Source organism: Akebia trifoliata, chromosome 13, assembly GCF_017979445.1.
Source record: "Akebia trifoliata isolate Shusen 1 chromosome 13, ASM1797944v1, whole genome shotgun sequence".
Taxonomy (NCBI): Eukaryota; Viridiplantae; Streptophyta; class Magnoliopsida; order Ranunculales; family Lardizabalaceae; genus Akebia; species Akebia trifoliata.
In genome coordinates, this window is record NC_141387.1 from 27,046,081 (window position 1) to 27,190,259 (window position 144,179).

At 33.4% G+C, this 144,179-nt stretch overlaps 4 protein-coding genes, 2 long non-coding RNA genes and 2 pseudogenes across 41 annotated transcripts; 6 read left to right on the forward strand and 2 right to left on the reverse strand.

The window, feature by feature from the left end:
- Nucleotides 1-20,785: 20,785 nt before the first annotated feature.
- LOC147388159 (lectin-like) lies at nt 20,786-23,265 on the forward strand (annotated as a pseudogene). The gene is made up of 3 exons (XR_015171159.1): nt 20,786-21,348; nt 22,058-22,175; nt 22,607-23,265. The product of XR_015171159.1 is annotated as a lectin-like (transcript).
- An 8,434-nt stretch (nt 23,266-31,699) lies between these two features.
- Nucleotides 31,700-51,884, forward strand: LOC147388160 (putative methyltransferase PMT9). 32 transcript variants are annotated; one of them, XM_086420153.1, is made up of 17 exons: nt 31,700-31,964; nt 32,098-32,180; nt 34,994-35,326; nt 35,415-35,511; nt 35,640-35,795; nt 35,903-36,013; nt 37,284-37,642; nt 38,092-38,312; nt 38,519-38,617; nt 39,282-39,433; nt 39,997-40,098; nt 40,270-40,362; nt 40,501-40,624; nt 44,684-44,803; nt 46,690-46,834; nt 47,023-47,945; nt 48,566-49,107. In XM_086420153.1, the coding sequence occupies exons 11-15, from the start codon at nt 40,069-40,071 to the stop codon at nt 46,722-46,724; spliced, it is 402 nt and encodes a 133-aa protein (XP_086276279.1). In that variant the 5' UTR covers nt 31,700-31,964; nt 32,098-32,180; nt 34,994-35,326; nt 35,415-35,511; nt 35,640-35,795; nt 35,903-36,013; nt 37,284-37,642; nt 38,092-38,312; nt 38,519-38,617; nt 39,282-39,433; nt 39,997-40,068; the 3' UTR covers nt 46,725-46,834; nt 47,023-47,945; nt 48,566-49,107. The 32 variants fall into 32 exon arrangements, 27 of the variants coding, with proteins under 27 accessions (XP_086276279.1, XP_086276280.1, XP_086276281.1 ...); XM_086420154.1 differs by lacking the exon at nt 39,282-39,433; XM_086420155.1 differs by lacking the exon at nt 38,519-38,617.
- Nucleotides 51,885-53,520: 1,636 nt separating this feature from the next.
- Nucleotides 53,521-55,874, forward strand: LOC147388161 (lectin-like). The gene is made up of 3 exons (XM_086421871.1): nt 53,521-53,816; nt 54,473-54,591; nt 55,381-55,874. Exons 1-3 carry the CDS (start codon nt 53,664-53,666, stop codon nt 55,745-55,747), a joined length of 639 nt encoding a protein of 212 aa, XP_086277997.1. The 5' UTR covers nt 53,521-53,663; the 3' UTR covers nt 55,748-55,874.
- Nucleotides 55,875-71,467: 15,593 nt separating this feature from the next.
- On the forward strand, nt 71,468-77,006 carry LOC147388162 (lectin pseudogene; annotated as a pseudogene). Its single transcript, XR_015171160.1, has 3 exons — nt 71,468-72,240; nt 72,965-73,083; nt 76,919-77,006. The product of XR_015171160.1 is annotated as a lectin pseudogene (transcript).
- LOC147388163 (glyceraldehyde-3-phosphate dehydrogenase GAPCP2, chloroplastic-like) lies at nt 74,286-76,646 on the reverse strand. Of its 2 annotated transcripts, XM_086421742.1 has the most exons (5): nt 75,923-76,642; nt 75,694-75,836; nt 75,462-75,545; nt 74,673-74,762; nt 74,286-74,574 (listed from the first exon to the last, which is right to left on the reverse strand). In XM_086421742.1, exons 1-5 carry the CDS (start codon nt 75,989-75,991, stop codon nt 74,520-74,522), a joined length of 441 nt encoding a protein of 146 aa, XP_086277868.1. In that variant the 5' UTR covers nt 75,992-76,642; the 3' UTR covers nt 74,286-74,519. The 2 variants fall into 2 exon arrangements, with proteins under 2 accessions (XP_086277868.1, XP_086277867.1); XM_086421741.1 differs by having other exon boundaries at nt 74,286-74,762; nt 75,923-76,646.
- Nucleotides 77,007-114,902: 37,896 nt separating the features above from the next.
- LOC147388164 (uncharacterized) lies at nt 114,903-116,299 on the forward strand. Its single transcript, XM_086421740.1, has 3 exons — nt 114,903-115,078; nt 115,758-115,980; nt 116,112-116,299. The coding sequence occupies exons 1-3, from the start codon at nt 115,048-115,050 to the stop codon at nt 116,155-116,157; spliced, it is 300 nt and encodes a 99-aa protein (XP_086277866.1). The 5' UTR covers nt 114,903-115,047; the 3' UTR covers nt 116,158-116,299.
- Nucleotides 116,300-126,830: 10,531 nt separating this feature from the next.
- On the forward strand, nt 126,831-129,367 carry LOC147388165 (uncharacterized). The gene is made up of 3 exons (XR_015171095.1): nt 126,831-128,595; nt 128,681-128,778; nt 128,889-129,367. It is a non-coding gene; the product is annotated as an uncharacterized LOC147388165 (long non-coding RNA).
- A 582-nt stretch (nt 129,368-129,949) lies between these two features.
- On the reverse strand, nt 129,950-131,408 carry LOC147388166 (uncharacterized). 2 transcript variants are annotated; one of them, XR_015171417.1, is made up of 4 exons: nt 131,258-131,408; nt 130,428-130,523; nt 130,245-130,285; nt 129,950-130,137 (listed from the first exon to the last, which is right to left on the reverse strand). It is a non-coding gene; the product is annotated as an uncharacterized LOC147388166 (long non-coding RNA). The 2 variants fall into 2 exon arrangements; XR_015171418.1 differs by lacking the exon at nt 131,258-131,408 and adding an exon at nt 130,861-131,016.
- Nucleotides 131,409-144,179: the final 12,771 nt, after the last annotated feature.

A 144,179-nucleotide genomic window follows, 5' to 3' on the forward strand; every position in this document is an offset into this window, starting at 1 on the left:
CCTCCACAACCCCTCCAAAACCCTAATTTTGGAGCCTTAACTCCTTCCCTAACACCCCTACTCCGATTTTAGCCTAAAAATTACCCAAAAACCTCCCAAAAATCCACCACAAATCCGAAGCATCCAGATCCAAGAAGGAGACACATTGCCTCGGAAATCAGAAATCAGATCCGGAGACAAAACGAAGCAAGGAGTACGGTACAAGGAACTGTTTTTCAGATCTGAGGGAATAATACTTTTGCAGATCGAAGGTAAGGTTTTTTATTATTTTTTTATCTAGGTTTTATCATTAGCGATGTAGTTATATTTGGAATAAGTAGAGACCGGTATTGGCCGGGCGGGTTTGGTGCCTAACACCTTCCAACCCCGTAACATGATCTCCGGATTCAGATTTCTATAGTAGATTAGTTCCTTTTTTTATCCATTTTAGAGTCAGTTTGGTTCCTAGACCATAATAACTAGGTGGCGACTCCCAAACCTCAAGGGTCAAAAGCGGATCCGCGCACCCCGCGGATCGAGGGCGCTTTCACTAATATACCATTGTTTTTTGTACTAAAAAATAAAATAAGAAGGGATATCATTGAAAAATGAATATAGTGGACAATGCTAACGTCTTCATGAAGTATTGGACGTTAGCATTCCCATAGGTTGTATAAAATAATTATGAACCCTAGTTTATGAGTTGAAGAATTATGAATCGTCAATTTTTAATCGTTTGTTTCTAACCATATTTAATGGGGTAAGAAGTTTAAAATGAGCTTATTGTTTGTGAGGATGATCTCCTCACCATAGAGATCATCCTCACAAAAAATCAACTCATTCCAAAACTAATAACCCATATAAGACAAAACTTTGTCTAGGACTGAGGCTAGGAATTCGGTTGTTGAACTCGACCCTATATATGGGGCAGTGTTTAGTAGCCAACGTTGGAAGCCAAAATTTGTCCTATATGACTTAAAATTTTCAATTGGGCTGAGTTTTTTAGGATGATATCTACAACGACAAGATCATTTTCATAAAAAATTAGTGCAATTTGAAACTTCTAGCCCCATCAAAAGTGGTTTACAATTAACGGTAAAACATCGACAATCCCTAATTCTAAACCACTTTTGATGGGGTTAGTAATTTTAGATTTGACTGATTTTTTTAAAATAATCTCTTGACCATAGAGACCATTGTCACAAAAAATCAACCAAATCTGAAACTTCTAACCCATATAGGACAAAGATGTTGGCTCCCTAATGTTGGTTGTTGAACGTGAGAGCCAACGCCTATGTCCTATATGAGTTAGAAGTTTTGGATTGAGCTAATAATTTGTGAGGGTGATCTCTATGATGAGAACTTCATCCTTACAAAAAATCAGCCTAATCTGAAAATTTGTAGCCCTATCAACAGTGGTTTTAGAATTGTGGTCATCAATTTTTTATCATTAATTTGTAAACCACTTTTGATGGGATTAAAAGTTTCAGATTTGGCTGTTTTTGTGTGAAGACGATTCCTCACCATAGAGATCATCATCACAAAACATCAGCCTAATATAAAACTTTGAAGCCGTATAAGATCAATTTTGGTTCCCTAATGTTGGTTCCCAAATGCTACCCTATATATATATTTTCCGTCTCTATTCTTGTTGGTTCTGATTCTAGTTCTAAAATAAGTATAATTGAACCTAGAAATACTAGAAAGCCTGTGTACCTATTGATTGTGACTCTCAAGAATTAAATGAGAGAAACAATATTTTGAATCATTCTAAATACAATTTGTTCTATCTAAAGATATGAATTAATGGATTTTAAAAAAATATATAAAATACATTTTCTTTATAACAAAATTTTAAAAGAGATGACCCATTTCAAACTCCCATGCACAGTTTTTATGCATGGAAAATAGAAGAACTTATATAATATAAATTAATTTCAAAATGTAGGAAAACCATATATCATCTATAATAATATAAAACTGATAAAATAAATTGATTATGGGTATCACGTAACGATTTTGGTTTCTATAGTTTCACTTCTATTTTAAGCCTAAATCTAATAAATTCAAATTAAAAGGGAATTATAATTGTGGTTTTTGGAAAAAAAAAAATTTTGATGATAGGCGTTCGAGACCCATAGGCTCGACTAGTAAAGGCGTGACAACTAGGCTCTTAGAGCACCAAATCTCGCCCAATCCCATGAGTACATGCAACACCCCACAAATCACACATACCAGATAAAGAGGGTTAAGTCCCTGTAGGTGGCCAGCAAGGGCGGCTTGAACTCAAGACCTCTACTTTTTTGGTGGGATGCCGACCATTGTGCCTAATGCTCATTACTTTGGTTTTCGATTTTGGTTATGTTAAATGCATACCCATTGACACCCCTAGCACAACATGAAAAAAAGTCTAAATTTAATTGCCCAAGACTGTCGAATTTCATAAAATTTGACGAACCAAAGCGTCAAAGTTTTCATTGTCAATTTTTTTTTCTTCAAAGGACCAAAACTGTTAAATTAATGGAGGATGGGAGAAATTTGATGGCTCCAAGTCGTCGAATTGAGGATCATAAAAAATTTCAATGGCCATAGGCTATCAAAATTCACTTTCTAAAATTTGTGGGCTTTGGCCCATCAAATTTTCTTGTTAAAATTTTCAATTTTCACATAGTGTAGGTTCCTTTTTCCTTTACAATAGTATGACATGTGGCAATTTTTTATTGATTATTTATTGATTTTTAGAGAATGTAATACTTTTTTTTTATAACCAAGTATCCCTGTAGACAACAGACCAGACCTATAGACCATGGTTTTGTCCAAGGACTAGTCTTGGGGCAAGTGTAACGCCTGTAGATTATGCGCACCATGTAAGTGAGGGTGCTCTTTCGTGGGTGGCTCATGAAGAATTAATGCTCATACTGGGTATTAGACTCACGGCCTATAAGCATTAATCGCTTATAGATCCAAAATTGCCATTAAGTCAACCCTTCTAGGTTAGAGAATGTAATCCTAAGTCCAAGATTAATTTTTATAGTTAGTGTCCAGTTCGAATCCAATGAACAGCTCTGATGGACTCTGCCTCATTGATCCGAAGTCACTCTGATCACCACCCTCCTCATGTCGACGTGCTACCTACCAAAATCACTTCGACGCTCAACGTAAAGAAACAGATGAATAGTCTAAGAGTACTGGTTAGACCTTTGATCTCTCCAAAAGATCTTCATAATAGTGCTTACTATGGTACTTATAGTTCCTGATTGTGAATCATGGTTTCCCCATTTTCGAGCGGTAATCCTTGGATATCCCCTGATTTTATAAGTTCGTTTACTGAACAAGGATCTTCTAGATTGATCGTACTATACTACAGAGATCTCATTTGAGATCTCTAGGATTGATGTGCGCATATCAGGCTTACAGTGGTTCATCAACCAAGTCTACCCTGTTTGGTAGACCAGAGTTCACTAAATGCTATGATGCCCTTCTAGGCAAGCTAGGGAGATCTCTACTTTGATCTACCTTTCTTGAAGGATAGTGCCCGTTTGCTGACCTTTTCATGGTACCACTTAATCGACTTAGACACGTGTACGACTTAGATAGCTGTGTGATTATTTTCCTCTACAATTACCCCCTCTAGAGGAGGCGTAAAGTCTCTTCGTCTCTCAAGACATGTGTTAATTTCCTCATTGGGTGCCTTGATTCTCTATTAATGTCCATCCACATATCCCACTATCTTCTGCACTAGTCTCAAACTACGACGTTTAAGCTGGACTCAAGTTGTCTTTTCAAATGCACGTGCTCCACTATCTATTCTTATAAATAATGGACTTAGCATTCATTTCCCTTATTACTATGCTCAAACTTTGAGATTTCGTCTTCTTACTTTCTACTAAAAGTTTTTCATCTTTCTCATTTTCTCTTTTCTGCTTTGCTACTATTTTTGCCTCTCTCCGACTGAGGTAATTTTCTTTACTTTTCTACACATTTGCTTTCTCCATGGCCACTAATTCAATCCAAATTCGACGGAGTCTCTATATTCCTACCTATGTGTCCATTCAGGTCAGTAAGGACCTTGATACCCTTAGCGAATGTCGTCAGGGACAAATCTTAGTCTACACTGGCCAAATTAAGGTTGGTCTCAATTTTGATATATGCTCAGACCTGTACTAGACTAGATATTAATTTTGCAGTTGGAATGTTGGGAAAATATCAAAATAATATGGGAATAGATTATTGGAAAGCTGTAAAGAAGGTTATGAGGTATTTATAAGTGATGAATGACTATATGCTAAGCTACAGGAGATCAGATCATCTTGAGGTGATCGAATACTCGAATTCAAATTTTACCAGATGCTCTGATAGTAGAAAGTCTACATCAAATTTTGTATTTCTGTTAGTAGGATGAGCTATCTCGTGGATGAGTAAAGCATTACTGTTTCATCCACTATAGAACCTAAATTCATGGCATACTTTGAGACCACGAGTCACGCTCTTTGGTTGCAAAATTTTATCTCAAGATTTTGGGTTGTCAACTTTATAGCCAAGCCATTAAAGATATATTGTGATAATAGCACAACTAGATTTTTATCTAAGAATGGAAAGTACTCAAACAATATGAAACACATGGAAGTCCAATACTTGGTAGTTATAGAAAGAGTTCAGAAATAATTAGTGTCAATAAAAAATATTAGTGCTACTCAAATAATAGCTGATCTATTAACAAAAGGGTTATGAACATGTTATTAAGGTGGGTCTTTTGAAAAAATCTTTTATGTATGTGGAATAGATTACCTTAAAGTAATTATGTAATTGACATTAATATTAATATTAAATAAAAGTTTGTTTCTATTTATTTCTTGCTTTCAATTATATTATGCATATTTTGTTTAGATTTAAGTGATAAAATAAATGTCTTAACAAGAAAAATGAAAAAGACACAATTAAAAGTTATATTAGAGAAGATATTGATAATGTAATACATGGAAGGAAGTATGTCATAGATAACATATATTTAATTGAAATATGTCATTAAGAAATCTAATTACACATTGGGAATACTGATGATTTTAAAAGTTGTGATCCCGTATAAAATGTTTTCAATTTTAGAATTCTAAAGTTGAGTCATTTTTCAAAATCACTATTAGCACAATCAGTCTAATAGGCCAGATGGGAGAATGTTAGACCCATGTAACGTGTGGCCTAATTGACCTTGGTCAAGTTGACCTCCATGATTTTGTTTCCAAATCGCACAATTAGAATTCTATATTCTTTAAAAATTAGTAAGAGGCATTGATGGATAGGAAACCTACTAAAAGAATGATTTTATGCCATCAATTTTCATCTATAAGAGAGGATCGGCTACCCCATATTGAGGACGTTAAATACATAACGATTTGTGAAGAATGAGAAAATAAAAAAAAGTGATATCCATCAATCATTAATCCAACAGATCCACATAGAGAGAAGGGGGAAATGTGAGTCTAGCAAATAAATGATCAAATTCGATTAGGCTTTCAAAGACTACAATGAACGTGGATTGAAGTATGCACCTCCAACACATTGAATCAAATATTAAATGCGATGGCACAAAATAAATAACCATACATTGTTTTAATTTAACATGAATATGTATGTTTGAGATAGGCTAGATAGTATGTAAGTATGGATTGGGATTTTGGATATTAAGGGCCTAACTAATTCTTTAACAACCTAGGGTTAAGAATGTCTTTGCTCACAAGTTTTATAGAATTATATGGATTGGGTAAAGTTATCAAAACTTCTTGAATTTGGTCTAATTACATGGACCATTTTGGAATTAAAAATAGACTTTGAAGGCATAAAGGTAATCTACCTTGGTTTAGTTCTAACAAGATGAGGTTAGGATAGTAATTACACTCATGTGGGGACCAATTTGACCAAGGGTCATTGTTGAAAAAAATAAATAAATTACAAAAAGACCATGATGATGGGTTTATTGAAGAATTAAAGGATGAACAAAGAATAAATTTGAGGGACTCTCTTGGGACAAAATTCATTAAAAAGTGAGTTAAAGGGTAATTATCTCTAACCAAAATCGCATACACATGGATTTGTAATAGAATTTGCTTTGGGTGAATTAAGGCCTAAACAAAATTTATATATGGCCGTGGGTCACCCTTGGACTAGGCAAAATACTTTTGGACTTGGGTTAACCTTGGCTAGGCAAGCAATTAAATTTGGGCAAGGTTGAGGTACGTCCAGGCTTAAATTTGAACTTGGCCAAGAATTAAGTACGGCTAGGCTTACATCAAAATTTTTGAAAAATGACCTTCGGGACTTGTGATTGCTTGAAAATGGGGTTTTGAAACCTCTTGAAAATTTTCTTGGGTCAACCCCCTTTTCGGGAGGTTTTTGGTGCTTTCAAGCTTAGCTTAGGCAAAAATGGGGTGTCTACAATCTTTTTGTTCAATATTATCACAACAAAGTTTGCCTTTATTCCATTTTTGTCCCTTTTGGGACCATAAAGTTACATTGCAAATTGTGTTCTTAATTTGGTTTGGAGGGCTTTGGTTAAATTCTTTTTGTTGATAATCTTAGGGTCAAAGGATATGTTTATCCAAATATTTGTTCCTATATAGAGAAAATGTAGAGTCAGTTGATCATTTATTGATTCATTGCACATATGTAAAAAAAAATTGCTTTCCTTTATTATGCCTCTTTATTTTTTCATGAGTGTGATGAGTGTTTCCAAACACTCAATTATACGCATATTTTCTGGATATTTATCTTGATTTTTGTACCTATTTCTCTATATTAAGATAATAATCATGATAAGCCTCAAACCACCATATTGCATGTTAATTAGGTTTAATTATATATAAATAAATTTATTTACTAGATAAATCTAATTACGTGTGTTTCTTGTGCAGAAAATCAACAATTTGGAATCAAAATCTCAAGGCAAAAGCATTTGAGCCCACTTTGGAATGTCCTAACACTTTGGAATGCCCTAATCCTTAACTCATATTATCTTCTTTTATCTTTTTGTGCAAAGAAAAGTGGAGGCTACTTTTAGACTCTTCTACACACATTTTTCTCTATAAATAGAGTCTTAATTTCTAGAGAAAGGGTCTCATCTTGGTTCTCTTATCCAAGATTCCTTTAATCTAAGGCTCTTTGCCTATTCTCTTATTTTTTGTATTTTCATTTTCTAGTTATTTTCTTTTGACTAATTAGTCTTGTAAGAAGTAGAAGAAGAAGAAGTTGTAATTTTCTCCATGAAATGAAGAAAAGTTATTTCATCTCTTATCTTCCCTCTCTTGCAATGACATTAGGCTAAGTTCCCCTCCATTGGAGAGTGGAAAAGCATATAGCAAGTTTTTGTGTTATTTTTAATTTCATGTCTTTCTTTTATTTAAAAGGCTTATGAATTCTCTGTAAGTTTCTTGCACCTTTTATTCTTAATATAGATACTTTATGCTTAGATTAGATCAAGATAAAGTATGCTTAAACTAGATAATTGGTAGTAGGAAGTTTTTAAAGAATTCTACTTTGTTTATGTTCCCTTATTTCATTTCATTTGCAAAACTTTCCGATCTAAGGAGCTAACACCAAGCCCTTACGATTGAGTTATAAAAAGGCTTGAAACTAAGAATTGCTCATCAACATATTCTAGGTAGATCCACTTCCAATGGTGTTTTAATTTCATAAGTTACTTGCTTTTAATTTCATTTACTTTAGTTTCTTTTCTAGTAATTTTATATTTTCTTATAAGTTCAAAAATACAAAGAAAAACAGTTTTAATTCCTTTTAGTTAATTTGAATTTTATCTTCTTAGCTTAACTCTATTCCTCCTTTCTCTTGGGTTCGATCCTCTACTTGCCCCACAAGTAAGGTAAACGTAAGATTATTATTAATTCCGGTGAGAAGAACAACGATAGTCTCATCAGAATTTTGACGCCGTTGCCGGGGAAAGGTAAAGGTAGTAGTGGTAAGTTTTGATTTAAAATTTATTTTTTTTTCATTTTTATTTTTTTTTTCTTTTTTCTTTTGGTTTCTTTCTATAAGTTCAAGTGTTCTTGAGATTTTAAGAGAGTAGAAAGAAGGAAAAAACATTGAAAAAAAAAAAAGTCATTCTCGTTTTCTTTTTCACCCTTGACAGCAGAACTTAAATTAACTGTAACTTTCTACTCTGATCTCCGATTATCTATTAGTGTATATCGATTTGGGGTAGAACGAAATTTTGTATAAAATGTGACAAATTCAGCAAGATTACGGTAAGTCAGATTCTGTTTTTGAGTCAATTTACTATCATTTCTGCTAACATTTCTATTTTGCTTCTTGTAGGTGAACATTTTTTTTTCTTCTTTTCTTTCAATTTTCTTTAATCTTTAGTTAGGTTTATTTTTCTGTTTTAGAAACTCTTGTATAGGATTTCTTGTAATTTTTATTAATTATCCAAGAAAGCTTGGATTGTACTAGACTAAGGAAGGACGACGGGTGGACAATACCGTCACGGCTCCTTAGGTTCGCACACCAAATTGGAGTTGGTGGCCTAAGTCGACTCAAACCGTCTTCACCCCGTCTAGCACGAGAGGTAATCCGAAACACCCACACCTCTCTTTGCTAGTGAGTTACTCCTTGCCTTTGTATGTTATTTTTCCAATTTGCACACACTTGGAATAGTTAATTAAGTAGTAAAGAGCACCCCTCCTAGGGATGACATGATAAGATAAGGATTGGAAGTCATTACCAATTCCTTGCTCTATTAGGATAATCAATTCACTAGTCATCCAATCAAATTAATTAAAATAAATTAGACTTGACTATAGGGCCCACGAGTTCAATAGGAGAAATTCCGCTTCAAGTTGTGCCAATTGTGCTTCTTGGTCATTTTTGTATCTAGTAAGATCTTGCCCTTTGAGGGGATAGACTCAGTCTATTCAAGAAAGGAAAGTATTTAAACGTGATATTACTTATGCATTATGCGCCTCCTCCGATCTGGAGATCCGAATGATTCAAACTTGACTTCATAGAACCGAGTTGGAAGGCTAGTTGCGCTATTTCTACCCAGTTAGGAGCTGTCTAGCTTTATGCAACCTATCTAGGTCCAATCTTTTCTTTTCGTAATTGTTTGATCGACTGTGTGATTTGTATGCTTGGTAGACGTTCACAAAATAACGTGTTAGAACCATTTGATCCTGAGATCGAACGTACCATCAGTAGGATATGCAAGACACCATCATTAGTTATGATGGGTGATCGAGAGCGAACTCTCAATGAGCTCTTTGCTCCAGCTTCCGCATCTCCTCCTACATGCATTGTTTTACCGTTGAACAATGCACCTCAGTTTGAAATTAGGGTTGCCACCATCAATATGCTCCCTAAGTTCCACGATTTAGAGCGTGAACAACCTTACACCCATCTTAATCGATTATTGACTATATGTCAAACTTTTAGAAATCAGAATCTAGATGAGGAGAGTATCAAGCTTATTCTGTTCCCGTTATCCTTGGAAGACCATGCAGCTGCGTGGTTGAACTCCCTAACACCCAATTCCATATCTACCTGGGATGTTCTATCAAAAACATTTATGGCCAAATTCTACCCGGTGGCCAAAACTGAGAAAATGAAGGACTCTATTAGAAATTTTAGAGCCCTTCCTAATGATGAATTTTCTCAAACTTGGGAAAGATTCAATGATTTATTGGTCAAGTGCCCACACCATGGCATTGACAAAGCACAGTTGGTGCAAAGTTTTTATAGAGGATTAACAATGAATCAACGTACCTTAGTCGAGTCAATGCATAAGGGTCAGTTCATGAACCAGACTCCCAACCAAGCGTACGATTTCCTCGTAGAGTTAGCTAAGAATGCTCAAAATTGGAGCACTAACCAAGAAGAATTTGATAGAGACCATCAGGTTAGGAAGACAGACATGTATGAGATGAAGGCAGACCCTGATCTCAAAAATGTCATGTGTAGTCTAGTGAGTGGGATGAATAATCTCACGAAGAAGTTAGATGCCTTTACCATCTCAGCATCCAAACCTCACCTAGACCCTCGTACAATTTCGCAAGTGACTGTCGAACCGAGTTCTTTGTGTGTCATATGCGACGACAATGACCATTTGGTCGAGTGTTGTCCCACATTGCCTCAAATCAAAGCTGAACAAGCAAATGCGATTAATGGCTATAGTGCTTTTAAGAAGTCAACTCCAAACTCCTTTAGCCAAACGTATCACCCAGATAATAGGTTTCATCCTAATTTCTCATACAGACAGAACGAACCTATTCAATCTAGTGGTCCGTCAGGTTACAATAGGAGTTTTCCTAGGCAATCTGGTTCTTCCACAAACCAAGCCATTATTCCTCAAGTCCCTTATCAACCCCAACAATCTACAGATTGCAGAGCCATCATACCAGATCCCATGACTAATTACCAGCAGCCTGCCCAACAACAGTCGTCCTTAGAATCTATGATTGCCGAGTTGATGAGACAGCAACAGCAGTTCATCCAAACTCAACAGCAAACCCATCAAAATCAAACTCAGATTAACCAGGTCACAGCGCAATCCATAGCTGAGATAGAAGTTCAGTTGGGGCAGTTAGCTCTTTCCTTGAGTGGGAGAGAGAAAGATCAATTTCCTAGTCAGACTATCCTTAACCCTAGAGGTCAACTTATGATTCCAAACGGATCAAAAGGTCAATACGAAGTAGGAAGCCATTCTGGAACTCCATAAGACTCAGTCCAGGCTATCCACATCTTGCGTTCGGGAAAGAAGGTGGACAACAAGGTCCAACCTATTGACACGGGAGAAAAAGTCTTAGAAAAAGACAAAGTTCAAAAAGAAGTCATAGAGTCTCCAATAGAGAAGGAGAAAGATTTGGAAAATCCTCCTATCATTTTGCCAATTCCAAAAGCTCTATTTCCCCATCGTCTTAGAGATTCTAAAAAAAGTAAGCAGTTTGAGGGTGTCTTAGAAGTCTTCCAAAATGTGCATATCAATATCACATTCCTAGATGCCATTAAGCAGATACCTTCTTATGCGAATTCTTAAAGGATTTGACCACAACTAAAAGGAAAATACCATTTCCTCGGAAGCTATTATGGCAGCCCAAGCTTCGTCACTCATCCAACAAACGATTGCATTGCACCAAAATTTAAGGATCCTGGATGTCCGACAATTTCTATTCATATTGGAAATCAAGTGGTCGAAAAATGTCTCTTAGACTTAGGGGCCAGTGTGAACCTTTTACCATATTCGATTTATAAACAATTAGGTTTGGGGGTTTTGAAACCCACAGATATCACGTTGAGTATAGCCGATAGGTCCATAAAAATTCCAAAGGGTATAGTTGAGGACGTGATAGTTAAAGTCAAAGATTTTATTTTCCTGTTGACTTTGTTGTCTTAGACACAGAGCCAGTCATCAATTCGAACAGTCATATTCCTATCATCTTAGGACGTCCATTCTTACCACGTCTGACGCAGTCATTCGTTGTAGAAACGGAATTATGACTTTAGCATTTGGGGATATGAAAGTGAAACTGAACATCTTCCACAATTTCCAAGGAATTGATGTAGATGATGGTATGGAGGAAGTGAACATGATAGATACGCTAGTCAATGAAACGTATCAAGAGTTAGGGTACTCTGATCCCCTAACAAAATGTTTGGCTCACTTTGGCCTTGACTTGGACGTAGAAGAGTCTATAAGCGAAGTCAATGCTTTGCTTGAATCCGTTCCACTTTTAGATTCTGTGCGGTGGCACGCAAAAGCTGAAAGTCTTCCTGTGCGCACATCCAATCTTGTTCCTTCTCATGTCGAGCCTCCAAAATTAGAACTCAAATCTCTTCTAGAGACTTTGAGATATGCATTTCTTGGCAAGAATCAAACCTTGCCTGTGATCATTTCCTCTCACCTCAATGAAGTGCAAGAGGAAAAGTTGTTAGGAGTATTAAGGGAACATCAAGAAGCTATTGGTTGGAGCATAGCTGACATCAAGGGAATTAGTCCATCTGTGGTGATGCACCACATTCGTTTAGAGGATTTTACTAAACCTTCCTTAGAACCTCAGAGACGACTAAATCCTGTCATGAAAGACGTGGTTTGGATGGAAGTGATGAAATTGCTAGATGCGGTTATTATCTATCCTATCTCTAACAGTCGTTGGGTGAGTCCTATACAAGTAGTTCCTAAGAAATCTGGTATCACTGTGGTAGTGAACCAAGACAACGAATTAATCCCCACTCGAGTCCAAAATGGATGGAGAGTGTGTATCGATTATAGGAAACTCAACTTGATGACTCCTAAGGATCATTTCCCCTTACCTTTCATTGATCAAATGTTAGAGCGTCTAGCAGGACATTCTTATTATTGCTTCTTAGATGGTTATTTCGGGTACAACCAGATACCTGTTGCTCCAATCGATCAAGAGAAAACAACGTTCACCTGTCCCTTTGGAACTTTTGCGTATCGTCGCATGTCTTTTAGATTGTGCAATGCACCCGCTACTTTTCAACGGTGCATGATGAGTATATTTTCCGACATGCTAGAAAGATATCTCAAAGTGTTAATGGACGATTTTTCAATTTTCGGACCAAGTTTTGAGGAATGTCTCCGTCACTTGACTTTGGTCCTTCAACGTTGCAAAGAGGTCAATCTAGTCCTCAATTGGAAAAACTGTCATTTCATGGTAACATCGGGGATTGTGCTAGGGCACATTGTTTCTGCTAAAGGAATTGAGGTAGAGAAGGCAAATGTAGGTCTGATTGAAAAATTACCACCTCCTAGAACGGTCAAAGAAATTAGGTCATTCCTAGGCCATGCGAGTTTTTATCGTAGATTCATTAAAGATTTCGGGAAAATCTCGAAGCCTTTATGTGAGCTATTGGGAAAGAATGTTCCTTTCGACTTTTCAGAGTCATGTCTATCTGCGTTCAACAAGCTCAAGTCCGAGTTAACCTTGGCACCCATTATTCAACTTCCAAACTGGAGCATTCCATTCGAAGTTATGTGCGACGCTTCAGATTATGCAATAGACGCTGTTTTGGGTCAGCGAATTGAAAAACAACCTCATGTTATCTATGCTAGTAAAACCCTAACGATGCTCAGCTTAACTACTCTACAACGGAGAAGGAAATGCTAGCAGTGGTCTATGCCGTTGAAAAATTCCGCCCCTACCTTATAGGATCTAAAGTGTGATCTACACAGACCACGCAGCATTGAAGTACCTTCTATCAAATAAAGATGCTAAAGCAAGATTAATCCGTTGGATTCTACTTCTACAAGAGTTTGATCTCGAGATCCGAGACAAAAAAGGGACAGAAAATGTCGTAGCTGATCACTTGTTTAGGATAGTTAACAAGCCATCCGAGGAATCCTTACCCATCTCTGAATCCTTTCCCGATGAGCAACTTATGCAAATCTCTCAAGCCAATGCTCCATGGTATGCGGACATTGTCAACTACCTAGTTACAGGTCAATTTCCAGTCGAAATGACTAGTCAAGAGAAACTTCGTCTTCTGTCAAAAATAAAATGATATTTCTGGGATGAACCATACTTATTTAAGTATTGTCCCGATCAAATCATTAAACGTTGTATTTCAACCTCTGAGCAAGTCAGTATCCTAGAGTTTTACCATAATCATGCCTGCGGAGGGCACTTCAGTGGTAAGAAGACCGCCATGAAAATCTTACAATGCGATTTTTTCTGGCCTAGTATTTTTCGTGATGCCCACGAGTTTAGCAAATCTTGTGATAGATGTCAGAGATTAGGAAAAATCTCTAAGAGAAATGAAATGCCTCAAAATCCTATCCTGATTATTGAAATTTTTGACGTGTGGGGTATAGACTTCATGGGACCCTTTCCTATCTCCCAGGGTTACCAATACATCCTACTTGCCGTTGACTATGTGTCAAAATGGGTTGAAGCTGTGGTATGTAGAACTAACGATCACAAAGTTGTGATAAAATTCATCAAAGAGACGATTTTTTCAAGATTTGGTACTCCACGAGCTATCATAAGTGATGGTGGCTCGCATTTTTACAACAAGATATTTGCTGCGTTGATGAAGAAATACCTCATAACGCATAAGGTTGCCACACCTTACCACCCACAAACAAGTGGGCAAGTAGAGATTTCTAATAGGGTAATAAAAACTATCTTAGAAAAAATAGTCAATCCTTCAAGGAAAGATTGGTCTTTGAGATTGAATGATTCACTCTGGGCCTATAGGACTGCAATCAAGACACCCATAGGGATGTCTCCTTACAGGTTACTTTTTGGCAAGGCATGTCATCTCCCTATAGAACTAGAACATCGTGCATATTGGGCGATCAAGCGCCTCAACTTTTATTTTGATAAAGCCGGTGAGAAGCGAAAGTTACAACTAGACGAGTTAGAAGATATTAGAAATGACTCGTATGATTGTGCCAAAAGGTACAAAGAGCGTACCAAATTCTTTCACGATAGGCACATTCTTAGGAGGAATTTTATTCCTAATCAAAGAGTTTTGTTGTATGATAATAGACTCCACCTTTTTCCAGGAAAACTTAAGTCTCGATGGACTGGCCCATATATTATCCAAACAGTCTACCCCCATGGTGCTGTTGAAGTCCTTAATCCTAAGGACGGATCCACTTTCAAAGTGAATGGCCAACGTCTCAAACCGTTTCTCGAGTATGTTCCGCAGGAGGAAGTTTTTTTTCTCAATGATCCCGTCTATCAAAATTAACTATGTTTTCGTCTAGCTAAAGATGTTAAACTTAGCGCTTCTGGGAGGCAATCCATGCACTTCAAGGGACATTGTGTTAAATATCAACATGACTATAAGGTCTTTCTCAGGTGCTATCTAACCCACTTCATTTCATTTGTCAATTTCAATTTTACCTTTGCATGTATATGTTGAAATATTGAGGACAATATAATGTTTAAGTTTGGGGGTGTATGGGTCGGATTTCCACTTATTATTTTCTTCTTTCAAAAAAAAAAAATTGAAAAATATTTAGTTGGCGACTTTGTTGTATTTTGCTCAAAATCTTAACTTGTATCTTTAAGCACTTAGTTAAAAATATTTAATCAGTCTTTCATTGGAAGCTATGATCTGGAGTCCCCATTTGTGTTTCTCTTAGGCAAAAATTAGAGCAAAGTTATCTTTTGGTTTATAGTCACTTCTAATAAGATTACCAAGAGTCTAGATTATATTAAGAGAGCTTGTTACCTTCTTTCTACCTAGAGTTTAAGGAAAAACTAGGTTTGATGAACTTTGACTTCCTTGTTCAATTGGTTGGCTGATTAGAAGAAAAACAGAACTGGGTTGTATACACATTGTACAACAACCATTGAATTAGACTGGGTACCTTGAAAAGGGCTACCTACTTTTCTAAGAAAAATAGTGAAGAAGTAATAGAAAAAAAAAGGAGAGACTTTTCAAAAAAAAAAATAAGTCAAAGATCTAAAAGTTTATGTAAAGTTTTAGTAGGGTGAAAGCCATCAAGTGTAAAAATGTGAGTATACTGGAATATCACAGATAACGCCCCTTAGAAGTATTAAAGTGAATATCCTCACTTCTCACTACCCCAGACAGGATGCTAAGTTTAGAATTAAACCCTAAGTTACTCCAGTTATTCTTGAATAGTTAGAAGGTTGAAACTCATTTTAGAAAATCGAATCTCTTAAATTTCTGAGTTAGAATCACTATCGCTCAAAGGTCAATTTAAGTCTAAGTTTTGTCGTAGAGAAATAAAGGTTGGGACTCTATACCAAGCAGTACTTCTAATTGATTAAAAAAAAAGACTTGTACTTTTCAATATAAGTTTTGATTTTGACTATTTTTACTTCAAAGTTGTTTTCAAATTTTGTGGGTATATTTTCTGCAAACCCTCACGAGTCAAACTCGTCGACTAGGGGTAACCTAGCGGTTCAAGGGCTTGTTACATTCGCTAAATACAGTCGAGGTGCCTGCGAAAGTGGCAGTTTTATTTTCTAGGGACTAGAAAAAGGTAAGTTTGGGGGTGTGATTAGTGTCTCCAAACACTCAATTATACGCACATTTTCTGGATATTTATCTTGATCTTTGTACCTATTTCTCTATATTAAGATAATAATCATGATAAGCCTCAAACCACCATATTGCATGTTAATTAGGTTTAATTATATATAAATAAATTCATTTACTAGATAAATCTAATTACGTGTGTTTCTTGTGCAGAAAATTAACAATTTGGAATCAAAATCTCAAGGCAAAAGCATTTGGGCCCACTTTGGAATGTCCTAACACTTTGGAATGCCCTAATCCTTAACTCATATTCTCTTCTTTTGTCTTTTTGTGCAAAGAAAAGTGGAGGCTACTTTTAGACTCTTCTACACACATTTTTCTCTATAAATAGAGTCTCCATTTCTAGAGAAAGGGTCCTATCTTGGTTCTCTTATCCAAGATTCCTTTAATCTAAGGCTATTTGCCTATTCTCTTATTTTTTGTATTTTCATTTTCTAGTTATTTTCTTTTGGCTAATTAGTCTTGTAAGAAGTAGAAGAAGAAGAAGTTGTAATTTTCTCCATGAAATGAAGAAAAGTTATTTCATCTCTTATTCCCTCTCTTGCAATGACATTAGGCTAAGTTCCCCTCCATTGGAGAGTGGAAAAGCATATAGCAATTTTTGTGTTATTTTTAATTTCATGTCTTTCTTTTATTTAAAAGGCTTATGAATTCTCTGTAAGTTTCTTGCACCTTTTATTCTTAATATAGATACTTTATGCTTAGATTAGATCAAGATAAAGTATGCTTAAACTAGATAATTGGTAGTAGGAAGTTTTAAAGAATTCTACTTTGTTTATGTTCCCTTATTTCATTTCATTTGCAAAACTTTCCGATCTAAGGAGCTAACACCAAGCCCTTACGATTGAGTTATAAAAAGGCTTGAAACTAAGAATTGCTCATCAACATGTTCTAGGTAGATCCACTTCCAATGGTGTTTTAATTTCATAAGTTACTTGCTTTTAATTTCATTTACTTTAGTTTCTTTTCTAGTAATTTTATATTTTCTTATAAGTTCAAAAATACAAAGAAAAACAGTTTTAATTCCTTTTAGTTAATTTGAATTTTATCTTCTTAGCTTAACTCTATTCCTCCTTTCTCTTGGGTTCGATCCTCTACTTGCCCCACAAGTAAGGTAAACGTAAGATTATTATTAATTCCGGTGAGAAGAACAACGATAGTCTCATAGGTGGTTACCACATTCACGAGTCCTTTCACTTTTCCAAACTTGGAATCTTAAGTGTTTTTTGAGAAGAAAAAAGATACATTTGGTATCTTATCCCTTTTGCCATATGCTGGGTATCGTGGCTAGAAAGAAATAAATGGGTATTCAATGGGGAGGATATGGATTTCCAAGACTTGATCTTTGAGGTGTTTGTGATTCTTGTTTATTTGGAGTAAATTGGACGCAAAATTTAGAGAGGTGTTTATTGAGGAATTTATGTTTAGATGGGATTCTTTGTGCTAGGAGTAGTTTTGTAATCTTATTTTCTTTTACTGCGGCTGGTTATCTCAACCGATCGATTTCTTTGATTAATAAAATATTTCTACTCATAAAAAAATGATTCTTAGAATATCATCTAATTGTAATAAAAAATTTCTTCCAATAGCTTAATTGGAGTGCTATGAAGGAAGATTGAGAATTGGGAAGGAGGAATCTTTAAGGTTATTTAAATAAATTTGGGTGATTTAGAGATACCCGTCCATATTTTGTTGAATATTCAACCTTAGTCTACAGTGGAAGACTAACAAAAATGAGTTCAATGCACTTGTTTCCATCCTCTTACCAATAACCATTGATTTTTCTCAGAAACACCTATCATCTTTAAGCTCTATAGCCTTTGAGATAATTTATTTTTTATCTATTCAACCTTGATTTCAACCATTTATAAAAAAATATTTACTTTCCAGAAGAAAGAAAAATCATCTATACTTCTCAAAAATCTTTATATACACATATATATATATATATATATATATATATATATATATATATCGTGCCTAAGGCAAGGACATCCTCTTTGGGGTTAAAGGGATAAAAGTAAAAAAGAAAAAAAAAATTATAGGGGCATTAGTAAAAAAATTGAAGTTGAAGGGGGCAAAAGATGAACAATAAAAAAGTGAGTTAAATGAGAAATATAGTAAAATTAGAAGAAGTGAAGAGTAAAAACAATAAAATGACCCCACCATCCTCTTTTGGTTTAAGGGGATTAAAAGTGGAAAAAACATTTGGAGGGGTATTATTAAAATTTTGAGGTTAAGAGGTAGGAGATGAAAAGTAATAAAGTGGGTTAAAGATGAATTATAGAAAACTTATAGGGGGAGAAGAGGAAAAGAAGTAGCAAATGGGACGTTTATCACCCCATAAAGGTATAGTAAGTGGGCCATACAGTTGTGTTTTATTGTATAAAATTACGTGGTCCCATTGGACAAACAACGTTGGGGGACAAAAATTTGTCTTATATGACTTAAAAGTTTTGGATTGAGCTTACTTTTGTGAGGAACATATCTATGGCGAGGAGATTATCCTCATAAAAAATCAGCCTAATATGAAACTTCTAACCCAATAAAAAGTAGTTCAGAATTAGGAACCGTCAATTTTTATAGTTATTTTGTAAACCACTTTTGATGGAGTTAGATATTTCAGATTGGCTTGAGTTTTTGTGAGGATTATCTATTCACCATAGAGATCATCCTCAGAAAAAATAAGCCCAATCCTGAACTTCTAAGCCTTATAGGACAAATTTTATCTCCCAACGTTGTCCCCCTAAGATTGTCTGCCAAACGCTCCATGTGTTTCTATATATATACTCCCATGCTTTGGATGCTTGAAAGTTGAAGGAAATTATGGAATCGTAAGGTCGAATGTTGTCAAGGGGCTATATAATCAATTTGAAAATAGAAGCGATATCTTAAGTATTCAACAAACTTTGGAGTGGTATATCTAAATCATTCAATAAATTAATTTCTAAGAATAATTGGGACAAGGAGTCATGGAAACCTGATTTAGAACTTGGCACTATCATCATGTTAAGTGGTTGTGTGTTCAAAACTTGGTGGCCTCTAGACTTACCTTGTTAGGAATCTGAACCAATACTTGAAAATGCCTAGACCTGTTTGAATGATTCAAATTTAAGCCCATAATTATTTGGACAAGTAACAAACCACCAAGCTCGTAGCCGATGTCCACGATATCTTTCACTCTAGGTGGGGGCACTTCTTGGGACTTTTCTCAGGCCAATAGCCCAAGTCATTTCTCAAGGCTTTTCAAGGTTCTTTACATAGCTTGTAGCCGTAGGCACTAAGAAAAGTGGAAAATGAACAATTAATTACAATGGAAAATGCATTTTCCATATTATTTTTCATACCAAATTAAACACACCCTTAAGGTCCCGATGGAATATTTGATGTGAGAATAAATATGACATTTTGGATTTTGGCATAGTCACTTTGAGATTGGAAAATTTACAATTAATATAAGTTAGGGATATAATCATTATCAAGAATAGTGAAACTCACTCCAAGGCTTATCAGGACCACATAAATCTTCTGTTTTTTTGATTTTTTTTTTTTTGACCCCATATATTACTACATCTAGCGATCTAAGCTAATGTCTTATTAGTATTTCTTGTATCTTGATTGAAATGAATGAGAAATATCAATGTTATCCTTTTTGTTTAAGGGATTTACCATCTCCAATTGGTCTTACCGGTTCAAAGAGAAACTAAATTATTTTCACTCATCAACCCAGCTATTTTTTCTTTATTTTGTGCGATTTAAAAGAATCGAGAATAAAGTAAGGTGATGCTAATTAATGTTCACAACAAAATAAGAGATGCTGATGAACTTTCTCAATGCCACTTACAAAATAAAGAAAATAAAGTAAGGTGATTCTAATTAATGTTCTTTTTTCACTACTAAATATCGACGAGCAAAGAATAAAGCGTTGGTGCCTTCCCACTAGCTAAACCTAGCCTTTTGAAAAAGCGGTATAACTTTTGACACCTATTCATAGGAATATATTAAAGGTACTATCCCAGGATATTGGATATTAAAAATAATAAAAAAGATTAAAAAAAAAGTTCTATTACATTAAATACGATTTAAGGGATTGAATTGGATAACATTTACTAGAGTTTATCAGTGCTTACGATACGAGCACAGAGGAAAATGATAAATTTGGAAAAGGGAAAAAGAGCAAAAACAATATAAAAAATTGTTAGGGTGTTTTAGGAAAAGAGTAGAAAAGAAAAGACAATAATTTTTAGAGTATTTTTAAAAAGAAAAAAAAGAGAGAGAAGACAAGGGAAGAGGGACAACCTTCCTCCACATATGTTTTTTAAGAGTATATATCTTGAGACAAATGAATGAGATCTACTGTTGTGTCTATTATATATTAGAGATTACCTTTTTCTGGACTTAAAAGGGTTAAAGAGGAAGACAATAAAATTGAAGAGATATTATTGGAGAAGGAAAAAAGAGGAAATGCAATATATATAAATATAAAGGGGTGCTTTTGGAAACCAGTAGAAGTGGTGAGATCAAAAATGAATTATCTTGGAAGGGGAAGAAGAGAAAGGCAATAAAGGTAAGTCTTCCTCAAGATTGAGATGACTGGCCCAAATTAGTTCGTGTGGTCTTGTTCGTCAACCAGACAAGCGTCAAAATCAAGATTTGGTTTCCTATTATTTTTTTTATCTTAATCTATTTTTTTTTTTTTAATCTTTCTGATTAACATACCTAAAATCGTCTTAAACATCATTTGAGACTGAGATGACTCCTCTGAATCATTTTGGTATCGTTTGTGAACAACACAAGATGTGAAACCAGGATTTAAAATCACGTCGAAGATGGCCCATTGGGCACAAATCGTGAGTGGATCGAACCAAAGCAAACAATGTTAGTGATTCCGATCCGAACTGGATCCATTGGCATCGATCACAACTGTAAATTGCACAGTTGATATGACATTATATTAATGTTCAATTAATAAAGAAGTTAATTAGGTCTTTTTATTACTATAAAACCAACCATAAGCAAGATACGGGTAAGGAATTAGAATAGCAAGGAAAGATGGGGCAAATTTTATGCTGTAAGGGGGCAGAACAGAAGGATCACAATTCTGAGAACATCAAGAAGGAAGCAGAACAGAAGGACCATAGCTCTGAGAACATCAAGAAGGAAGCAGAACAGAAGGACCATAACTCTGAGAACATCATGAAGGAAGCAGAAATGAAGTACCACAACTTTGAGAACATCATGAAGGAAGCAGAAGAAATGTACAAGAACGCTTCAAGAGAAAAAGTGGGTGATTGTCTCTTTTCAGGAGTGTTCTTAGATGATAAGAAAAAGGCAAGTCCCTACAAATCTAATCCAAATTTTTTTATAATTATATGAATAATACCACATGCATACATACATTATGTGTTCTTTTATGTAGGATGTAGATCACGGAATTTAAGAATTAAAAAAAAAAAAAACTATTATAAGAAAATATTTTTTTCCTTGTTGATCAAAACATTTTAAATTCAGGAGTTGAATTGTCAATCATTTGGGAAGCCTTTAACAAGAAAATGTTTATTTAAAAAAAAAAAAAAACTTAACTTAGATATGTATTAGAGATATTTACAAAAAAGTGATCAACTTTTGATGAATTTACGATTCCGACTCACTGTTCACTTGAATTATCAAAATGTGAACAATAACGAAATCGGAAGCTTTTAAACTTACTAATTTGCAGGTTTAAAGTGATAATTTCATTTTAAACCTGCGAAATTATCACTTTAAACCTGCAAAATAGTCATTTTGTTCTGAATTTTTTTTAACGAAAACGATTATTCACGTTTTGGTAATTGAAATGAACACTGACCGGAATCGTAAATAACTCGTTTTCAGCTCACGAAATTGTAATTCACCCTATGTATTATCAGGATATGCATAAAATACTGACCGCTGGATTTCGGTTTACACGGTCATGATAATGTTTTTCTTCATATATGAGCCATTTTGCATGGGTCACTCTATGTACTTTTTATTGTTTATAAAATTTGTGTTCATGCAGAAATACTGGGTTGACAAGAAAACTGGGCACAATTGCTTCATGTTGTCGGCGAGGGCTATGGAGATTACTTGGGGACAAGACAAGCGTTATTGGCATTGGCCACAATAAGAGAAACAAGGTAATTAAGTATCTCAAGCAAAAAATATCGACCAAATTAATTTTTTCATAAATAAGCCATCTCATTTTCCATCCTGTAATAGCCATTATCTTCCATTTTCTTAGATAATTTTGTTTGATCAATTGGTTGCAATCCCTGAAAAAATTTGGTCCAAGATAAATCCTTTGAGATTATCCTCCAATTGGGTAAAACTTTTCACATGGACCCAATTCACATAAGAATTTCTAACCCCGATCAATGTTTTAGTTAGGACATCTATGGTGCAGGTGAGATGGGAAGATATTCCTAGGGATTTTCTACATAAAAATATCTTTCCATCTCAACTGTACATTTGATGCCCTTCATGAAACATCAATGACCTGACCATAGTTAAACATCCACAAATGGTGAAATATTTTTGGTTCATGTATTATACACTATACTTTCTAATTTCTTTTTAAAATTTGTATTCGTATTTGTGTTCGTAGTGGTGAAGTTATTGTTGTAGCTGAACTTCTACAAGTGTGTTGGCTCGAGGCAAAAGTAAAGTTCGATATATCAAACCTCTCTCCAAAAACTACTTATGAGATTTCATTTGATGTGTTACTTAAAGAATCGGCAGATGGGAATTTTGATATTATCTTTGCCATCCAACAGCCTTCTGGAGAAAAAAAAGAACATAAGCAGAATTTAAGTAACCTTCCTAAATTACAATGGCAAGAGATTAAAATAGGGGAATTCGAAACATCCAATGATCCACGAGGAGTTATGGAAATCTCTTTGTCAGGAACCGATGGCCTTTATTGGAAACGAGGGCTTGTCATCAAAGGCGTTATTATCCGGAACAAAAACTAAGTCAAAAGTATTTAAGCGTGTGTGATCAATGTAATTATGTTCTACTTTTATCTATTTATGTATGTGTGTCATTTTAGGTCTACTAAAAATCAACAATGTGACTACTTAATTGGTATGACATGACATGGTATTGGATGGGATGTGGCACTCAGGGAGCTGGTCCTTCCATCCATTCACTAAATATTTATTCACAAGATCTGATCAGATCTTCGATTGATGATTTTATGAAAGTAGGTTCGAATGAATTTCGTTCTTTCTCTATTTGATTTGAGTCTTTCTTGGTCAGAGTTTAAAACGTGAAGAATTGCCATTTTATGAGTTTGTAAGGCCAGAAGTCTCTGAATAAAAGGGAAAAATGGGGGGATTAATTTGGATGGATAAAGTTGTCCCATGGGTTGGGCAAAGACCAATGGATTATGGTCAGCCCACTAGAGTCAGAGATACCCTATTCCATAAAATAAAAAATAAAAAAGTTGGCCAATATTCAGACTCCATATTAAAAGGGGTTTTTTTTTTTTTTCAATATGGGACGGAGTAGCTACAGGTCACTTAAGGCCAGCTGCATTCCATCACTTAAAAATTCTCTTACACTTTATAGGTATGATTGCACACCAAAAAGTTGTACTCCACCTTCAAGGACGACATCACTACTACCCTACAGATGAGGTTTGTCATTTTGATGCATATCACATTATAACACTGTGGAACTTGATATTCTTTCGATGAAATAGCAACCCATTGGACAAAATTGAAAGTAAAGAGAAGCAATGAGTAAATTCAAAAGAACTGCTTTGATCGGCAACGAGCTATCGAAAAAGTGGATTCCAAGATACAATATATAAAATTTGAATTCTTGGGATTGACTTTTCGAATCTAATTACACTCCTTCAAGTACCAAAATAACGATAACACTTTGATCAAGTAAAAAAAACTTGTAGAGAAGAATAAAAAGTCAAAAACACGGTTTTTTTAACAAATTTGTTAATTGAAAATTGTGTGCTAAAGAGAAAAAAACAATCTAACTTAAATGGATAATGAATGGATGCCTCAAATACCCTTTGATTAAAAAAAGTGCAAAACAAAAGACAATAAATAATATTTTTATTTAAACTTTGGCAGCCATTAGGGATGGAAACCAACGTTAGAAATCACTAAAAATAGAAAGACAAGTTAGTTTTTAAAGACTTTCTACAGTTTCCAAAAGAAAAAACATTTACAAAAACAAATAAAATTCAAAATATTTAAATATTTCCAACAATCCCCCACAATTTATCAAATTTTAAATCAAAATATATAATGTAAATTGAGCATAGATGAAGTTGTTGAAAAGACTTAAACCTTCATTTAGTGGAAATAATTGAAAGTTTGTCAAAATTCTAGTGAACTAAGTATAATTTTACACAACAAATGAAAACCATCCCACACACAATCTTCAAAATTATAATAATGTCCGATAAATTGTATAAGTACCCTAGTTCTCAAAAGTGTTTGTATGATAAAATTATTTCTTATTGAAAGTGGTCGTCGCACTTTCACACTTACATAGGTAGATCTATTAAAGATATCTCTCTAACTGGATCATCACAACATAAAATGTTATAGATCGATTAAGAGCAATGATCACCTACCATTGTTTATTACAACTAAAGCACTACCATTACACCTTGGATGGAAATGAAAAGTTTTCTTTTGCAATTTATAGTGTCCAATTATACATGACATAATTCCAACTTGTCCTTTCCATTGAACCTAAAAATTGGACAAACAAATATTAGGTTGGGTTCCTACTGTAAGTTATTGTTAGGCAATTGGTTTTAAACCCATCCATTCTGATATCTTATACACTCCATATTTTTTAAGACTTTTAAAATGAATTAACCAAGTTCTAGGGCAGACCTGACTCCAGTTGTTGAGATTATTCCATCTCTTAGTAATTATAATTATATCTTAGACATTTGTGTCTATTGTTGCCATCATATGTTTGGCTATAAGCCTAAGATAATGTTGTTTCACCATCACATTGCCACTAATTTCTTTCACATGCCGTTGAGTCAATGAATTTTGATTTCAAAATCAAATGTGTGATACATATTTACTTCTTCAATCTCCATGAAACTCCATTACCACCAAAAGTGAATTTCCATCCACTAGTGGACATTGATTCTTGTGAATAGTTATCTAATTTGCATTACTACATTCGTCTAAAATATTGGGATATTGATGTAGGGCAAAGAGGGAAGAAGAGAGATTGGGGAATTAGGGAATTTGATTTAGGATTTTAGATAAGGATTAAGAATTTGAGATTGGATTTACAATGGTTTATGATGTGGATTATGATAAGAAAAACCCAAAAGGTAAAAATTTTATTGCAATTATTGTAGGATAAAGAAAAAATTTAAATAATGGAGAAAGGATTAATGGTTGAGGTCTATAGGTGTCAAGAATTAAAAATCAAGAATCAAGAATCTAGAATTAATAATTAAGAAAATCAAGAACAACAAAGATTAAAAGAAAATCAAGAAAAGAGGATTTTTGATGGATTCAAGAATTTAACAAAAATAAAAAATAAAAAATAAAAAATAAAAATGGAAAGATGAGAAGATTATTGAAAAAATAGTACCTTGGAATCATACCGAGAATGACAGAGAACTCACTTCACTTTATGAATAAAAACACATTCTTTATTCATCAATTTTTTTTAAATGCTACTTCAATTTATATAAAGAAAATAAATCTAAGAATTTTGATAAAACTAAAATATCAAATAAATAACCTAATTTCATAACTTTCTTTCTCCTAATATTTTAACCATAATAAGTTTAAATAAAAGATAAATTTAAACTACTAAATTGCTCTTAAATATTATACTAAGATCATGGACTAATAAAACATGAAATAAATCAAAAAAAGAAAAAAATAAATAAAGTCCTAAAACAGATATTTAATTAAAATTTAAAATCTACTTTTTCAAGCTTTGATGTCCCTATCAATTCTCCCCGACTGGGAAGATTTCGTCACTGAAGAAATAAAATTATGGTAATTCATTAACATATTAAATCCTTATATATCCACATGCAATCTGATCCTGACTTTCTTCTCAACAAATGCATCATTCACGCTCCAATAAATATCATCAGACTAAGTAAAATAATCACTGGACTTTTATTTTTTTGATAAGAACAGAAGTCGACACTCACTATGTCATATTGCGTTTTCGACGATGTCACAATTGTGCTGAAAACGACTATTAAAGGTTGTCGTTAATTTCGACAATTTTTAGCTATCATTTAATCATCGTTTCAACGGACTCATTGACGGTAATAAGTAAAAGTTGGGGTGCCAATAGTCACTCTAAAAAAAATCCTCTCAGACATTCGTTTAGCTCGATCTCTGCCATTGTCGAATTTCTTCTTTCTTTTCTCATTCATACTCTCTCTACTCTGTTTGTTTTCTCGATCTCTCACAAATTTGTTGTTTTTCTCACGCTCTCTTTCTCATCTATCTCTCTCTCTTACTCGACTCTGTCTCGATTTCAAGAAGAAGATCAACTCTCTAAGTTTCAACCTAGAAGATCAACTCTCTAAGTTTCGATCTAGTGTACCTCTCTCTCTCAAAATCAATCAGAGTCTTTTTTCATTTTGAAAAGTAAATCAATCGAAATTTTTTTGGAAAAGAAATCAATCGGACGTTGATCGAAAGATCTTTGCTCGATCTCTCACTCATAGAATCTGTGATTTTGAAGATGCAATCAGATTTCGATTTGCAAGTTTTATGGCAGAATTGATTGGAGTTTGATCGAAAGTTTTAGGGCTTTGTTCGATCTCCCTCCCTTTGCTTGGTTTGTGATCAAATCTTCAAGTATGTTAAAGTTTTTTATTAAATATTAGATTTCCTTAATTAATTTAGGGTTGCAAATATTTTCTTCATTGTTAAAGAAGTTTTAGGATTTTTTTTATCCCCTCCTTCCCTAATCATTTTAAATTACCTTCTATCTCAGAGGAAATCCATATACGATCGCATTTCAACAACTAAGTTTAGATCTCTCTCGGATTTGACGTGAGTTTTTGCTAGGTTAGTTATTTAATCTTACGGTATGTTAAGGCTTTTGATCGAAACTCAGATTGTTCTCCATTATTTTAGGGTTTCAGATTCTAATTTTAATGTTATTTGTTAAAATGCTATATATTCTCGGATGTTAGTTGTTTAATTAATAGAATTATAAAATCTTCCTTAAAACCTGATTCATTGATCATGTTGATTGTGATGAGATGAGTTGAAGTAGTTTGGTTCAAACAAAAAAGTTAGATTAGTTTGCTTTATATTGTCTCAGTTGTTTTTGTGATTGTAGTTGATCCATATTTGGGTTAAACATAAATGATTAATTTATCACTTCTAGGGTAAGCTTGTTCAGAAGTATATTAATGTGCAATGGAATGGAGTTCTCTTATATGGTCCAAAAATATATCTATATATTTATAAGAAGTAGTCATATATAATTTTGTAATTCTCATTAAGCATCTAAATGTAAATATTGTATCATTTAAAAGTGGATAAGAACTATAGAAAAGAGTGAGTTGTTATGATTATATCAAATTTTCCATTGTGTGCCATCTTGGGATATGCCTGCATAAGCTTCCACCATTATGTTGAGAACACAAACAAGATTAGCTTGAATAATCTTGTGGTTGAATAATCTTCCTCCATCTTACTTCCACCCTTAGGTTGGGTATTTGCTTCCATTAGTAACTTTATAAAGCCCTCCTATATACAAGTAAAGAAATAAGAATCCGTTTGGTGTTGTCTCACATCTGTCCTTATTGAGAGTACTTACTTGAGAATCTAATGGTACAATAACGATGTGTGTATTATCTTTGATACTTTGTAAGTTTGGAGATATATATATATATATATATATATATATATATATATATATATATATATATATATATATATAGGGAGGCATTCAACGCCTCACTGTTTAACAGATGGTTTAACAAATGGTTTCAAACCGTTGGATATGACGCGAAAAGACAGATGAGATGGAAAGTTGCATTTAAGTTATAATTTATCGATTTATTACAGCGCCATCCTTTAGCTTTGCACTATTTAGTGCTACCTCCCTATGTTCAATTAAAAAAAAAAAAAAATCAGATAGTAGAACTCTCTCGCTCTCTTGTCTCTCACTAAAACCCTTTGTTTCTCATTATTTCTCGCTCTCGCTCTAGCTGTAACTACCTCGCTGAAACCCTCTCTCCCACTCTTTCATTCTATCTCATTCGACATCTCTTCGCTTTTTTATCTCTCTATATGATAGTGCATTAGTTATTTGAATTCTTTGTTTCTCATTGTTGATTTAATGGATTGAGATCTGAATTCAAGTTTAAGACCAAAGAATGAGATTCTATGTTTTTTTGCTAGATTTTGATTTGAAATAAGGTTTTTGAATTGTATATGAGTTCGATTTGAATAGTTCAGCTATTTATTTAGTTAATCATTGTGATTTGGCTTATAAATTTGTGTTATTTGTGTGGAAAGTGTTCCTACATCTTAGGTTCGACTCTCTAAGAAATTGTCACAATTTGTTTGGAATTCCATTCAAATGAATGGAGATTTTAGGTTAAGTTTTTCACTAAGTTTTTTTTCTCACCAAGTTAGCCCATCTCAACTATTCACTCTTCTTGCCTATTTTGATTAAGAATAAATAGATAAAATAGTTTTATAGGCATGTTGATGAAACAATTATCTTTGGAGGTGTCATGTAACTTATCCACTAATAATGAGTTATTTTAACCTTATTATTAGTGTAACTTATTTCATTAGTCATCTATTTGAAATGTTATATTTTTACAGGTATTTGTATATTTTTTACAGGTATTTAGGGTGACAAAATTTTATGTCGTTTTTGTTGGGAGTAGACCTGGGATATACACAACGTGGGAAGAATGTCACAAGTATACAAATGGATACAGAGGTAGTTGTTTTAAAGCGTTTCAGAAATTTGAAGAAGCTGAGAAGCATCTATTGGCTTATAATCAATTTCACTATGAAAATCCAACACAATTCTCTGAAGAAAGGCAATGGCAAGAGAAGAAGTCACAAATCCTTGAAGAAAGTCAAGGGCCTACAAAGAGTTCGCATAACTGCGAATGTCCGTCATTTTATATAATTTTTGTTTTTGATGTGTTTATGTTTGTGTTAATGATGTATAAATTTATTCAACAAAAGTTTGTTTGTTGGTAGTGCTATTTAAAAGACTACATGTGGTTACTATTTTGTCATCCTTAACACAAATTGGACTATGGTTGAATGGATGATCTCTTCATGCTCGCAAAATGGAAATATTTATCTTTGTTATTTTTCTACCTTGCCATTTTAAGTCTTGTATTCTAACTTGATGATTATGTTTAGCAATACTTTAGTTTGATAAATTCTAACTAGTGGCTTGAGAGGTTACTTTTTTTTTCTCTGGTCTCGCTTGCAGCTTTGATACACAGGTTGTTCTTGCAAGCCAATGGCTCATACCCACATATTTCAGATCAGCTATCAAACAAATCGGGACAACAAATACCATGCTTCCAATATTATTTACATACATCAACAGACTTGAAATCATTCACTACACATTTCACCTCTTTTCTTATTCACATTGAAAGACTACTTAGATCATATGTCAAAAGACTACTTAGATCACATTTCACCTGTTAGCTTATCCTTTTATAGAACTTGTTGGTTTCTTTTTCTTTTGGGAATTTTAATCAAATTATCTGTCACTTTTAGATATAGGTTGAAATAGAGAGGGCACGACTAATCAAGAAACTTGCAAAGATTAAGGAAGAACATGGTCATATTGCTAAAGCTACTGATTTGATGAAAGAAATTGCTTCAAGGTCATATTGTTGAAGTTGCTGATTTGATGCAAGAAATTGCTTCAAGGTCATATTGCTGAAGTTGCTGATTTGATAAAGATTAAGGAAGAACAGGGTTATAATGTTTTTGTAATATTGAGATTATAATTTGAACCAAATCTTGTAATGTTTGAAGAATGTATTTTAATCTTTAATAGGGGTGTGATAAATAATTTAAGAAGTTGAGATGTAATAAATAAAAGTTTGGGTGCTAATAGCAACCATCTTTATATAATATACCAATTTAATGAATTTATATAATACGTCTTAGACACAACAATTAAGTCTTTTCCTTAACTCCCCCCCTCTCCCTCCCTCTCTCTCTGTCTCTGTAGTAGAAATAAGGGCTGAGAGTGAATAAGAATGCTAAGAGATTTTTTTTTATAAAAAAAATAAGAAAAAAAGATTATCCTTTCCTTTTGAGATCCATCAAATTTAATGTGGGTGTGATATAATAAAAAAAAGTTGGTGTGGCAATATAAGTTGTTTTTTTATGAATGTGATGGGCAATGCGACAATCATTCTAATAATCATTCCAATAGAAGCAACAGCCATTACAGCAGGCCCAGCCACAAATCTCACAAGCATCCCATATGCTGCTAGCCTATTTCCACAACCACTGATCCTTGGCAATTATATATCATTAGCTTTTACTCCAACACCCCAAGTCAAAATTCAGTTAACCAATGGCAATCATATATCATTAGCTTTTATGAGGTTCGTTGTTTTTTAGTGTCTTTAGATTGGTGATGGTATCAAGGACTCTATACTTCTATATAAACTATATAGTATTGTATGTGGTTGTTCTGCTTTTGATGAGTTCCTACTCAAATTTTTTTTTATTTTAATAGAGCGGTGTTGTAGGTTTGGCCATATTACTTGGTGACCTCACCTGTTGAAATAACCTTGAGTAGACCACTAATGAGAAGCTTAGGTCCACAATCATCGAGTCTTAAGTTAAGGCAATGGTCATTCAGTGCAGAGAAAATGGAAAACTATGTCTATTAATTCACATTCCCATGAAATTAAAGCCCCTAATTATCTACCAAAGTTAAAGGAAGAGTTAATCAACAACCATAAGATGTGGGAACTCCTGTGACAAGTTGATGGTTCCCAAAAACAAAATGACCCAAATTTACATTAACTGTTCAATCAGTCCAAAAAATTTCCATGGAAAAAACTCATATTCATATAATAGTAATAATAATAACCAAATGACCGAACATCGTTTATCCATGTTTACAATTTTAGACTTAGTCAATCGAACATCATTTACATTGGCAGATGCAGATCCCAAGAGAGTGTATGGTATGAACATGGTGGCATGTCAAAACATCCATGAATTCTATTGGCTTATCTCACTACGTCAAATTGCGTTTATTGCGACGTTAGAATTGCGCTAAAAACGACTGTTCAACACATGTAATAGGTTGGAGTGTCGTTTCAAGTAATAAGTAAAAGTTGGGGTGCCGATAGCCATTCTAAAAAATTTTCTCAGACAGAACAGCTTCTGCCATTGTCGAACTCTCTTCTCTCACTCTCACTCTCACTCTCTACTCGTCTCTATCTCTCCTCTCACTCTCTCTCACTCTCACTCTCACTCGACTGCTCTCTCAAATCCGTCGCTCTTCTCGATTCTCTCTCGGATCTCTCTTCTCGAATCTCTGTCTCTCTCTCGGATCTCTATTCTCAAATCAACCCTCTAAGTCTTGATTTAGCGTTTCTCTCTCTCTCTCTCTCTCTCTCTCTCTCTCTCTATATATATATATATATATATATATATATATATATATATATATATATATATATATATATCTCAGAATCGATCAGTTATTTTCATTTTGGAAAGTAAATCGATCGAATTTTTTTTGTGTGGAAAGACATTGATTGGAGTTTGATCGAAAGATCTTCGCTCGATCTCTCACTCACAGAATCTGTGATTATGAAGACGCAATCAAATTTTGATTTGCAAGGGATCGGCGTTTGATCGAAAGTTTTAGGGCTTTGTTTGATCTCCCTCCCTTTGCTTGGTTTGTGATCGAATCTTCAGGTATGTTCAAGTTTTTGATTGAATCTAAGATTTTCCTTAATTAATTTAGGGGTTTTCTTCATTGTTAAAGCAAGTTTTAGGGTTTTGTTTGATCCCTCATTCCTTAATCATTTTGAATTACCTTCTATCGCAGAGGAAATTGTATTTCAGCAACTAAGTTTCGATCTCTCTCAGATTTGACGTGAGTTTTTGCTAGGCTTTTTATCTAATCTTAAGGTATGTTAAGGCTTTTGATTGAAACTCAGATTGTTCACAATTATTTTAGGGTTTCAGATTCCAATTTTAATGTTATTTGTCAAAATGCTATATATTCTTGGATGGTAGTTGTTTAATTGATATAATTATAAAATCTTCATCTAATTTAGTTTTGTATGTTAGTTGTTTATGTCCATAGATTTATCTCCTAATAAAAAATGAAACTATTGGAGAAAAAAAATCTGAGTTGGTAGTCAGGATGACTACACCAACTTCTAATCGTATGTCGAATTTTGGGTGCAACTTCTAGTCATGATTGAGGACTATGTTAACTAGGTAAAATCCAGATTTTTGGACATTTTGATGTTCAAAGTCTTTATTTTGTTGGCAGGTTTGCGTGCTATAAAATCAGTTTTTTTGTACAAAAATGTCAGGATGTTAGGGGCTGTTTTAGTAATATCAAACATAATTTTGGGACTAATTAGTCAGTTTTTTCTGTTGAACCCAATAAAGAGTCTAAGGTGGTCCCAACCTACTTGCATCAAATCAACTCTATCATTGAATCTTTTAGTTCTGACTTGGATGAGTGCTAAAGACCTGATTGGGTCATTGTGGGACCAACTGATAAGGATTGGATAAGACTGATCTAATAAGGATCAGATGAGCTCAAATGTTTTCACTTGTTGACATCCTTATGTTTGCTAATTCATGGCTCACTTCCTAAAGGTTATTAATTGCCTTTTTCTCTACTTTGTACAAACAAAATTACTTCATTTAAAACCCTTCTCTTAAAATGTTGTCATTTAAACATGAGTCATAATAATCTGACAATCTTTTTCCAAACGCCCCCATCATAGAACCGTAGATCCTTTGCTTCAGGATACACAAGAAAAATATCTATGATTCTATAACTATCAAGTCAGGGAACTTATGGGGGGCGTCTGAAAAAAGAGCGTTAGATTACCATTAATCTTTAAACATTTCATTTCGTTATTTTCTACCTTCATAGTTTGTCAAAGTCATAGGGAAAGGGGTAGGCCCTAAAATATACCATACGTCTATGGAGGTAAATACAAAGACTCCTTAAAATCTAGAATTAATAACAGGGATCCCAGAGACATTTCCGTTGTAAGTAGGCCCATAAGAATCTTCCATATCAATTCAAAGGGTGTAAATCTTATGAGCAATTCAATTCAAGTGGAGACATGATAGTCATGTACAATCAGATCTTATACACTGTAGATAGGAACCAGTCTTAAATTATAGTGGAAGAAGAAATGTTTCAGCCTTTTATTGTCTTATAAGTTATAAGCCTAGGACAAGGCGAGCCAATTAGAACCAATTCTCACCTATGTCCTTAGCCAACTCAAAATGATAAACCAACTCAAGTTTGTCACATATGCGTAAGTCGTTTTTTTTGGCGTGGGTGCTAATTTTTTTGTTAAGGATAAACACGGTAGGAATGTGTGATGATGGGTCATCTTGAGTAATCAGGATAAGAATGAATAAGGTAAAGGCTTATAGGATTACATATTGGATCATTCCCATGAGAGTAACATTTCTTTAATTATCTTCTTTCATTTTCATTAAAAAGGATAGCTTCAACTCTTGGTATAATTTTGTGTGACAGAAGATTAATGATAATTGGAGTCATTCACGTGCAAAAGAAAGATCATTTGCATTCAACATTTTCGATTATTCTTGTCAAATATTTAGAATGATTTGAATTGCTAGCGTATGAGGATTTACCTAGTTTTATGTTATATCGAGTTAGTTATTGTGATTGGTTCAGGTTCATTTCCGTTGGGTTTGATTTTATGCAACATTTCTCGCTCAATATGATTATGACTATTTTCATAAAGTTGGGCTTAATTTAGTATGCTTTCTCTATCTTGATGTTGCCATTAAAGTTGGGCTTAACTTTCTGCACCATTTATATTTTATACGTTAGGTATAAGTTGGGTTCATATCATTTGTTTCCTTTACTTTTTGGAATATGCCCTTGTTAATTTCAATTTTTCATGACATGCTACCATGGAGAAGCGGGCTTGTTGGAGCTTTTGAACATTTAAAGAGATAGTTGTCGTGTGAAGGACTCCATAGGCTGCCTTTTAAATCAAATCAGTCCAAGAAAGGATTGGAATTTATCGTCATGAGATCTAGAATTGAAATTCCTTGGTGGTTTTACATACTAGTATGTACACACTATACCACCTGTCCCTTACTACAATAAGTAGAATATAACTGAGTAGGATGGGTACAGAATAGTCTGATTCCACACATCTTTTGCGATGGTTTTGTCTCTCGGTTCAAGGTTTCTATCAGTTTGATTTCAGGCTACCTACTTTAATCAATTCAAATAGAAGGGATCCAAAGCTGTCCTATCTATTCCCCTTCAGTTTCGGTTAAATGGTGGGTTACCTATTGACACCCCTAGTCCCTAGGAATCCAACAAGCTTTCTCGATAAACTATGGATTTTACATACATCGATACCAGATGCTAGAGATTATGAAGATTTATGTTTTGTTAAATGTTTTGATCGATTTATTTTATCCTCTTTACTATGTAAAATTATCGTGCCATATGCATTTTTAAAACATTTAACATATCAAATATGCCCTCAATAGGCATTATTGTGCTTGCATTTATTTAAATTGTTAGTTCTGTCTCTCAATTCCACACGTCTTTTGTGATGGTTCTGTCTCTCGGTTCAAGGTTCCTATCAGTTTGATTTCAGGCTACCTACTTTAATCAAATCAAATAGCAGGGAAAGCTGTGTTGCCAACCTTGTGTTTGTCAGACTTAGAGTTTTAAATTCATTTTGTTATTGCAGCTGTGTTGCCGACCTTGTGTTTGTCATTATCGATGTCCAACCATGGTTTTTAAATTCGGTATCGCGTGTCGTCTCGTTTAGCTCTGATACTGAGTTGTCTCGGACAAGTATTCAGATACGTTTGAGACGTCTCGTGAGATGACTCAAAAAATTGTACGTGAGACGTAAGACTCGGTCAAAAAATGACTTTGTGAGTTGGTCTCGTTCAGCTCTGATACCGAGTTAACTCAAGCGATACGTCTTGGTCTCGAACGAGTTTAAAAACCATGTGTCCAACCGAAAGAGCTGGGAATACCAATAAAAGCTTCCTATGCTGTTGAGGAGGTTAAAGAGGTGAGAAAATCAGTCCATTAAAATATGGGTAATTGTAAGATTGATCTTTTTAGTTGCCTCTGTCATTGAACTTGATGGTTATGAGCAGGTTCATCTAGGAGATACCCCTCACAACTTGACTGAAAGTGACTTTGAGACCTTAGCACACAAGACAGAAGGGCTTTGGTTCGGATATTTCTGTTTGTGTACGTGAATAGACTTTAATAGATTATTTTCATTCATTCACTTCAATGTTTTGGTGTTGTTGTACATCTTTTCTCGAGTGATGTTATTTGAGATTAGATTGGTATCACACTCCTTGGATCTTTGACAGGTAAAAGACGTTCTCTTCGAACTCGTTCACAAAACTCAAGATGCAATGTTTTTCATTAAGACATCTAATGACACGTGGGTGTCGTGTGGACCAAAGCAACTTGGGGCTGTTCAAATTACTATGCAAGATCTTGCAGCCAAAGGCCTTGCCTCAAAGGTATGAACAAATGGGATCAGATACTTTCTTGGGGAACATAGCCTCTGTTGGGTATTTGTTCTCTTTTATTTGTTTTTCCTGATATTTTGTGTTCTATTCACTTGCAGAAGCAATAAAGGTTGACATTGAATTTAGAAACCCACTACAGATCTCAATTTTGGTTTCTGATGTTTCTCTCATATGTCAGTTATTCACAAAAACTGAGGCAATGGAATCTGGTAAACAAGTAATTTCATTTGCATGGTTTGCATCTTTTTGTCCAATATTTAGAAATGAATTATACTTAACACTCCATTGTTACAACTCACAATGCGATAAGGGAAAATAAGCAGAGACAGCAAGCTGGATGACCAGTGGGAGTTGTAACATTTCTATTTGCTCTTAAACAATTGTTACCTAATGATAATTTGTATTTCATTATAAAATTGCACATTTCTGCCTTTGGCTTGGTCTTTGCTTGTCATGTTGGTGTCCCCACTTTCAATTTGCTCTTAAATTGATGGACACTGGTGTTTTGAAGCTCCAGAGAGAAAGTGAGAAGACTAGGAAGGAAAGGAGGAAGGAAAAGAAGAGGGAGAAAAAAGAGAAAAGACAAATTATCATTACTTTGTGAGAACGTAATAGAACAAATATTTATGGATAATAGAACCAATTTGAGCATAGAAAGGGGAGTCTGTGAACACTAGTTACACTATACCTTTCTTCACCAAACAATCTTCTGTGCTAATTTGAACACTCCTTACACTATTCAAGGAATTTAGAATAAATAGGACCAAGGCAGAGCATATGGAGTGTAGCTTTAGCATTGACATGCATTGAGAGGAAGGTCCAATGAAAATTGACGGGTATGCAATATTTTAAAGAGACCATTTCATTTTCTTGGTTCCATTATCCATAAGATGATGCGGTTTACATTGTTGGCACATGTTTCTTGCTAGCTCAACATTCAACTCAATAAAGCATGGGATTTTGGTTTCATAGAGCAAACAATTAGAAATTAGAATGGCTATACTTTCAAAGTTATTTATACTATAACTTGTTTGAAAAGGGGGACACAATTAATGCCATTTTACAAGCTAAAGCTGCAGCTAGTGAAATTGTTAATGCTCAAAAAGCGGCATATAGTCAGCCCTGTAACCTGGCACAAATACAAGCAAGGGAAGCTGGTATACAAGCTCTTTCAGGGCTGACTCGTGATCTGGCTAAAAAGGTGTAACCACTTAATTCTTATTCATGCATTAACTTCATTGTTTCTTTTTCTTCCCTTAATGGAGTCATACAATTGGGTAAGGGCTCCATGTCGGGTATGACTCAGCACTACCTGAATAGTGTATATTGAAACAATATTTAAAATCATGAAATTATTTTAACAAATTTTAAGAAAATGTTAAAAATAATATTATATTAACATTATAGGCTTCTCCCAATAATCTAAGATCTTGGTTTTTGCAAGTTGACACTGAAAGAATTGTTGTATTTCTTGTTCAGTTTTAAGCTAATGCCACTGGTACGAGAGCCGGAGTTTTACACAACACCTACCAAGTCTAGACAACACCGTTGTTTGATATGTCTTATGGTACACTTCTTAGATATAGAAAAATCTCATGAGAGTTGAACGACGAAACAGGACAACAACCATTTGATATGTTTATGTTTTCTTTCATATTACATGTGTTGGAGAATTGCTTCAACGAGAGACCAAACTGTTATATGGGCTAAGCCATTGAGTAACAGCTGTTACTTAAAGAGAGATACAGGGACTCAACCCCCTTTGTGCAGTTCTGATGATGATCCTGATGTATCTTGGAATTTACCCATGAAAGCATGCATCACATCATACTCAACAAGTAAGTGGTGTTATATATAAATATCTCAGATATTGGCCTTTAAGAATTTGTATTTATGATATGACATCAAAGGGTCTTAGAAATTAGAACTAAGGGGCGAATGACATGCCCAGAAGCCTTATCTCAACTATTTGGGGCAGGGCACATGAATTGGTTTCAACATTCACATTTTGTAGGGCTATACTTTCAACTTTCAAGGCATATGTTGATTTGTTATTTGTTTACTGCCAACCCAAATCTTTTGGATATGGCTTTGACAATATGATTTGTTATGTGTTTACTCAATCTCGGCGATGAAACTGAAACACATGAAGAATTTGAGTTTGAGCTAACTGAATTTCAATCCCATCAAAACCGTACCTAGATTTTTGCTTCAATCATGGCTCTTTTCAACTATATTATCGTCATAAAAAATTCAGTATAGTATCTTATCTTGAAATGTAATGCAGGACATCTGGCATTTTAGAGTGATTGGATACTGGAAACAAATGAAATCTGTCATACAGAAGAATTCTTTCAGAAATATCATGGATATGAACTCGAACCTTGGTGGATTTCCTGCTGCCCTTAAAGATAGAGATGTGTGGGTGATGAATGTTGCTCCAATCAACGAGTCTAGTAAACTAAAGATTATTAATGACAGAGGCTTAATTGGAACTGTTCATGACTGGTATGTCATTTTGATCTGACCAGTACATCCCTCTTTTCCAATTTGTGCCAATTCTTGATTTGACCTTTTATATGCATTGACCATTTGTGTTTTGAATCCTAGTATACAAAAATTACTTCTGTGGTACTAGTGGATGGTTAATTATTTGGTAGGCTGGTCTGAAATCCAGAATATTGAACCTTTGTCATACATTGAATACCATCCAGACTACTGGTGTCTCCATTAGAAAGCTCAATGCAGAAGCTTAGGATCTAAAATCAAAGTATTATCAATGCAGAAGCTTAGGATCTAAAAAGAAATGGAAGGTATGCATCTTCTCTTATTTGCTTCCATTATTGTGTAGTAGACATGTTTCACAGTGTCCTTTTGAGGTTGCTTTCTAATCTAATTGCCCTTTAAAATCAATTTTACAAATTAGATCAACCAACAACTTTGTTCACTTTTGCCTTGGCAAGTTTCAATTAATGTGTTACAAGTATTTGTGGGATAGTGTAGTTATTGATAACTTTCCTGCAAATAAGTTTTTTAATTACTTTGGGTTGAATCCTCAATTTATTTTATCTGAAGAAATACAAGAGCGTGCTGCTAGTTTCGGTTTTCCGACAATTGTGAATTTTCCTCTTAATGTTTAGTGGTTCATGTGTCTGAATTAGTGCATGATGACTTTGTTTCTTTCACATATTTGGAACTAAATCGAATTCGAGAACCAACTACAACTTGAACTGCTAGCCGGTCCTACTAATGAACCCTTATACACAATCATGTGCAAAGACACCAATAATAAAGTTAGAAATGAATTCTAGAAATCTAGGAGCAGACTTTCATCTAAATGAAATGAGCTTCTGAACCCCATCGAACAATAGTTCAATTTCTGTTAAGTTGTTGGTTGGTTGGTTTCGTGAAATCTTTTCAATGTGAGTCGATAGTCTTTCTACAATTCCCTTTATATTTTCCAATGTATTGTGCAAGATGGCTTCCATGATTGCTTTGGTTAGGCTACAAAATATTTAGAGTTCGATAACACTTTCAATGAAGAGCAGAAGAAGTTGGGGAAGTTTTTCAATGCTGTCTGCAAACTTAAGTTGAAGGAGTTTAGTGAAGCCGCTAAGCTGTGCTCAATGGTAATCTTGATTGCATTTCCATCTGATTGGTCCACGTCAAAGTTATTTTGTTTTAATAAATTTGTTTTCTTTACTACACTTGTTTCAAAAAAGGTATTGAAGCTTGAACGTAGCAATGTAAAAGCGTTTTTCCGGAGAGCCGAAGCATACATGGAGACACTTAATTTGGACTTGAAGAACACATTTGAGATTGATCCTAATAATGGATTCTCGATAATTTTAAATTGTAGACTAGAATTTGGATTGGTAGTTAGATTTGCATAATTGGTAGTTAGAAAATAGTTAGTGTTATGAAAGTTGAAGACGAGGGGCATTTGGGTCTTTTCATGTTGTTAGTTGGGGTCTAGGTCATCAATTTCAAAATATAGGGGTATCTCCAATATTCAGCAACATGTGAGGGAGGTCGGTGTAAAATAATTAAAAAAAAAAAATACCCTATAGCGACGGTCGGTGACTGTTGCTATATCCTCATTTTACTGTAGTAACAATCGTTTTTTCGGACTGTTTTAGGCTGTCGCAATTAAAAAACCACTCCTTTTAAAACGACTCTTTTGCCACTGTAGGGGCAGTTGTTTTTGGCGAATTATGATGTAGTGGAAGTGGAATGAAGAAAAAAGTAGACAAAGATTAAGGTTATGAGGAAGATGTTTCCCATAGAAGCAAAGGTGGATGGTAGGAGATGCCATTTTTTTGAGGATTTTCTATTTAGATGCGATCTTATGTATTCAGCACAATGTTAGATTAACATTTTAGCTTGTAATTAGGTAGGAGATGCCATTTTTCTCTCTTCTTCACTGTTACCTTTCTCTTATTTGAACTTGCCCATTTGGTTATAGGAGAAGCTTTTCTCTAGTAAAAATAGAACAGAGGCTGCACTGGGAAAAAGGGTAAAAATCAACTTGCTCCCAGAAATTGAGAAGATTCACAAGGTACTCAATGTTCTTGCCTCAAAAAATCTTTTCTTTTTACTGGGTTCTATTAATCTCTCATATGGGATGCTCCCTAGCATTCCTATTTATAGAAATTGAAGTGTTTATGACTGAATGTTGTTCTTGTTGCTTTCTTAGAGGAAGGAGAGGTTGTTGAAAAAGCAACATAGACAAGCCATCCTTCTTGATAGCTTTTTGGGTGCAGATGGGCTTGTCTCAGGATGCTCCCTGCGTGATAGGAAATTTGTCACCTCTACTTTTGGTAAAAACAATGAATTTGGAATTATTCAAATATTCTTAGCTGTCTGTTCTGCATGGGATCCCATCAAGTGCACTTTTTTTTTAATTAATTGCAGAATTTCCTACTTTTCCTATCATATATTTCATATGTGAGCCTGCATACCCATATAACTGATGGTTACTTTAAACAATATTGTAGATGATTACGACCGGTCAATAAACGAGGTTATAAAGATAGCAAAGTATGGATTATCTCAGCTTAAACACAACAAAAATAGTTGCTTTTAGTGACACATTTTTAACGGCAGCCAAAATAGGCGTCACTATAGAACACGGCTGCGCGTGAAACATAACGAAATTTTGCTACAAACCTCTCTCTCTCCTTGTATTAGCAGATTTTGTGAAAAAACACTCTTCCTATATCTCTCTCTCTTCTCTCTCTCTCTCTCTCTCTCTCTATATATATATATATATATATATAGGGGGCGGTTCAAGGGCCATATGTAAAAACATATGAAAAAACAATGCTTTTTCAAAATATGGGTTAGAGGTTTTGGATTGAGCTGATTTTTTGCAAGGATGGTCACTATGATGAGAAGATCATCCTCACAAAAAATCAGCTCAATCAGAAACTTCTAAATCCATCAAAAGTGATTTACAAATTATTGATAAAAATTGGCAAAAAATCGACGATCCACATTCTAAATCACTTTTAATGGGGTTAGAAGTTTCAGATTGGACTGATTTTTTTTCCGGATGATCTTCCCATTATAGAGATCATCCTCACAAAAAATCAGCTCAATCCGAAATTTCTAACCCATATTTTGAAAATTTATAAATGTTACATTGTTTTTACATATGTTTTCTCATATGTCCCTTGAACCTGATCCATATATATATATATAAAGTTCATCTCATCTCCTTTACATCTAGGGTTTTGATGTTAATGGAGAAAATATTTCCTTCTAATAGCTCTCTCTCTCTCTCTCTCTCTGTATCAAATTCGTCTCATCTCCTCTTCGCATTTTCTGAAGTTTTTAGAATCGAAATTGGAGATTTCGTAGCTCTTTGAGGGTTTGAGAATACAAATCGTAGAATGTGGTATGATTCTTATAATAAGACTTCTATCATTTCTTTCTCCCATCGAATTCAATGGATTTATGGTTTATGATTAATTTTTTGCACATTTCATAGCATTTTGGGGAGATTTTCATCAAAATCCCAACGTATGTATGGAATTTTCCTTATCTTTCCTTTGAAGTAGTGAGCGATTGTGATATAGTTTAAAGATGATTTTGTCTTTTGTACGTTAAATGAGGACTGTTTAACAAGATCATTGACTTTGAATCTGAATCATTGTAAAAAGAAAATTTATTTTGGTTAGTGAATTTGAAAGAAATCAGGATATTTTGTTCTTTGGCAATAACCATAACTCCAATCAAGATAATTGGCAAAGGCCTTCTCCTTACTAGTTTACTTTCTTCATATTTGTTATTTCTGATTTCTCACATCCTAAATTTGTTTGATAGGATCGAGTATGAATTTAATTTCTGGAACCCATCTTTGACTTAGTCTAGTATTCCTTACTAGTATATTACAAAGTGGCATGTTTGAATGATTTTCTTCACTAGTTTTCGAGATTGAATCTCAATTTGCATGTTTGGAACCAATTTTTCAATTTTGGAGCAAACAAGAAAATGTTATCCCTACTACTACTATACTTAAAGTCACTCTCATTCGAAGGATTTCTGTTTCTTTTTGAAATATCTTAGTTGGAATTGAGTACGAATTTGCAGGTTTGCAACCCATCTTTCAATTTTCCTATCCCTTTGTAGTGAAATAAGAGAACCATTGGCCTTACTAGTTTGCTTAAATTCTCTGCTGGTAAGGACTGCTGCATCTATTATTTCTGGTTTTCTTTTGTAATATTTTTGTTAGAATTAAGTTTGTAAATGTTTGGAAACCATGCTTACACTGAGTTCAACAATTTCTTGAATACTTCTTAGTTTCCTTTATGGGAATACATTAGTGTGTATTCACATTAGTTAATAAAACATTAAACATCTTTCTAATCTTTAATCCCAATTAAGGTGTGAGAGCCAATGACATAGAAGAACAGAGTGATGTGGCAGACATAGGTGGTTGTGTCGCATGAAACTCGACTCGGACACGACAATTTATTTATAGAAGATGCTGGAATGACACAAACGGAGACACGAGGGTGACACAAATGATGTGGTGGCACGCACATTACCGTCATGTCCGAGAAGAGTTTCATTTGAAACAACCACCTATGTCAGCCACATTACTCCGTTCTTCTATGTCAATGGCTCTCACACCGAACAACTCAAAAGAAATTAAGAAAAAAATATTTTGGATTTGAAAACTTAAAATTTGAATTTGTTTCATTTGGAAAACACATCATATAAATCCCATTATATAGACCAAAGATTTTTGTCCTTCAATAAAGTCCTAACAAGCATAGTGGCAAAAGAGAAAGAGATGGATTGGTCTGAGTTTAGTAAATAAACAGGACAAATCCATATCTTGTTTTGAGGAGTTCAAACTCTACAAGTCACTGTTTCAAGTTTTTAGTCTAAAATTTGAAGAAATGCTTCATGGGTTTTATTGAGTTTTAGTGGGTCTTTACGTTTCTTTATTAATTTAATTTTCCAATTCCTCTTGGTAGTTTAATTCTCAGGTGTTTTTGGTTTGAAACTTGATTGAGAAATCTTCTAAGGGTTTTCGAAGAGACCCATTATGAACTTAACCCTCAATATCCTCCTCACAGCATCATCAATGCTGCTCATGGGGATGACATTGTTCTTCACTAGGGAGGTCAGATCGTCAATCTACTCTTGAAATTTGAAGGGAACCATGATCTGTAACACAACACAAAAATTAGTTTTAAAAGAAATTCATCATCTTTGGTAAGAGATCAAAATGGAATTTTGGTATAATAAAAAGATCAATGATATCTTAAGCAGGGATGAATCAGATGTTCACAGTTACAAAAAGTAAACCTCCAAATCAATGGAGTGCATAGCAATAAAGGGTATGTCATAACTTTTCTGCCCAAACACATCTTTGGGTAATATTTTGTGTGTGTGTGCGTGTGTAAGCTAGACTTGAACCCATGACACAAAAATGCATTGTAGTATGTCAACCAAACAAAGCCATGGGTCCAAAGCCTTACCTGTGGGAGCAAATCAGACCATTAACGAAGTAAGATGATAGTAAGCCTCCCCATATTGAGATGCATTGGATTAAGTTGGTTTTGGGATGATGTAATGCTTCTGTAAGCATTTTGGATATGATTGTGCTAGGCTAGGGTGTGATCTTAGTGAGAACTTGCCCTATCAGTTTGAACATGATGTATACACATGTAGTAAGTAGTAAGTTGTTCCCAGATAGAGATGTGCATTGGATTAAATTGGTTTTGGGATGATATGTAACGGGTTTGTCAGCATTTTGGGGATAATGTTGTTAGGTTGGGTGACTCAGTGACAACTTTCCATGTCAGTTTGAACATGGAGGGCACTCAGGTTTTGTGGGGTCTGACTTTGAAGCGACCAGGCCGCTTCAAAGAGAGGGTTCTACTGAACTTTTGAATCGAGGGATGGGCGCTTCAAAGTTTTTTCCGATTTTGTGTGTCGGCTCTATAATTAGATGTTCACATGTTTGATGTTTCCCACTTGAGGTATACATGTGATCCATATCATAAAGGACTCAACAGACAACAAATACAAATTAACTTTTTATATCAGAGTATACTATAAAATCATTTTCATAAACATATTAGGATACATAAACATTTTCATTAATAGGATACATATTAGATCAGAGTATACTAAAAAATCATATCAGGATTGATATGGACCCATTTCAATATCTAATAGAATCCAGTGGACCAAATACCCCAATCCATATCCAAACCCAATGTTGATTGATCCGATCCATGACAACCCCAAAACACCTTTAACCTTTCATAAAATTGGTTACAAGGATTTAAACATGGCAGATGAACAAACTCTTATACAATAGTTTAGTAACCCATTAGCTGAAACACAACAATGTGCAGGCCAACATGATCTCTACACCTGGTTCTCACCATCAAGTCATTTTGTGGAAACTGCTCTTACGTGTGCCACCTGTGATGTAGTTAATTCTTATGTTTATCATGATCAACATGAGCTGAATGGTAATTCTTCTTTTTTCTTTAATTATTTAATTATATTTATTAATCTGATTTATCCTTTTATGTTATATCTTTCAACCTAGCTTATGAACCGGTCTTTTGTTTTTGATGTAACATAACGAAGGTGCTTTGGCTATGTGGAACATATTGTTGAAGGGAAGGGAGAAGGGGAGGGATGAGTTTTGAGTATTTTGGAAGATTCTAGAGCTGTTAGTTGCTCCAAACAGAAATATTCTTTTTTTATATGAATTTAAGTTGTATCATTTGTAACAAGATGGGAGAATTGTCTCATACATGATAGGAAAAAAGAAAACAGTCAGTAAAATCTTTCTTAATGCCATCAAACCCAAAATAGCATTAAAAATAACAATAGATGCTAAATAGAGAACTTGGTAGGTTGAGTTGATTAACTACTTAGAAAGCAATATATTACCAGGACAACCCAAGACTTTTTTATGGGGGGAAAAGGTAGCAAAAGGGCTTCAACAAACAAATGTCTAATGTGGGTTGAGTTAAAAAATAAAAGAATATGCCTGAATATATAGTATTGGAGCTACTTCTACATAGAGATATTCAATAGAAATTGGATCATTACCTTAACCTTATTATAGGGAATGGATGGGTATCATGTTACTCTGTACTCCACTGACATCAGATATGTCAATGAAATGGAAGTAGCATATGAATCTTCAAGCCATTTAGCAAAACTTACAAGCAAAACGTCACAACTTTAGAGAGAACATCAGAAAAGTAGACCTTGAGCTGCCCAACCAACAGTAATTTTGATCGTGGAAGAATAATCACAAAAGTAGATCCTCAGCATCCCTAAGAACAGAATGTACGATTGTGGAAGACTTGGACTAAGCTTCAAATGAAGACGAAGACGATTTGGAATGCTGCCACCAAAGATTTACTATATGATGGACGGTTGTGATCAACATTTACTACATTCTAACCAAGGAGACAATTACTTCAATACAACTAGCAAAAAAAACATGAAACAACACCACCAACACAGGTAAAGATCAACTAAATAACTTCAATAGAACTTCTACATTTACTTTATTTGATGTAAACTTCTACCATACCACACAGCACATACCACATATGTATATTAGATTAAGAGGCAATGCCCAAATAATGCAAAATGAAAGAACCCAACAATGCATGCCAATTAGATCTGGAAAGGAGTAATTGGTGAATAGTGATCTTAGCAGTGAGTTGGCTGATGAGCAAAAGTTTTAAACCTCATGTGCTTCCATATCCTTGATAAAATGTTGGGTCTAGGAAGCTGTCTTGATCATCATAGATGCTTGTGTCTCTTGATGTTTTTTATGACCAATGTTGTTACTTTGAAAAAGGGTACCGAATCTCTTTTGCTTCACTTGCTTAATCGTCTTAGACTTGTCTACTGCTATTAGCAGCCAGAGTTAGTTAGTCCATACTTGTTATGAGCTCTCAATGTGAACACATGGCATAGCTTTTAATCACCAATGTATTCATTAGTGCTCTAATAAGTCAACTTAAGACCGTTTAGATGGCAGGAAGTTTCCAATCCATGGTACCCTTTTGTCGCAGAATGATGTTTTGTGTTTAGCACAAAACTGATAAGTGTGAAATCTTGTCTTTGAGGTGCCTTTTTATCCTCTAATTATCCATTCACACTCTTATCTGTCATGGACTAATTGTGAAACAAAACCAGCACTGACAAGGTTGTTTATTTGTGCCACACACCCACCATTTTACTATCTTAGTAACGCGTCGTACAGATTATAAATCAAAATTGCTTGAAATGTACTAAACTTACCCTGTATGTGCTGGGTTCAGCCATTTATTCCATACTTTTGTTTTATGGTTTAATTTTTTTTTTTTCCTTGGTATATCTATAGTGATCGTTTATAGCTACATCTGCTCAAAGACGTGATTGGAGGCGTAGAGTCCTTGGAATTTGATTTGGGCACAATCAAAGTTTCTACGAACAACTTTATCGAAGAAAATAAACTTGGTGAAGGTGGATTTGGTGCAGTATATAAGGTAAATAATAATTATATATTTTGACTCAAAACTATTATTTATTTATTTTAAGGATAATTGATTTAATTTCCAATATATTGAGTTTGGTTTTTCTTACTACTGATGACTGTGAAGTGAGGATGGATTTGGTTGAGCAATATATATTTTTTTCTTCGGTCTCTTAGTCAATTGTTATTAACCTTGTGTAGGGTAAGCTTGTAGATGGGCAAGAAATAGCAGTGAAGAGGCTCTTTAAGAATTCAGGACAAGGTTCACAAGAATTTCAAGAATGTAGTGATGTTGCTGCTTAAGCTTCAACATCAAAATCTTGTTAGGCTTTTGGGTTTCTCGCTGGAAGGAGAAGAAAGTTTACTCATCTATGAATATGTTCCTAACAGAAGTCTCAACAAATACATTTTTGGTGTGGCCTATTATACATTCTTTGATCTAATTGAGCAGAAGATTTACTTATCGATACATGTTATTTGTCCAAGTATTTGAACACTATAATAGTAGTTTAATTCTTACTCTCTTATATAATCCTTTGTTTTTGTATAAAATGTTATATAGATCCAAACAAAAGAGAAAATTTGAATTGGGAAATGCGTTACAAAATCATAGGAGGGAGTCATAGGTGCAGTAAAAAACTAATTAGCGGCGGCCACACTACCGTCACTATAGACCTCATTTATATCTATAGCGACGGTAATACAATTAGCAGTGGTTTTTGACCGCCACTATAGGGCTCCATATGGCTGTTACACTTAGCCATCACTATTGATATAGCGGTGGTATTTTTGGTATTTGCAGCGGTTTTTGACCCCCGCTAAAAACCTAAAATTTTGTAGTGGAGTTTGATCATATATCTCAATCATCTCAGATTTCATATTATATCATCTTGGAAGAATTGTCATTTAACTTTGACAACACTAAAATGTTCCAATTGTTGAGGTTTGTGGCATTTTTGTTTGTATATTAGGCAAAGACAATCTTCGCCAGAACCCATTGTCAGAAGAGAAGTAAATGTGAAAACTGAGGTATCTCAACATTTCTCTTATGATGTGCCATCTCCAAAGTCAGCTGATAATGAAGAAACTGACGAAGGGCATAAACTTGAATCTCTAGACCGTAGGTATGTTTTTCCTCCCATTCATTTTTGTCTCTTAAATTTCTTAGCTGTTATATGCCACAGTAATCTTCGTGCTCATTGTTTTAATCTTATTAAGGATTTCTTTTCTTCGTTTAGTATCAATATTGGTATTGGTATTTGTGTTGGTGTTGATGCTTAATATCATTGAGTCATTTGGTACTTTTGCACCTTCACAGCATTGTTGGTGTTGCTATTGATGCTTCATTAGTGAGCCATTTGGTGCACTTGCACCTTTGGTATGTATTGTTGATGCTTGCTTAATGAGATATTTGGAATGTATTGTTGGTGGTTAGAACACATTTGGGTACAACTCAAACATGTATATTTAGGTCAAATAGGTACATTTAGTTATGTACCAAATGGTGTTGCTCAAACAGCTACACAATCACAGTAGCGTTAGTGTTGGTGTTTCATTCAATTTTGGTTTTTTATTTTATTTTATTTATTTCTAAGAGAATATGGATGATTTGCAGCAGGTTTTAATTGGGGTTGTAGATGTTGTAGTTGGTACAAGATTGTTAACTTGCTTATAACTTACAAGTAACCTACAGGTATGCTCAGTGTGTATAGTTAGCTTGTTTCTAACTACATGTAATGTGCAGGTTTCAGAGATCAAACTACAATTCATCAAAATATCTCTGTATGAAGTCAGAAAGAGTGGGTCAGAAGGAACCGTATTGGTTCCACTATTAATTGTATATTAGCTTTTCTATAACGAAGCAAATAGGTGGGAGCTGCATTCATATAAACATTGATTATATAGGTGTTTAGCTTATTTTCCATAAAAAGTGAGTCTAGAGCACGGAGATGGGAGAAAGTCGTTCTTACGTAAGTGAAGTGGTTGACATCTCGATGTTGAGCTTCATCCGCTTGGATCACAATCAGAACATCCTTCAGATTGGCATCCTTGGGCAGCCTCCAATAGTTTATGACAATAGCAGGAGTTGGAACATTTTCTATCGCACCACTTTCAATATCCTCCAAGTACTCTGTATATGAATGTATTGCCTCCTCCTCCAAATACCCAACAACTCTATGAGCCAGCTTAGGGGAAAGCATATAGAGCACAAAAAAGGCATTGAAGAAGGCTCTCTAAATTGTTACATTTTTTTTCAATTTATAAATTCAGAATTTATTTTTTTTATTTATTTTTTTTTAATATTATAAATCAAGAAAAACGATTGTTTAAGACAGTCATTTTGACCGTCATTTTTTCCAACTGTTTTGGTTTGTTGCAATTAAAAAATCACTCCTTTTAAAATGACTCTTTTTGCGACTACAGGAGTAGTCGTTTTTGGCACATTATGACATAGTGACTCTAATATACTTCATGTATAAGTAACCCAATGGTTTATCCCAAATATCATTTACTATTTTTTTTTTTTGTGGGACAAAACCATTTTAAATAATAAAGAATATAGCGACTCAATTATTTCCTTTTCCAATTATTTAGATTTTCCAGGGATAGATTTTTTTGAAGATCCAATAGTGATACATCACCCTCATCGATCTCAATCTTACCTAAATCAGCTTCATAGATTTCTTCATCGATTTCTTCATTTCTCTCTTTGAGTTTAGGATCATGAACTTTGATCACATTTGCTTTATTTTCCTAATCCGAGCATTCCGATTTATTGGCAAGTTTTGTTGTCTGAGCTATTAATACCATAGATCATGTAATTGCCCATGATCTTCACTTTCATTTATAACATGATCACGAACAATGAGAAAATATGCTCGAGAGTGGTGCGTTCGACATAATTCTGATAACATCTTTTTTTAGCTCCTTTGAAAATCTCTCTGTCAAGTCTATCTCCTCTCAATGTGATTTGTTGATTTGTATTGCTTGAACCTAGGATCTAATACCAAAATTGATGCATGACAATGAGGAAATGAGAGAAATTTTAAAATTAGATAATTTGGATTAGAATTTTTGATAAAGATTAAGGATTTAAAATTAAGTTTACGATTTGAGTTAGTATAACGTAAACCTAAAGGCAAAATAAAAATTTTATTGGTATTATTATAGGATAGAGAAAAGGGTTAAAGAATATAAAAAAGAGTAAGGGTTAAGGTTTGTAGGTGGTTTCAAGAATAAACAATAATGAATCAAGAATCCATAATCAAGAATTAAAAAAATCAAGCAAATGGGATTCTTGATAGATTCAAGAATTTAAGAAATATATAGAACTCACTTTACTCCATGAAAGAAATTCATTGTTTATTCATCTTTAAAAAAAAATCCTAATACAATTTATATAAAATAAAATAAATATAAGAATTCTAATTAAACTAAAATATTAAATAAATAATCTAATTTCATAATTTTCTTTCTCCTAATTTCCCAACCTTAGTAAATTTAATAAAAGACAAACTAAAGTTACTAAATTTCCCCTAAATATTAAGATAAGATCATAGACCAATAAAATATGAAAATAAGACAAAAAAATATATAAATAAAATCCTAAAATAGAAGTCTAATTAGAACTTAAAATATACTCTTTAAGTTTTGATGTCCCCATCTGATATCTAGAATAATGCCATCAATAATTTACAATACCTTTAAATATCTAAAAAACATGAGTTAATGAATTTCAACGATCAAACTTAGGATTACTAATATATCTACTAAGTTTTCCAACTGCATATGCAATATCAAGTCTAGTATAATGAATTGCATACATTAAACTACCAATAACTTTTGCATATTCTAATTGTAATACATTTCTTTCATCATTTTTACTTAATTATACATTAACAAGAAAAGATATATCCGTTGGGTTTCTATCAAAATTTCTTTAATATCTTTTCAACATAATGTAATTGAGATAAAATGAATTCATTATATGTTCTTATAACTTTAGTGCCTTAAATTACATATGTTTAACCTATGTCTTTCATGTTAGAAGAAGAACTTGAGATTTTTAGATTTCTAAAAATGTTCCAAAAGAAAAAAAAAATCATCTAAAATAATTGGTTTTGTACTATGTCTAGTCTTCGAGGGGGGTGAATAGGACTAAATAATTTTTTTTTTTTAATATTGTAATTAGTCTAGGTAAGTTAAGGATGAGATTCTAATCATCTTTACGAATCGTAAAGATGAGACACGAGGGTACCTAAATTAGGTTCTTGGTATTCATTAAACAAAAAACTCCTTTAAAAGGTTTTGAAAAAAAAAAAAAAAATGCTTGCAAGGACACAGGCAATACATGGATCTTCCAATTTCTGTTCATGAGCTTCTTGATATCCTTGAGCTTCCCTACTTTCAGCTTATATTGTAATGTCTTGGATATCCCATACGTATCTTGAAAAATAGTTAATCTGGTTTTCTCGAGTTTTCAGCACTAAACACTTTTGTTTCTCTTATTGTAGATGACCAATCATCAGAGGCGACAGTCTCAGACATCAAAAATGAGAGACTCTGAAGAGAGGAAGAAGAAACGATATACATCGGCGATGATGATATTGACAACATACCAACTCAAGAAGTGATCTTGGTAAGTAGTTGTGAATAAGGATGGGAACCATCGATATGCATTTTACTATTCTAATGCCTTAGCTAACATTTTATTTCTAGGACTCTCTCTAAGACCTGGGCATTTTCTCGAAAAAAAGGGAAGAAGAAAACACTCAAATAGGTGATTTAGAACTCGAGTTCCCAAGGCTTTCCGACCGTATACACACTCTCATGATTTGGATCCTTGAAAGTTGAAGGAAATTATGGAATCGTAAGGTCAAACATGGTCAAGGGGCTATATAATCACTATCAAAATAGAAGCGATATCTCAAGTATTCAACAAACTTTGGAGTGGTATATCTAAATCATTCAATAAATTAATTTCTGAGAATGATTGGGACACGGAGTGATGGAGCCCTGATTTAGATCTTGTTTGTGTGTTCAAAACTTGGTGGCCTCTTGACTTATCTTGTTGCACATTTTTTAAGAACCTGAACCAATACTCAAAAAGGCTTAGTCCTGTTTGAATGTATCAAATTTAAGCCCATAATCAATTAGACAAGTAACAAACCACCACGCTTTGCAGCCGACATCCACAATGTCTTTCACTCTAGGTGGGGGCACTTCTCAAGACTTTTCTCAGCCCAAGGCATTTCTCAGGGCTTTTCAGGGTTCTTCACACTCGTAGCCCTAGGCACTGAGAAAAGTGGAAAATGAATAATTAATTACAATGGAAACTGCATTTTCCATATATTTTTCATACCAAATCAAACACACCCTTAAGGTCCCGATGGAATATTTGATGTGAGGATAAATATGGCATTTTGGATTTTAGCAGAGTCAGTTTCAATTTGGAAAATTTACAATTAATATAAGTTAGGGATATAATCATTATCAAGAATAGTGAAACTCTCTCCAAGGCTTATGAAGATCACATTAATCTTCTGTTTTCTTGAATTTTTTTTTACCACATATATTACTATATCTAGTGATCTAAGCTAACGTTTTGTTAGTATTTCTCGTATCTTGATTGAAATGAATGAGAAATATCAATGTTATCCTTTGGGTTTATGGGATTTACCATCTTCAATTGGTCTAGTGTTTCAAAGAGAAACTAAACAATATTCACTCATCAGGCCAGCTATTTTATCTTTATTTTGTGCGATTTAAAAGAATCAAGAATAAAGTAAGGTGATGCTAATTAATGTTTTGAACAAAATAAAAATGCTAATGAACTTTCTAAATGTCACTTATCAAAACAAAGAGAATAAAGTAAGGTGATGCTAATTAATGTTCTTTTTCCACTGCTAAATATCCACAAGCAAAGAATAAAGCATTGGTGCCTTATCACTAGCTAAACCATCACTTTTGAAAAAGTGGTAATAACTTTTGACACCTATTTGAAGGAATGTATTAAAGGTATTATCCCAGGATAAAGAATATTAAAAAAAAAAAAAATGCTATTACATTAGTTAGGATTCAATGGATTGGATTAGATAACATATACTAGAGTTTATCGGTGCTTACGACACAGGCACAGAAGACAAATAATAAATTTGGAAGCGTATTATTGCAAAAGGAAAAAATAGCAAAAACAATATGAAAAATTGTTAGGGTATTTTTGAAAAAGAGTAGAAAAAAAAAAAGACAATAAGGTTGGGGGTATTTTTGAATAGGAAAAGAAGAGAGAAGACAAACGAGAAGGGGCAATCATCCTCGACATATGTTTCTTACGAGTATAAATCTTTAGATAAAAGAGTGGGATCTACTGTTGTATTCTATTATATATTAGAGATTACCTTTTTTGGGGCTTAATAGGGTAAAAGTGGAAAGACAATAAAATTGAAGAGGTATTATTAGAGAAGGAAAGAAGAGGAAATGCAATATATAAAGGTGAGACTACTTTTGAAAAGGAGTATAAGCGGTAAGAGAAAAAATGAATTATTCTTGCAAGGGGAGGAAGAGAAAAGGCAATAAAGGTAAGTCTTCCTCAAGATTGAGATGGCTCATCCAACTCAGTTTGCATGGTCTTGTTTGTCAACGAGACAAGATGTCAAAATCAAGATTTAATTTTCTCTTATTTTTTATCTTTATCGATTTTTTTTAATTTTTCCGATTAACATACCTGAAATCGCCTTAAACATCATCTGAGAGTGAGATGACTCCCCAGAATCATTTTGGTATCGAAGGTCTTTTTATTAGTATAAAACCCTAAGTAAGGAATTAGAATATAGCAAGGAAAGATGGGGCAAATTTTATGCAAGAAAGGGGGAGGACAGAAGTACCATAACTTTGAGAACATCATGAAGGAAGCAGAAGAAATGTACAAGAACGCTTCAAGAAAAAAAGTGGGTGATCGTCTCTTTTCAGGAGTGTTCTTAGATGATAAGAAAAAGGCAAGTCCCTACATATCTAATCCAAGTTTTTTTTCATTATATGAAATTTATGTGGATGTAGATCACGAAATTTAAGAATTTAAAAAATATATTATAAGAAAATATTTTTTTCCTTGTTGATCAAAACATGCATTTTAAATTTAAGAGTTAAATTGTCATCCATTTGGGAAGCCTTTAACAAGAAAATGTTTAAAAAAAAAAAAAACTTAACTTAGATATTTATTAGAGATATTAGAAAAAAGTGACCAACTTTTGACAAATATACAATTCCTACTTACTGTTCATTTGAATTATCAAAACGTGAACAATAACGAAATCTGAGGATTTTAAAGTAATTAATTTGCAGGTTTAAAGTGACAATTTCATTTTAAACCTACGAAATTATTACTTTAAACCTGCAAAATAGTCATTTCATTATGAATTTTTTTTAATGAAAACGTGCTTGTTCACATATTGGTAATTAAAATGAACAGTAATCAGTATCGTAAGTAACTCATTTCAGCTCATGAAATTGTAATTCACCCTATGTATTATCGGGATATACATAAAATACTGACCACTGGATTTCATGTTTACACGGTCATAAAATTTATGAGCCATTTTGCATGAGTCAGCATATGTATTTTTCATTGTCTTTAAAATTTGTGTTCATGCAGAAATACTGGGTTGACAAGAAAACAGGGCACAATTGCTTCATGTTGTTTGCGAGGGCTATGGAGATTACTTGGGGACAAGACAAGCGTTATTGGCATTGGCCACAAATAAGAGGAACAAGGTAATTAAGTATCTCAAGCAAAAAATAATGGACCAAATTAATTTTTCCATAAATAAACCTTCTCATTTTCCATCCTGTAATAGCCATTATTTTCCAATTTTTTAAACAATTCTGTTTGATCAATTGGTTACAATCCCTGAAAATATTTTGTCCAAGATAAATCTTTTGGGACCCAATTCACATAAGACTTTCTAACCCCAGCCAATGTTTTAGGCAGGGCATCTAACGTGCAGTTGAGATGGGAAGATATTCCTAGGGATTCTCTACATAAAAATATCTTTCCATCTCAACTGTACATTTGATGCCCTTCATGAAACATCAATGACCTGACCATATTATTTTCCTTATATAAATAAAAAAAAAATGGTGAAAATGCGAAAATTGATAATAAAAAAAATTTAACCAAATTACATAATTAGACACGATTTTAAAATTTTTATGTGCCAGGATTACACCTCCTTCACAAGGCTTCCTTGTCTGTTGATGCTTTTTCCCTAGAAAGAGATAAGTAACATCGCAAGGGAGGATGCCTCTAGGTCCTTGTACATAAGGTAGTAATCCTTTGATTCGAATAAATCTGGTATAACCCCGGATTACCTTCCAGAAAGAAAAACAAAAAAAACAAAAAAAAAAAAAAACAAAACAAAATATTTGAGCATGTAAATATTTTAAAAACTTATTTGACTAAAAGTTAAACATCCACAAATGGTGAAATATTTTTGTTTCATGTATTATACAATATAATTTCTAATTTCTTTTCAAAATTTGTATTGGTACTCGTATTCGTAGTGGTGAAGTTTTTGTCGTAGCTGAACTTCTCGAAGTGTGTTGGCTCGAGGCAAAAGTGAAGTTCGATACATCAAACCTCTCTCCAGAAACTACTTATGAGATTTCATTTAATGTGATGCTTAATGGATCAGCAGATGGGAATTTTGATATTATCTTTGCAATCCAGCAGCCTTCTGGAGAAAAAAAAGAGCATAAGCAGAATTTAAGTAACCTTACTAGATTACAATGGCAAGAGATTAAAATAGGGGAATTCGAAACATCCAATGATCCACGAGGAGTTATGGAAGTCTCTTTGTTGGGAACCGACAGCCTTACTTGGAAACAAGGGCTTGTCATCAAAGGCGTTATTATCCGCAACAAAAACTAAGTCAAAGTATTTAAGCGTGCGTGATCAATGTAATTATGTTCTACTTTTTATTTTTTATATTTTTATGTAACTGTGTTTCATTTTAGGTCTACTAATAATCGACAATGTGGCTATTTAAGTGGTATCATGTGACAGAGTGTTGGGTGAGGCGTGACACTCAGGGATTAGTTTTGATGAATAAGGTTTGTCCTATGGGTGGGCAAAGACCAATAGACCATAGTCTGCTTGCTAGACTCAGAGATATCATTTTCCATAAATAAAATAAACAAAAAAAACTAAATAAAAAAAAAGTTGGCCAATATCCAGGACTCTATATCAAAAGGTTTTTTTTCTAATATGGGACAGAGTAGTTCCAAATCACTGAATGCCAACTGCACTCTATCACTTAAAAAATTATCTCTTGCACTTTATAGGTATGATTGCACACCAAAAAATTTACTCCATTTTCAAGAACAACATCCCTACTACCCTATAGATGAGGTTGTCATTTGATGCATATGACATTATAACACTGTGGAACTTGATATTCTCTTGATGAAATAACAATCCGTTGGACAAAATTGAAAGGAAAGAGAAGGAATGAGAAAATTCAAAAGAAATGATTTGAGATATGAGAAATATTGTTGTCTTTTAACAAATATTTTCCCACCACGTGAAATGTGGTTGACAATGAGCTATTGAAAATGTCGGTTTCAAGATACAACATATCAAATTTGAATTCTTGTGATTGACTTGTCGAATCTAATTACATTCCTTCAAGCACCAAAATAACAATAACACTTTGATCAAGTAAAAAACACTTGTAGAGAAGAATAAAAAGTCAAAATCATGGATTTTTTTTAACAAATTTGTGAATTGAAAATTGAGTGCTAAATAGAAAAAACAGTCTTATTTAAAAGGAGAATGAATGGATGCCTTAAATGGCCTTTGATTAAAAAAAGTTGCAAAACAAAAGACAATAATTAATATTTATTTAAACTTTTCCAACCATTGGAATGGAAACCAACGTTTGAAATCAATGAAAATAAAAAAGACAAGTTATTTTTTAAGACTTTCTATAGTTTCAAAAAAAAAAAAAAACATTTACAAAAACGAATTAAATTCAAAATATTTAAATATTTCCAACAATCCTCCACAATTTATCAAATTTTAAATCAAAATATATAATGTAAATTGATTATAAATGAAGTTGTTGAAAAGACTTGAACCTTCATTTAGTGGAAATAACCGAAAGTTTGTCAAGATTCTAGTGAACTAAGTCTTGAACTAATAATTTTACACAACAAACGAGAACCATCTCATAAACAATCTTCAAAATTATAATAATGTCGAATAAATTGTAATAGTACCCTAGTTCTCAAAAGCGTTTGTAAGATAAAATCATTTCTCATTGAAAGTGGCCATCTTACTTTCACACTTACGTAGGTAAATTTATTAAAGATGTCTCTGTAACTGTATCATCTTAACATAAAATGTTATAGATCTATTAAGAGCGATGCTCATCGTACCATTACACTTTCGGCCATGTCCCTTCTTTCTTCTCTCTCTTAATGCCCTTGGCATTTTCTCTTGTAATTTTTCATTTTTAGATAATTTATATTTCTACAATTTTCTATAATTTCTCCAAGACGAAAATAGTGTACCTTGGTTACTCAATGAATATAAGTATTTTTTTCATGACTTCTTCTTATCTTCTTACAATGATCATAAGCTAGACTTCCTCCATTAGTAAGAAGAGGAAGCCTAGGAGCAAGTTTGTAATTTTGTATTTTAGTCATTATCAATTAATGTTTCTTTATGATTATTGGATTCGCTTCAAGATTTTATCCAACTCTAATAAATCAAAGCTCTAGATGAATCCCTACACCTTTTATACTTAACTTAGATATTTTATAATTAGATTAGATCAAGATAAAATATATTTAATCTTGATAATTGGTAGTAGGTGTGGCACCCCACCAAACGCTAACACAAATCCCCATGTCAGATCTCGAGGTACTAGGTGACACCTCAAAATTTCGGCATGGTCTCCTCTGTTTATATTAGCATTCAAAGGCGTTCAACCTACACCTGATAAACAACATACAATCTTGCATATATATACAAAATATAATACTAGCGGAAGCCTACATACGTCTAATAACGTACGAAAGATCAAAGTACGGAAAAAGAAATTATAATACAGGATTATACGAAAATTTCTCACTCTAACATAAGTCCTATCGCTCAGAACAAAATTTGTAATACTTTTGGACAAATCGACACCGCTAGGGGGTATAACCCTAATACTCACCAAGTGACGGACTCTGACTGTCTATCTGACCCACCAGATGATTTTCACTTTTTTTCTACACCTGTTTCGCCAAGCTTTGGATCTGAAACTAAAAAAATGGAGAATGAAAGGGTGAGTAACGATGGTTACCCAGTAAGGAAGAAAACAAATTTTGCCAATAATCTCTTCTAGCATGATCGAATAAGCATACTAAATCATTTTAAAATATACAAAATTTTATAGAAGAAACTACGATTAACTAGTACATATAACCAGGGATGAGCAACTAAATATTTTAAGACTGACATTACATCAATCAACAGTACACACTATAGCATTTTCTTTATATACAAATCTAATTGACCAAATAGAAACATTAAACATGCATTTCATTTTATATATCAAACTAAGGCAACAAATACATAATACACTATGGTAGAGTATTGGAATTAGAGAGTTGGGATTCACGACTGGATCGCTCCCAGTCGGGACATGATGTTACAATTTTTCTCTGACTTTTAGTTCCTGATTTTGTGATTGGTCGCTGCATTTATCACGTTTGGTTGACCATTAATCCAGCTCAGACTGGCCGTTTGACGTGACCGTAAGTAATGGGTCTCTTTTCGATCTGTCAGAACGTTCGACTACTATAGATTGTTAGTGATCACTGACTAATCATCTTCGTCTATGCCTATCAGGCGTGCATGTGATTCCTATATATACAAACCATTCGTATACGACCACCTTTACATTACAAGTTCACTTGTAAAGATAGAGAGGAATAACCCGGATTCCAGTTGTGACTCCACTTTCATATGCTTCTCATACCACGTATGAGCTTAATGGTCCCTACCGTACATCCCAGGATAGTAGACCACTCCGGATGATATGACGCACTATCCCTTCAAGCATTTACAGACTCTTTAACAGCTCACAAAATAACTTCATATATATAAAATTATCATTTGAAAATAAAAGAGAAATTAACAATACAAGGTTGAGAATGGATATCCAGTTTCCTACCATGCAACTGTGGCCAACCAGCCTAAAATAAATAACGGAATGAAAACGTAAACAGCGCCTCGCGCTAACAGAAAGTAAATAAACATGCAACCAGTAATATTATCCCTGGATACCCGTTCACCAACCTACATACAACACAACAATGTAAAATGCAGACATCACCCCTCGGGTGTGATTCTGACTTCTTTCCTTTTTTTTCATACCCTTTTTTCTTTTTTTCGAATTTTACAATTTTCAATCTCTCAAACAAAATATCTATTTTCTTATATTCATCAACTCAATATGAGTTAATTGAATAATAAATCATTTTTCTAACTATGAAGTTTATTTTTATCAAAAACCTTGAAAAAGTACAAAACTTATATCAAAATGGGGTCCGAGCAGTACAAAGAACCCAACTAACAAAAATAACCCGATGAAATATCCTACCCACGTGTAATTTGTATAGAATACAGTTAAACATATCAAACATACAAGTTCTTACGTGAATTTAAATTAACAAAAAGAATTCTATATTTTTGAAAATTCACCATCAATTTTTAATAAAATCTTAAATGCGATTTTCACAATCTACGATTACTAATAAAAATTGAGAGTTCCTTATAATCACTAGGCGACGAAATTGAAGCACGTGCGCAAAAATAGAGGCAATCAGTACGAAAATCGAGATTGATTGGATTTAGAAGCGACTGATTTTTGAATCTAACTCGGCGGTTTCGAAGATCTCAACGTCGTCGTCTTTTCTCCCTTCTACGGCGAAAGACGGTTTGACCCTAAAATAGGCGAAATCCGAGGTCTAAGTTACGAAACCCCCGTATATATATATGGATGTTTTTGACGATATGGGGTGAAAAAGATGAGAAAACGAAATGAATTTGGGTGGATTTTGTAGATAACACGACTGCGGACGTTTCTCCCTTCTGTGTCGGTCGACAACGGCGAGCCGTTTACGACAGATCTGAGGTTGAAAATCAAAGAAAAATAATAATTTTTTTAAAAAAATGGGTTAGCTGTTGGACGGGTTGGAGAAAAAAAGTTTAAAAAAAAATTAAAATTTTATTTATATAAAATTTGGGACGAAATCGATATTTTGCCTATTATTTTGATCGACGATAATTTGACCGTCCGGACTCCAAAACTGATAAATAAATATTTTATTTCGTCTAATTTTTTTATTCTGAATCTAATGGTGTGGTCAATTTCTATAAATTTTATCTCTAACAAAAATTTACATTTTTAGCCTGAGGTGACCCCTAAAATTGATGTCGTTTTCATTTTTAACGATAATTTGACTTCCTAATCTCCAAAAATGACAAATAAAAGTTCATGATCAATAATGTTTCGTTACGAATCCAATGATATAATCAAATTTTAATAATTCCTTCTCTAGAAAAATGTCACTATTTTAGCCTAGTCTGACTCGGTAATCGAAGATTTTGTAACTTTTATATTCGGACTCGCATTTGAGCGTGCTTACAGGCTAAAGTATGTTTTTTGATCATTTTGAATCAATGGTGAGGTTAGATTCTATTTAAAATGATCATAAATATTCTAAAGTTTTACCCCTAAGTCCCACTTTCAAGATTTTCTTAAAATTCAACTATTTATTTTTTCTCGAGATACGAATTGAAAACGCAGGGTTTTACAGTAGGGATTTCACACATTAGTGAGTAAAGGAGCCCTAATTATTATGTTATTCAAGCTTCATACTATATCTTCCAACCCAAGGAGCTCACACCAAACCTTTGGAGTTGAGTTAAAAGAAGGATAGAATTTAGATGTGGTTTTAATTGCTAGCCCTAGGTTGCTCTAATTACTAATGATATTCTTCTCTTGCTTCTTAGTTTAATTTTCATTTCTATTGTTTTATTTTCCAACAATATTTACTTTCATTTTTATTATATAAAACACAAAAATAGATTTTAAAATAATGACTTAGATTGACTTCATTTTGCTTTAGCTTGGTTAATCCCATTTCTTTTGGGTTCGATCATTTACTTGTCTCACAAGTCAAGGAAAGTTATAAACATATTAATTTCTATGGAAGGACAATGATAGTCTCATCAATCAGGTATAGCTAGGCAATGAAAATGTTTTGGCCAAGGGTCAGGTATGGTTAAACAAAACTTTTGCCTTGACCAAGGGTAAAGTACAACTAGGAGAAGTTTTTGTCCCGGCCGAAGGTTAATTGTAGACCCCTAAAATTTTCCTTGACTACGGATCAAAACTTATTTTTCTGTAAAATGTTTCCTTCCCAACATCAATTTTAAACTAGTTTTGTTGGATTTTGGTTATTTTCAAGTTGAAAATTGACTTTGGGAAGTCTAGGCCATTAGGAGGTATCTTGTAAGGTTGAAAAGAAATAACAAATGAAAAATCCCCCTTTATCAAAGTTGGGACACCCTAATCTATTACATGGATCATTTGAACAAATACTTACAACTTAACATTTGTGGGTCAACTTAGACTTGCAATGCTTTAAGGAGTTGGCATACAATCCATTGAGATTATTATTATTTTTTTAAATGTGTCCTAAACTTCTAACCGAATGCTATGCATGATTGGCGATAAGTAGGTTGAAGGTTCTCAAATCTTAAGGTAGCGACCTCAACGCGTAAGATTACTTGGATCTAGGGCTAAAGGGTTTTTATAGGATGAGTGGTTTGTGCATTGACTATGATCAAGAGGTGTACAAGTGCATTGTTTTTTAAATGTGTGCAAACTTTACAAGTAAATCAGTTTTACAAGGTAACCCAAATTGATCCCTTATTATTACAAACATTCACCACTCAAAAAAAAAAAAAAAAAAAAAACAGAACACAAAGAAAATAAAATAATATTAGCTACATAAGATACGCGGGCTCCGAAATTGTTAAGGGTTTAGGAGTCGCCACCATTCAATTAAAGTGCGAATGGACACAATAAATTTTTTTTTTTAAATCTATTTTTTAGCTTGTAGTGGTTTACATATCGAAAAGATAAGGGGGAAATGGTTTACCTAGAAATCTAAGATAAATATGTTCGGTTGAGGGGAAAAGGAAGGTGTTAGGCACTTTGTCCCTCCCATCCTAAGATGATTACCAATAGATGACCATAGGTGAAGATTAAAAAACTATTTTTGAGATTTTTGAAGATAAAGAAAACTATAGAAAACTAGAAAAAATTAACTATAATTTAATTTTGAAAGATGAACAAATTAGTATGATGAGCAAACCCTTATTAGAAGTAGGTATTTGCTAGAATTCTTTGTGACCTTGGTACTATTATGGAAACCCCCATAGGTCTCATCATTTGATTAGAAAACTATTTTTTGGATTTTTGAAGATAAAGAAAACTATAGAAAACTAGGAAAAATTAACTATAATTTAGAAAGATGAACAAATTAGTATGATGAGAAAGCCCTTATTAGAAGTAGGTGTTTGCTAGAATTCTTTGTGAGCTTGGTACTATGATGGAAACTCACATAGGTCTCATCATTTGATTAGAAAACTATTTTTAGGATTTTTGAAGATAAAGAAAACTATAGAAAATTAGGAAAAATTAACTATAATTTAATTTTGAAAGATGAACAAATTAGTATGATGAGCAAGCCCTTATTAGAAGTAGGTGTTTGCTAGAATTCTTTGTGAGCTTGGTATTATGATGGAAACCCACATAGGTCTCATCATCTAGAGTCCCAAAGCTTCAAAACAAGTTTATGTGCTCATTACGGAGACTTTATTTATTGGGTTGATCATTTGGTGAGGTTCACGATTTGAACTGTCACCATGTAAGAATCAAGACTACGTGTATGAGATTTTGTTAATTTTTAGATTATTTTTGTTAGCTCTAAAGGTAAAATATAGGTCCATAGGGACCTACATTCTTACTTGTAGCCATTTTAGAAGTGAGTGTGTGCAACTTGTATGCACATGATGGGACTTATTAAGAGAAGATTACCTCAATGGAGGGTTTACTCTCTAGCTCTATAGCCATAAAAGGAAGCAAGATAAAAGACAATTATTCTATAATTGAAATTACAAGGAATTGAAAACATCTATGCTATAAAAACTAAATTGCATAAGAGTAAATAAAAGTAAATTAACCTAATCTAATACTCTCAATGAGCTTATTAAGGACTTATTGGGGGAGGTTACCTCAAAGAATAATTACTTTCTCCATCCAAATCTTTAGATTAAAAATCTAAGAAACTACATTCAAAAGTATGAAATTAAACTTGCAAATAAAAAAATACTGAAAATAAGAAGGGAGGGGATAACAAGAAGGAAGAGATTAGAGGGGGAGAATGGATGGTTTAACCCCCCCTTAGTCTTCTTCTTCTTTTTATTTTTGGGTTGAACTTCTAAGGATTTTTAGAGAGATTTTGAAATAATAAGAAGGCTTAAAGAGATTTGGGAGAAATTTGGGTAGAATTTTAAATCACTAAAACAAGCTCCTCCTTTTTTGCCTTCGAAAGGTCTTATATTTATAGGATTTTGGATACCCTTGGGGATAAAATTATTCTAAATCATTTTCAATATTTTCAACAAAATCTCTATAAAAAAAAAATCAAATTACCTTTCGTTTCCTTGGACATAATGGTCTTTCACTCACTTATGGGTGTCACCAATCATAATGATCAAGAGGATATGATAGTAAAAGACCATAGTTTTTAAAGAATTCTTTGAGGAGGGTAGGAAGGTCTTAAGTCATTATTTTTTAGTCAAATCCTAGAGAACTAGGCTAGATGGCATGTAAATATGGATTAGGATTTTAGATATTAGGGTCATCTAGTCTAACTAATTCTCTAACAACCTTGGGTTAAGAATATCTTTCCTTACAAGTTCTAAGGAATTTTATGGATTGGGCATAGTTATTAAAATCTCTTGAACTTGATCTAATTATATTGACCCTTTTAGAATTGAGGATAGACTTGGAGGATATAAGGGTAATTTGCCTTTGTTTAGTTCTGACAAGATGCGATAAACGTAGTAATTACACTCATGTGTGACCAATTTGACCAAAGGTCTTTGATGGAATAATAGAGAAATTACAAGAAGATCGTGATGATGAGTTTATTGAAGAATTAAAAGATGGGCAAAAAAGTAAAATGGGGGGGACTTTCTTGGGGAAAAATTTATTAAAGAATTTGTTAAAGGTTAATTATCCCTAACCAAATTTGAACACATGGGTTTGTAACAGAATTGGCCTTAGGTGAATCAAGGCCTAAACAAAAATTATGCATGACTATAAGTCACCCTTTGACTAGGTAAAGTATTCCTAAACATGAGTTACCCTTGGCCAAGCAAACAATTAAGTTTGGCCAAGGTTTAGGTACGAGCATGCTTAAATCAAATTTTTTGAAAAATGGCCTTCAGGCCTTGTGGTTGCTTGAAAATGAGGTTTTGAACCCTCTTGAAAATTGCCTTGAGTCAAGCCCCTTCTTAAAAGGTTATTGATACTTTCAGACTCGGCCTAGGCGAAAATAGGGTGTCTATAAATTTTTTGTTCAGTACTATCACCACAAAGTTTGCCTTCATTCCCTATTGGTACCTTTTGAGACCATGAAGTTCCATTGAAAATTGCTTTCTTTATTTGGTTTGGAGGGTTTTGGTAAAATTCTTTCTTTTGATAATCATAGGGTCAAAGGATTTGTTTGTCCAAATATATGTTCTTATGTATAGGGAATGCAGAGTCAGTAGATTATATTTTGATTTATTGCTCGTTCGTAAAAAATAAATTGGTTTCATTTCTTGTTCCTCTTTAATTTTTCATGGGTGTTTCATGAGTCCTTTCACTTTTTTAAGCTAGGAATCTTTACGTGTTTTTGGAAAGAAAAAATATACATTTCGTCTCTTACCCCTTTTGTCATATGCTGGGTATTGTGGCTAGAAAGAAATAGATGGGCATTCAATGGGGAGGATATGGTTTCCAAGACTTGATCTTTGAGGTGTTGTGATTCTTGTTTATTTGGAGTAAATTGGATGTGAAATTTAGAGAGGTGTTTATTGAGGAATTTATGTTTAGATGGGATTCTTTGTGCTAGGAGTAGCTTTGTAATCTTATTTTCTTTTACTGCGGCTGGTTATCTCAACCGATCGATTTCTTTGATTAATAAAATATTTCTACTCATAAAAAAGGATTCTTAGAATATTATCTAGTTGTAATAAAAAATTTCTTCCAATAGGTCAATATGAGTGCTATGAAGGAGGATTGATGATTGGGAAGGAGGAATCCTTAAGGTTATTTAAATAAATTTGGGTGATTTAGAGACACCCATCCATATTTTGTTGTATATTTGACCTTAATCTACGTTGGAAGACTAACAAACATGAGTTAAATGCACTTGTTTCCATCCACTAACCAAAATCCATTGATTTTTCTCTGAAAAACCTATCATCTTTAAGCTCTTTAGCCTCTAAGATATTTATAATCTATTCAACCTTGTCTTCAACCATCTATAAAAAAATATTTAATTTTTAGAAGAAAAAAATCATCATCTATACTTCTCAAGAAACCTATATATATATATATATATATATATATTTATCGTGCCAAGGGCATGGGCATCCTCTTTGGGGGTTAAAGGGATAAAAATGGAAAAAATAACATTAGAGGAGCATTAGTTAAAAATTGAGGTTGAGGAGGGCAAAAGTTGAACAATAATAAAGTGGGTTAAAGGAGAAATATAGTAAAGTTAGAAGAAGTTAAGAGTAAAAACAATAAAATGGCCCCACCATCCTCTTTTGGTTTAAGGTGGGTAAAAGTGGAAAAAACATTTGGAGGGGCATTATTAAAATTTTGAGGTTAAGGGGTAGGAGATGAAAAGTAATAAAGTGGGTTAAAGGGGTTAAATAAGAACTATAGAAAAATTAGAGGGGAGAAGAGGAAAAGAAGTAGCAAATGGGACGTTTATCATCTCTAAAGCTATAGTAAGTGTGTGACGCCCCGCCAAACGATAACACAAATCCCAAGGCCAAATCCCAAGGTACTAGGTGGCACCTCGAAATTTCGGCATGGTCTCCTCTATTTATGTTAGCGTTTCACGGAACTCAAACCTGATAAACCAATTTATAACAAAACCTGTATATAAAAATGTAGATACATGAAAATAACAGCGGAAGACTAATTACATCTAACATGTAAGTAGATCAGAGTGCGGAAGATTTATCAATATACAGGCTTACCAAAACACTCTCACTCTAACAGAGGCCTAAACTCTCAAATCCAAAAACTACATACATCCTGGATGAAACTGACAACACTAAGGGATGTGGCCCTAGTGCTCACCAGGCAATAAAATCTGATCGTCGATCTGATCGACCAGATACTCCTCAACTTACTGCCTCTACGCCTGCCTCGACAGCTGCAAGTGCTGAAACTAAAAAAATAGGAAGGAAATGGTGTGAGTAACAATGGTTACCCAATAAGTCCACAGCCAATTCCTACTAATAACCCTTCCTAAGCATGATTGAATAAAGCATACTAAATATTTTTAATACATGCAAGGTTTTACAAGATAAAATACGATCAACTGGTACATATAGCCAGGGATGAGCAACTAAACAGTTTAAAGATTACACATGGCATCAATCATCCATACTCATTATACATTTTTCATTCTATGCAAATACCGTTGACAACATTAAAACAATAGACATGCTTCTCAGTTTGTAATTCGAAATATAACAACAGATACATAATACAAATGGTGGAGTATTGGAATTAAAGAGTTGGGATTCACGACTGGATCGCTCCCAGTCAGGACATGATATTCCCCAATAACATCGTAGTTCCTGATTTTGTGGCTGGTCGTGTCTACCACGCTTGCGGAACCATTTATCCGGCTCAGGCTGGCCGTTTGACGTGACCGTAAACAATGGGTCTCTTTTCGATGTGTCAGAACATTTGACTACTACTAGATTGTTAGTGATCACTGACTAATCATCTTCGTCTATGCCTATCAGGCGTGCATGTGATTCCCAAATGACACTCCACTCGTATACGACCACCTTTACAATACACGTTCACTGGTAAAGATAAGAAAGGAATGGACCCGGATTCCAGTTGTGACTCCACTCTCATACGCGTCCCATACCACGTATGAGTTTGGTGGTCCCTACCGTACATCCCAGGATAGTGCACCCTTCCGGATGATGTGACACACTATCCTTTCAGGCATTCACAAACCCTTTAACAGCTCACAAAATAGCTACGTACATATATGATTTTTCATTTAAAACAAAAGAGAAATTAACAGAACAGGGTTGAGAATGGATATCCAGTTCCTACCATGCAACCGTGGCCAATCGGCCTAAAATAAATAACAGTACTCAGCGCAAACGCTAACATAATCGAAAATAAACATGCAACTCTTTCATTAATAACCTGGATATCCTTTCACCAACCTACACACAACATACAATGTAAAATGCAGACATCACCCCTCGGGTGTGATTCTGACATTTTACCGTTCATTCCCTTTTCTCATTCTCTCAACATTCTCATTTTTCATCCTTTCAAATCAACCATTCATTTTCAATCTTTCAAAGTCATTCTTTTGGTCTTTCCATTGAAAACCACCGAAGTTTATTCAAAAACAAGGTCCCAGCGATGCTCGGGACCAAAGCTGTTAAAAATAGAGAAAGCTGGTGAAAATTTGGCTAAGTGTCAGAAACTCAATTTTTCAAAGTTCTCGAAATTGAAAACGGGTTTTTCGAAATGAAAGTCTCGATCACGAGATTCGCAACCATATAGTTTTTGTAATATAATTCAAAGTAATACGAAAGTTATTACATTTTGAAAACTTGTCGAAAACGTCGAAAAATACGTTTTGTTCTTGAAACCAAAATTCGGATTTTGATCCTTTGAGATTTGGATCTTAAAACCATTCCCATTGTTCCGAAATGGGGGGTAAAACCTTAATTTCATTAAAGAACTTAAAGTAAAAGGACATTACTTAAATGTTTTTACTAAAATAAAGGGTGACAAACAGTGTATAAGGTGTGAGGAAGTCAAGCCAAGAGTCAGAGTCTGTTTTTGACTCAGAACAGTGCTGTCGGCAGCAGAACCTTGTTCTGTCGGTGGAACCGATGGGTCCTGCCGACAGAAGAAAATTTTCGGTGGCAGAAGCTTCATTCTGTCGGTGGAACCGACGGAATGCCTTCGGTAGGTGCCGGTGGCACTGACCCTTCCCGCCGACAGCCTGAACCTCACTCGCGATTTTTGGGTTTTTCGATCCCTTCTTTGGATCTTTGTTCCATTCTTCAAATCCCTCAATCCATCCACGAATTCAACATTTAAAACATAGATTAAACACCTCAAATCTTTATTTCTAGCATGAATTTCCATTCAAACAAAATCTCTATGATTTAAAACAAACAACACATTTTTAACAAAATCCCTAAATGCAAGTTTCAGAAATCTAAAGCTACCAATAAGAATTGGAAGTCCCTTACTTGGTTGTGAACGCCAAGGGTACAAGCTAGCACTACAACTCAAGGTTGGATGGCTCAAGAGTCGAGGTTGGGCTGACTTGGATGCGAAACGAGCGAGGGTTTGCAAGGTATCCGACAATGACGTTCTCCTTTGCTTCTACAATGAAGTATAGACCTAGCTCCTAACTCGATGAAGCCCTCAGATGGAATGTGTTGGGGTTTACTCGAGCTACCCGGCTGTTTTGATGGAGGATGGAGAAAATGAACAAGAATGGGTAAGTAAAGATGGTGAAGTTGTAGCTCTCGACGTGGCCGACAACTTTGTCTTCTTCGTCGAGATTCAACTCGGCTTCGTTCGGGTTAGAACTTGAAGGGAATGGGTTGAAACCCTAGGGTGAAGAAGTGGCTGTCGTTTGGGGTTTTCTTAGAGAAGAAGAGGAAAGAATGAAATAAAAGAAATTAGATTCCTTTTTATAATAAAGCTGAGGGGCATACTTGTAATTTCCCCATCATTTCTAGTTTCGATCGTAACTTAACTATTCGGACTCGAAAAACGACAAACGAATATACCATTTCGAATAATTTTTCACTACGGATCTAATAGTATCATCAAATCTTTTCGATTCTCGCTCTAACGAAATTCCACTGTTTTGGGTCCCACTTAACACGAAATTCGAGGATTCTATAACTTCTCTATCCGAATTCGAATTCGGACTTGCTTACAGGCTAATGTATATATTTCGATCCTTTTGAATCTAATGGCGAAGTTGATTTGCCTCGAAATTAATCATAACAAAATCCGAGTATTTTACTCTAAGTTTCTCCTTCGATATTTTCTTCCAAATCTCGCCATTTAATTTCCTCGAGATATGAGTTGAAAATCCGGGGTGTTACAAAGTGGTCCCTACAATTTTGTTTTATTGTATGAAATTGTTGGTTCCCATTCAATAAACATTGTTGGGAGACAAAATTTGTCTTATATAATTTAAAAGTTTTGGATTGGGCTTACTTTTGTGAGGAAGATCTCTATGGCAAGGAGATCATCCTCACAAAAAATCAGCCAAATATGAAACATGTAACCCAATAAAAAGTGGTTTAGAATTGTGAACTATCAATTTTTACTATTACTTTGTAAACCACTTTTGATGGCTTAGAGGTTTTAGATTGGAATGATTTTTTGTGAGGATCATCTATTCAACATAGAGATCATCCTCACAAAAAATATGCGCAATCCAAACCTTTTAAGCCATTTAGGAGAAATTTTATCTCTCAACGTTGTCCCCCTAAGATTGTCTACCGAACGCTCCCTGTGTTAATATATATATATATATATTCTCATGCTTTGGATGCTTGAAAGTTGAAGGAAATTATGGAATCGTAAGGTCGAACGTGGTCAAGGGGCTATGTAATCAATTTGAAAATAGAAGTGATATCTCAAGTATTCAACAAACTTTGGAGTGGTATATCTAAATCATTCAATAAATTAATGTCTAAGAATAATTATGACAAGGAGTGATGGAGCCCTGATTTAGAACTTGGTATTATTATCATGTGAAGTGGTTGTGTGTTCAAAACTTGGTGGTCATTTAACATATCTTGTTGCACATTTGTTAAGAACTTGAACCAATACTTGAAAAAGTCTAAACCTGTTCGGATGTGTCAAATTTAAGCCCATAATCACTTGGACAAGTAACAAACTACCACGCTTCGCATCTGACATCCACGACATCTTTCACTCTAGCTGGTGGCACTTCTCAGGACTTTTTTCAGGCCAATAGCCCAAGGCATTTCTCAAGGCTTTTCAGGGTTCTTCACATAGCTCGTAGCCCTAGGCACTGAGAAAATTGGAAAATGAACGATTAATTACAATGGAAAATGCATTTTCCATATATTTTTCATACTAAATTAAACACACCCTTGAAGTCACAATGGAATATTTAATGTGAGGATTAATATGGCATTTTGGATTTTAGCAGAGTTAGTTTGAGATTGGAAAATTTACAATTAATATAATTTAGGGATGTAATCATGGAATAGTGAAGCTCTCTCCAAGGCTTATCAGGACCACATAAAACTGCTGTTTTCTTGAATTTTTTTTTGATGGCATATTAATATTACTACATCTAACGATCTACGCTAATGTTTTATTAATATTTCTTGTATCTTGATTGAAATGAATGAGAAATATCAATTTTATGCTTTGGGTTTAAGGGATTTACCATCTCCAATTGGTCTAAGCGGTTCAAAGAGAAAATAAATTATTTCTTGTCTTTATTTTATTCGATTTTAAAGAATCGAGAATAAAGTAAGGTGATGCTAATTAATGTTCCCAACAAAATAAAAGATGCTAATGAACTTTCTCAATGCCACTTACAAAATAAAGAAAATAAAGTAAGGTGATGCCAATTAATGTTCTTTTTTCACTGCTAAGTATCCACAAGCAAAGAATAAAGCATTGGTGCCTTATCACTAGCTAAACAATCACTTTTGAAAAAGTGGTAATAACTTTTGACACCTATTTGAAGGAATATAATAAAGGTATTATCCCAGGATAAATGATATTAAAAATAATAAAAAAAGATAAAAAAAAATATAAAAAGTTCTATTACATTAGTTAGGATTCAATGGATTGGGTTAGAAAACATACACTAGAATTTATCGGTGCTTATGACACGGGCACAGAGGAAAAATAATAAATTGTTAGGGTGTTTTTGAAAAACAGTAAAAACAAAAAGACAATAAGGTTGAGGGTATTTTTGAATAGGAAAAGAAAAGAGAAGACAAAAGAGGAGGGACAACCAACCTCGACATATGTTTCGGGTAGAAATCTTAAGACAAAGCAGTGGAATTTATTGATGTGTTGTATTGTATATTAGAGATTGCCCTTTTCTCAATTTAAAAGGGTAAAAGAGGAAACATAATAAAATTTGAGAGGTATTATTAAAGAAGGAAAGAAGAGGAAATTCAATATATAAAGGTGAAGAAGTAGTTTTGAAAAGAGGTAGAGGTGGTAAGAGAAAAAATGGGTTATTCTTGGAAGGGGAGGAAGAGCAAAGACAATAAAGGTAAGTCTTCCTCAAGATTGAGATGACTCACCTAAGTCAGTTCGTGCTGTCTAGTTTGTCAACCAGACAAGACATCAAAATCAAGATTTAATTTCCTCTTATTTTTTATCTTAATCTATTTTTTTATTTTTATTTTTACTTTTTCTGATTAACATACATGAAATCGCCTTAAACTTCATCTGAGACTGAGATGACTCGCCTGAATCATTTTGGTATTGTTTGTGAACGATACGAGATGTGAAACCAGAATTTAAAATCACATCGAAGATGGCCCATTGGACAGTGCATGAGAGAGTATTTATCTACCATATTGTAATTATAGGATAAAGCTGGGTTGTATCCAATACGGACACAAATCGGCAGTGGATCAAACCAAAGCAAACTATGTTAGTGATTCCCTTAATACGATCCAAACCAGATTCATTGACATGGATCACAACTGTAAATTGCACAGTTGATATGACGTTATATTAATGTCCAATTAATAAAGAAGTTAATTAGGTCTTTTAATTACTATAAAACCCTATGCAAGATTCGGGTAAGGAATTAGAATAGCAAGGAAAGATGGGGCAAATTTTATGCAAGAAGGGGGCAGAACAGAAGTACCACAACTTTGAGAACATCATGAAGGAAGCAGAAGAAATGTACAAGAACGCTTCAACAGAAAAAGTGGGTGATCGTCTCTTTTCAGGAGTGTTCTTAGATGATAAGAAAAAGGCAAGTCCCTACATATCTAATCCAAGTGTTTTTATCATTATATGAATAATACCACATGCATACATACATACATCATGTGTTCTTTTATGTGGATGTAGATCACGGAATTTAAGAATTAAAAAATATATATTATAAGAAAATATTTTTTTTCTTTGTTGATCAAAACATTTTAAATTTAAGATTAATTGTCATATATTTGGGACGCATTTAACATGAAAATGCCTTTTTTTTTTTTTTTTTTTTAATTTAAGAAAAAAACTTGACGTAGATATGTATTAGAGATATTTACAAAAAGGTGATCAACTTTTGACGAATTTATGATTTGAACTCATTGTTCATTTGAAATATCAAAACGTGAACAATAACGAAATTGGAGGTTTCTAAAGTGACTAGTTCACAGGTTTAAAGTGATAATTTCATTTTAAACCAACGAAATTATCACTTCAAACCTGCAAAATAGTCACTTCGTTCTGAATTCTTTTAACGAAAACGTGATTGTTCATGTTTTAGTAATTAAAATGAACAGTGAGCCAGAATCATAAGTAACTCATTTTCATCTCACGAAAATGTAATTCACCCTATGTATTATCAGGATATGCATAAAATACTGACTGCTGGATTTCATGTTTACACGGTCAGGATCGTGTTTTTCTTCATATATGAGCCATTTTGTATGAGTCACCCTATGTATTTTTTATGGTTTATAAAATTTGTGCTCATGCAGAAATACTGGGTTGACAAGAAAACTGGGCACAATTGCTTCATGTTGTTTGCTAGGGCCATGGAGATTACTTGGGGACAAGACAAGCGTTATTGGCATTGGCCACAAATAAAAGAAACAAGGTAATTAAGTATCTCAAGCAAAAAATAATCGACCAAATTAATTTTTCCCATCTCATTTTCCATCCTATAACAAGGTAATTGATCAATTGCTTGCAATCCCTGAAAAAATTGTCCAAGATAAATCCTTTGGGATTATCCTTGAATTGGGTAAAACTTTTCACATGGACCCAATTCACATAAGACTTTCTAACCCCGACTAATGTTTTAGGCAGGGCATCTAGATAAAAATATCTTTCCTTCTCAACTGTACATTGGATGCCCTTCATGAATCATCAATGACCTGACTATTGTATGTTCCTTATATAAATAAAAAAAAAATGGTGAAAGTACAGAAATTGATAAAACAAAAAAAAATAATAATAATTTAACCAAATTATGTAATCAGACACGATTTTAAAATTTTTATGTGCCAGGATTACACCCCCTTTAGGTCCTTGTACTTAAAGTTGTAATCCTTTGATTGGAATAAATTTGGTCTAACCCACGATTACCTTACAGGAAAAAAAAAAAAAAAAAAAAAAAAAAAAAAAATATTTGAGCACATAAATATTTTAAAATCTTACACTACAACATTTTTGATATTCGCCGCTACAAGGTCATTTTTCCGCCGGTAAAAGCTATTGCGGCAATGAGCAGCGGAACCAAAGATCCGTCGTTGTTTCCTCCGTTGCTACCTATAGCGGCGGATAATGTATTCCGCTGTTACAGGTGGTACCTTTAACGGCGGATATTAATATCCGCTGCAATAAGTCGAAGTTTTAACAAATAAAATATAATACATATAGCGGCGGATATTAAGATCCGCTGGCAATAGGTCAATTCAAAAAAAAAATATATAACACATATAGCGGCGGATATTAAAATCCGCTGCTATACGCTTTTTTTTTTTAAATAAAAAATTATTATATATCCTTCAAAAAATATATAAAGATGGAATTTGTATCCACTGCTGGTAATTTTTTTTTTCATATATATATATATATATATATATATATATATATATATATATATATATATACACACACACATTTAACCTGTGTCCTCCAACCTGTACGATTGAAAACTTTAAAATAAATATATAAGAGAGTTGCTATTGCCACACTAACTTTTATTAATCCCACACTAATACATAAGTAAATCAACAAAGAATTGCACATGTTTATAGTTTAAACTAACATCTTTATTCAAGAGTCAAGACTATATTGACAAAAAGGAATGGTAGTTTCTATAGTAACAAGTTAATTAATTCTGCACAGAATGCTGAAACTAAAAAGCAATATTCTGGAATCAAAAGAAAATTAAAATAGTAACAAATAAATTTTATAAAAAGATAAATGATTGTATATAGATTCTTACACAAATAATTATTGAACATACCTCCTCTGCACTAAACGGATGACACAAGTCCTAACATACCACAGATATCCATGCACACTTCAGTTGTTTGCAGCCACTAAAGCCATGTGCTCGATCAGGTCCAATACTCGATTGCTGTGCAAAACCATGTAAAGGTACATTTTAGACCAGCAACACGAAGGGAAGAGGGAGAGGGAGAGGGAGAGAGAGAGAGAGAGAGAGAGAGAGAGTACCTATAACCCCACTCATTGTCGTACCACGAAACAAGCTTCATGAAAGAGGAGCTCAGTCCGATGCCGGCCTTGGCATCGAAAATACTTGACCTGAAAATAAGTCCCCAAAAAGAAAATGAGAAATGGTACATGGACATACATCAAAAATCAACCTGTGACAAACCTATGTTATCCAATTCATTGATACTCGTCCGAACCACATACTAGTTCACGGTATAGTTCATACTGGGTTAGTAAAATCAAACGAACCACGAACCCACCGAATTTTGATTAGGTACAGCGAACCAAACCAATGTATTATACTTTTTCATTGTTTATATTAGAATTTGGATTATTATATCACTATTTAACTTGGTATTTTTTAACAGTATAATTGAACTTATAACTTGTATACATGAATTATATATATCTACAAGTGAACCAAAAAATGAATTATCTCTACCTACCCCTACGAACCAGGTTCGTTCTAGAGTGGCGAACCACGACCCAAATTCGAACTAAGCAAACCAACGAATAAGGTAACATAGTGACAAACCAAGTGCCATCCATCTCAATGAATCTCAAATATGTTCATCGAGAAACCAGTTTGAGCCGTATACCAAAGTTCTAGAAAAAAACTTGTGACTCTTGGAGTTGCAATTTTTTTTTTTTTTTCTGCTCGTGTATTGTTGTGTTTCTTTAACTCTATACCAGGTAAGCCTTCTCAACCTTCTCTATATATTTCTTCTTCATTAATACATTTTCATCTACAGTTCTAGAAAAAAAGAGTATTTTAAACAGGACTTCTACCTTGAGTCACCAACAAAATCATTGGAAACAACATCATCCTCCGTGTATCCAAGGATGCCTTTCAATGGACCCTCTGATGCATACCTGAGAGAGAATTTAAAAGTTGATCAAAGGTTACTTTGAAATGAGTATGAACGTATTAAGGACTAGAAAGATAGAGGGAAAGAGTAATATTGTAAAGGATGATTCACATGACACAAGATCTCTGTTTAAACTATTAGAAATGACATACTTTATGGCTGCTTTGTCATCTTCATATGAAGCACTTTTCTCAAGTCGACAGGTTAAGTCCACGACTGATACATTCGGTGTTGGAACACGGAAGGCCATTCCAGTGAGCTTGCCATTAAGTTCTGGAAGAACTTTTCCAACAACCTACAACCACAGAAGCATAATTACAATTCACTTAGAAAACTCTAAACCAAGAGAAGGATTGTTTAAAAGTTAATTCAGAGTAATACCTTTGCAGCACCAGTCGAACTGGGTATGATGTTTTGCATAGCTCCACGACCCCCTCGCCAGTCCTTCATTGGAGGGCCATCTACAATCTTCTGTGTTGCTGAACAAGAAAAGGAAATTGATATTACCAGGGCCACAAAAACCCAGCCAACCCGAGCTCGACAGATCCAATCTAACCTCAGGCTAGACTTGGGCTGATTTATTTTAAGTTCAGGTTGAGCTTAGGCACAAATTACTAAGCTCAATCAAAAGTTGGGTTGGGCATGAGTTGAGGCTTTGGCAACCGAAGGCCAATCCACCTGAGTTGCACCTTATGTGTTACCATGATTGATGTTTACATTTCCACTCAAAAAATAGTGAAACGAAAATAACAAAATGGAAAAGAAAAAAAAAACTCACAAGTGCACATCTATGTAACAAGGACACAACACTAAAAGAATTTTGGCTTATACCATACATGCATCGCTACAAGGATCCAGACTAATATGCATCTAACATGTAAAGCAGTCACCCTTGTTTTTCAATACAATAAGGTGGTTTCACAGTTTATTGGATGGCTAAGAGTTCATCATTTGATGATGGAAGAAAAAAAATCTACTTTGATGCCCCCTACTTTCTACCAAGCACCTTTTCTTTTTTTCTTTCATCAGTGATTACAAAGAAACATCTGAATAATGTTAATATAAGATGAAGCCGATCATGTTGTACCCAAGATCAGGGATCAAGGTGCAGTACACTCCATAGGTCTATTTCCCATGTTGGTCCCTACTTTTCAACAACAATCGATTCTAAAATGTTTCTTTGGTATGAATGTGTCCCTGTAGCGGCGGATAAAATTATCCGCTGCAAAAAAACGTACCATATTGCAGCTGAAACATCCATCCGCTGCTATAAACCGACACTATACACCAAAAATGTTGGATAATTATCTGACTAAAAGTTAAACATCCACAAGTGGAAAGATATTTTAAAATGTGTATTCGTATTTGTACTTGTAGTGGTGAAGTTATTGTCGTAGCTGAACTTCTAGAAGTGTGTCGGCTTGAAGTTCGATACATCAAACCTCTCTCCAGAAACTACTTATGAGATTTCATTTGATGTAATGCTTAAAGAATCGGATGGCGGGAATTTTGATATTATCTTCGCAATCACACAGCCATCTGGAGAAAGAAAAGAATATAAGCAGAATTCAAGTAACCTTACTAGATCACAATGGCAAGAGATTAAAATAGGGGAATTCGAAACATCCAATGATCCACGAGGAGTTATGGAAATCTCTTTGTCGGGAACCGAGAACCTTTATTGGAAACGAGGGCTTGTCATCAAAGGTGTTATTATCCGCAACAAAAACTAAGTCAAAATTATTTAAGCGTGTGTGATCAATGTAATTATGTTCTACTTTTTTATTTTATTTTATGTAAGTGTATCATTTTAGGTCTACTAGTAATCAACAATGTGACTAATTAAAGTGGTATCACATGATAAAGTGTGGATGAGGCATGGCATTCAGGAATTAGTTTTGATGGATAAGATTACCTCATGGGTGAGCGAAGTCCAATAAATCATGGTCAGCCCGCTAGACTCAGAGATGCCCTTTTCCATAAAATAAAAAAATAAAAAATAAAAATTGACCAATATTCAGACTCCATATCTAAAAGGATTTTTTTTCAATACGAGACGGAGTAGTTACTGATAACTTAATGCCAGCTGCCCTCCATCACTTAAAAAATTCTCTCTTGCACTATATAGGTATGATTGCACACCAAAAAATTATACTCCATCTTTCAACAAATATTTTCCCACCACATGAAACGTGCTCGACAACGAGCTATCGAAAAAGTCGGTTCCTAGATACAACAGATCAAATTTGAATTTTTATGATTGATTTGTCGAATCTAATTACACTCCTTCGAGCACCAAAATAATGATAACACTTTGATCAAGTAAAAAAAACTTGTAGAGAAGAATAAAAAGTCAAAATCATAGATTTGTTTTAACAAATTTGTCAATTGAAAATTGAGTGATAAAGAGAAAGAACAGTCTTATTTAAATGGAGAATGAATGGATGCCTTAAATATCCTTTGATTAAAAACAAGTGCACAACAAAAGACAATAAATAATGTTTTATTTAAACTTTGCCAACCATTGGGATGGAAACCAACGTTTGAAATCACTGAAAATAAAAAGACAAGTTATCTTTTAAAGACCTTCTACAGTTTTCAGGAAAAAAAAAAAAACGTTTACAAAAACCAAAAAAATTCAAAAAATTTAAATATTTCCAACAATCCCTTACAATTTACCAAATTTTTAATCAAAATATATAATGTAAATTGAGCATAGATGAAGTTGTTGAAAAGATTTGAACCTTCATTAGTGAAAATAATAGAAAGTTTGTCAAGATTTTAGTGAACTAAGTCTTGAACTAATAATTTTACACAACAAACGAGAACCATCCCACACACAATCTTCAAAATTATAATAATGTCTGACAAATTGTATAAGTACCCTAGTTCTCAAAAGTGTCTGTAAGATAAAATAATTTCTCATTGAAAGTGGTTGTTGCACTTTCACACTTACATAGGTAGATCTGTTAAAGATGTCTTTGTAACTGTATCATCTCAACATAAAATGTTATAGATCGATTAAAAGCGATGCTCATCCTACCATTGTTTATTACAAGTAAGGTACTACCATTAGGCCTTGGATGGAAATGAAAAGCTTAATTTTTCAATTTGTAGTATCCAATTATGCATGACATAGTTCCAACTTGTCCTTTCCATTGAACCTAAACATTGGATCGGACAAACAAATATTAGATTGGGTTCCCATTGTAAGTTATTGTTTAGACAATTAGTTTTAAACATTCTGATATCTTATACACTCTTATCTTTTTTAAGACTTTTAAAATGAATCAGCCAAGTTCTAGGCAGACCTGATTCCAATTATTGAGATTATTCCTTCTCTTAGTAATTATTTTATATAATTATATCTTAGACATTTGTTGTCTACTTTTGCCATCATATGTTTTACTATAAGTCTAAGATGATATTGTCTCACTATCACATTGCCACTCATTTTTTTCACATGTTGAGTCAATGAATTTTGATTTCAAAATCGAATGTGCGATACATATTTACTTCTTTGATCCCCATGTGACTGCATTACCACCAAAAGTGAATGTCCATCTACTAGTGAACATTGATTCTTATGAAGCATTTATCCAATTTCCATTACTACATTCTTTCAAAATATTGGGATATTGATGCAAGACAAGGAGGGAAGAAGAAAAACTAAGGAATTAGAGAATTTGGTTTAGGATTTTGGATAAGGATTAAAGATTTGAGATTGGGTTTACGATTTGGATTATGATAGGGAAAACCCAAAAGGTAAAATAAAAATTTTATTGCAATTATTTTAGGATAAAGAAAAAAATTTAAATAATAGAAAAATGATTAAGAGTTGAGGTTTGTAGGTATCAGGAATCCAAAATCCAAAATTAAGAATTAAGAAAATCAAGAACAACAAGAACAACAAGGGTTAAAAGAAAATCAAGAAATGAGGATTCTTGATGGATTCAGGAATTCAAAAAACATATATATATATTGGAAAGATGAGAAGATTATTGAAAAGATAGCACCTTGGAATCATATCGAGAATGACAGAGAACTGACTTCATGCCATGAAAAAAACATATTATTTATTCATCCAAATTCCCTTTTTTTTTTTTTTTTTTAAATAAAAAAAAAATCCTACAACAATCTATATAAAGAAAATAAATCTAAGAATCCTAATAAAAACAAAAAACCAAATAAATAATTTAATATCACAACTTTTTCTCCTAATTTTTTAACCCTAATAAATTTAAATAAAAGATAAACTTAAGCTACTAAATTTTCCTTAAATATTATACTAAGATCGTCGACTAATAAAACATGAAAATAACTCAAAAAAAATAAATAAATAAATAAAGCCCTAAAATAGAAATCTAATTAAAAATTAAAATCTACTTTTTCAAACTTTGATGTCCCGGATGAACTCTAATTTGTTAGTTACACTAATTCTAACCATTATCGATCTAACCTCGTATCCTATCCAGCTTATCATTACACAAGATTGTAAAGATCCTCCTTGTCTTACAACTTCCATTTTGTTTGGGAATATGATGGATGAAAACTATATCGAAAAGGTGATGATACTCAGAATTGAGGAGAAACGAGGGTTTTTGATCATTTAAAAAAAAATCATTTTCATGTCCTAGTGATAATCAAAATCTGTTTGCCTATCATTTGGGATGGGAAATCAATTGTTATATCCGTAAAATTAGATGTTAGTAAATTTCCTAGAAATCAGACCTTTTGATAGGTTTAGCTGAAGACGTTAAATGTAGCACTACTTGGGAGGCAACCCATGTGTTTTTATTTGTTTTTAGTAGTATAATTAGGATTTCTTTTCATCAAATTTTAGGCTTCCATGTAGACTTTAATCTTCATCTCTTTCTCTTCGTCTCCAAGCCAACTCTCAACCAAACCAATCAATCATTGCTACTAGGACTGCAGACTAGTTAGCAATTGTTGATTGAGTAGCAAGATAGATAATGACTTACAGTAAGGAAAGAAGGTACATATAATTGCACGGGCCGTTGAAAGTTCAGATTTAGATTAAGATGAGTTTAGATTTTAGATTAGAATGTTTCTAATTTCTCAATTAAGTTATCTTTCTATTTTAGGTAAGATATCTTTTATACAAAAACTGCTTCGAAAATTATCAGTGTTATAACTTTCACTCTTTTTAGATTAGTTATAATAAGACTTTTTATATTAATGTCCAATCCGTTTTAGGTGTAATCTAACATTTTTCTCTTTCCTTATTGTTTACATATTGAGGACAATATGTCATTTAGGTTTAGGGATATTATGTTAGCTCACAATTGCATTGCACTTCATTGGTAGTTTAGTTTCATATTTATTTCATTGTTAGTTTAGTTTCATATTTAAAAAAAAAATTGAAAAAATCAAAAAAATATTTAACACTTGTAAAATATTTCTTCAAACTCTTTTTATGTACTGTTTACATATGAATTTCAAATTTTAAACTCATGTCCTCATTTTTAATTATAAATTCTTTATGTTTATTCCTCATCTAGAAAATCAAAAGAATACTTAATTCACAACACTTCTGATTAGTCAAAAATAAAATTTTATAGAACAAGTGTTGACCTTCTTCTCTGTTTGGAGTGTTAGGAGACACTGAATCTAGTGAATTATGACTTCTTTGTCCTTTGGTTGACTGGTTAGAAAAAAAATAGAACTAGAGATAGTATGACTTGGACAGCAACCATAGGATTAGACTGGGTACCTTGAAAAATGTTACATGTTTTTTGTAAAAAGAACACAAAAAAATGGTAATATATGCAAAAGTTGAAAAATAAAATCAGAAAATGGTGAATTGTGAAAATGTTGATAAAAGAAAAACTAGGAATATGTGAAATAGACCAAATCAAAGTAAAAATGCTTGAGCTAAAAAAATATATAAAAAAAAGAGTCCAATATGACCAAATCAAGTAGTTTTAGTAGGGTGAAAGCCGTCAATGGTAAAAACGTGAGTAAGTTGATATATCACAGATAAAGTCCCTTATAGGTATTAAAATGAATATCCACACCTCTTACAATTTTAGACATGATACTTTGTTTTGAGTTAGAACTGAAGAAAAATTGACCATTTTTAGTAGTTAGGAGATGAAATCTTATTCGTAAAAAGATGTTGCTGTTAAAAAGAAAAATAAAAAAAATTGCATGAGTACTCAAGTTACTCTTGAAAATTTCTAAATCGAGGAATGAAAACTAAAACTTTGCTCAAACGTATGAACCTTTGATTGATTTAAAAAATATTGTTATATTCGCTTTACATACTTTGACTTTGATATTTTTATAAAATGTTAGAATTTTGTGGGTATATTGACTGCAAATCCTCACAAGTTAAACTCATCCACTAGGGGTAATCTAGGAGTTTAAGGGATTGCTGCATCTACTAAATGCAATCGTATAACCTACGAAAGTGGTTTGTACTTTAATTTTTATTTTATTTTTATTCGAGACTAGCAAAATCTAGCTTTGGGAGTGTGATTAAGGCCTAGAAAGTTGTTTCTAAAATCTTAATTACATAGATTTTATCATTAAATCATACACTGAACCTTTTAATTGCATATAGTTCATTATTAGTCCATAATAATTCTCGTTTTCAATATAATTATGTAATTCAGAACTAATTATTGTTATTTACGTGTAACAGGAATTATTCGTGAAGTTTCAAAGCGAATCGAAAAAATCCGAAGTTATTACTGTGTTCCAGGATTCAAAACAAGACCGTGGACCAAAATTCAAGTCAATTGAGCAAAATTATACTGAAGTGCCATAGTCAATGGCAGCGTTGCGATCAATGAAGAAAGACAAGTCTCGAAATTCATACTAAAATTTGGTAGCTAAAAGACATTCGTATTAAAGTAGGACTTTGGTATTTTTGTAATCATGAAATGTTTTCAAAATCCTAATTACCTAAGAATTAGGTTTCTCTATAAATAGGAGACCAGACTAATGTGCATGGAATTTTTAATCTCTCCCGGAGGTCAATTTTTATTTTTTTATTTTTTTAATTTAGGTTTTTATATTTTTCTTTCTTAGTTTTATGAAAGTTATAAAGAGGTTTTACCGGTTTCAAGTCAAGAAGCAATAAAGATAATTTCTTTCTTTCATCTCTTTTTCATTTCATGTTTTCTTTACTTTATTTTTGTTTTATTGTTCTTGTGATGACTATTGACTAGATCTCCGTTAGATCGGTTAAGGAAGTTGGAGCAAGATTTATTAATGTTTTACTGTTCTCGTAATGGCTTCATAATTTTATTGTGATATTATTAGGTATTTATTATTAGGTTAACCATTGAATATTTCTTTGATAAGTTCAAGAAGAACCATGCTCTATAAAAAATAGTTAATGTTTACCTAATAATCTCGACTTGAATTATTGCATACTTTTGATCTCGTTTATATTTTAACTACTTGATTTTCTGATCCACAAACATTAGCTTTGTTTAGTGGATCGAGATAAATATTGAATCAGAAATCGCTGATAAAACTTGTAAAGGTGGATCCAATTGATCTACACCACTCTCTCGTATTCTTGAGTTTTTATTTTAGTAATTTATTTTAGATAAATCTTCTCTTGCAAACTATTTTTAAATCGCTTATTAAAATTGAATTGGATTGGAAGTAAAAGTTCTTTGGATTAACGTTGTCTCTGTGGTTCGACACTTGCTTGCCAAGGTTTTCTTTTGTTCTTTATTTTTCATCATCTATAGCTCAAACACAGATCGACACTATTATGACCCAAAGCCACTAATTTTGTGTCGTTTTCGAGTAATGTTATATTGTCACCTCTAGATGAGATATGCCAATTACTGGTTTTGTCCCATAAAATGATTCTAGACTTCTGTACATAGGATCAAGAATGGGAATGATTAGAGACATAAGAATAAATGGTAACCAGATATTTACATACCCAAACATGAATCAGACCCCAAACTCGAACTAGGTCATTGACTCCTGACCAGTACTTTGGTTTGACACAAATCTGGGCAGGTCTAAGATCCACTACAAGAGTCGTTTAGCATCCATCGACTTTTTCTATTTAAGTAGTTTGAGTGGTTCAGCCGATTGAAATGACCCTATACACTCTTTTTTGCCTAACAATGGTTTAGGAACAAGAATATAACAATAATTTAAATGTTTATTGAAATTTTGAAATACCTCCCATGATAATGAGGTCTATTTGATATGCCTCTCTCAATTGAAGAACAATTGTATTGCTCCTTAATTCTTTTTCAATCTCCACAAAATCAACAGAAGGGTTAGAATCCAATAGCCTAAGGTGCTTGCTTCTTTCCCAATCTTTTTATACACCACATAACACAATCTTCAAGGCCATTGATCATAAGTTTAATTCTATATTAATTAAATTGTTTTAGTACTTGAAAAATTTGTTAGTATGATAGTGATGTTAATAGTAATGGTGTGACACCCCGCCAAACGCTAACACAAATCCCAAGGTACTAGGTGGTACCTCAAAATTTTGGCATGGCCTCCTCTGTTTATGTTAGTGTTCCACGGAATACAAAACCTGATAATCCAAAATGTAACAAATCCTGTATAGAAAGACAAACACGAGAGAGAGCAGAAGACTAAATATAAAGATCAGAGTGCGTAAGTTTAACAATATAAAGGATGACAAAAATACTTACTCTAACATGAACCTAATACTCAACCCCAAATTCTATATACATCTTGGACGAATTGATCACTAAAGAATGAAGCCCAAGTACTCACCAAGCAACAGACTCTGGTTGTCAATCTGACTGACCAGGTACTCTTCACTTACCGACTTCGCGCCTACCTCGGTAATTGCAAGTTCTGAGACTAAAAAAAATAGGAAGGAAAGGGTGAGTAACAATGATTACCTAGTAAGTCCACAACCAATTCTTACTAATAACTACTCCTAAACATGATCGAGTAAGCATGCTGAACAATTTAACACATGCAGGATTTTGTAAAAGAAAATACTATTAACTAGTACATATAGTCAGGGATGAGAAACTAAACATTTTAAAAATTAACATAACATCAATCATCAATACTCCTTATACATTTCCAATTGTATACAAATCTAAATAATAACGTTGGAACAGCAGACATGCTTTTCAATTCATAATTCAAAATAAAGCAATAGGTATATAATATATAATAGTGGAGCAATAGAATTAGAAAGTTGGGATTCACGACTGGATCTCTCTCAGTCGGGACATAATATTCCTCAATAAATCGTATTTCTTGATTTTGTGGCTGGTCGTTGTTTACCACGCTTGCGGGACCATTTATCCAGCTCAGACTAGCCATTTGACGTGACCATAAGCAATGAGTCTCTTTTCGATGTGTCAAAACGTTTGACTACTACTAGATTGTTAATGATCATTGACTAATCATTTTTGTCTATGCATATTAGGCGTGCATGTGATTCCCAAAATAAATATTCTATTCATATACGACCACCTTTACAATACACGTTCACTGGTAAAGATAGAGATGAATAGACCAAAATTTCAGTTGTAATTTCATTCTCATACGCGTCCCATACCACATATGAGCTTGGTGGTCCTTACTATACATCTTAGGATTGTACATCACTTCGGATGATATGACGTACTATCCCTTCGGGCATTCACAGTCTCTTTAACATCTCACAAAATAGTTACTTATATATTTTACTTTTCTTTTCAAAACAAAAGAGAAAATTAATAATACAATGTTGAGAATGGATATTTAGTTCTTACCATGCAACAGTGGTTCCCTCAACCTAAAATAAATAATAGTACTCAACGTCTCTACGCTAATAGAATTTAAATAAACATACAACCCTTTCATTATCTCTGAATATATCTTCACCAACTTACACACAACATACAATATAAGATGCAGACATCACCCCTCGGGTGTGATTCTGACATTTTACTAATCATCCATTTTCTCATTCTTTCGATGTTTTCACTTCTCAACATTTTAAATCAAATCTTTCTTACACCATATAGTTTTTATAGTTTAATTCAATGTAACACGAAAGATATCAACTTTTGAAATTTTGTCGAAAACGTCAAAATTTACGTTTTGTTCTTCAAACCAAAATTCGGATTTCAATCCTTTGAGATTTGGATTTTGAAACCATTCCCGTTGTTCTGAAATAGGAGGTAAAACCTTAATTTCATTAAAAAACTTAAAGTAAATGGAAAGTAAAAATTAAAGAGGATATTTTTTTAATGAAATAAACTGTTTTGAAACCAGTTTTGTTGGTGGCTGTCGGTGGGACCGACATAATGGCCTTCGGTAGGTGTTGGTGGCACCGACCCCTCCTACCGACAACACTGAACCATTCATAAAATTTTGGTTCTTTGATCCATTTTTTGGGTTTTTTCTTCCGTTCTTCGAATCCTTTGACCCACCTACAAGTTAGTTGTTAAAAGTTCATAGAAACACATGAAATCTCTAATTCTAACATGAATTTAAAATCAAACACAAGATTTCTACGATTTATAAATACAACCAATAAGTATTCTTAAAAATCTAAATAACATTTCAAAATCTAAGGTTACTACTAAGAATTGAAAGTCCCTTACCTAAGTTTGTGGACGTTGAAGGTGGTGAGCTAGTGCGAAGGATCAAGGGTTGGCAGCACTAAAGACAAGTTTGGGCTGACTCGGGTGCAAAACGAACGAGTTGGTCATGAAACCCTTGATGTAGGTGTCCTTCCTCTTTCATTGGTGGTGGACGACTCCTCTTCGACCTTAGATGGGCCTCCAAGTGGGTAGACTCAAACCCTTATGCTATTTTCAGTGAGAGATCCAGAGAAAGAAATGAAAATGAGGGTTTATTAGGGTGAGAACGTAGATCTTGTCGTGGTCGACGACTTTTCCTTCTTCGTAGACGATCAATATGGACTTGATCGCGATGGAGGCTGATGCGAATGGATTGTAACCCTAGAATAGAGAAATGGCTAATTTGGAATTTCTTAGAGAAGAAGAGAAAGAAATGAATTAAAAGAAAGTCAGATTTCTTTTATAACAAAGGTGAGGGTATTTTTGATATTTTATACTTGTTTCTATTTTCGATGGTAACCCAACTATCCAGACTCGGAAAATGGTGAATAAATATTTCATTTGGAATAATTTTTCGTTGCAGACGTAATGGTGTCATCAAATTTTCCTGATGCTCACTCTAACGAAATTTCACTATCTTGGGTCCCACTTAACATCAAATTCGAGGATTTTATAACTTTTCCATCCGAACTCGAATTCGAACTTGCTTATAGGCTAAAGTACATATTCTGACTTTTTTGAATCTAATGGCAATGTCGGTTTTCCTTGAAAATGAACAAAACAATATTCGAATATTTTAATCTAAGACCCTCTTCCGGAATTCTTTTCAAAATACCACTATTTCGTTTCTTCGCAAATACGAGCTAAAAATCCGGGGTATTACATTCTCCCCATCCCCTTAATAAAAATTTCATCATCGAAATTGAAATTATACCTTATTGAACTTATTCGCTACCACACTAACACAATATGTATAACAAATGACACTTATCTCCAATCAGCATCTACCCTTGGTTCTAAGCTAATCTCATTTTCAATTCATAAACCTTATGTCGTCTATTTTTCATTTACCCACTACATCCATCAATTACTCATTTCAAATCATTCTCATACCCCAACTAATTCATCATTTGTATAATCCTAAAATACAATCGAGTCACATTATACCAATTCCTCACCAATCTTTTACAAAAATTCTTTCTCACCAACTACATCATCTATAATGCGTACTTGTACTTGCAATGTAAATTACTCCTCAATACGCAGTCTTATTACAACCACACTACTATTATAATGCAAGTATTTATTAACACTAACTTCGCAATTCACATCAAAACCTTTTATCCCAATACACCCATGTCTCTTCAACTGCATCAACTAATCATAATCTTCATGATTTAAATCCTTAAACAAGTGAGTAAAACTTACATCAAGTAAATTATTTTGCAAGTTAACCACATGTGAAGGGTCTGGTAAAAGCTTATTCAGCATGAACCAGTGGAACACGCGATGAACCTGCTCAAGATCCGTCCAACTACTTCAAACGGTCCCATAAGCTGCAAGCCACACGCTTTCTTTTTTTTATTCCTAAAATAACAACATTGATTATTTATTGCTTCAATATCATTGTAATATCAATTAATCCTTATTCATGTAATTCTATTTTGCCTAAACCATACATATTTTCACTTATCATCCATTATTGATATTGCTATAATTAACCTTTACAAATCTCCCAACTATCCCTCATGACTTTCAATTTGTAAGTAATATTGTCATCTTATCTTCTTCATTTATTTTCTCACCATTTCATTAAGTCACCATTAATGCAATCTTGTCACAAAAATCATTCTTTCTCGCATCTTACATTGACCCACCTTATTTTCCAAACTACTTTTTCTATCTAACTCTTCCCTACTATAATTCTAATATTTTTAACGATACTTTTAACTTATACAATCGTCAAATCCAACATGCTCCACTATTTTTAAATTTACTCCTTACCTCTCCTAATGAAATGCAGTTTTCACACGTCAAATTTACCTCCATGTATTCATTCATTTTTGTCACCCACAAAATCTCAATTTTTAGAATGCACACTTAAATTCTATAGGGTCATGCTAAATCTTCCTAGAACCTCATTCTTTCTTCGTAATGTATCATTTTAAACATCACTTACTAATAATTACTTTTAGCCTTTATTCCCACAATCTCAACACCATATTATTATCATGTTATAGGTATGCTCATCCCCACCACATACATTTTCACGTGTAATGCTCTTTTCTACCTTACCCTACTGTGTCTACCTCATCAACCATCTCCCTAGTACTCAACAACTTTTTAACAATCATAATGTTCTAGTGGCATAGATAGTTTTATTACTTAGCCTGTCTTGATAATTTCTTACTCTAGTGAGGGTGAAAAATCTTAGTAGAAGTATATGGTCTAAGGGAACCATTATTGAATAGAAATCCAATTTCTAACATCATAATTATAAATCGTACCTTCCAAAACTTCACCAGAATTAGGTGTTTTCTCCTGGGTCACAACCCTTGCTTGCGACTATGACAGATGGCATTCTCTCTTGATATGTCCCGCTTGACCACACGCAAAACATATCAACGATCTTATCCTTATAGATTTCTATGGAGTGGACAGTTGGTAAACTAGAGTCTAAAATAGACCTGTCTCGTTGGTTTTCTTGACCCTGTTAGCCTCTTTGGAGTTCCAACTGCTCTATGGCTCAGTGATAAGGAAATCCCACAACTTGGTGGTGTAGTAGCTCTATATTGTGCATATGCTGATCTAGGGACACTTAGCCTCGAATATATTGGCTTTTTGGCCAAGTCTGATCTAAAAGAAAGAGAAGTCGGGGGTTGGCTGGTCTATCCCTGGGACATATGTAATTCCATCTCCTCTCGCTTTCGATCGCTAGTTCGGTCTATTTACGATGGTATACGCATGTCATCAACCTTGTTAAAATCTAGTGGCCTTATTGTGTCTTGAATCGGCCCATCTAACATCTTTCTGAGCCACGTATCCTTAATTGGTTGTCGTCAACTCGAACATTGCACCCCTTTGTGTCCCAACTTACTACACTCGTAACATGCCACTACTCTTTCCCTTGACTGATTAAATATTATATGTTGTTGTTTCCTACAAATCTCTTCCATTTTTCTAGCGGGTATTTCTAATGTCTCGCTACTTACGTATGGTCATTTTTCCCGTGACTCTGCTAATTTCGTAATCGTTTGCCTCTTATTGGGTCCTAATTACCTTTCTTCTACTAGGTCTTGAGACGATGATTGTACTATCCCTATTTCTTCTAGTGGTACTCCCTATGTCGGGATATTTCCTTTTGGATCCTGTTGGGATTTATTCTTAAGATATTGGTCGAGCTTTTCTTCTATCCTTTCTAATCTTTTTTTCAATTAGCCCACCATGATCATTTGAACCTCAAACATCTCTGATTATCTCCTTTCCATGTGGGCCTGACCTTGGGATAACTCCGAGACTACTCCTATTAACTGTTCATCTTGGTGGGTTTACTCGACCCCGGTTGGTCTTCCCCACAAGTTTGACTCCTTGTTATGGATCTAGTTGCAATGCTATTTCCTTACATCTTTCCTAACCTGCAAGTTCAGTAATCTACTATTTATCAGAAATAAGGCACTTCTCAAATCCATGCCAGCATCATTCTTATGGAAACATTAACTATTATTATAACAAGGAATCTAGTAATGAACAAAAATTTCATTACTATGGAATAAACCTAAAATCTTATCTTAAGCTTACTAGGCTCTACGGACTTCTAGACACGGAAAAGTTCGCAATCCCAATATGGAACTACTTGTAAGCTCAGATATCGGATTCCTAATAATACTCTATAATTACTTCTAATGCTTGTGGTATCAGCCTATTCTCCAAAACATAGCGAATCTGTATCCCATACAGATCTAATGTTATGTTCTGATACTATCTGTGGCGCCCTGCCAAACGCTATCACAAATCCCAAGGTACTAGGTGGCACATCAAAATTTTGGCATTGCCTCCTCTGTTTTTGTTAGCTTTCCACGGAACACAAAACCTGATAATCCAAAATGTAACAAATCCTGTATAGAAAGATAAACACGAAAGAGAGCGGAAGACTAAATATATCTAACACGTAAGTAGATCAGAATGCAGAAGTTAAACAATATACAGGATTAGAAAAATACTCACTCTAATATGAATCTAACGCTCAACCCCAAATTCTATATACAACCAGGACGAACTGACACTTAAGGGTGAAGCCCTAGTGCTTACCAAACAATAAACTTAGGTTGTCGATCTGACCAACCAGGTACTCTTCACTTGTCGACACGTTGCCTGCCTCTGTAACTGCAAGTTCTGAGTTTAAACAAAATAGGAAGGAAAGAGTGAGTAACAATGATTACCCAATAAGTCCACAATCAATTCTTACTAATAACCGCTTCTAAACGTGATCGAGTAAGCATGCTAAATAGTTTAACACATGTAGGGTTTTGTAAAAGAAAATATGATTAACTGGTACATATAGCCAGGGATGAGTAGTTAAATATTTTTAAAGTTCATATTGCATCAATCATCAGTATTCCTTATATATTTTCAATTGTATACAAATCTAAATAATAACGTTAGAATAACAGACATGCTTTTCAATTCATAATTCAAAATAAAGCAATAGGTACATAATATATAATGGTGGAGCAATAGAATTAGAGAGTTAGGATTCACAACTAGATCGCTCTCAGTCGGGACATAATATTCCTCAATAAAATCGTAGTTCCTAATTTTGTAGCTGGTCGCTGTTTACTACACTTGCGGGATCATTTATCCAGCTCAGACTGTCCGTTTGACGTGATCGTAAGCAATGGGTCTCTTTTTGATGTGTCAGAACGTTTTATTACTACTAGATGGTTAGTGATCATTGACTAATCATCTTCGTCTATGCATATCAGGCGTATATGTGATTCCCAAAATAAACACTCCATTTATATACGACCACATTTACAATGCACGTTCATTGGTAAAGATAAAGAGGAATGGACCTGGATTCCAGTTATGACTCCACTCTCATACGCGTCCCATACCACGTATGAGTTTGTTGGTTCCTACCGTACATCTTATGATAGTACATCACTCCGGATGATATGATGCATTATCCCTTTAGGCATTCACAGTCTCTTTAACAGCTCACAAAATAGCTACTTATTTATATATTACTTTTTTTTTAAATAAAAGAGAAATTAACAATACAAGATTGAGAATGGATATCCAGTTCCTACCATGAAATAGTGGCTCCCTCAGTCTAAAATAAATAATAGTACTCAGGGTTTCTGCGCTAACAAAATTTAAATAAACATGTAACCCTTTCATTATCTCTAGATATCCCTTCACCAGCCTAAACACAACATACAATGTAAAATGCAAACATTACCCTTCGGGTGTGATTTTGACATTTTACCGATCATCCCCTTTCCCATTCTTTCGATGTTTTCACTTCTCAACTTTTCAAATCAAATCTTTCTTTCAAGCTTTCAAAGTCACTTTGACCTTTCGACAAAACCATTAAATTTTGTTTAAAATGGGGTCTCAATAGTTATGCAAAGTAAACTGTCAAAGTTGGTAAAGTTGGTGAAAATTTGGCTAAGTGTCGGAAACGTAATTTTTCAAATTCCTCGAAATTGAAACGGGTTTTTGGAAATGAAAGTCCTCAACACGATATTCGACACCATATAGTTTTTATAGTCTAATTCAAAGTAACACGAAAGATATCAACTTTTGAAATTTTGCAGAAAATGTCAAAATTTACGTTTTGTTCTTGAAACTAAAATTCAGATTTCGATCCTTTGAGGTTTGGATTTTGAAACTATTCTCATTATTTCGAAATGAGGGGTAAAACCTTAATTTCAGTAAAGAAATTAAAGTAAATGGAAAATAAAAATTAAAGAGGATATTTACTTAAATGTTTTTAATAAAATAAACTATTTTGAAACCAGTTATGTCGGTGGCAGAAGCATCATTCTATAGGTGGCACCGACCCTTCCTATCAACAACATTGAACCATTCATGAAATTTTGATTTTTCGATCCATTTTTCAAGTTTTTTCTTCCGTTCTTCGAACCTTTAGACCTACCCACTGATTTGTTGTTAAAACTTCATAGAAACACATCAAGTCTCTAATTCTAACATGAATTTAAAATTAAGCGCAAGATTTCTATGATTTATAAATACAACTAATGAGTTTTCTTAAAAATCTAAATGCGCATTTTGAAATCTAAGATTACAACTAAGAATTAAAAGTCCCTTACTTAAGTTTGTAGACGTCGAAGGTGGTGAGCTAGTGCGAAGGATCAAGGTTTGGCAGCACTAGGATGAGTTTGGGCTAATTTGGGTCTAGAACGAACGAGTTAGTCATAAAACCCTTGATGAAGGTATCCTTCCTCTTTCAAAGGTGGTGGACGACTCCTCTTCGACCTTGGATGGGCCTCCAAGTGGGTAGACTCAAATTCTCATGATGTTTTTAGTGAGAGATCAAGAGAAATAAATGAAAATGAGGGTTTAATGGGGTGAGAACGTAGATCTTGTCGTGGCCAATGACTTTTCCTTCTTCGTCGGTGATCAATATGGACTTGATCGCGATGGAGGTTGGTGCGAATGGGTTGAAACCCTAGAATAGAAAAAGGGATGATTTAAGGTTTCTTAGAGAAGAAGAGAAAGAAATGAATTAAAAGAAAGTCATATTTCTTTTATCACTAAGCTTAAGGCATTTTTGATATTTTAGAATTGGTTCTATTTTCGATGGTAACTCAACTATCTGGACTCGGAAAATGGCGAATGAACATTCCATTTTGAATAATTTTTCGTTACGAACCTAACGGTGTCATCAAATTTTCCTGATTCTTGTTGTAACAAAATTTCACTATCTTAGATCCCACTTAACGTGAAGTACGAGGATTTTATAACTTTTCCATCCGAACTCGAATTCAAACTTGTTTATAGGCTAAAGTACATATTCTGACCTTTTTGAATCTAATGGAAAAGTCGATTTTCCTTGAAAATAAATAAAACAATATCCGAGTATTTTACTCTAAGAACCTCTTTCGAAATTCTTCTCAAAATACCACTATTTGATTTCTTCGAGATATGAGCTAATCTAGGGTATTACAGATGGTGATGATGAAATTGTGATGTTAATGATGATGGTGAAGGTGATGATATAGTAGTGATATGGTAATAATGATGGTGGTGATAATGAGGGAGTTGCAGTTAATGTTCCATTGATTTATAAAAGAAGACTAAAGTCAAAGGACAAATCAACTTGGAAAATTAAGATGGTATCTCAAATAAATGTAGAAGGACATGTCATTAGTTTTTTGAAGATGAAAGTGACATTTTTCATCTAAAAAGGTGGATTCCTCCAAAATTTTGAATTATGACTGCTTTGAAGTTGAACCTGTGTTACACATAACAACTTGATTACAAATTTACACTTTACAACATACAACAAGTTACAATACCATTTTTTTTTCAATCGAGTTCTATAAAAATTCATAAAAGATGTAAAATTTATAATAACAATAATAAAAAATGTTTTATTCTCTTTTAACTTAAAATATGTTAATTATTTAGAATAATTCAGTAATTTGGAGAATAATACTTTCATTGAAAAATCGAAAAAAATAATAGTAGATTGCTAACAAGGGTCTAGGCCTCTTACAACACTCAACTAATTGAAGGTAATTTTTGGGATAAATGCTTGAGAGTGGCCTCTAAGGGGGAATTCAAACTCTAGACCTCCACTTCGTGAGGCATGGCTTTACCCATCGTGCCCCACATTTTTATGGACATACATTCCACAAAATCAAATTAATTGGTGATTTTGGTTTAAAATTGGCCATCTACATATATTTTCATAAAATCTATGATGAAAATTGTTAAAATTTGTATAAAAAAATCATCAATCAAATTGATTTTTCATAGATATATTTTTTTATCAGTGGATAAACACTAGTGATTTGATTGTGTGGCATCTAAAAGGACGGTGAGCGTAAGTAGTGACTAATTTCTTACATTTAATTTACAAAATTGAAGATCTAATCTCAAATGATGAAGGAGTCGAGTCAAAATTCCTTAAATTAATTTAGGCATGTCAAATATACCATTAATATAGGGTGGGATAAGTCAAATAAAATGATTTCAAATTGAGTTGAACAATCGAATAACAAGATACCCACCCCAACAAGATGGTTCGATTCTAGAAGAACTTTATAAGATTATTTTATAATTCCGAGGTCTTGGCAATTTATTTAGTTTAAAATGAGGAACACAATAAAGAACCTTCAAGTATTTGATTCTTTTATGTAAAAATTGATATTCTGTGTATCTATATAGCTGACATCAAAAAATTATGATCGGATAAGGTGTGTCGTTCCTATAACACATTTTAGGTGGAGATTAAAACACATTACTCCTTACCAAGTTGTTCTCTACATGACACACAATCCAATTTATTTTAATCTTTGATTATAATGTGCCACGCAGACACCATTCCTATCTATAAGACCGGGACATCTTATGGGATCACGACTTGACATCAAAATTGTGGCACCCCACCAAATGCTAACACAAATCTCAAGGTACTAGGTGGTGCCTCGAAATTCGGCATGTCCTCCTTTGTTTATGTTAGTGTTCCACGGAAGACAAAACCTGATAATCCAAAATATAACCAATCTTGTATAGAAAGGTGAAAGCGCCCTCGATCCGTGCGGTGCGCGGATCCGCTTTTGACCCTTGAGGTTTGGGAGTCGCCACCTAGTTGTTAAGGTCTAGGAACCAAACTGACTCAAAAAAAGACAAACTAATCTACGAAAAAGAAAAAGAGTCTGGGGATCATGTTACGGGATTGGAAGGTGTTAGGCACCAACCCCGCCCGGCCAAAGCCGGTCTCTACTAAATTCCCAAGTAAATTACATTGCTAAAACCTAGATAAAAATAAATAAAAATTTTCCTTTTCGATAGCAAGGACTTTGTTCCCTCAGATCTGACAAAAAGAGCTTCTTGTACCGTGCTCCCTTGCTTCGTTCTGTTTTCGGATTTGACATCGGATCTCCTAGACCGAGGTATCTCCTTGCTTTTGGATCTGAACTCTTCAAGTTTGTTGCGGATTTGGGGGTGTTTATGGAGGGCTTTTAGGCGTTTTCTAGACTAAAATTGAAGGGGGGATGTTAGGTAAGGAGTTGGGACTCCAAAACTAGGGTTTATGAGGGGCTAGGGCAGCTTCTAGACCTACTTCTCCTAGGGTTTATGATTTGATACGAAAATAGGGTGTAAGCACCTCTATTTATAGATCTTTTTTAGGGTTGATTTGGATAGAGTTAGTGTTTAATTAGAGATCTTTCAATTAGAGTTGTGTTTTAATTAAAATTGTTTTAGGTAGAATTGTGTTTTAATTATAATTGTTTTAGGTAGAATTGTGTTTTAATTAGAATTGTTTTAAGTAGAATTGTTTTTAAGTTAGAACTCTATTAGATAGAGTTATTATTTAATTAGAATTCTATTATGACTTTTGGTCTTATTTGATTGACTTTTAATATTTTGACTTTAGTCTTAATTGATTGACTTTTAATATTTTGACTTCAGTCTTGCTTAATTGACTTTAATTTTGACTTCAGTCTCACTTGATTGAATTTAATACCTTGACTTTAGTCTTGCTTGATTTACTTTTAATTTTTGGAGAACCCCCTTCCATTATTTCTTTAATTCTTTGGACCCCCAAATGGTGGGGTTCTTAAAGAAATATCCCACGAACCCTCAACAATTTTGCCTGAGAGTCCGATTAATCAATTTTTTAGGTTCAAAATTTTAAATTAATTTCATTAATGTTTCACTTTAATTATTTAATATTTTATTTATTAATTTCGAATTTTTTAATTATGAAAATTGTGAAATTATCGTTTTACCCCCCGGAGAGGACTTTTCACGTTTCAAGTCAGTTTTTAATGTTCTAGGATGTTTTAGAATCGGTTTTTCATAAGGAATTCAATGAGAATGTTGGTTTGTGTCATTTATGAAAATTTGTATATGAAATGATTGTGAACTTTATGAGGGGCATTTTCGTAATTTTGTCAAATTCTGTTAAAATTGATGAAATGATTTATTTGGTTCCGATTTGTTATTTTATGTGTTCGAGAGAGTTTTCCTAAGCGTAACGTAGGCTCTAGGGTTGTTTTGATGTTAGGGGTATTTTGGTAATTTGGTAATTTTTTAGTGATTTTTATCGTAAAACTTCTTTTTGTCTGAAAGATGATGATTTCTATGTTTCTGGGGTTGTATTTTCCTAGCGTAGCATGGTTTCTAAGGTTTTGTCAGTTCGAGATACCTCATCCGGATTTCTGAAACACATCTGGTAACAAAATAAAGCAATGGAATACACATCCATCATTGGGAATCATTGCGATCGGGTTGACAAGTTGATTAATCAGGCGGATGCAAAAATGGGGTGTCTACAGATGCCCCTCTTTGGCAGAGGGTTGAAGCAAACTAGATAGCAAATCTATTTTGGTAGATAGTGCGATATCCGAATGCCAAAGCTACTGACAGTTCATTTTGCAGCCTGATTTAGCAATTCGTCGGGGCGTTCGGATCCTTGAGGGTAAAACTCTCCTCGAACTAAAAGGTTGTCAGGTCCTCGAGCTTGAGCTCTCACTGACGATGTCAGATCCTCGAATTTTAGAAAATTCTCCCTGACTAATGCAAAAGTGCATGTGTGTGCAATGGTGTGATACTGTGTGAAACTGAGTAAAAATGTGTCAGGTCCTAGAGATCTTCTCTCACTGACAATAATGATTCAAAATTGAGATGCACTTATACAACGAAAACAATCATAGCAAGGTTTAACAAAGGTAATTGGAGTTATAACATTGTAAGAACTTCGTTAAATCCTATTTGAAATTCTTCTTTAGAGTTCGAAAAAGTTTGAGTCTCATTTATCGGACTGGAGCCTATTGTAGCCAAGCTTCTCAGGCTAAGGAACTTAAACAATCCTATTAATTCAATATGATTTCAAACAAAGCTAGAGTCTCGTTTCTCGGACTCTGGCTAAGGTTTACAAGAACTTAAACAATCCTATTAAAATTGGAGTTTCGTTTCTCGGACTCAAACTAAGGTTAATGGGTACTTCAAAAAGCCTATGATTCAAAACGTTGGAGTCTCGTTTCTCGGACTCGAACTTAGGTTTGTAGGCACTTCAAAAAGCCTATTCATTCTATGATTCAAAAAGTTGGAGTCTCGTTTCTCGGACTCGAACTTAGGTTTGTAGGTACTTCAAAAAGCCTATTCATTCTATGATTCAAAAAGTTGAAGTCTCGTTTCTCAGACTCGAACTTAGGTTTGTAGGCACTTCAAAAAGCCTATTCATTCTATGATTCAAAAAGTTGGAGTCTCGTTTCTTGGACTCGAACTTAGGTTTGTAGGCACTTCAAAAAGCCTATTCATTCTATGATTCAACAAGTTGGAGTCTCATCTCTCGGACTCGAACTTAGGTTTATAGGCACTTAAAAAAGCCTATTCATTCTATGATTCAAAAAGTTGGAGTCTCGTTTCTCGGTCTCGAACTTAGGTTTGTAGGCACTTCAAAAAGCCTATTCATTCTATGATTCAAAAAGTTGGAGTCTCGTTTCTCGGACTCGAACTTAGGTTTGTAGGCACTTCAAAAAGCCTATTCATTCTACGATTCAAAAAATTGGAGTCTCGTTTCTCAGACTCGAACTTACTAAGTCACATTTCTTGGGCTTAGTTTATAGGAACTTAAACAATCCTATTAATTGATTCTATGATTCAAAATCGAGCTCAAAGTTTGAAAGATTAGGCCTTTATTAGCTTATCATGTATTTGGATTCATAATTATCATTGACTTCATCGGACTTTTAAATAAGATTTTCATTTTTATCATGTTTTTAAGAACAAAACTTTGGAATTAAATGACTTTCAAAAATGCCCCTAGTTTCAAGGTTAGCTTTAATTGGAACTTGACTACGAGACTGATAGAATGGATTACGCTTGAAAAATATGGACTCTGACGTATGATAGATAGAAGAAGTGACATTCTCTTAAATTTAAGACTCTTAAGATTATCATATGTGCAATAAAGAATTGATCATTTTCTTTCGAATTTCTTTTGAAAAATGCTTGAGCTGGACTTAAAAAATCTTGATAAATATTAGAATAAAAGATCTTCCTCTTCAAAGTGGTTGATGATTCTACATCTTCCATTAGCGAACACTTGAACAAGTAAACATACTTTTGAAGATCCTACAATGTTCAAGATGACTTCTGATTTTTTCGACTTCAATATTGTCTTTGTCGGATGTGAGCTCTTGGCTAAAAGACAAATATCGTGGCTTGAATGGTTCTGCAGTTTCTGCACAAGCTTCCTTCTGAATTTTTCTTCTTGACGGGACCTTTCCTCCCATTTGATGATGCCCTAATTTTTACCTAGATCGCCTCTTCAGGTTTTCAATCTAGCGGGCTTTATTTTTCTTTTTCTGATGATGCCTTGATTTTTGCCTAGGTCGTCTTTTCAGGTTTTCAACCTAGCAGGCTTTCTTTTTTATGGTTATGCCCTAAATTTTGCCTAAGTCGTCTTTTCAGGTTTTCGACTTAGCGGGCTTCTCTTTTTTTTCTTGATGATCTTGTATAACCAACTCGACAACTTCTCAGTTCCCTGCACCTTAACCGAGTCAATTAGCCTCAGGAGGACTTAATAGTGGGCTTAGGATATGGTTTAGAAAGAAAAGATATAAGGCTCAACTCCCAAGATGCCCCTAGTTTGATATTCTCTCTTTTCTATCAATTATTTTGATTTTTTTTTTCTAAATGCCCCTAGTTTGGCATTCTTTTCTTTTTATCAATTCTTTTGATTCTTTTTTCTAATGCCCTTAGTTTGGCATTCTTTTCTTTTGAACATTTCAATAGTAGATTTTTCTTTTGGATGACACTTTCCTTAAGAGAATACATTTTTCTTTTAATGATCGGGCCTGAAGTAACTTCTCAGGTTGCCTACGTACCCCAAATATTTCTTTTTTTCCTTTTGGGATCAGGTCAAAACGCAGTTCATACCTAGATTCCCTCCCAAGGTTGGTTGGCGTGGTTTAGAAAGAAGAGGCTATTGATTTTATTTTTCAAGGCTGCGAGGGGCTAAAGAAGGTTGTCTTTTTCTTGGTAAGACAGGAAAATGGTTCGACCAATGAAGGCCTCCTTTTGTGAAATACTAGTCGATTTGGTCAAGGTTTTAGAAACTCAATGTCTTGATTGCTCTATCGAGTAAGGTCTTCTTTTGAAAATAAGTCTTCAATCTTCTTCTGAGAATGAATAATCTTCAGTCTTTTTCTAATAAAGAGAAATCTTTAGTCTTCTTTTACAAAGTTGAGTGTGATTGACTTCTTTGTATTTGACGTTGACTTGTTCAACATTTTCCAAACTTCAAAAAAAATCTTATATTCTTTTGCGAATGAGAACTCTTCTTTCTTTTGAGTGAGAAACATGGTAGATCCACTTGTAAGTCTTAGCATCTTTGTTGATGCTTTCAGCTATATCATCTTTGACCGATAATCTTTGACTTTGAAATCACTCTTGACTTAATCTATGTTTTTGTGTAATTCATCCATATATCCTTATGAGATCATGCAAGAAATATTGTTGAATTTCTCAAGTAAGTTTACTATATCTCTCATGTTCTCTTGAGGATAATGTATCACCAATTTGCACTTCTTGAGTGTACTATTTAATTCCAATATTTATCAAATTTGGTTAGTGAGCTTTAAGTCATTTCTCATGTTAGATATTATGCTCAAATCATTATTACACGTATGATAATCAGAAGCTTCTATATTTTATTGGAATTGAAAACATTGATTGACAAACTCGACTACTGGATTTAAAGACTGACAAAAACTGGATTGAAACTCAAAGAAAACTCAGGGACAATTATCTACAAAGAGAGAAGGTCCTTCTGGGTGGATGGACTACTTGGACTTAACACTGGTACTTTGACTAGATAACTCTTTTGACGGATCCAAAATAACACAGATGAGGATTTAGAACATTTAGGGGCACCTAAGATTAATCATTGATTCTGAAGGTTTCACTCTTAACCAAGTTTGTTACGGATTTAGGGATGTTTTTGGAGGGATTTTAGGTGTTTTCTAGACTAAAATTGAAGGGGGGATGTTAGGTAAGGAGTTGGGGCTCCAAAACTAGGGTTTATGGGGGGTTAGGAGAACTTCTAGACCTACTTCTCATAGGGTTTATGATTTGATACGAAAATAGAGTGTGAGCACCTCTATTTATAGATCTTTTTTAGGGTTGATTTGGATAGAGTTAGTGTTTAATTAGAGATCTTTCAATTAGAGTTGTGTTTTAATTAAAATTGTTTTAGGTAGAATTGTGTTTTAATTATAATTGCTTTAGGTAGAATTGTGTTTTAATTAGAATTGTTTTAAGTAGAATTGTTTTTAAGTTAGAACTCTATTAGATAGAGTTATTATTTAATTAGAATTCTATTATGACTTTTGGTCTTATTTGATTGACTTTTAATATTTTGACTTTAGTCTTAATTGATTGACTTTTAATATTTTGACTTCAGTCTTGCTTAATTGACTTTAATTTGACTTCAGTCTCACTTGATTGAATTTAATACCTTGACTTTAGTCTTGCTTGATTTACTTTTAATTTTTGGAGAACCCCCTTCCATTATTTCTTTAATTCTTTGGACCCCCAATGGTGGGGTTCTTAAAGAAATATCCCACGAACCCTCAACAATTTTGCCTGAGAGTCCGATTAATCAATTTTTTAGGTTCAAAATTTTAAATTAATTTCATTAATGTTTCACTTTAATTATTTAATATTTTATTTATTAATTTCGAATTTTTTAATTATGAAAATTGTGAAATTACCGTTTTACCCCCGGAGAGGACTTTTCACGTTTCAAGTCAGTTTTTAATGTTCTAGGATGTTTTAGAATCGGTTTTTCATAAGGAATTCAATGAGAATGTTGGTTGTGTCATTTATGAAAATTTGTATGTGAAATGATTGTGAACTTTATGAGGGGCATTTTCGTAATTTTGTCAATTCCTGTAAAAATTGATGAAATGATTTATTTGGTTCCGATTTGTTATTTTATGTGTTCGAGAGAGTTTTCCTAAGCGTAACGTAGGCTCTAGGGTTGTTTTGATGTTAGGGGTATTTTGGTAATTTGGTAATTTTTTAGTAATTTTTATCGTAAAGCTTCTTTTTGTCTGAAAGATGATGATTTCTATGTTTCTGGGGTTGTATTTTCCTAGCGTAGCATGATTTCTAAGGTTTTGTCAGTTCGAGATACCTCATCCGGATTTCTGAAACACATCTGGTAACAAAATAAAGCAATGGAATACACATCCATCATTGGGAATCATTGCGATCGGGTTGACAAGTTGATTAATCAGGCGGATGCAAAAATGGGGTGTCTACAAAAGGCAAACACGAGAGAGAGCAGAAGACTAAATATATCTAACACGTAAAAAGATCAGAGTGCGGAAGTTTAACAATATACATGATTATAAAAATACTCTCACTCTAACATGAACCTAACGTTCAACCCCAAATTCTATATACATCCTGGATGAAACTGACCACTAAAGGCTAAAGCCCTAGTACTCACCAAGTAACAGACCCTGGTTGTCGATCTGACCGATCAAGTTCTCTTCACTTATCGACTCCGCGCCTATCTCGATAACTACAAATTCTGAGATTAAAAAAAATAGGAAGGAAATGGTGAGTAACAATGGTTACCCTATAAGTCCACAACCAATTCCTACTAATAACCGCTCCCAAAATAAACACTCCATTCATATACAACCACCTTTACAATACACGTTTACTAGTAAAGATAAAGAGGAATGGACCCGGATTCTAGTTGTGACTCCATTCTCATACACGTCCCATACCATGTATGAGCTTGGTAGTCCCTACCGTACATCCTAAGATTATACATCACTCCGAATAATATGACGCACTATCCCTTCAGGCATTTATAGTCTCTTTAGCAACTCACAAAATAACTACTTATATATTTTACTTTTCTTTTAAAAATAAAAGAGAAATTAACAATACAAGGTTGAGAATGGATATTCAGTTCCTACCATGCAATAGTGGTCCCCTCGGCCTAAAATAAATAACAATACTCAGCGTTTCTGCACTAACAAAATTTAAATGAACACGCAACCCTTTCATTATCTTTGGATATCCCTTCACCAACCTACACACAACATACAATGTAAAATGCAGACATCACCCCTCGGATGTGATTCTGACATTTTACCGATCATCCCCTTTTCCATTTTTTCAATGTTTTCAGTTCTTGACTTTTGAAATCAAATCTTTCTTTTTCAAGCTTTCAAAGTCACTTTGACCATTCGATCGACAAAACCAATAAATTTTTATTAAAACGGGGTCTCAATGGGTATGCGAAGTAGACTGCCAAAGTTAGTAAAACTGATGAAAATTTTGGCTAAGAATCGAAAACTTAATTTTTTAATCTCCTCGAAATTGAAAATGGATTTTTGAAAACGAAAACCTTCAACAAGAGATTCAACACCATATAGTTTTTATAGTCTAATTCAAACTAATGCGAAAGATATCAATTTTTAAAATTTTTTTGAAAACGTCGAAATTTACGTTTTGTTCTTGAAATAAAAATTTGAATTTCGATCATTTGGGATTTGGATATTGAAACCATTCCTATTATTTCGAAATGGAGGGTAAAATCTTAATTTCATTAAAGTACTTAAAATAAATGGAAAGTAAAAATTAAAGAGGACATTTACTTTAATGAAATTAAGGATAGAAAATCATAAGCAAGTCATGAAGGATATAACCCAAAAGCCAGAAACTATTTTGAAACCAGTCCTATCGGTGGTTATTGATGGCAAAAGCATCATTCTGTTGGTGGGACCTACAGAATGGCCTGTGGCAGGTGTTGATGGCACTGACCCCTCCAGCCGACAGTACTAAACCATTCATGAAATTTTGATTCTTCGATCCATTTTTCAGGTTTTTTCTTCCGTTCTTCGAATCCTTCGACCCACCCACGAATTTATTGTTAAAACTTCATAGAAACACATCAAATCTCTAATTCTAACAAGAATTTAAAATTAAATACAAGATTTCTACGATTTATAAATACAACCAATGAGTTTTCTTAAAAGCCTAAATGCACATTTCAAAATCTAAGGTTACTACTAAGAATTAATAGTCCTTTACCTAAGTTTGTGGACACCAATGGTGGTGAGCTAGTACGAAGGATCAAGGTTTGATGGCACTAGAGACGAGTTTAGGCTGACTTGGGTGCAAAACGAACTAGTTGGTCATGAAACTCTTGATGAAGGTGTCCTTCCTCACAGTGGTGGACGACTCCTCTTTGACCTTGGATGGGCCTCCAAGTAAGTAAACTCAAACCCTTATATTATTTTTAGTGAGAGATCAACAAAAAGAAATGAAAATGAAGTTTAATAGGGTGAGAATGTAGATCTTGTCATGGTCGACGATTTTTCCTTCTTCGTCGATGATCAATATGGACTTGATCACGATGGAGGTTGGTGAGGATGGGTTGAAACCCTAGAATAGAGAAAACGCTGATTTGGGATTTCTTAGAGAAGAAGAGAAAGAAATGAATTAAATGAAAGTCAGATTTCTTTTATAGCAAAGTTGAGGGTATTTTTGATATTTTATACTTGTTTTTATTTTCGATGGTAACCCGACTATCCGGACTCAAAAAATGGTGAATGAATATTCCATTTCGAATAATTTTTCGTTGCGGACCTAACGGTGTAATTAGATTTTCTTGATTCTCGCTCTAACGAAATTTTACTATCTTGCATTCCACTTCACGTGAATTTCGAGGATTTTATAACTTTTCCATCTGAACTCAAATTCAAACTTGCTTATAGGTTAAAGGATATATTCCAACCTTTTTGAATCTAATGGCGAAGTCGGCTTTCCTTGAAAATGAACAGAATAATATCCGAGTATTTTACTCTAAGACCCTCTTTCTAAATTATTCTCAAAATACCACTAGTTGATTTCTTCGAGATACAAGCTAAAAATCTGGGGTATTACAAAAATGCTATATTGTAGTGTATACTACTTTTTTTCCATTAATAATATTTTTATTTGAACTGTATACTAAAAATATATCTGATTAGTAATTTCTACCAATTGAATTAAAGCTTCCGCTAATCAAGTTGATTTTTGTCTCAAATACATATAATGGACCAAACATAAGTAGTCAATGGGATCGAGAGAATGGCATTGTGGAATCTAGTGAACCCATCAACACTAAATGGGTCAACATCAAAAGGGACTTCTAAAACCTCAAATGAAATACGTGGTTATCCATTAAACACGATTCAAATGTGAGGAAAAAAATATAGTTTTCCCAAAAATCAAGGATTAATATAATTTTTCTATCAAATATTTTAATTTCTAGCTTCAAACAACATTTAAAGTTCATCAAACAGAAGGTTGAGATTAATTAGAACTATAGATACGCGAGGTTAAAAAATGATTGACCTCGTCTACATAAATTTAGGAGTCGCTACCATTCAAAGAGTTTAAGTGTTTAGACACAATAAATGAGTCTTAAGATTCTATTTTTTGACTTGTAGTGATTCACAATCAATGCATAAAGGGGTTAGGTCTAATTAAGAACTACGTAACAAGGTTTAGTAGAGGGACAAGGAAGATATTAGACACCTTGTCCAACCTATCAAGTGATGGTTACCAAAGTATATCCACAATTGAAATAGAAAACTCTTTTTTTTATATTTTTGAAATAGAGAAGATGTGAGAAGTTAAGAATCAAATGAGCTATAATTTAGTTTGCAAAATTAAGAGGTAAAGTGATCAGGGTCTAGAAAGTCGTTTCTAGAACCCTAATTACATAGACTTTATCACTAGATCAGATATTAAACCTTCTAATTGCATGTAATTCATTGTTAGTCCATAATAATCATTGATTTCAATTAAATTATATAATTCGGAACTAATTATTGTTATTTACGTGTAACAGGAATTACTCGCAAAGTTTCAAGGTGAATTAGGAAAATCTGAAGTTACTATTGTGATATAAGATCTAAAATAAAACCGTGGACCAAAATTCAAGTTAATTGAGCAAAATTATACCACGGCACCATGGTCAACGACGATGGCGGGTCAACGAAAAAAATCAAGTCTGAAAATTCATACTGAAGCTTGACAGCTGAAAGACATTCATATTGAAGTAGGACTTTAGTATTTTTATAATTATGAAATATTTTCAAAACCCTAATTACTCAAGAAATCCTAATCTGGTCTCTATATAAATTGAAGACTAGACTAAAGGGCATCTTATCTCCAATCTCCTCGGAAAGGATCTCTTATCTCCTTAGAGATCAACTTCTTTTATATTTTTATTTTTTCTATTCTTTTAGCTTTAGATTTTTACCTTATGTTACTTAGTTTTAGGAAAGTAGTAAGGAGACTCTGTTAATTTCAAGTCAAGAAGCAATAAAGATATTTTATTTCACTCATCTCTACTTTTTCTTTTCATGTTTTCTTTACATTATTTTTGCTTCATTGTTCTTGCGATAACTGTTGGCTAAATCTCCGTTAGATTGATTGAGGAAGTCAGAGTAAGATTTATTAGTGTTTTACTGTTCTTGTAATGGCTTTATAGTCATATTGTGATAGTATTAAGTATTTATTATTAGGTTAACCATTGAATGTTTCTCAAAGTTCTGATGGTATTTTTCTTTGATAAGTTCAAGAAGAACCATACTTTACAAATAACAGTTAATGTTTATCGAATCGTCTAGGCCTAATTTATTGCATACTCGATCTCATTTTTATTATAACTATTTGATTTTTCGATTCATAAACATTTGCTTTATTTAGTGGATCGAGATAAGTAGAAAACCAGAATTCACTAATAAAGCTTCTGAATGTGGATCCAATTAATCTACAATTTTTTATCATATTTTTAGTAGTTTATTTTAGATAAATCTCTCTCGAAAATTATTTTTAATCGGTTACATAACGTGAATTGGATTGAAAATAAAAATTCTTAGGATTAACGTTGTATCTATGATTCGACCATTACTTACCAAGTTTTTTTTTTATCATCATCTACATCTCAAACAAATGAACGCCGCTGCTGGAGACAATGGTGTAATCCAATATCTTTTTATCCAAAAATTCAATTCTATTTTTTGTTGATCAAAATTTTTATTTCAAAAAAATTTGAAAAAAAATACCACTGGATTCCTAGAATCAATACGAACGAAATCCTAAAATTCGAGTTAATTTCGTTAGAAATTTTCTGCGACACGTAGGTCAACTGTGGCATCACGGTCCAATCTCGAGATTCGCACTTCAAATTTTTGCAGAATCCTTCTTTAGACTTCTAGATTTCAATGAACATATAATTTTTCGATAAGTCTAACTTTGATTTGTCTTTTGTTTTCAGCCAAAGGATTCGATGAGGAGCAACGTGGTTGAAAATTTTTATTCCACCATCTGGATCTTATTATTTGACGAAGAAACATGAATTTATTTTTTGTTTAAAGTAGAACTACAGTAGGATTTTCTTTTTAGAAGTTTTTAATTTATTTTCAAAATTTAATTTTAATTATTTCGAAAAGATTCGGATTGTAATAAAATTAAGGAAGGACGATAATACGACGTAATTGTCTCGACTCCTCGGGTTCGTACACCGAGTTTGATGTTGGTAGCTCGAATTGACTCAACTCATTCTACGCCCGTCTAGAATGGGAGGTATAATTCAAAACCCCCACGCTTCCCTTATAAGTGGGTTTCTATATTGATTTTGAGTGATTTAATTGCACACTTTCGACTACACATTAATAAAAAGGACACCCTTACGAGGATGGCACGAACAATATAAGAATTGGATGTCATGACTGATCTCTTGTCCTATTAAGAAATTAATTCACGCAAACCCAATTTAATTAAAATCTTATTAAACTCGATCATAGGTCCCATCGAGCTCAATAGGCAAAACTAGCCTGAGTTGAATCAATTGCACTTCTTGATCGAAGTCAGTGCCAAAGCGCAATCCTGCCCCGCTGTACCCTGCCGTACCAGGAGTATAGACTATGACTATTCTAGAAGAAGATGTGAGTTAAGAGTGCCTTTGCTCAGCATCGTGCACCACCTCTCATCTAATGAATAAATTGGTGTATTTCGATTTAAAAGAACTAGGTTGGAGGCTCAAGCTATCCCTTTGAAATAGTTAAGAGTTATCTAGTTCAATAGGAACTCATAAAGAATGTGTGAATTTCTCTCTATTTTTTGTGTGAGTCCGTAGTTTATATTAAAGTAGATACATAACCTCAAGCAAATTTTGAATCGTTATGGAGTTTAGGAGAGAATTGTGAACCCCGTGCGTTCTATGTAATAATTATGGTCACTCTATCAAGTGTTGTTCAAGTCTACCCATGGTCCGTAATTTTCAAAATTCTTATTAGATGTCGACACCTAGTTCGTTGAATCAACCATACCATGTAGACAATTGGTTTCCCTCGAATACCATATTTTGTTAAAATGAGTTCACTTAGGGTAGTCACTTAGGTAACCATGAGGATTTTTATATGCACAACACCTTAAAGATGAATCCAACCATAATTCTCCAATAATCCTATGATTTTTAACAATTCTTCGATTATAGAGCTATAGAGCCTGAGTCAACATCTATTCATTCATATTTGTTGTCTCCTCCAAATTCATCATTGGAGTCCATGATGACTGAGTTCCTAAATCAACAACAACATATCAACCTACTACTACAGTCCATCTAGTATCAATCTATAATCAACTTGGAGACAATTAATCAAATAATCTCAAAAAAACTACCATTCTTTTAAAATAACATTAGTGACCAGTTCCACTCATTTAAGGATTTCGATGATTGTCTATCAATAATTGATAACCCTATCTCAATGGAATTTCAAAAACAAATTAATGAGGTTACGATTCCAACAGAAGCAATGATAGAAGTCCAACTAAGTCCATTTATTGTGCCTTTAGAAGAAACAATGAATGATTAGATTTCAAATGAGATAGTCTCCAAAAGTCAAGTTGTGTTTCGAATTTGATTGTACAAATTTGACTAAGGAAATTGATTCACCATCAGAGAAAACTGTTTTTCAAGAAGAACCAAAGATAAACTCTAATTTGTTAGTCACACCAATTCCAGTCACTATCAATCCAACCTCGTTTCCCATCCAGCTTATCATTTAGCAAGATTGTAAAGATCCTCCTAATCTTACAACTTCCATTCTCTTTGGGAATATGATGGATGAAAACTATTTCAAAAAGGTAATGACACTCAGAATCGACGACAAACAAGGGTTGTTGATTATTTTGCAAAATTATTTTCATGTCGTAACGATAATCAAAATCTATCTACCTATCACTTGGGGTGGGAAATCAATTGTTGTGTCCGTAAAATTGAATGTTAGGAAAATTATTGGATATCAGACTTTTTGATAGGTCCAACTGAAGACGTTAAACTTAGCGCTGCTTGGGAGATAACCCATGTGTTTTATTTTTGAATAGTATAGGATTTTTTTAATTTTTTTAAGTTTCCACGTAGACCTTAATCTCCTTCTTTTTCTTTTCGTCTTCAAGTCAACTCTCAATCAAATCAATCAATCAGCATTACTAGGACTTCAAACCGGTTAACAATTGTGGATTAAGTAGTAGAGATAAATAATGACCTACATTGAGAAAAATAAGTCATGTGTAAGTGCACTAATAGTTGAGAGATCAAATTAGGATATCTTTCTTAGATTGTGATGTTTTTAATTTCTTAGTTAAGTTGTTTTTCTATTTTAAGTATGATTTTTTATGCAAAACATGCTTCGAAAATTATTATTGTTATAACTTACACTCTTTCCAGATTATTTGTAACAAGACTTCGCACATTAATGTCTAATCCGTTTCAGGTATGATTAAACATTTTTCTCTTTCCTTACTGTTTGCATATTGAGGACAATATGTCATTTAGGTTCGGGAGTAGTAGGTTAGCTCATAATTGCATTGCATTTCATTAATAGTTTAGTTTAATATTTAAAAAAAAATAAAAAAATAAAAAATATTTAGCACTTTTAAAATATTTTCTTCAAACTCTTTCTATGTACTTTTTATATATGAATTTCAAATTTCAGACTCATGTCCTAATTTTTTATCATAATTTCTTTTTTATTATTCTTCATGAAGAAAATCAAAAGAATACTTTGAAAATTCACAATACTTCTGATCAAGTAAAAATAAGATTTTATGGAACAAGTGTTAATCGTCTACTCTATCTAGAGTATTAGGGGAAATTAAATTTAGTGGACTATGACTTCCTTGTCCTTTGATTGGCTGACTAGAAGAAAAACAGAATTGGAGATAGTATAACTTGGACAACAATCATAGGATTAGAATAGGTATCTTGAAAATAGCTACCTACTTTTTGTAAAAAGAAAATAAAAACATTTGAAAAAGATCAAATCAAAGTAAAAAATGCTTGAGTTGAAAAAGTACAAAATGAAAAGAGTCCAATGAGACTAAATTATTCAGTAGGGTGAAAGTCTTCAATGGTAAAAACGTGAGAGTAAGCTGAAATATCACAAATAAAATCCCTTAGAGGTATTAAAGTGAACATTTTTACCTCTCACAATCTCAAATAAGATGCTTAGTTTCGAGTTAGAACTGAGGAGGAACCAGTCATGCCTAATAGTTAAGAAGTGAAATTTTGTTCCTAAAAAGATGTTGCTTTTAATAAAAATCAAAAAATTGCACAAACACTCAAGTTATTTTTGAAATTTTCTAAACTGAGTAGTGGAAACTAGAACTTTACTCAAACATATGGATCTTTGACTGATCTGTGAAATATCGTTATGTTTGCCTTACATCCATTGAGTTTGATTTTTATATTTCTGTGAAGTGTTAGAATTTTGTGGTATATTTTTTACAAATCCTCACAAGTCAAACTCATCCACAAGGGGTAACCTGAGGGTTTAAGCCTTGCTGCATCCACTAAATGCAGTCGTGTAACCTACGAAAGTGGTTTATAACTTAGTTTTTATTCTATTTTTTACTCGGGACTAGCAAAATCTAGGTTTGGGTGTGTGAGCAAGGTCTAGAAAGTCATTTCTAGAATCCTAATTACATAGACTTTATCAATAAATTATACACTAAACCTTCTAATTACATATAGTTCATTATTAATCTATAATAATCATTGATTTCAATTAAATTATGTAACTTGGAACTAATTACTGTTATTTACGTGTAACATGAATTATTTGCAAAGTTTAAAGGGGAATCAGGAAAATCCAAAATTACCACTGTGATCAAAGATCCAAAATAAAACCGTGGACTAAAATTCAAGTCAATTGAGCAAAATTATACCGCGACGCCAGGATTAAGGGCAACAACACGATCAACAAAGAAAGTCAAGCCTGAAAATTTTGAAACTTGACTATTGAAAGACATTTGTATTGAAGTAAAACTTTAGTATTTTTTTAATCAAGGAATGTTTTCAAAATCTTAATTATCCAAGAAATCCTAATCTGGTCTCTCTGTAAATAGAAGAGTAGAGTAAATAGCATCTTATCTCCAATCTCCCCCGGAGGGATCTGTCATCTCCCTGGAGATCAACTTCTCTTTTTTCTATTATTTTAATTTTAGGTTTTCATTTTATGTTTCTTAGTTTTAGGGAAGTTGTAAGATTCTGTTGGTTTCAAGTTAAGAAGCAATAAAGATATTTTTTCTCTCATCTTTATTTTTTATTTTCATGTTTTCTTTACTTTATTTTTACTTTATTATTTTTGCGATGACTGTTGGCTAAATCTCCATTAGATCGGTTGAAAAAGTCGGAGCAAGATTTTTTAATATTTGATTGTTCTCGTAATGGCTTCATAGTTTTATTGTGATAGTATTATATATTTATTATTAGGTTAACCATTGAATGTTTCTCAAAGTTCTGATAGTATCTTTCTTTGATAAGTTCAAGAGGAACCTTGCTTTACAGAAAACAGTTAATGTTTATTTAATCGTCTGGACCTAATTTATTGCATACTTGTAATCTCATTTTTATTATAACTATTTGATTTTTCAATCCACAAACATTAGTTTTTTTAGTAGATCGAGATAAGTAGAGAACAAGAATTCACTGATAAAGCTTGTGAATGTGGATCCAATTGATTTACACTTTTCTATAATATTAAAGTTTTTATTTTAATAGTTTATTTTAGATAAATCTCTCTCAAAAATTATTTTTAATTGATTACGTAACTTAATTGGATTGGAAGTAAAAATTCTTTGGATTAACGTTATCTCTATGGTTCGACTATTGTTTACCAAGATTTTCTTTTGTTCTTTATTTTATCATTATCTACAACTTGAACATAAAGGCAATGAGAAAATTAAATTTGAAAAGTTGTGTTTGCTGGATTTTTTTGTGAGCTTGGGACTTGAGTGCAAATCCACATGGATTTTACTTTCTTCGGTCCTTAAGCACTTCTCACTTTAATGTGCTTACGTGAGTCATTTTTTGTTGATTTAGTCTTTAGGCCATATCCATAAGTTGGAAGCAACCTTGATGGAACTAAAATATTTATACATAAGATTTTGTTCCTATGAAGTTGTTTCTGTTGGCTTAGAGAGTTAGGTGTAGATTTAGGAAGGCCTCAACCTTTAACTCTTAGCCCTTTTAGAATATAAAGATGTGGTGTGCGTACATAATGTATGCATGGATGTTTCAAACGAAACTTATTATATGATTTATTAGAGGGAAGATTATCTCATATCTAAAACATAAAGTGTTTGAATGTAAATGGAATTATAATAATAAGTGTTTAAAATGTAAATGCTCCCTAGGAGCTTATTATGGACTTGTAAAGGGAGATTACCTCACATGAAGGGATTACTCTCTACCACTCAAGTTATTAAACTTAAAAAAGAAGTAAAGATTATATTGCTTGAAATTTAAATATACATGAAATAAAGAAAATGGATGTGATAGAAGAGGGGGATAAATGGGGAATTAGCTATAAAAAATAAAAATATAAGGATTACACCCCACCTTGGTATTCTCTTCCTCTTCTATATCATGTTTTTTACTTTTAAAAAGGGTAGAGAATCAAATGGATAGATTTTTGAGGTGTTGGAAGATTTCAAAAAATAAAATTGATAGAGTTTTAGATTGCTTGAGTTATCTCCAAATACCTTGGACAGGTCTCCTTATGGGCTTTTTGAAGATCCTTGAGGATATACTTGTTTAATTCCTTAAGTTTCCTAATATTCTCAAATAAATCTCAAAAAATGACTTCAATTGCTTTTCACCTCTTGTCCTTAATGGTCTTTTACTCTTCCATGAGCTTTAGAAATCATGATTATCAAGGGATAGGATTGTAAAAGCCTATAAGGATCGAGAGAATTCAAAGGGAAAGATAAAATTTTTCAAGACCCTTGACTTTGGGTCAATCTCTAGAGAATTAGGCCAAGTGGAATGTAATTTGGTACTTGATTTTAGACTTTTAAGACATTTTTCTTAGCTAGACTTCTAACAACTTGGTTGGATGAAATGATCATAGACTTTTAAATATAGTCAATTTACAAAGATTTGTAGGAAAACCTTCTTGAATGATGAGCAATGTTAAAGGCACTAGAATAAATCACCTTAATTGGTCTTAAAATGATGAGGTTAGGGAGGTAGTTCAACTCATGTGGGGACCAACACTTGACCTGGGGTCAAAATTAGAAGAAAGAGAGAAAGACTAAAAGGTCTATGCTTTGAGAATAGTAGGAGCTTAATGTAAGGGTATAAAAGGGAAAAAGATGGATTTACTTAAAGAATAAGTCATTAAGAGGGGGTATAAGAAGTCATTTCTCTTAAGAAAATCTTGGGAGCACATGTGTTCTAACAAATTCAATCAAATGGGCCTTAGGCGAGGGTGTTGGAATACAATTTTGCCCGAGTCGGTGACCTTCCCAAGGTCCAAGTAGGAAATGTATAGGACCATGAGTGACTCATGGCCCTGAGGAGAATTCATTTAGGCCGTGGGTTGACCATGGTGTAGATTGATTTTGACTTTAAAATTATTCTAGAGAGTTGGGCTCCACTGAAGTGGGTCCCCCACTTGAGTTATTTAAAGGCTTTGACTTTGGCATCCAATTGTTACACTTCGAGAGCTTTCAGGCTTGGTTGGGACAAATTGACATGTCTACAAGAAGGAAAGCATAAATTTCTTAGAGATCAATGTTAAGAAAATCATAAGTAACGAATAATGAGAATAAAAAACAAAATGCTAGTACATAGAAACACATATTTTACGTGGTTCTCTTAAGGTTGAGGTACATCCATGGATTACACTAATTCCATTATGAAGAGAAAACTCTCAATTACATATTACACCTTTCCACACAAAAGAAGAGAAATATATACCCTAAGAAAATATAATTAAGGTTTTACATAATACTAATGAAAATTATAAATATATTCTTGGGCAGGGGGCCTTCACTATGTTAAATGATGATTAGTGCTTCTTCACCTTCCCATAATACTTGTTTTATGGGATTAATGTAAACCTTTTATGGATACATTTTTCTTGGGAATGCTTTGGAGTATTCTCCCATCTCCACCATTTGTTTAAAGAGAGTCCCACATAGGGTTTGAGAATAGTGTTTTCCTTGTAGAATTACAAATTCTCTGGAATCATTAAAAATATCATTTGTGAAGTGATTTATTTTTTTATGATCAATCAAACCTCAAGATCACCGGCAAGACAAACTTTCTTAGAGGAATTCTTTATCAACTTTGATACTATCGGCAGTCAGTACTGATATGCTACCTGTAAATTAGAAAATAGATCCAAAAGTCATTTCCATTAACAATTCTCTCTCTTTTCAATGAGTACATTTGTCTCCTTGTATCCATTGCATGATCTCATGGAACCAGTGTCATCCGCTCTCTAGATTTTCAATATTGAAGACTATGCCTCGAACCATCATGACAATAATTCTCGGCGAGGGCCTTAAGACTTTGCAAGGAACGAACTTTATCCCACTATGTACTTCCTCAAACTACTATTAAGTTACTATACTTTATGCCTTTTGTCATATTCCTTTGCTCGGATTCTTTCTCATCTTGTTTAGTACGGATCTCAAGATGATTTATAATGAATTTATTCCTCCTTTTGTACCCTGTGTTGATTAACTTTGTTTGAGTTAGTGTTTTTCATCAATCTATTTTATTCTAGTACGGATCTCAAGATGATTTATAATGAAGTGCATATATTTTATTTTTTTGCTTATTCCTCATTTTGTACCCTGTGTTGATTAACTTTGTTTGAGTTTAGTGTTTTTCATCAATCTATTTTATTTTTTAGAGATTCACAAATAGATTGATCACTAAAAAAATCTATACGGATCTCTATAAAAAAAATTATGGTCCATCTCCAGGAAATCCATGTTTTTCTCCTTTTTTGAGGTTAGGAGATTAAAAATTAAAATAAAACAAAATAAATCCAATCCTTCAGGTCGAAGAGAAGGTCCTGGGCCGGCACGCGTATTACCTCATAAAGAAATCCGTCTTTCTTGACTCCTTCCTCAAATCCTTCCTCTTTGTTGTATAGTCTCCTTTTATATTCTTAGCCTGCTCTCCCTCACATGTCTTCTATGTTAATAACATATATATACCCCTTAAAGCCCTTCACATTCTCCAACTTCCTCTTGTATTTCCATCTTTCACACATTTCTTGGCACAAATCAGACTTATAACCCTCTTTTCTCTATTTCCTTTATTTATCTCTTAATCTTAGATCAAACATGAGCTATTATGATCAACAGCAAGCTCCGAGTAAATTTTGAACTTTTTATAATATTGAATCTCTTTCTCTCTCTATATATATACATATGATCTTTATATACATATCTTGAGAATAATTTATATATCTAGACAGAGTTTGAAGTTAAAAAAGATTTCATGTTGCTAACCATAATATTTAAGATGTAGATGGTGATGAAGACAATGATGTGTTTTGTAAATGTCTTGTATTCTGTTGGGGGTATGTTGAGCTTTAGGAGTGTAAGGGCAGCGTGCGGACTCTAGGACGGAGTCTGCAGAACAAATCTTTTTAGGATTACGAAGAGGGCAATTATGTAATATTTTATTAAGGATTTTCTTTTTTGGGAATATTGACATGTTTTCTAAAATCCTATTTTTCCTACAGATCGATTTAGGGTTGGAAAACTCGAAAGAAAATAGTGATGGGGTTTTTGATCTGATCACACTGCGGAACAAAATAAATCATTGTGTTTTGTGTGTAATTGTCTGTTCTCTTTGCTGGTTCTTTTTTTCACGTGAAGATGTTAGTTTGTATAGGGTATTTACATTAAGCGCAATTAGTATTTATTTTTATTTTTTATTTTTGGATTTATTTGAGTTATGGGAATGGTATTTGGTAGTAATTATTTAACTTAATTGTGTGATTGATTAATCAACGTTTGATCCTAATGGTGATATTTTTGTTGAGCAGTAGTATACCCTCCACATCCCACGGCACCGCCATACCCTCCTCCCAGCCATGTATATACTCCTCAGCCTCAATATTATCCTCCAGCAGCCCAAGGATATGCTCCAGGACCTTACGTGGTTCCACCTCCCGCTGGTTATCCCATGAATGGTGGTCCTAATTACCCACAACCACCTCCTCATGGTGGGGAAACTAAGGATAGGGGTGATGGGTTTTGGAAGGGATGGTAAGTTTGCTCAAAATTCTCCTCTCTCTCTCTCTCTCTCTCTCTCTCTCTCTCTCTCTCTCTCCTTCTATTATTAATTACTTTTGTTTTTGAAATTTTTCTAATATTTGGTTTGTTTTTTTATCTTGCAGTTGTGCTGCCTTGTGTTGCTGTTGTGTGTTGGATATGTGCTTTTGATGATTGAGAGAAAGAGAGAGAGAGAGATTTGTAGTTGCTATTGTATTCTTTTATATGTGTTTTCTGTATTATCTGTTATACTTATGTGAGGGAGAAGGTAATCAGATTCAGATATAATTCCTCCAGATTGTTGTTAATGAAAAGGTGGTTAAATTTTCTTTTGAAAATTGCACTTATTATCCTCATGAGATGGCTCAAATTTTGTAGACGTTGTTTAACAAGTCCCACCAACTGAATCCAAAACTTAGGGTCCATATGATGTGATTGTTTGCTCACAGGCCAATATCATTTTGACATGTGGCATTGATGATGTAAGTAATAAAAGGTAAATTTCTCTCTCCGGCCGGTACATCCAGTACCCATAAGCCTTTATTTCTAGATTTCAAATCCTAAAAAGTATTTTGGGATGCACATGAATTACCATATTGACAATCAAATATCACAACTTTCTAGATTTCATGAAAAACCTCATCCTAATAAAAAAACAAAAAAATAAAAACAATTTTTTTCTAATTTGGTCAATTGTGTTGAAAATGGATGGTTATCAAGCACTTAAATTTAAAATTACAATACCATAGTGAAAAATATATTTTTTTAAATATTTTTTTTAATTCATAGAATTTCACTCTCTACGGCACTTTTGTATTGGATCATATTTTTTCTAATGCTACAAGATGATCTTATCAAGAAATATTGGAGTTTTACCATGGGCAGGAGACAGAAAATTTCTCTTATTATTGCTTATGTTATTAGCTCCACATGTCATAACAGTGCTGGTCTGTGATCAAACAATCACTACACGAGAAAATGGTTTTCACAGAAAATGCAATTCAATGTGAATTTGTTGCCCCTTATCACAAAATCATTTTCTCTAAAACTATTAATTTTGTTAGACTAATGATTTTTGAACTCAACTTGACAGTCGGACTCAAAAACTCACCGACATGTCATGCGTAGAGAACTGTAGATTCTTTTGCTCAGGATACACAATTGTACCCTCGGGATACAAAACTGCAGATGGCGCAGATCGGTCAGGTCAGTTATGTATCCCGAAGGACAGAATCTACGATTCTTTGCCCATGCCACGTCGATGAGTTTTTGAGTCCCCCTGTCAGGTTGAGTTCAAAAATCAGCACTCATTGTTACCAAGACAATGTCAAAGCAAATTAGTTTCTAAGGGGAAATGAGGATTATAATTGTTGTTTTTTGCTCTGGATTATCCCCTTTCAATTGGAAAAGGTTCGTTGAGGTACAAAAATCCAATTTGATTGTAAGGTTAGGAGGTTGGTAGGTATGCCGCTTCTTGAAAATAATGGATGCCATCCAATGTGCAAGTGTCTTACAACGTCACAAACTCTAGGATTCATCTAAGCCCAATGTTCTCACTAATAGTTTTCTTTTATTATTTTGGAAAATGCTGAAGCAACATTGAAATTGAAATCGTATGGGACATTGCTGAGGTGGAGGTGTCCATAGAATCATAGATGCTTTTCATCAAGATGCAAGTGAGAAGCATCTATGGTTCTATGCACACCAATGTCCCAAACGATGTCAATTTCAATGTTACTCCAGCACAACTCTATTATTTTTTATATTACCACTTTCAGACTTGAAAATTGGACTCTTAACTTTCTAAAGGCCTTCGTACAATGATAAAAAAAGTGTTGAGGAAAATTGAAAATTTTAGAAGAGGAAAGGGAGTTCTCAAGTTAATGGTGGAAAATATAAAAATTTTCCTAGAAAAATAGCTCATTTTTAAAAAGAAAATGAGACTTTTCTCAAAATACATGAATAATGGAAAAACTGCAATTATTTTACTCAAAATGAAAAAATTGTAAATAATGAAGAATAGAGCCTTTCTAGAAAGGTGTCATTAGAGAGAGAGAGAGAGAGAGAGAGAGAGAGAGAGAGATGGGGTTATATGACCCACATTTTTTCCGTGATTGGGAGTGGCTAAATGATCTAATGTGACCCTCGATATGCTTACAATTTGAATAGTTTACTAAAAGAATGAAAATGCATCTTTACAGTGTGGTGTATTAACTATGTTGGATTGTATCATGCTATAATGTGTCGTGCGATTAAATTTGGTTCTATAACAACATTAACCCAATTGTAATCATATTTCAGCTTTTTTTTCAGAGAGAACACCAAAATTTTAATATTACCATGATCCATTTTGGTGATTGACTGCTTGTAGTTAAAGTCTATTGCTATTGCTAATATTGATTATGGTTTTATTATCTATAATTCTAATATTTTAGTCTCTAATGGATGTCCTTGATTTGATGATTTTATAGGTACTGTAACATATGTTCATCAGGCTAATGTAATTGCTTTGTCTAATGTAGCTGTTTATTTCTAGAAAGACTGCTGTACTTTTTCTATGTCAACTGCATATTTGATTTTACAGATAAAAGTACATTGAATCTATATTACATGGCCTCATACCGCTCCTAGTAGGTTTCTGATGCATTGTTAATGATGGCAGCTGACCTGCTTGGTTTAGCCCCATGTATATAGTACTTTTTTGCAGCCAAAATCAATGTGGAATGCGGATGAAACACATGAAACACGTTCAATGCTGATAGAAAATCTTAAACCCTAAAAAACACATGAATAAAAGCATTTCTGTATTGCTTACACGTGGTAAGTAATGAACAATTACAATGAAATGTGTCCTGCCCCAAATCCCTTGTGTTGTGCAACACCTTAGAATTCGATATTAGTCCGTTCTCAACTTCAATGCACAAGTATCAATCTTTAGTTTACTTACTATTCTTTTTAATCATACATTTTTGGTAAAAAGTGTGGAGGCTCTCATGCAAAATGCAACTGATGCAATGAAGGAGTCGAATGTTCCTGGCATTTTAAATGCGGTGAGTCATCTGATTCTAAGTTAAAACCATCCTTGACAGAAACAATGTCTCAATTGTGATCTCTATTTTACACGCTAATATTGCATTTTTTTCAGTTTAGGTGTTGTCGACTACACATCTTTACATAGGATAATCCAAGATGTTGATTCTGCTAAGAGTTTATTGGTTGAATCCATGGTAAGTCATACTTTATGTCAGTCTAAGAACTAACATGTTAGCTCATTTGTCGCTTCACTTGGAGCTTGTTATTCTTGAGAAACAATTCAATATTATTAATATGATAATATCTATAATACCATGTGTATTCAACCGATGGCATATTTTTTTGATACATATCGGTCCACATAGTTGTCCATGTACCCATAGAAGATTCGGTAGCTACCACGGCCCATGCTTCTTCAGGTGGAACTCCAGATTGAACTTTGTGCGGCTACGCCGTCTAGAATACAACTATTTTAGCTGATAAACCAATGGCACGATGCCATGTGTAATAAATGAGCTAAAGTGATAGGTCACTGAGAGAACATTTCGGGAACAGTTTTAGTAACTTTTTCAGTACACATGACACCATTGGTTCATCAGCTTAGCACATAACTGTCAAACCAATTATGAACTTGTCAGGCATTTCAAATTTCAGTATGGTTAGTAGATGCATGGCAAAACTGAGGATAAATGCTTCGCCGGACACTAATCTTTTAGCCAACTCAAATCTTTGGGATAAAACTTAGATGATGAGAAGGGAATTGTGACTTGTGCTGAGGAGTGGTCATAGTCTTTTCCTCTTATTTATTTCTTGCTTTGTTTTGATCTCTGTAGGCAGGTCTTCTCAACCACCTCCTTTTGTTTATTTGCCTTTTCATTTTTCCAATGAAATTTTATACCTAGATAATATTTTCTTTCTTTTTCTTGACTCACACTTTGTGGCCTTCTTGGATGAGTGTATAGGAAAATCCTCTTATTGTCAATTGTGCGCATCCTCAAATTAGGTAAAAATTTTCTATTCCCTTTACGTATAGATGTCAAGCATCATAAATACTTATTTGTTCCAAATATCAAATAATCTACCAGCTTTCTCATGTACTAACTAACCCCACATATATGCATGTATAGGAATTTAATTACCAAATTGTCTAATATATAATTACCAAAATGTCCCCTTAAGTTGATTTCACCAAATTCCCTATGGCATAAACGGTCCCTAAAGGTCCAATTTCATAATTTTTATTAATGATTCAAAGAGAAGTGATTCTACAGAAACACTTCAATTGAAAGCAATGGTATCCCAAATGAGCCTAATTCTATTTTAACAGGATTTCATTTGCACTAAATCATCTACTGTGATGAATATTTCATCTGAGTCACATATAGTTACTGCATTGAGGTAGACTGTATTTTTCTTATTTTAACTACTATGTACTCTGTTGGAGCTGTGCAAAAAATTATGTGCAAGCTGAACAAGTCAATTGCAATAGAATTACTGCCTACACAACCTGTAGATTTTGTAATTGAACCATGGTGGGGAGTTTGCCTAGTTAACTTTACACTTGAGGAATTTAAGGTGAGGACCAGCTCATGTTTTTGATTTCTGAATCTAAATTTGATCTAGAGCGTACACTTGAATAAAATTCTTACATGATACTTTCTAGGCATTTCACATTTAAATACCGATGCCATGTGCTCATAAATCAGTCTTTGTGTGGTTGACTTGGAATTGATTTCTTACTGCTATAGAAACTCACTTGAGAAGAAATGGCAACAATAGGAAAACTTTGTGAGGAGGAAGCAAATTCATTTGTTCTTTTTGATCTTGACATTGTAAGGGACCTTCACCATCGAGGATTAATCTACTTCGATGTCCCTGTATGTCCTGATGATCGGTTTAAAGGTAATCTCTATACGTTCACATCTGTTATGTTGAGCAGTTTCCCCTTGTAAGGTTCTTAACTCAAAATGTTATGTGCAATCAAAAAGTGGATTCTTGGTATATCTTTGTCTTTCAACCATTCGCCAGGGTCACAAACTTAACGAAGCTTTGTATTTGTTGATGTGTGGGATGTTACATCAAAGTATTGCAGTATCTACATAGAAAAAGGACTATAAACAATTTCCATTTTTTCAGTATCTACTTTGAATTGCATTCTTACATTTCACATTGTTATTTTAGTAATGCATGCATGTAGAGATAAATCATTCATGTTTTGTTTCTACTTTCTTTTTCAATATGCAAGGCGCTTATGCTGAGTCATGTGGTTTGAACCAGAATTTATGGTTTCAAATATCATTCTTGCTGTACCATTGATGTTCATGGTGTAAAAGTAGTGAAACCAATTTTATTATCCTTGAAACTTTTAAAATCAAATTATGCAATTAGACGTGAAAAAATGCGTGTAAAGTATGTAAATTGTTTCCTTGTTTACAAGGAATATGTTTCAAAGGGCATGGGTAGTCATGACGCATCCTTTGAGTTCTTCTGCCCGTCTTCATGTTTTATGGTAAAAGTTTGGAGTGTTCCCATGCTAAAAAAGTGATTATAAATCTGTTTCTTTGTTTGCTTGCGCGTGTTTGGATCTCTATTTATAATCAAATCGATATATTGAAGATATAGGTATCGATCGATGTTTTATCAATATCAATCTGTGTGATTTGTTTTTTGATTCTTTATTTGTACTTATCCTTCAGACTCCTTCCATCGATTTCAGATCACTTCTTGCTTGAGCGGTTTTTGCCTAGGGAATTTTTTTGTCGTCTCTATTGATTTGAGTTTTGTTCTTCTATCTTTTATGTTTTTCTTTTTATCTTGATCTGTTTATCTATTTGCTTGTGTTTCTTTATTGTTTCTATGTTTGCTCACTCTTGTTTAGAGCTCTCTTTATAATCAGGTCGATAGATTGAAGATACATGTATTGATTGTTCTTTATCAATCAAATTGGCTTTTGCGTAGGAAAGTTTTGATCGTCACTATTGATTTGATGTTTGTTCTTCTATCTTTTATCTGTTTAAATTCCTACCATCATCTGAGCTTCTAACTTTTTTTTCATTAGATTATTTTTTTATACTAAATATTCAATAAAATCTTAATTATTTACTTTCGCTTGTGTTTTTCGTTATGTTTTTGTAGGAATTGTTCTTGGGTTGTCCACTATTATATGGCATTTGGAGTGGATATTGATGAAAGGAGTTTAACGTGTTGCAGGTGACAAGTGGTTTTAATTACTCCACGTCCATTAATTTGGGTGAGATATAATATGATATTCAATGAGATGTGAGATTCTGTAAGGTATTTTCGTTCTGTAATAGTAACACAATGAACTCTTGTAAAGTGGGCATTTGGGTCTTATCATGTTGGTAGTTGGTGCCAAGGTCATCAATTTCAAAACATAGGAGTATCTCCAATATTCAACAATACATGAGGGTGGCTAGTGTAAAATTGATTTTTTATTCAAAAGTTCTTATAGCGACGGCCAAAACCGTAGCTAAAGAATTTTTTTTTTTTTTAAATACCCTATAGCAACGACCAATAGTGGATGTCGCTATAAGTCTTGTACCTAACAACGTTTTTGTGAATAGTTGGCCGTCAATAATACATACAACGATGAGACTTTTGGCGACGACTACCGACAACTAGGGTGGTTATCGCTATATGATTTTGCGACGGTTTTTGTCCCTAGCGACGGTCACGGCCATCGTAATAAGCCCTATTTTACTGTAGTTAAAAGACCATCTATCTTTATGGACCACATTTTAACGTGACGTCCAAATACATTATCTGGTGCCTTATCTATGTAGAGCACAAAATTTTATGAAATCTCAAAAGGAGAGAGTTGACAAAAGAGTTTTTTTCATTGTTGGATTTAAATTTTAAATCTAGGAGTTCAATGGTTATCCATTTTAAAAATCAATATTTGACTTCAAAAAAGGTTTACTTTTTTTGTGGATTTTTTTATCAAATCAAATCTAGACCACAAATAAGAGGACTAAGTTGTCATTTGAAGCAATGGGGGTAGTCCACGTGGCCCAAATGTGGACCTCGGTCCATGCAACCTTTTCCCATATATAATATATGTAATTGTAGAGTTCAACAGCTAAAGTCCTACCAAAAGTTGTCTTATTTGGGCGAAAAGTTTTGGAATTGACTGATTTTTTTGTAAGGATGATCTCATCACCCTAAGTATCATCCTCACAAAAAAACAGCCCATTCCAAAACTTTTAACACATATAAGACAAAACACTTTAACAACCAAATGCTATCCTATATATAGTGGCAATGAAAAAATGCACAACATATCGCTACAAATTCGAAATTAAGTGCAGTGTCTGATAAATGTACAATAATATGGGTACCTCAAGCATGAGTGCATTGAACTTCATTTTGGCTCATTAACATCCAGATCTAAAATCGACTACATGATATGAAAACCTGCTAGGCATGAACAAATATATTACTCGAAATGTATCACAAAACAATAATGTATGAAAACGCATATAACAAGTATTAGGCCAATTTAAAACAATGCAACAGTCGTCAATATCTTCAAATTTGATCCTCATCAATCCCTAATAGAGTCGTCATTATCGATGCCATGGAAGCAATCTCAAATGACTATCTTATCTCTCCAAAGATAAAAATTAGAAAGTTCATATACAAAAGTTAAAGGAAGAAAAAAAAAATTCAATTCAATATTCAATCACAAAAGTACAAAAAAGAAAAAGATAAAAAAGAAAAGTTGTAGTGGTAAATAATGATTTACCTTCTCTAAGTATTTTTTGCACCTCTCTAACATTTCTTCTTTTAATAATTTCTCTTTTTCTGAGAACATCACACAAGACCTTTCATTGCAACCATAAGACCTCAACTTAATTCCTTTCATCTTTTTTCTCTTGTTCTACTAAGAGTTATGCTCTTTAATATAACTATTATTCTATAAAGCCCAATAGGATCAATAATCAAGCATGTATCTTAAGAATTTATTTATGTTGCTAAGAATCAAATTTAGGGTACTTACCTTGTGCCATAAGTCAAAATCGTTGATCCAAGATTTGTGTTGGAGGTGTGCCTTCCACAAAAACTTTAACTTCTCGAGAAAAAATAAATAGTGAAATTTTGAGAAAGTTCTGAAAGTGGGATTTAGGGATAAACCTTTAGGAGGTTTCTGATCATTTTTAATGAAATTTGACCTTACCATTGGATTAAAAATGATCGAAAAATATATTTTAGCCTGTAAGCAAGTTCAAATGCGAGTCCGAACACAAAAATTGTAAAATCCTCGATTACCAAGTTGGACTAGGCTAAAATAATGACTTTTTCTAGAGTAAGAATTATTAAGATTTGATTATACCATTAGGTTCGTAATAAAAATTTATTGAACATGGACTATTTATTTGTCATTTTAAGATCACTGAAAGTCAAATTATCGTCAAAAACGAAAATGACGTCAATTTTAGGGGTCACCTCAGGCAAAAAATGTAAATTTTTGTTAGAGATATAATTTGTATCACACCATTAAACGAAAAATTATATAAAATAAAGTATTCATTCATCACTTTTGGAGTCTAAACGGTCAAATTATAGTCAAACGAAACAATAGCTAAAATACTAAATTCGTCCCAAACACTTATATAAATAAATTTTTTAATTTTTTTTTCAAACCTTTAACCCTATATTTACTACAAACAACTTACCGTCGACTTCCGACGCAGAAGGGAGAAACGTTCGCAGCCTCATTTTCTACAAAACTCACCCAACTCCTTTTTGTTTCACCTTCTTTTTCATCCCGTTGAAGAAAATCAGCCGTATATATCTACGGGGATTTCAAAATTTTGACCTCCAATTTCGCTTATTTCAAGATCAAACAGTCCTCCGTCGCAGAAGGGAGAAAGGACGACGACATCAAGATCTTCAAATCACTGGGTTAAATTCAAAAAGCAGTCGTCTTGAAGTTCGAACCACCTCGATTTCTGCATCGATCGCCTCAATTTTCGCACACATGTTTCAATTTCATCGCCTAGAGATTGTAAGGAACTCTCAATTTCTATTAGTAATCGTAGATTGTGAAAATTGCATTTAGGATTTTATTAAAAATTTGTGATATATTTTCAAAAATTTAGAATTTTATTGGTTATTTTAAATTCACGTTAGAACTTGCATATTTGATATGTTTAATTGTATTTTATAACAAATTATACGTGAGTAAGATATTTCACTGGGTTTTGTGTTGGTCAATTGGTTTCTAGGCACTACTCGGACCCCATGTTGATAAAAGTTTTGTAATTTTTCAAGTTAATTGAAAAAAAAAAATTTAGGTTTAAAAAATGATTTAATATTCAATGACTCATATTGAGTTGATGAATATCAAGAAGTGGATATTTTGTTTGAGAGATTGAAAACTGTAAAAATCGAAAAAAGGGAAAAACGATATGAAACGGTAAAATGTCAGAGTCACACCTGAAGGGTGATGTCTGTATTTTACATTGTTGTGTTGTGTGTAGGTTGGTAAACGAAGCAACGACAAACAATGTAACAGAAATTCAAGCTTTGAATGCTACATTGGAAAGTTTCGATTTAGCTGGAAAAAAAATTAATTATAAAAATGGACTCAGCAATAATAGTTACGGGTCTAGTATGTCAGGTTGTCTCTTGGAGATTGGACCATTGGGTGTAGAAGGCAATAACAACGTTATCGAAACTAGAAGTACAAGTAAATCATGTATGGAGAGAGACGAATGTTGTAGTAGACGCCCTTACTACTACAGTTTTCCATAACCAACATTCTTTGATAGTTAAAAGAGTAATGGATTTTCCTCTAAATGTAAAACATGCTTATTTTAGAGATAAGCTAGATCTTTCGCAATTCCGATCTGTATTTCGTTAGGGCTAGCCCTATGTATCAATTTTTACATATATAATATATCTCCCCTTACTTGCTTAGTAAAAAAAAGTTTGTGAATGAATATCCAGGGATAATGTTACTAGTTGCATGTTTATTTACTTTCTGTTAGCGCGAAGAACTGTTTATTTTTTAGTTCAATTATTTATTTTAGGCCGGGTAGCCACAGTTGCACTGTAGGAAACTGGATATCCATTCTCAACTTTGTATTGTTAATTTCTCTTTTATTTTCAAATGAAAATAATATATATATATATATATATATATATATATATATATATATATATATATGGGTAGGGTTCCTACGACCCCCATTACGACTCACGAAGACAACCGTTCGATATTCGAAAGATCCACGGTTCAGATCGCGTCTTGATTTTAAACAAATAAATTTTTTGATTTTACAATTACCTCCCCGTAAATCATAAATCAGAACGAAAGAAAACTTCGGCTTCTTCGTTTCTGCCCTCTCTTCGATCTCGACTTCCTCTCTGCGTTCGACGACACACAGACCAAAGTCGTTTGCGACGGCACCGACGAACCATTCTTCTTCGTCTTCTTCTCACTTCGATCTCGACTTCCTTTCTGCGTTCGACGACACACAAACCAACAGATCTGATTTCGTCTTCTACCCTCTGCGTTTCTGACATCGTTTGCAACGGCACCGACGAAGGTCTCTCTCTCTCAAAGGTAAGAAATCACAAACCCTTCTAACCTTTTTATTTTTTAATTTTTTTATTTTAAATTCCATGTTCTCTTTGTTGAGTTTCTTGCAATCGATCTCCATCTTTGTCTTCTTCTTCTACTATTTTTTGCACTTTTATTTGTTTAATAATTTTTTATTTATTATCGATCTTTGTTAGAGAAAAAAGAAGATATTTAATTTTTTGGGTTTTTTTCTATCATAGTTTATATTTTTGATGTATTTTCTATGCCTTTTTATTAATGTTTACGATTTTATTTATGTTTATTTGAAGAAGGAAAAACAGATTTATTGTGCAGAAATTTATTCACTTTGTGTTTGAAGAAAAAGCTCAAAGGTGTTACATGTTAAGCATCTGTTGCTTACGACCCAATAAAATAAATAGGCTTGTTCACTGGATGTTTGAAGAAAATCCCCAAAGGGATTTCTTGTTAAGCATGTGATATTCCTGGAAAGCCATACTCTGTTGTCCCCCTATTGATTTATTTGGTCTGATATGTGTGTGTGTAGGCGCACTACTTGTTGGGTCTAAGTAGATATTTGTGGAATGGGGGTCTGTGCATCCTCTAGTGTGATTGCCCAAGTCCACAAAATATGTCTGATTGTCACTACATAGGCTCATTGCTTTCACCTATCCCATAGTCCGTAAAATTCCTAAGTGTTAATGTGCCTTCTCATCAATACTTTAAGTCGAATCTGAAATGTTTGGTTTGACTACATTGTTGTAATAACATTTCCAACTCATGGGGATTGACTAAGTTTGTGAATTGTACCAAACTAGCTTGGAAAGCTCTTGGGGTTAATTGTTGTGATTTGAGATTCATCAAAGTTAACTTGTAATTAGGATTTGTTGTTAATTTTGTAGTTTAGAAGAATAAAAAGTTTGATTAACATGATTCATATATATATATATATTTTTTGATAAGCAGATCAATTGTATTAAAATAAACCAATCGGTTGAGGTAACCGATGTCCAACCTTTGTTATACATATCATTGGAAACCTTTGTTAACCAAACTTTGCTATACATATCCATCACTGAGGTCTATAGGTTTCAAAGGTTGGGCAACTAGCAAGTTGTCTGATGTTTAGTAAATGAATTCTGCTAACCTTATGCCACAGTGATCATTCCAAAGGTTGGACATGGGTTTTGTATGTTATTGAATGGGTCACTTTCTCAACAAACAAAATAGAGGAGAGAATTGCAACTCAAACCACATTGAACTTGATCCAATGTTCACCTTTGATTACCCTTGCACCTGACCTGCTTTAGATTTATGACCATTACCCTGTTTATAGCTCAAATTTCAGCCAAGATCATACTTTCATAGGTATTTAGACACATGCTTTCAAGATTGAAAAGCATTCCTTTCATTCAGCATGCTTCGCTTGCCTCCTTTTTGACCATTAAACCAAATATCTAAGATCACCAATACTGTTTATTTTAAGTTTTTTTTTATTTCTGTCTAACTAATTCTTTTGCCGAGCCAAGCAAATTATTATATGAAAGAATCTTATATTACTCTTTTTTGGGATAAGTTAACTAGTTATCTGACTCATTTTCCACCGATCCTTTTGAGGATTCTAGAAATGGCTTTCCATTTATCCTAAAAATTCCACTGATATTGAGCAAACTATTCTTAGTTTTGGGAAATAAAAACCTTTACAAATGTTTTTTCTTAATCTTAGATGTAACTTATTATTCACTGAACTGAGATCTGTGGTACATGATGAAGGGTATAAATTATAACTAAATTTATATCTGCATCATATTGCCCTTTGACAGATATGTAAGGATAAGGATGAAGCTGAAGTATGGTTTGTTGGTCTGAAGGTGTTGATTTCACGTGGTAACTATCGCAAGTGGAGAACTGAATGACTGGTTGGTTTCATATTGAAGACTGGTTTGTTGGTCTGAGGGTGTTGATTGGCATTGTTGAAGGCCTCATGACCACTTTCCAAGCCATCACTGGTTGGTTTCATTTTATAAGTGTTCATTAGTTTGCTGCTTCTATAAATTTGGGTTGTTCACATTAAGTTGCCTCGTTTGATATCAGCCTCACAGAAAACTTTTGATGGACCATCCAGTAAGGACTTGAGAGGTGGAAGAGCTGCTTCATTTAACATCATTCCCAGCAGTACTTGGGCTGCTAAGGTATGGACTTCTTCCACATAAATCATATTATTTAGTGTATCTTAGAAACATTCCTTCTTCAAATTGGGACTTCGTTCAATCAATTGACAATGCTCCTCCTTATCAAGCAGGGATCTCATGGACACCCCAGCTAATTCCTCTTGGGCATGGAGGAAACTCTTCAAAGCTAGAGATAAAGCAAGCTTTCTATTAAGGTACCAAATTGGCAATGGCAGATATGTGTACCGAAGGCATGAACTGTGGCATATTGAAGACATCTTATTTAGGTCCTGTTGGCAATGGCAAATTCACTGTTGGGTCTGTTGTCAGTGCAGCATTTATTTTTTGGTTGTGGTTATCCTATGGAACTCGGGGGGCAGAATTCTACATAAATGCAACTTCAGAAGGGCTATTGGTGACTGCTCTAGGGAAATTCAATAGGTAACTCGGCCATCCTAATTCATGTAACACGAAAACAAGTACAGAACATTTTTTAAGTGGTAAATGAATATGTAAATGATGCAAAAGCTCATGCTTAAGTGTTAAGTTTTATCGATGACTTAAGATTTTTCTTTTTTCTTTAAATATCGGATACATGGCTCTGGAGTATGCTATGGAGGGACTATATTCAATAAAGTCTGATGTGTTTACTTTTGGAGTTCTTTTGTTAGAGATTGTAACTAGTAAAAAGAATGTGGGCTTCCATCTCTCCAAATGTGCTCCAAGCCTTCTCGCTTATGTTGGTTTCTCTCTTAGCTCTATATGAAATGTATTTTGGGTTCGAATATTTGTCATAAATCTAACAAAGTGCTGGTTTTCTGTTGGTTGGTAATATTGAAACTAGTGAAATTGCTTTCACCATGAATAATGTGCTTTCACTATGGATAATGTGGTTGAAGATGTTGAGCTGTCTTCTGCTCGAGCAATTGCCCGTTCAGTTTCAGTCTATTGAAATGGATCCAACTTATGTGCACCACTTAAGCACAAATTGACCAAATCTGATCCTTGTAACCACCTAGTCGTTCTTGTTTCATATAGACATTAATAAAAAATTACTCACATTCGTTACCCAAATCGATTAATATAGATTAGTCAAAGAGAGTTTTACTAGGCTAGTCACCTTGACAGGCCTAGTGCTGCTATTGAATGAAATATTACTTATCCAAAAAAAAATCACCAAAAGAAATGCTGAAAAAAGTTGTATCGAACATACAATTGATTTCATTATAATGGGTAAATTTCAGTCTAGTACAATATCCAACTACAAGATGAATGATACAATCATACATTCAATTCATTTATATTGAGAATGATTTCATAGCACGAACTTCCTCGTAATGGAATCAACGATCTCTCTCAGATTCTTCTTCACAACTTCATCTGCAAACACAAACTCGATCGAGTTACTCCCCAGTTGAAAGAAATCATCATTTCCAAGACCTTTATAGTTCACATATAAACAAATAAGAATTTGGTTAAAGAATTACACCAAAATAAAGAATTGACCTGCATATGCTCCTTGGTTAACCTGGTAGTATAGACCATAGCAAAACATAAAAATAATTGAATCAGAGAGTTAATAGTGGGTGTATTGAAAAACAAAAACAAAACAAAAAAGAAAAAGAAAAAGAAAAAACAGCAAAACTTAGTTCTTTAGATAGACTTGATACTTATGGTGGGATAGCTGCAATTAGTCGTTGGCCCTCCACTTGTGGATTTAAACCTAATGGAGATGAAACAATGGCATGCTCTAACTCTTTCAGGGCCTGCAGAAAATGATCACTTCATAAGGCTTGTTTTCATCATCTCATTTAGGTATTTAAATGGCATACTGCAATAGAAACTGTCCAGGTACATTTGTGATACACCAAAAGTTGTAAGGCTTCCAAAATTTACCAACTAAACCAATCAAAAAACTACAATTTTGTTTTAATAAGAATCTAAACTACCCGAGCTTGTCCACCAACATAAGTACCAATAAAAAATTTATTGTAAAATCCTAGGGCACGAAATATGGAATCTAAGCATGATCAAGATAGTAGAACTGGGGCCCATGCAACTAAATAAGTCATGACCAGTTATAGAGAAGGTATGGCTTGTTACATTTAGATCATAAGGGGTTACTGAGAGGGTCTTTGAATCCATAACAGACACGACAGCACCATGGCTCAAAGGCATCTTTACACCACTTGTAAAGAGAGATCAAAATGTTCAAACCTGCAAGCACCCCATGTTTCTTTTAATTCAAATAAAAGCTTTGTTTTCCAAAACATGCATTAATGTTGAGCAACAATCAGCACAATGAAAAGGATGAAATACGTGTCCGTATGCATATAAAAAAAATAGACGATCAAAATAGTGTTCACAATTCTATATTCGCTCTAAACATACATGAATGTTCAAAATGGTTTCTGATTGCATCAAATTTCGAATTAACACTAGAGATACTCGGATCATAAACTATTTCTTCAACAATGGTTCTACTTTTAAGCATACTCACCACCGTAGACATTGTAAGCCTAAGTATTGAAGATGCATTAATGCATAAGAGAGCCACATTAATCATCCCCAACACCTCTTCCTGGTTGAATTCAGATCCCAACCATGGATCCACCAACTCCATTAAATTTCATTTCTCTTTTAGAACCATTGCCTTGAAAAAAATAAAAGGAGTAGTGGAAAATGAGTCAAATAGCTAGTTAACTTATCCCAAAAAAGACTAATGTAAGATTCTTTCATATAATAATTTGCTTGGCTCGACAAAAGAATTAGTTAGACGGAAATAATAAAAAATTTAAAAGAAACAGTATTGGTGATCTTAGATATTTGGTTTAATGGTCAAAAAGGAGGCAAGCGAAGCATGCTGAATTAAAGGAATGCTTTTCAATCTTGAAAGCATGTGTCTAAATACCTATGAAAGCGTGATCTTGGCTGAAATTTGAGCTATAAACAGGGTAATGGTCATAAATCTAAAGCAGGTCAGGTGCAAGGGTAATCAAAGGTGAACATTGGATCAAGTTCAATGTGGTTTGAGTTGCAATTCTCTCCTTTATTTTGTTTGTTGAGAAAGTGACCCATTCAATAACATACAAAACCCATGGCCAACCTTTGGAATGATTACTGTGGCACAAGGCCAACAGAATTCATTTACTAAACATCAGAAAACTTGCTAGTTGCCCAACCTTTGAAACCTATAGACCTCAGTGATGGATATGTATAACAAAGTTTGGTTAACAAAGGTTGCCAATGATATGTATAACAAAGGTTGGACATCGGTTACCTCAACCGATTGATTTATTTTAATACAATTGATCTGCTTATCAAAATATATATATATATGAATCATGTTAATCAAACTTTTATTCTTCTAAACTACAAAATTAACAACAAATCCTAATTACAAGTTAACTTTGATGAATCTCAAATCACAACAATTAACCCCAAGAGTTTTCCAAGCTAGTTTGGTACAATTCACAAACTTAGTCAATCCCCAAATGTTATTACAACAATGTAGTCAAACCAAACATTTCATATTCGACTTAAAGTACTGATGAGAAGGCACATTAACACTTAGGAATTTTACAGACTATGGGATAAGTGAAAGCAATGAGCCTATGTAGTGACAATCAGACATATTTTGTGGACTGGGGTAATCACACTAGAGGATGCACAGACCCCTATTCCACAAATATCTACTTAGACCCAACAAGTAGTGCGCCTACACACACACATATCAGGCCAAATAAATCAATAGGGGGACAATAGAGTATGGCTTTCCAGGAATATCACATGCTTAACAAGAAATCCCTTTGGGGATTTTCTTCAAACATCCAGTGAACAAGCCTATTTATTTTATTGGGTCGTAAGCAACAGATGCTTAACATGTAACACCTTTGAGCTTTTTCTTCAAACACAAAGTGAATAAATTTCTGCACAATAAATCTGTTTTTCCTTCTTCAAATAAACATAAATAAAATCGTAAACATTAATAAAAAGGCATAGAAAATACATCAAAAATATAAACTATGATGGAAAAAAAAGTAAACAATAGATGTTTAAAGGTGATAATTTCATAGCTATAATGATAGAAAAAAACCCAAAAAATTAAATATCTTCTTTTTCCTCTAACAAAGATCGATAATAAATAAAAAATTATTAAACAAATAAAAGTGCAAAAAATCGTAGAAGAAGAAGACGAAGATGGAGATCGATTGCAAGAAACTCAGCAAAGAAAACATGAAATTTAAAATTAAAAAAATTTAAAAATAAAAAGATTAGAAGGGTTTGTGATTTCTTACCTTTGAGAAAGAGACCTTCATCGGTGCCGTCACAAACGATGTCAGAAACGCAGAGGGCAGAAGACGAAATCAGATCTGTTGGTCTGTGTGTCGTCGAACGCAGAGAGGAAGTCGAGATCGAAGTGAGAAGAAGACGAAGAAGAATGGTTCGTCGGTGCCGTCGCAAACGACGTTAATCTGTGTGTCGTCAAACGTAGAGAGGAAGTCGAGATCAAAAGAGGGCAAAAACGAAGAAGACGAAGTTTTCTTTCATTCTGATTTATGATTTACGGGGAGGTAATTGTAAAATCCAAAAATTTATTTGTTTAAAATCAAGACGCAATTTGAACCGTGGATCTTCCGAATATCGAACGGCTGTCTTCGTGAGTCGTAATAGGGGTCGTAATGGGGGTCGTAGGAACCCCACCCTATATATATATATATGTAGTTATTTTTTGAGCTGTTAAAGAGTTTGTGAATGCTTGAAGGGATAATGTGTCATATCATCCGGAGTGATGTATTATCCTGGGATGTACGATAGAGACCACCAAGCTCATACGTGGTATGGGACGCGTATGAGAGTGGAGTCACAACTGGAATCCAGATTTATTCCTCTCTATTTTTATCAGTGAACTTGTAATGTAAAGGTGATCGTATACGAATGGTTTGTATATTTGGGAATCACATGTACGCCTGATACGTATAGACAAAATAATTAGTCAGTGATCACTAACAATCTATAGTAGTCGAACGTTTTGATACATCGAAAAGAGACCTATTGCTTACAGTCACGTCAAACGGCCAGCCTGAGCCGGATAAATGGTCAACCAAATGTGGTATGTGCAGCAACCGGCCACAAAATCAGGAACTAAAAGTCAGAAAAGAATTGTAACATCATGTCTCGACTAGGAGTGATCTAGTCGTGAATCCCAACTCTCTAATTCCAATACTCCACAATAGTGTATTATGTATCTATTGTCTTACTTCGATATATAAATGAAATACATGTTTAATGTTTCTATTTGATTAATTAGATTTGTATATAAAGAAAATGCTATAGTGAATACTGTTGATTGATGTAATGTTAGTTTTAAAATGTTTAGTTGCTCATCCTTGGCTATATGTATCAGTTAATCGTAGTTTATTCTGTAAAATTTTGCATATATTAAAATGATTTAGTATGCTTATTCGTTCATGCTAGAAGAGGTTATTGGCAGAAATTGTTTGTTTCCTTATTGGGTAACCATTGTTACTCACCCGTTTCTTTCTATTTTTTTTAGCTTCAGAACCTGTAGTTGGCGAGGCGGGCGTAAAACTAGCTAGTGGGGACCATCTGGTGGGTTAGATAGACGACCAGAGTCCGTTACCTGGTGAGTACTGGGGCTATATCCCCTAATGGTATCAGTTCGTCTAGAGGTATTTTGGATTCTATATTGAGTGTTAGGAATTTTGTTAGAGTGAGGACTTTTTGTATAATCCTATATATAAATTTCTTCTTCCGCACTCTGATCTATCGTACGTTATTAGATGTATATAGGCTTTCGCTAGTATTATATTTTGTATGTATATATGCAGGATTGTATGTCGTTTATCAGGTGCAGGTTGAACGCCTTGGAATGCTAACATAAATAGAGGAGACCATGCCGAAATTTCGAGGCGCTACCTAGTGCCTCGAGATCTGACATAGGGCTTTGTGTTAGCGTTTGGCAGGGCACCACATAGTGATTGATGGATATCACTATGTTCAGGACCCTATGAATGTATTTTTCGTGTTTCTCACTACTATTCCATTATGGGGGTGCTAATCCTCTTATATAGATGGAGATAGAGGACCTAGTGTTCCTTTTTAGTAAGATTCTTATCCATCAAGATTTCCTATTAAACTTAAAATAATATATTTGTAATTCTAATGATAATGGAAATTATCTTTAATATATATATAATTTTTGTATAGGTAAAATTACTAAAACGTATAGGCCAAAGGGTCACATGAATTTAATTCTAATACTTTCCCACTTGGCCCATTAGACCTATTGTGTTAAAGTAAACTTTCTTTTACAAAATAATTTTGAAAATACTCAATTTAGGATTCTATAAATAAATACATTTTTCACGTGATCATGAATTTTAAAATATTGTCAATAATCTCAATATTCAATTAGATTTTCTAATATCATATTTCAATTATATACTAATGTAATTCATAGCGGTTATATGTCATTTATGCTATACTTCCTTTCCTGTTCCACACCATCAATACCCTTTCTGATATGACTTTTAATCGTGCCCCTGTCACTTGTCTTGTCAAGACATTTTCTATATTACTTATATTCAAAAAAAAAAAATATGATCATAACATAAATAGAAACAGGAAATAAGTAGAAATAAACTTTATTTAATACTAATATTAATATTAATTACATAACCACTTCAAAATAACGTATTCCAAATACACAAAAGATTTTTCCAAAAGACTCATCTTAATAACATGTTCCTTGTAAGCCTTTGGTGATAATCATTTTGTCAATGGATCACCTATCATTTAAGTTGTATTAATGTTTTCTATTTACATTAACTATTTTTGAACTCTTTCTCTAACCATCGAGTACTTAGCTTCCATGTGTTTCATCGTTTGAGTACTGTCCATACTTGAGAAGAATACAATTGTGATATTATTACAATATATCTTCAGCGACCTAGCCATAGAGTCAACAATCCCAAGTCCTGAGATAAAATTCTACAAATAGAGAGTATGACTCTTGGCCTCAAAGTATGCTACAAATTCAACCTTCATAGTAAATGAAGTAGTAATGCTTTACTTTATGCTCCTCCACTAGATAGTTTTACCCATTATTAGAAATACAAAACCCGATACAAACTTTCAACTATAAGAGCTTTCGAAAAAATCTGAATTTGAGTACATGATCACCTTTAAATGATTTGACTTCTTATAAGTGAACATGTAATCCTTCGTCCCTTGTAGATATCTCATAACCTTCCTTATAACTTTTTAATGATCTATTTCTGAGTAACTCTGATATCTACCTAACATTCCAACTACAAATTTGATATCTGGTCTGGTATATGTTTGAGCGCACATCAAACTCCCAATAGTTGAAGCGTATGGAATATCCTTCATCTGCTCCCTTTCTAAATTATTATATAGATATTGCCTTAGGCTCCTTTTTCGATGGGCATTTCACTGATAGAACAAGATTGCATATTATCTCTCTAAAACTTGATTGATATACCCTTTCTAAAGCTACCCTAATAATCTTTAAGATCGATTCTTAAGGATTTCTATGCTAACGACATATGTTGTTTCACCCATATCAACCATCTTGAAATTTTTAGTAAGATAATTATTGGTTTCATGCAGCAAACCAAGATCACTACTAGCTAATTGAATATAATCCATGTACAGGACCAACATAATAAACTTGCTCTCACTGATTGTCAGATATATACATTAATGAACAATGTTTCCTTAAATCCAAAGGATGTAATAGTATCATTAAATTTTATATATCATTTCCTTGAAGTTTGTTTAAGTTCATAAATAGATTTCTTAAGTTTGTAGGCTAACTTTTTTTTTCTATTTTTTGTGAATCTTATAGGTTGCTCTATGTAGATTTCTTCATCCAAACTCCTATTTAAGAAAGTCGTTTTCACATTTATTTGGTGTAACTCCAAATCATAATGATCCATCAATGCCATAAATGATTCTTAGTGAGCATTTATTTGAAATTGAAAAAAAGTCTGAATATGATTAATATCATCTTTTGTAGTAAAATCTTTAGCTACAAGTCTAATTTTAAATCGTTCGACATTACCTTTTGCGTCGCGTTTGATATTGAAGACCCATTTATAGTCGATTTTCTTACTTTTAGAAGACAATTTGACGAGATCTCAAACACAATTCTGGTTCATAGATTTTAACTATTTTTTCATGAAATCCATCAACTTAGAAGAATCATTATTTTTTATTGTTTGTGAAAATGTAACTAGATCTTTATTTATCTCAATATCATAATCAGATTCTTATAGATATACTACGTAATCATATGAAATAACAGGTCTCTTTTTTTCTAAGAGATCTTCTCAAAATTACTGATAGTGAATCTTCAATTATAATGGTTGAGTCATAATAGAGTAGTGAACCAACTTGTTTTTACTATTATCCATTCACCTCAAGTTGTTGAATATCTTGAGAATAAATAATTTATTGAAGGTTAAAAGGTGGTAGGATATCCACTCTTACTTCTTCAAAAGTTATTTTACGTGGTTTACACTCGTACTAATTTCAACTATTCTCGTACTGTGATTAGGGTAATTGAATTTGTATCCTTTAAATTTTTCTAGATAATTAATGAAATATGTAAATAATATTTTGGGATCTAATTTCTTTTCCTGTGGATTGTAAATTCTTGCTTATATTGGGTAATTCAAAGCGTATAAATGTCCTAAACTAAATTTCCTATTAATCCATAACTCGAAAAGAGTTTTAAGAATTATCTTAGCAAGAACCTTATTTAAGATATATATTACAATCTTTATTGCTTCTCCCCACAAGAATTCTAGAACTGTTCAACAAGAATTCTAGAACTGTTCAACATACTCCTAACCATGTCCTTAAGTTTATGATTATACCTTTCAACTACACTATTCTGTTGAGGTGTGTCAGGCATTGTGTATTATGCACAAATCCCTAATTTTTCTAAGAATTGGGCAAAATACTAGGATTCTATCTTGATTCATTAAATCTACTATAATATTTACTTCATTTATTTGACTTAACTATTTTAGCATTCCTATCTAATTGTCTTTCTACCTCAGTTATAAATATCTGGAGAATATCTACAGATTGAGATTTCTCATGTATCAGATCAACATAACCATACCTAAAGAGATCATCTATAAAGGTCTTGAAATATTTTTTTCCACTTAGACAAGCAATGAGAAATGATCCACAAATGTGAGTGTATGAACTCAAGAAGCTATTTACTTCTTGTGGTTCTTTTCTTGGTATGTTTGATTTTATTTTTTTTAATGTAATCCATGCATACTGAGAAGTCTGTAAGTTTAAATTATCCAAAACTTTTTCCTTCACTAATCTCTCTATCCTAATTCTAGAGATGTGTCACAAACGTTTATGTTAGAAGATGGAGGAATTTTCATTTATCAAGCCACACTTTATATCATTATTCGAATGCAAAGAAACTAAAGATTGGGCATAATCAACATTCCAATTAATTTTATATAAATCGTCAATTAAAATCCATATCCTATCAAAACTGAATGTAAAAAATAATTTTAACAGTCCACACTCAAAAGAATCTGAGTTACCTAAATTATCTAATTTAGATAACGGAGTCAAATTCTTAGATATGGTGGGAACATAAAATGTGTTTTTCAAATTCATCTGATAACCAGTCTCCAATACCAAACGATAAGTTCATACAGCTAGCACTTGCGTTTCAAGATGGTTTTGCTTGAAGATGGACCTTTCATTTTGTAAGACCTTCTATTTGAAAAAAATCTCTACATCGAATTAGTAATATGAGTTGTAGTTCCAGAATCAATCCACCAGGTATTTGAATGAGCTTCAACTAAGTTTGATTTATAACATATAAAAGAAAGAAACACACTTTTATTTTCAAATCAATTTATGTGTTTTGCGCAATTCTTCTTTATTTATTCAATTTTTTCACAAAAGTAGCACTTGAGACATCATTGTTGTTTTTCTTTTCAGCTTGATTTGTATTTCCAGACACTTTTTCTTTTCGTGATGAGTTTTTCTTTCATTTCTTTGACTTTCCTCATTCCTTTCCCACTTCTTGAATCATCACAAAGAAATTCCTGTGCACTATCAGTTAGAGGTAAGGATGTCTTGATGTTGTTAACGATCGTCATCCGCATAAACATAAAACTAAGTCTATTCGATCTTTTCCAAGAAAGAAATAAATTCTCTTGTTTTACCATACTATTCTTAGTGAGGTCCATAAGTTTTGTAGAAATGAACGCTGGGTAAAGATCTTGAATGCCTATAATGAATTGAATGTACTTATTTTCTTCTAAAAAATTTGATCCGATAAATATTGGGATGAAAGATACATGAGAGTGCAATAAATTAGAAATTGAAATAAGGACAATGCTCTAATAAGTGCCTTGAGTTTTATTTGAGAAAAATGAACTCATTAATATCACCTAAATTTATCCTTTAGGTTGAACTAGGTATATTTATTGTTTACTCATTTTAAGGTAATAAACTAATTTAATTACCCTATAATGCTAGCATAATTTATTCAGTAATTTTTTGTTACTTTTAGGTATTCAATTCTAGTTCTGTTAAATTCATGTAAATTGTATTATCTTATCCATATTTCAATTAGTTAAATGAAATTCTCATGTTGGTTAATCTCATTTATCTAATTGAGTCTACAATCATAATATTATTAATCTTTAATGTCTCCTCGATGACCAAAATTTAATACAACTTAAATATTCTATAAATTTTACTAATTTAGGCTAGCTTAACGGCTACAAAATTTATAGAATTTATCTATATCTAAATTGTCCAATAATATATACTAGACTTTTAGGTTATAGTAAAATGTTCCAATAATAATATTGCATAAAAAAAACTTTTATTATAGAAACTTATGGAACAAGAAATATTCTTTTAATGACAATTAAAATCATGTAATTACAATTAATTTTTCAAAATTAACATAATCACGATATGTTATCTAATAGGCATGATCTCATATCATAATTGAAATCTATGGAAGTTAAACTCAGAAATTGAAAACCTTGTGCCAACATATAAGGATTCAAAATGAAAATCTGAATCAATATAGAAAGATTCAAAACAGAAAATCTGAACCAATATAGATGACATCAAAAATTGAAATTTGATTAATATAGTTAGATTCAAAAAAATAAAAAATCAAAATCAATATTAAAGGATTCAAAATCGAAAATTTGAACCAATATAGATGGCATCAAAAATTGAAATTTCTTCAATATATTTGGATTCAAAAAAACTAAATCTGAATCAATATTAAAAGATTCAAAATTGAAAATCAGAATCTATGTATATGGATTCAAAATTGAAAATCAAAATCTATGTATATAAATTCAAAAATGAAAAACAGAATCAATGTATATAGATTCAAAAATTGAAAATCTAAATCTATAGATATAGATTCAAAAACGAAAATCAAAATCTATGTATATGTTTAAAAACAAAAATCTGAAATATATATATATCTATCTATCTATCTATATATATATATAGATTTAGATTTTCATTTTTGAATATATATATGGATTCAAAACTGAAAAATTGAATCTATGGGAATTGATTTAAAAGGAAAATTCTACAAGATTTTGAAGGATCTAAACAAATTATGATAACTAACATACATGAATAGTTTTTAATCCAAAATATAGAGATTCAAGAAATGAATTGTTTTGATATCACATGTTAGATTTTTTTAATCATACAAAATCTTTAACATAGATATAGGATCAAGAATCAAACATATATCTCAAGAACCTATTCATATTACTAAGAATCAAAGTTAAGGTAATTACGTTATGCCATAAGCCAAAATCGTTGATTCGAGATTTGTGTTAGAGGTGTGCCTTTCACTTCCATGTGTTGATGAATCGAAGTGCGTAAATCCCAATGCAAAAACTTTAACTTCTAGACTCACCTTTCTCTTCTCTAATTGGACCAACTAGGATTCTACTGATTGATGGGGATCATTATGTTCAAGACTATATGAATGTGCTTTGTGTGTTTATCACTACTATTCCATTATGAGGTGTCGATCCTCTTATATAGATGGAGATAGAGGTCTTAGAGTTCCTCTTTTAATAAGATTCCTATCCATCAAGGTTTTCTACTAAACATAAAATAGTATATTTCTAATTCTTATAATATTGGGAATCATCTTTAATATTGACATCTTTAATATATATATATATATATATATATATATATATAAGAAGCAGTTCAGCGGCCCTAAAGTTTGCCAAACATTGTGCCAAACATTTTTCAAAACATGGGTTAGAAGTTTTGGAATGAGCTGATTTTTGTGAGGATGATCTCTACGGTGAAGAGATCATCCTATCCAAAAATCAGCTCATTTTGAAATTTCTATCCCTAGTTTACAAATTGAAGAATCGTGGACCGTCCAATTTTTGTAAATCACTTTTGATGGGGTTAGAAGTTTTGGAATATGCTGCTTTTTGGTGAGGATTATCTCCTCATCATAGAGATCATTCTCACAAAAAATCAGCCCATTCTAAAACTTTTAGCCCATGTTTTGAAAAATGTTAGGCAAACTTTAGGGCTGCTGAACCGCTCTCATATATATATATATAAATAATCCTTGTGTAAGTAAAATTACTAAAACGTGTAGATCAATGAGCCACACTTATTTCATTCTAACATAAGTTAGAAAGGTAAAGAGCCATGTGGATATAAAGTAGAAAATAGTTGTAGGAAAAAATAACTTTTAGAAATTAGAAAGTAGAAAGTAGCTTCCTTTTTCTTTTTAAAAAATAAATATTTTTTATTTTTAAAAATAGTTTTTTAAAATGAATCCAAACAAATATTTTAACTTTCCAAAGTAAAAAATTAGTACTTTTTTTTATGTGTATCCAAACTAACTCAAAGTAAAACCCAAAATCATGGGCTAGGTTTGGCAAGAGAGAATCATTTTACTTCTCTAAATCTCTCTTCTCTAAGTAACACACCATTATGTATATTCTTTGACATCAATGGTCACGTATGGAAAGAACAAAAGAAGGTGATGCATAATCCTTAAACGAAAACAAATTTTGTACACAGAATTTTTCCTTTCAATGCTCAAAGAATCTGAGATCCACCAATCACATGGGTCCACTTGTATTGAATAACATCCTCAATTTACAAAATTACCCTCGTTAGACTTGATATGGCACACTCTAGATTGTGTGAGCACTGTGACGAGAAATATTGTGAGCGGAAAATATTCATCCCCAAAGTGCTCCAATCCACAAAAGGGAACAAAGAACAACAAACCTTAAGGCTCATGAGGTTCTACTAAATCACTAATCGAATTTTCTGTGCAAAAAATCTCTCTAAAACAATGGCTTGTTTCACATAACAGTTTATGGGCAAAGTAAAGTAGGAAGAAACCAAAGAGATATATGGTTTTTGGGCCCACTAAAAAGAATTTCTCTTTGATTATAAATCCTCAACAAGAATGCATCAGTTGCTATGCATATGGTGTGGATAATAGGGCTAAGAGAATAAAATGGGCCGGACTGAGGTTTGATCTTTGAAGATTATGTAATATCCAGATTTTTATACAAATTCGTATCCCCAGATTCAAATCGAGTTCGTTTTGGCCAGGCTAGATAATTCTGAAATATTTGAATTCTTTTTCACCTGTTTTAGTTCTTTGCGAGCTTATAACAGTATTCTATTTTACCATTATAGTCTTTCCTTTTATAAGAGTAAATCTTATAGAAAACGATACTTAAACTACAGTTTTCAAAGCCATATATATCCAGACCCAGGCAGATCTAGTACTATATGAAAACTGAAAATTTTGACAAGACAATTCGACGGGCCAAAGCCTACAAATTTTAGAAACTAAATTTCGAAAGCCCATGGTAGTCAAAACAAGTTATGCTCTCCAGTTCGACAGCTTAGAGCCATCAAATTTCTCCCATCCTCCAATAATTTGATGGTTTTAGTCCATAAAAAAAAAAAAATTTGACAATGAAAAATTCGACAACTTGGTCCATCGAGTTTTATGAAATTCGACATGTCAAACATTAGCTTTTTTCACGTTGTGTAGGAATGCATTCATATCCAACCGAACATGATCTAGGTCATGGATTTCAGGTCATGTTTGGTGTGACCCTTCTACGAATGGACTTGGATCTATTCAACTTAGGGTTTGTGGTTCATGGCTCGTCACTCCAGAATGAACACAGTTCATAGGCGTAGAGAGAGGTGAGGGAATTTAAATGTTGAAGTGATGAGTAGGGGCGAAAAAGAGATTGAAGATGGGAGGCTTTGGGAAGAAAAAAAATTCCAGTTTTTATTTTTTTTATAGGTTGAAGATGACAACATTTTATCTTTTTTATCAATCTATTAATAAAGACCAAGGTCAAAGGGATATGTTTTCAGTTTAAGATTTTAGGGGATGTCTCAAATATTATCAATAAGTGGAGGAGCAGGTAATAAACAAAAAAAAAAAAGAAAAAGAAAATGCAGTTTATTGAATTCGCTTCATTTCACCAACTGTGAGCAAACCCTACCATGAACCGGTTCGGTTCAAATCAGTTCGCCGTCGAGTACCAAACAAACGAATTAGGTAACCTTGGTTCAGCCTATTAAAATGACTCGTGCTATGGACAAACTATTTTTGGCCCACCATTGGTTGAGGATCAAGAATATAGTAGTAAATTAAATTCAAATAGAGATTTTGAAATACCACCCTGGATATTGAGGTTTATTTCATATGCCTCCGTCAGTTAAAGAATAATTGTATTGCCTCCTTCAATAGGAACTGCTACACAATCAATATAAGGGTCTGAATCCTATAGCCCCATATGATTACTTCATTCCCAATCCTTTTACATGCCACATGACCCAATCTTTTCAGCCCACTGATCATAAGTTTTGCTCCACATTTTGATTGACATAAATTCCAAAATATGTAATTAATTGGTAATTTTATGAAATTGATTTGTGATTTCTAGTCATTTGATTTAAAATTGTTCATGCACATAGTTTTTCATAGAGTTAATGATTAATAATGAGTTATTCAGACCTCCTGATCTTTGTGGATCTAGCAATTGGATATCAGCAGATTGATAATGTTGATTTTTGTCTAAAATACATATATTGGGCCAATGAGACCGGAAAGAGTGAGAATGTGGAATTCAGTGAAACCATCAACACCAAATGGATGCACATCAAAAAGGACATTTCTAGCCACAAATGACATCTGAGCTTCTCCACCAAACATATGACCGAGACCTACGGTCACTTGTGTGACACTTGCACGTGTTCCTTATACATGTAATATTCCTCATGCATTGAAAATTTAATATAAATATTTGTCGGTCCAATCA

Excerpts from the sequence above, each read along its gene's own strand:
- LOC147388164 (XM_086421740.1), top strand. The coding sequence starts at position 115,048 with ATGAGCTATTATGATCAACAGCAAGCTCCGA. Across the intron at positions 115,079-115,757 it reads TGATCAACAGCAAGCTCCGA|TAGTATACCCTCCACATCCC; the intron begins GTAAATTTTGAA and ends TTTGTTGAGCAG. Across the intron at positions 115,981-116,111 it reads GATGGGTTTTGGAAGGGATG|TTGTGCTGCCTTGTGTTGCT; the intron begins GTAAGTTTGCTC and ends TTTATCTTGCAG.
- LOC147388163 (XM_086421741.1), bottom strand. The coding sequence starts at position 75,991 with ATGAAGGACTGGCGAGGGGGTCGTGGAGCTATGCAAAACATCATACCC. Across the intron at positions 75,546-75,693 it reads GATGACAAAGCAGCCATAAA|GTATGCATCAGAGGGTCCAT; the intron begins GTATGTCATTTC and ends ATTCTCTCTCAG. Across the intron at positions 74,763-75,461 it reads GATTTTGTTGGTGACTCAAG|GTCAAGTATTTTCGATGCCA; the intron begins GTAGAAGTCCTG and ends ACTTATTTTCAG.
- LOC147388161 (XM_086421871.1), top strand. The coding sequence starts at position 53,664 with ATGGGGCAAATTTTATGCAAGAAAGGGGGAGGACAGAAGTACCATAAC. Across the intron at positions 53,817-54,472 it reads TCTTAGATGATAAGAAAAAG|AAATACTGGGTTGACAAGAA; the intron begins GCAAGTCCCTAC and ends GTGTTCATGCAG. Across the intron at positions 54,592-55,380 it reads CCACAAATAAGAGGAACAAG|TGGTGAAGTTTTTGTCGTAG; the intron begins GTAATTAAGTAT and ends TCGTATTCGTAG.
- LOC147388160 (XM_086420145.1), top strand. The coding sequence starts at position 40,069 with ATGAGGAAGATGTTTCCCATAGAAGCAAAG. Across the intron at positions 40,625-44,683 it reads ATTTGTCACCTCTACTTTTG|GCCAACATGATCTCTACACC; the intron begins GTAAAAACAATG and ends AACAATGTGCAG. Across the intron at positions 44,804-46,689 it reads TGATCAACATGAGCTGAATG|TGATCGTTTATAGCTACATC; the intron begins GTAATTCTTCTT and ends GTATATCTATAG.